The sequence below is a fragment of the Primulina eburnea genome, chromosome 13 (genome assembly GCF_022965805.1).
Source record: "Primulina eburnea isolate SZY01 chromosome 13, ASM2296580v1, whole genome shotgun sequence".
Lineage (NCBI taxonomy): Eukaryota > Viridiplantae > Streptophyta > Magnoliopsida > Lamiales > Gesneriaceae > Primulina > Primulina eburnea.
In genome coordinates, this window is record NC_133113.1 from 1,264,636 (window position 1) to 1,389,207 (window position 124,572).

Below are 124,572 nucleotides of genomic sequence, written 5' to 3' on the forward strand. Positions count from 1 at the left end.
GAAAAGCACTTTTCACATCCATTTGATACACTTTGAAATTCTTGAAAGCAGCAAAGGCTAAGAATATTCTTATTGCTTCGAGCCTTGCTACTGGTGCCTAGGTCTCATCAAAGTCTATTCCTTCTTCCTGTCTGAAACTCTATTCCTTCTTCCTGTCTGAAACCTTGAGCAACCAATCTTGCTTTATTTCTCACTACTGTGCATTCTTCATTGAGTTTGTTTCTAAATACCCACCGAGTTCCAATGACAGCTTGGTGAGATGGTCTAGGTACTAGAAACCAAACTTCATTTCGTTTGAATTGATTCAGCTCTTCTTGCATGGCTTCAATCCAGCTAGGATCCAGAAGAGCTTCTTCAATTTTCTTTGGTTCATCCTGAGATATAAAAGCAGCATGCATGTATTCATTAAGAATTTGCCTTCTGGTTCTCAAAGGCGCTGCTGGATTACCAATAACTAATGATGGAGGATGAGATTTTCTCCAGATAAAAGGATTTAAAAGGATATCTTCCTGATTTGATATGTTGAGATTGTTCTCGATGGAACCAGTAGTGGGTTCCTGAGTGTCTTCTGTTGGTATTGGTAGATCCAAAGTCTGTACTTCTGGTTACACTAATGGAATGTCTGGTTCTGGATTTTGAAGATCCTTGATGTTTGCTTCTACATCATCTTCACTGTCAATTTCCAAGTGAATCCTCTCTAGCCTGTTACTTAAATCAGATATGTTAGATATTTCAGGAGCACTGTTGTCTTCATCGAAGACAACATGGATCGATTCTTCAACATTAAGAGTTCTATTATTGAAGATTCTAAAAGCTTTGCTTACAGCAGAGTAACCAAGAAATAGTCCAGCATCTGATTTTGAGTCAAATGCAGTCAAATGATTTTTGACATTATTTAGCACAAAGCATTTGCAACCAAACACATGAAAATATGATACGTTAGGCTTCTTCCCTTTCCATATTTCATAGGGGGTCTGATTGTGCCTTTTTTTGACCATAGATCTGTTTTGCGTGTAACAAGCAGTATTGATGGCTTCAGCCCAGAAGCGCTGAGAGATGTCTGCATCTGCTAGCATTGTTCTAGCAGCTTCTTTTAGAGTTCTATTTCTCCTCTCAGCTACTCTGTTTTGTTGAGGTGTTCTGGCAGCTGAATATTCATGATGAATCCCCTGTTCATTCAAATATAACTCAAGATACTTGTTAGTGAACTCAGTACCCCGATCACTTCTGATTTTAATGATGGTAGTAGATTTTTCATTTTGAATCCTTTTCGGAAGCTTGATCAAGAGGCTACTGGTTTGATCTTTTCCTGCGAGAAATATTACCCAAGTGAATCTAGAAAAATCATCAATAACAACAAGAGTATATTTCATTCCCCCTAAGCTCATGATGGGGATAGGACCAAAAATATCCATGTGCAGTAGTTCCAGACATCTTGAAGTTGATTTGTTATCTTTGTTCTTGAAACTGGATCTTATCTGTTTTCCAAGCTGACAAGCAGAACAAACATGATTTTTAACAAAATTAATATCAGGTAATCCATCAACTATATTCTGCTTCTTGAGATAATTGATTGACTTGAAATTCAGATGATTCAATTTCTTGTGCCATAGCCAGTGTTTATTGCTAAAAGAAGCAACTAAGCATGTAGGAGTATTGACATGATTCGAGTTCCAAGAGACTCTGTAAGTATTGCCTTCTCTTTTTCCGGTTAACACAGTAGTTTCAGCAGAATCTCTAACTATACATGAATGCTTCTGAAAGGCTACAGAATAACCATTATCACATAGTTGACTAATGCTGATTAGATTGTAACAAAGATTGTCAACTAATAACACATCATTGATAGTTATGTTACCATAGATAATCTTACCCTTACCCATGGTTTTACCTTTTGAGTTGTCTCCAAAAGTTATCTTTGGTCCAGTATAACTCACTATCTCGGAAAGTAGGTTTTTCGGTCCAGTCATGTGTCTGGAACATCCACTGTCCAGATACCATGTAGAGTTACTGATTTCTGCTTTCTTCTTCTGTTCCTGCAAACACAAATTTCAATATCTGGTACCCAAATCTATTTGGATCCAAGCCTTATCAGTCCTTTGGGGACCCACATTTGTACAATTCTTGGTGATCTTGTACTTCGGGTATCCAAAGATGTGTGTGCAATAGAAGGTCTGTTATTTCTAACAGTATGCATATTAAAATGTTCTTCCTCCCTTCTGTTTCTGTTTTCCAGTCTGTATCTCCTCTGAACAGGTTTAGAGTTGTAGTACTGGTGGTTTTTAACCTTCATAGAATGTTGTCTTCCAGAGTTGAATTCTTTTCTGAATCTAGAACTCTGATCAACTTTTTCCTTAGGTTTAACGTAACCCAAACCATAGTGCATTCTTCTGTTCATCTGATTTACATTCCTTTCAACTGAAACAGTAGGTACCTCTGGTTCCTGTACCACACTGGATTTCACAAAGTGAATATATTTCCCTTTGCACATATCCAGTGTTGGCTTTGTATTCGTTTCGGAAGTGCCTTCATTATTACAAAAACCGAGACCACTTCTATCTCCTGACTGTTTTTGTAATTCTTGCATCTTTTCCAATGAAACAGAGGACTTGTTCCAAGCATTTACCAGTAGCGACAACTTCTGGTTTTCAGAAAGCACCTTCTGGTAATCTGCTTTGGCTCTTTCATTCTCAGTTATTAATTTACTCATCTTAACTTGTAAATCATTACAGCTGTCTACTTGCAAGCAAGTTAACTTACTGTTCTGATTTTTTAAGTTCTGATTTTCGATCTTAACTTCTTCAAATGATTGAGAAAGTCTAGAATACTCTTCTACCATGTCATGTAGTGCATTAATCAAATCAGTTCGTGTAAATTCGTTAGAGTCAAAATCAAATACCTCTCCAAATGTTGAGGTTGAATCATTGTCAGCCATGAGACATTTGACTTCTTCAGCATCACTGTCACTGGAATGACTTTCTGAATCAGATGACTCAGAACTAGAGTCCGCCCATTTGGATTTGCTTTCTTCAGCAATCATTGTTTTTCGATCTCTTCTGGACTTTTTGTCATTCCTCTTGTGATCCTTTCTCTTCTGGTCATCCTTATTTGGTTTAGGACAATCAGCAATGAAGTGACCTATCTTTCCACAGTTAAAGCATCCCATATCACTAGATGGTGAATCTTTCTTGAAGTTGCGATTGGGACCCTGATAGGTTCGATGGTTCTTCTTTATGAACCTGGAGAATTTCTTTACAAATAAGGACATAGCATCACTACTGATTTGTTCAGCAGTCTTCTCCAATGTATTGTCAATGATCACAGCAGATAATGCCTGAGGTGCAACTGCAGCAGCAGTAGAAGAGGTAGTGGCAGTAGCAGTAAAAGCAGTAGCAGTAGCAGCAAGAGCCTTGGTAGGTAGGCTTGAAGGCTCTTCTCCACTTCTTACTTCTAATTCGAACTCGTAAGCTTTCAGATCTGCAAATAAATCGTGCAGTTCCAATTTGTTCAAGTCTTTGGACACTCTCATAGCCATTATTTTAACATCCCATTCTCTGGGTAAGGCTCTCATCACCTTGAGGGCTATCTCTCTGTTGCTATGCTCTTTACCCAGAGCAGCTAGCTCATTGACCAGGCTACTGAATCTTTCATCAAACTCGTTTAGAGTTTCACCAGCTCTCATTTTTAGATTTTCGAACTTCTGCATTGCTACAGACAGTTTGTTTTCTTTCGTTTGCTCATTTCCTTCACATATCTGAATGAGCTTCTCCCAAATATCCTTTGCAGTAGAACACATTTTGATTTTGCTAAAAGTGTTCTTGTCGAGAGTTTTATACAATATATCATTCGCCACATTATCAAGGTTGGCCTTCTTCTTATCTTCACTGGTCCATTCACTTCTTGATTTTTCAACCATCTGTGGTGCACCCTCAGTAACAGCAATAGCTGTATTAGGCTTTAATATTTTCAGTGGACCATCTGTGATGACATACCACATGTCATCATCTTGTGCTGCAAGATGGGCTTGCATTCTGATCTTCCAGTCATCGAAGTCTTTCTTAGAGAACATAGGGATCTTGCTGAAGTGTGCCATTTGTTGTAGTTTTTCACGAACAAGAATAACCCGCTCTGATACCAATTGTTGGGGATCGAAGTTGAGTTTAGAGGGGGGGTGAATAAACTCTACTCGTTTTTCTTTCTTTTCTGATGAGGTACTAAAATCCTGTTAGGGATAGTAGTTTATCTTGTGCGAATACTTTCACCTGATTACAATAAAACGTGCGGAAACAATCTGATGAAATAGTTGAAAGACAATAAAACAGTAGGCATCAGTTGTTTATGGAAGTTTGAAAATAAACTCTTCTACGTCTCCCCTTCTTCTGTTTCCAGAAGGTATAACTAAAAGACTTTGGATATTACAGTACAACTCTTGTACACACCCACTTCAGAAGGACTTACACTTCGGCCTACTGAAACTCTTAGTTTCTCAACTCACAAGAATGTGAAACACAAAGTTCTGAAAAGACTCTTTTCAGATTACAGACTCTTCTTGATAAAGTATAAATGATGTAAAGATTGTGAAGAGTGTAAGAATCAGTAGCACAAGATGATCTTCGAAAGATCAGATATTTGCTATGAAGCGTGTGCTATTTTTCTTTGTGTTGAACTTTTAAGTACTCAAGGAATTTCGAGATAAGTCTGAAAAGATGAGAATGGCTTTGTTCTTTGAAAGATAATATTATATGAAGCGAGCTGTCGTAAAAGGATTTGATCCAAGTATATATAAACGACTGAGTTCAACGTTCACAATCAGAGGATGTCTTCAGATAACTGATACAATCAGCTTTATTACCAAAAGAAGTTCCTGCAGAAAAGCTATAAAACAACCAGTCTTGTTTCATACATATTTGGGTAAAATGCATTAAATGACTCCGTATAGTAATTAATGCTACAATTAATACTAGTACTAGGAACTCTTTAACGGTAACATTTAAGGTAGCAACGTTAGGAAACGTCCTCTACTGGTTTTGTATTACTGTCATTTCTACTGGTTTAGTTTTATCAGACCAGTAGCTACTGATAAATTAGTCAACTGTTCTGGTCTGCTGGTTTTAGTTTATCATCGCCACAATAAAATTCATGTCTAACAAATGGGCTCGAGGTTACTTCTAGGGAATGATTATATTATGTTTTGAGGTGTTTTTAGGAGTTTGGTTGGCTTCGGATCGAAATTTTAAGGTCCAGGGATAAAATAGTCAATTAAGGTTTCCAAGGGCAAAATAGTCATTATGCAATTGGGTCGAGTTAGCAGTCTTGGCAATGCCATGATCACAAAATTACATGTTTTTAATGCATATGATATCATGAACTTGATTCTTTTACGGAATTATGAAAAATACATTTCATGCTTGATGATAAGAAAAATTTACGTATATGCATGATTTTTTTTAAGTGATGAATATGATGTCATTTTTGAAATATGAGAGTTGGTTGTGACTAATACAAATATGATAATACGATGACATGTAAAGCCAAGGCTCAGTGGATAGATAATATTGTAGCTGATGTCCCTGCAGCTAGATATCACAGTTATACGTAGATAGATCCATCGAATAGAGCCGATACAAAAGTCACAACTAATGAATAGAATTCAAATAAAGAAGATGAACACGTATATAATGATATACTGAGACATGTTTTGACACGTTAGCTTTGTTACGATATGTTTACCTTCATGTTTTTAAGACCATGAAATGTATATTGATTACAGTACTTTTCAATGTTGCATGTTATGTATATGTACTTGTTATAACGTTTATGGTGTATTGAGTCTTTAGACTCACTAAGTATGAATGATGCAGGTGATCATATTGATAAGGACACTAGAGGCGCCGAAGGCTGAGTAGGCGGGACTGAATGTGCGAACGCTAACCCGAAGGCCATATTTTCCGCATAATATGTTTATGAGTTATGAGTGATCTTGGATATTTTCATACACGTACTTTTATATGTTTATGGTTGCCAGGGTTTTCGCAGGTTTCATTTGTGAATTATTTTAAACGACGGTTTAGGGTTTGACGGTTGTCTCAATTTTTTTAACTGCGGTGTTTTTACTGTTAGTTGAATACTTTTATTTTAAAATGTATAATTTTCGATTGTTAATGCATGCATGTATAAAAATGTAATTTTCGAAAATTAGCTAGCAAAAAAAAAAAATAGTAGACATTTCATATAGAATCTAGATTGCTTCCGAGACTAATACGATATCTTTATAATACACACATAAATTTCATTAGTTTAGAATAACTTTTTTTTTTTCCACGGTATATTTTTTGATAAACTAAAAATATTTTTCCTCTCATAATACAAAAATATTCCATTTTTATTAAAAAAAAGAATCACAAAAACTTATTTCAACAAATTTTTTATACTCATCTATAACAATCATATTTTAATAATATACAATTTTGAATATTTAACTGTTCATATAACCCATAATATTGTGATTGTGCCATAATCCAAGTTTTGTTTTGAAAAGTAATTGGAGTTCTCAATTATTGCTAAAAATTGGTAGTCTCTGGAATATAGGAAATGGAACCAACATAAATGTTTGGCAGGATCCTTGGTTGCGAGATGATGAAGATTTCAGAATTCAAATATCTATGGTGCCTGAAATGGAATTACTGAAAGTGTCCAAATTTATGATTTCAGGGCTTCAACAATGGCATACTAGCTTAATAAATTTTTGTTTAATGAAAGAGATGCACACACAACATTGCAAATTCCGCTGTTGGAAACTTCTTCTCCAGATACTTGAGTATGGAATTACGGCAGAAATGGAAAGTATACTGTAAGATCAGGATATTGGGTTATTTCTGAGATCATGTCCTCGAGATTGGACGGTGGGATCTCGAGAAACTGGAAAATGCTTTGGAATTTATATGTCCCAGCCAAAGTTAAAAACTGTTTATGCAGAGCGACTCGAAATGTCTCCCAGGCCGAGCAACTCTTCAACGTAAAAGCATCCCAGTTCCTCTTACATGCGTCCAATGTAATGGTGATAGTGAAAACACGTGGCATATCTTTCTTATCTGCCCTTTTGCCCAACTCTGCTTGCAATGATCTCAGAGTGATTAGATGATGTCGCTGTTAAAGTTTGCTTTGTCGACTTCCATGAAATAGCAGTGCCCCCTCGTGTAAACACATAACCTGTTTGGAATTTGGCTTTATGTGGATCTGAAAGATAGCCTGCATCTGCATATCCTATTAAAGATAAATCTGATTTTTTCGAATAAAACAGTCCCATGTTAGTTGTACCACGAAGGTAACGAAATATGTGTTTCACACCATTCCAATGTCTTCGGGGTTGGAGAAGAACTATATCTTGCTAGGAGATTAACAGAAAATGCTATATCTGGTCGAGTGCAATTTGAAAGATATGACAATGCACCAATTGCACTAAGATATGGTACTTCAGGACCAATGATTTTTTCTCCATGTTCAAGTGGACGGAAAGGATCTTTATTAGTGTCGAGTGATCGGACGACCATTGGTGATGCTAATGATTGTGCTTTGTCCATGTGAAAGCGTTTTAATATCTTTTCTGTGTATGAAGATTGATGAACAAACATTCCTTCGGATAAATATTCAATTTGCAATCCAAGACAGAACTTTGTCTTTCCCAAGTTTTTCATCTAAAATTCACTTTTTAAATGATTGGCAGTTTTTGTGAGCTCTTCGGGAGTTCCTATAAGATTTAAATCATCGACATATACTGCCACTATTGCAAAACCCTCATCCGTTCTTTTTGTAAAAATACATGGGCAAATAACATCATTTGTATAACCTTCTTGTAGTAGAAACTTGCTAAGACGATTGTACCACATGCGTCCGGATTGTTTTAATCCATATAATGATTTTTGCAATTTTATTGAGAACATGGTCTTGGGGGTTGTATCACTTTCTTCTGGTGGTTTAAATCCTTCAAGGATTTTCATGTATATGTCGTTATCAAGTGAATCATATAAATATGCAATGACCACATCCATTAGTCGCATGTCCAAATTTTCTGATACAGCCAAGCTAATCAAAAATCGAAAAGTGGTGGCATCCATCACAGGTGAGTATGTTTCCTCATAGTCGATTCCAGGTCTTTGAGAAAAACCTTGAGCTACAAGTCTGGCTTTGTATCTTACAATTTCATCATTTTCATTCCTTTTTCGTACAAACACCCATTTGTATCCTACAGGGACTACATTTTTAGGTGTTTGAACTACGGGTCCAAACACTTTACGTTTTTCTAGAGAATCTAATTCAGCTTGTATAGCTTCCTTCCATTTCGGCCAGTCATTTCTTTGTTGACAATCTTTAGCATATTGTGGTTCGGGGTCATTAACACCTTGCGTGATATCAAGGGCCACATTAAGAGTGAAAACATTGTCAATGTTTGTTTTTCTCTGATCCCATATTTTACGAGATATCAAATAATTTGTTGAAGTCTCGGTATTTTCATGTGATTCTGGTTCTCCCTGAATCACGTTATCCACATCTGTTTCATTTATTTTTCTTGTTGTATCATGTAAGGTTGCTTCTTCTGGAGCCTTAAATTCTTGCTTTTCTTGCACCTTTCTTTTCCTAGGTATTGTATCCTTCGAACCAATCGGTCGACCACGTTTCTGACGTATTTTAGATTTATTTGCGGGTGAAGTATTAGATGGTCTTGTAGGAACATCGATCTTCATTGGAGTATTCTCCACTGGTATGTGTGACTTTGTTACATTTTTTGTATTAACAAAAGCATCGGGCAATTCATTAGCAATTCTTTGCAAGTGAATGATCCTTCCAACTTCTTGATCACATTGATTGTTTTGGGGATCATAATGTGATAATGTTTTCTCATTCCAACAAATTTTTCGTTGTTCTTCTTGATACAATTTCGCTCTTCCCAGTGTTGGAAAATCACTTTCATCAAAATGACAGTCTGCAAATCTTGCGGTAAACAAGTCGCCTGTTAATGGCTACAAATATCTAATGATAGAAGGTAAGTCATATCCCATATAAATTCCAAGTCTACGTTGTGGACCCATTTTGGTCCGTTGTGTAGGTGGGATGGGTACTTGTACCGCACAACCAAATACTCTAATGTGAGAAACTTCAGGTTCTCGACCATACGCAAGCTGCAAAGGTGAGTATTGGTGGTAATTAGTTGGTCTTACAGGAATCAGTGATGCAGCGTGTATGATAGCATGACCCCAGGCTGAAGATGGTAGTTTTGTTTTCATGAGTAGTGGTCTTGCAATTAATTGCAATCTTTTAATAAATGATTCTGCAAGACCATTTTGTGTATGAACATGAGCAACTGAATGCTCAACTGAGATCCCAATTGATATACAAAAATCATCAAATGCTTGTGATTTGAATTCAGCATCATTATTAAGACGAATTGTCTTGATTGGGTGATCAGGGAATTGAGCTCGTAATTTAATAATTTGACCAAGTAGCTTTGAAAAAGCTATATTTCGAGTTGCAAGCAAACTAACATGTGACCACCTAGTTGAGGCATCAATTAATACCATGAAGTATCGAAATAGTCCACATGATGGGTGTATAGGCCCACAAATATCCCCATGGATTCTTTCCAAGAATGTTGGAATTTCAATATCAACCTTCGTTGGGAAAGGTCTTATAATGAGTTTGCCTTGTGAACAGGCCACACATGAAAAGTCATCATTTAAAATAATCTTTTGGTTCTTTAGGGGATGTCCACGAGTATTATTTATTATTCTTTGCATCATTGAACTCCCAGGGTGACCAAGTCGGTCGTGCCATAATATGAAATTTTTCTTGTCAACAAACTTCGTGTTTGTGACTGTATTTGCCTCAATTGCTTTAATTATTGTGCAATACATTCCAGAGGAGAGTCCACGTAATCTTTCTTTTATTTGCTTCTAGACGCATATAATAGATGTAATACAAAGGTATTCAACATTGTTTGCATTCAATGTTTCAATATGATATCCATTTCGGCAGATATCTTTAAAGCTAAGCAAATTTCTATTGTATTTGCTAGCATATAGAGCATTTTCAATATATAGGCTTGTCTCATTTGGTAAAATGAATTTTGTCTTTCCATGGCCTTCAATAATTTTTGATGCACCCGATATTGTTATAACATTATTTTCAGCTAATGTTAATTATAAAAAATACCTTTTGCTTTTAAGGATGGTGTGTGTTGTACCACTATCAGCTAGACAAACGTCTTGATATTCCCTCATTAATCTAAAAATAAATGCATAATAAAGTAAGTTATAACTCTAAGATACATAAAATAAAATTGTAGTAAAACAATGTTCTCAAAGTAGTTATCACTTATTACAACTCAAGAAAAACCTTAAACCAAGATATAATAATGTAGACATTCTAGAAAAAACATAGATAATTAAAAACATCGAGCTAAGACAAGAAAAAATACTAGAATCAGAATTTGATCAATCTATATTTTCTAGCACACCACCCCCAATCAAATGATCAATATTCACATCCGGTTGTGCAAAGAAACCAGAGACATCTAAATGAGTTATGTCGACAGGGCCATCATCATCAGCAGCAAAATTTGTCTCTATTTTTCCTTTTCCTTTGATTGAATTTTGGTAGAGATCCACAAGATGCTTTGCCGTACGACAGGTACGAGACCAATGCCCCTTTGTTCCACATTTGAAACACTTATCTTCATATTCTTTTGGTTTTCCAACTGATTCTTCATTATTCGGTTTCCACGGCTGGTGGTTCGTTTTCTATCTCTTTCCATCATGTTGCTGATAATTTTTCCTTTGACCATTGCCACGTCCGCGTCCACGCCCTCTTCCATAATGAGGGATTTGGGTTGAGTTGACATTCACTTCAGGGAATGCTGTTTCATTTTCTTCATGAAATGGTGTAGAGCCGGTTGGGCGCATTTGATGATTTTTCATCAGTAGTTTATTGTTTTGTTCAGCAACTAGTAGACATGAAATAAGCTCAGAGTATTTGTTAAATCCACGCTCACGATATTGCTGCTGCAGGAGCACATTTGATGCGTGGAAAGTAGAGAATGTTTTTTCAAGTAGATCTTGATCAGAAATATTTTCTCCACAAAGTTTGAGCTTGGAACAAATCTTGAATAATGCAGAATTATAGTCGCTTACAGATTTGAAATTTTGCAGGCGAAGGTGGATCCATTCATAACGGGCTCTTGGGAGAACTATAGTTCTCTGATGGTCAAACCTTTCTTTAAGATCTTTCCAAAGTTCTTGCGGGTTTTTCACAGTGAGATACTCGGCTTTCAATCCATCATCGAGATGGTGACGAAGGAAAATGAGTGATTTTGCAAGATCCTGCAAGGATTCGTTGTTTGCTTCTTTTATCGTATCTCCAAGATTTTTAGAAATAAGATGAACCTCAGCATCCAAAATCCATGACAAATAGTTTTTTCCACTGATATCCAGTGCTTCGAATTCGAGTTTGGTAATATTTGCCATAGCAACTGTTAAATGAAAAAAAAATAAGAAAATTAATAACGAATGAAATCACCAACAGGTTTTAGGTGTAATATATTTGCAATTCCACTATTGAGACCAAAGCGGAAAAAAGGGAAAAAGACTTTTCGAAACATTCCATTTCTACGAGCATTTTATTCAATTATTTAAAAAAAATTTGTCTCATTTAAAATTTTATGTGTTAAATTATGTCCAGATGTCACTAAGAAAAGAAGTTTTCAAAATCAATTATATTTGGGTCCGATAGTAAATATAGTATTTCTGCTTCTTGTTTCCGTATCTTGTTTCTACTAATCTAGAACTTTTTTGTTTTTTTAAATCTAGTTTCGTCAAAATCATGTAATTATAGTTATTGTTATATAATATCACGAAATTTAATCATGACCAAGTTTAGAAACAGATTTGATAGATATATTAACACCTTCAATTATAGTAAAAGCATTTATCAAGGAAACACTTAATCAATAGTTTTCAAAATCATGAAAAATCCTAACTAATACTAATATTGCAATATAAAATCCAACAATAATTAACATATTAAGTACAATAAGTCACTAATCAATTAGTATATACGTAGAGCTGAGAAAAGAAATAATAATAATTAAGAATCAATCACGTTAATGGTCAAAATGTAAAAGCATATAAAGTAAATGTATTTCTAATTTGTATTTAGTCAATATTCTTCAGGAATATAAATTGAAGATATTGGATAATATTCTTTAGGAATATTGATTGATAGAAGATCTTGAATAATATTCTTCAGGAATATTGGTAAATTCAAGATCTTGTATCCTTAGATCTATCACAATTATCAACATAAAAATATGTAGTGCTGCTTTAAGAACACCAACATAACATAAGAATTTGTGCTTCTTCAAGAGCATCGATATAAAAATAAAATATTGTGCTACTTGTGGAGCATTAATATAAAACTAAAATTATCATCATAAGATCATATTTGCTATTTCGAGAGCACCAGTATGAAATTTACATAGTGTGCTTCATCGAGAGCATACATACGAAAGAAAATAATTAATGAGTTTACCTTTGAAGAACACTCGTGCTGATAAGGTGTTATAAATTTAGTAGAGAGAAAACAAGTACTCTTTATTACAGCTAAATACTTCTATTTATAATGTAGAGAGGTTAGTCTATAAAAAGAACATTACAATCATATCAATTACCTAAATATCATATATATATATATATATATATATATATATATATATATATATATATATATATAACAAATTGAATCTTGAAAATGTGATCTTTGAGCTTGACGCAAAAACTGTTGTTGTGCTATAAAATCTCTGGCACATGACGATACTGAATTTAGAACTATCGTGAACGCAAATATCTTTTGCATTAAGGAACCTCGTTCTCAGTTCAGTTTGTTTATAGACAAGTAAATGTAGCATCTCATCCTCTTGTCCATGCTGCTCGTTTCTATGATAGTCCGTCTATTTGTTTTGATATTTCGTATTGTTTGATGGAACATTTGGATTTTTGTCAATTTTCACATGATTAATGAAATTTCTTTCGAAAAAAATTCATACAAAAATCATTTAATAGGAAAAAAATGTATATGTATATATATATATATATACATATCGTGCCGATAAGCACTAGCACTAAATATGGATAAAGTTGACCACCTGAAATTGAATCGATCATGATACCAAATTTAATCAGTTTGAATTCGTTAACTTTAATAATATAGTAAGTATATATTCATGTTTTTTTGTATCAACGAATATATCATAAAATTAATTTAGAATTTTAATAATATAAAAAATTGAGCCAATGTAGAGTAATAGTAGAAATAATAATATTTTGTATTGATTTAAATAAATAAATAATCATAAAAACTCATGTTATTTGTTATTTAATATTTTTATATATGTGTTGTTTTTTTAAAAATGGAATGATGATAATTAATTATTTATTGACAAAATGTCTTTCAAATTCAAACCTTCCAGCACACACAACCAGCAAACGACGCCGTAAAGACTACTCCACACACATATATCTGCTTCTCACCCCTACGTCTTACGTACATACAACGAACCCCTTCGTAAATTTCGCCGCCGAAGTTCCCGGTGAATTCGTTCCGCAGCCGATCACGGTCGTGTGAATCTTAGGGATCATCCTTTGGGTAAAATTTGTGTGCGCGCTTGCTCCTATCTAGACGAGAGATATAAAAAAAATTGATTGATTGGAGTGTTGGATTATGGAGGAGGATTTTTGTATGAGCGGCGACAGCGAGGAGGAAGAGGAATCGGATTACTACTCTCCCGATCGAGACGAAGAATCTCTCGATGGACTTGAGAATGACGATACCCGTGCTCAGTGGAACTCTTCCAAAGCCTCTTCTTCCAAGGTGTATATTCAACGATTTTTATGTTTTTATAAATTCGTTGAGTTTTTTTGTCCCAGTCAGGGTAGTTCCTGTGGGCTGATTGCTGTTATTTGAACTGGCATATGTGTTTGCTGAGAAAATCTGGGTATTTCTATGCTAAATTTTTATGATTTCGGGGTTTTGATGCGTACGTCATTTAATGCAATCGTTTTTTGTTACAATGCTGGTGTTTAGATTGTGTTTTCAATTCTGACGTTTTCTCGTGCCTTTTGCAAGGTTATTACAAAAGAGTCTCTGTTGGCTGCTCAGGTATGTTCAGCATGCATATTTGTTTTTCCTCTGCTATACACTTGCAGTCAAGCTGACTTATACTTCGGTTTCTATTAAGTTTTTTGATTTCAAATTTTACAGTCAAAGGCATTGATAATTCTCCCAAAAAATGGTGGCATGCTGGAAGTCTGATTTTGAAACATTACATGCCCATGCATTTGTTTTGGTTTATCACCTTCATAGAAATTCAAAACCTAAAGAGCAAAATGATATGGGTTTTTTATTTTGATTATGTGTTCTGTGCAGAGGGAAGATTTGAGAAGAGTAATGGACTTACTCTCAGTGAGAGAACACCATGCCAGAACCCTTCTTATTCATTACCGATGGGATGTTGAAAAATTGATTGCAGTTTATGTTGAAAAGGGGAAATCTTGCTTGTTTTCAGCAGCAGGTGTTACTTTGGTTGAACTTTCAGACCCTGAATCTTCATTTACTGTGATGTGCATCATATGTATGGATGATATACCTGCAAAAGATGTGACCAAAATGGACTGTGGTCATTCCTTTTGCAACAATTGTAAGCACTTTTACCTTTACTCTTCTGTTCTATAACATGCAATTTATCATTGATATAACTGTGGTTGGTTCTGCCTTTTTTTCATCTGAATGTTGTCATAAGTTTGTAGAAATTGGCATTCTGGTTTATTTTACAGTTTTCCATGCCTATTTGGAAGAAGTACATGTTTCAATCATGCTCTTTTTCCTTTTTACAATTATATTTATTTTTATTTATTCAGAGGTCCGGTAGATATAATTATTCAACTTTTGGTTTGGTTATGGCAAAAATTTCAGGTTGGACGGAACATTTCGTTGTCAAAATAAACGAGGGGCAAAGCAAGCGCATCAGGTGTATGGCCCACAAGTGTAATGCTATCTGTGATGAGGCTATTATTAGAAAATTGGTTAGCGTAAGACACCCTGATTTGGCAGAGAAATTTGATCGATTTCTTCTAGAGTCATACATTGAAGACAACAAAATGGTTAAGTGGTGTCCCAGCGTGCCCCACTGTGGCAACGCAATACGGGTAGAAAATGATGAATATTGTGAGGTCGAATGTTCTTGTGGCTTACAGTTCTGTTTCAGTTGCTTATCTGAAACACATTCCCCCTGTTCCTGCTTGATGTGGGAGCTATGGACGAAGAAATGCCGAGATGAATCTGAGACAGTCAATTGGATGACTGTACACACAAAACCTTGTCCGAAATGTCACAAACCAGTTGAGAAGAATGGTGGTTGTAATCTTGTTGCTTGCATATGTGGGCAACCATTTTGGTGAGAGTCTTTTTTTCTGTTCAATTTTTTTATTTCTGATACGAGGTCATTAATTCATTGTATTTAATCGTCTTTATTGGATTATGTGATCCTTATCTTGCATGCTTCTTAAACCAATATTTTCTTTTTTCTATTTATTTATTTTCCTTGTATCTTCCTTTTATGTTTAGTTCGGTATTGGACTTCTAGGTTTCTTTTAATTTCTTTTTTTCCTTGCATTTTTTAGGAGATCGACGACGATATATGCCATATTTTTTTGTTAATCAAATTTATTTAATAGTGAGGAAGTGCGATGAAAATGCATGTTCTTGCTTCTTATTTATAATTCTGACAACATTGGGCCCTTTGAAATAAAAAATCATAATTCTCTACTCTACGATATTATACATTCAAATTTCTACTGTCCTTGATTTTTTTTTAATATCTTCAAATGCACATCAACAGTATTATCCTGCAATAAGAAAATTGATTTACCTGATAATTTTTTGCATCTCTCTTTTTATGCACTGATTTTAGTTTGCTATTTTCAATATTATTCTTCAAGCCATGCCCAATACTCTTAGCAGTTATATCACATTCAGTGCCATAAGAATGAATTGGATTGTTACCTTTCGTTTTCTGTATTAGGCCTTCGTATTAAAGGCACTCAAATTTCATGGCTTAGTATGTTCTCACTGTTCTATTTCTTGGTGTAGTTGGCTGTGTGGTGAAGCTACTGGCCGAGACCATACTTGGTCCCGTATTGCTAATCACAGCTGTGGTCGCTATAAAGAAGACAGTGAGAAGAATGCTGAACGTGCTAAGCGAGATCTTTATAGATATATGCATTATCATAATCGTTATAAAGCTCATACAGACTCCTTTAAGCAGGAATCTCGCCTGAAGGAGACCATAAAGGAAAAGGTGTCGAGTTTGGAGGCAAGGGACTCAAACTTAAGAGATTTCACCTGGGTCACAAATGGGCTTTACCGACTATTCAGATCTAGACGAGCTCTTTCATATTCTTATCCATTTGCATTCTATATGTTTAGTGATGAGTTATTTAAGGATGAAATGACAAATGGCAAAAGGGAAATAAAACAGCATTTGTTCGAGGACCAGCAGCAACAACTAGAGTCAAATGTCGAAAAGCTATCCAAGTTTCTTGAGGAACCGTTTGACGAATATGCTGAGGAACAAGTGATGCAAATAAGGATGCAAGTCATCAATCTGTCTGTGATCACTGATAACCTCTGCAAAAAAATGTGAGACACATTATCCAGGGGGGCTTAAAATTTATTGGAAGATGGAAATTGTTTATGTTTTTATTCTTTTGCAGGTATGAATGTATTGAGAATGATTTACTGGGTTCACTTCAGTTTAGTATCCATACTATAGCACCATACCAGTCAAAAGGCATTGAGAAGGCGGAGGAGCTGTCAGTTGGATGGAGTTCCCATGATAAATGTCAAAAGGCAGCCGATCAGTTTAATGGTAGAGTCATCCGAACTTATCTCTAACAATGATTTTTATCAATATTGGGATAATACTCATTTACTTATGTGCTGTGTTGTGGATAATAAAAGATTTACTGATGTTGATCCTCTGAGAGTGAATTTCTTATTGCTTGGGATCTCCAAGACATGAATTTCTCTCTGCTGCGTAGATCAATGCTGTGGTCATGCTGCTATGTTAAATATTTTATAACTATTTGAAAAATTTCAAGGACATTGATCCTTGTGGCTGCTTAATTGAAACAGAATATGTGACAAACTGGCTGGCTAAAATTGTGGTAGTGGTGTTGACAATGATAAATTGTAAAATTAACAACTTATGTGGAATTTTGAAGGATCAAATAAATCTTTGTTCTAGCAACAAGCATTTCTCATGTTTAAATTGCTAATGATCTAAACAAAATTTTTGAATCTAATCTTGGTAGAAAAACAAGAAAAAATCATGCACTGGTGTAATCTGTGGATCAGTAGTGGCTAAATTCACCTTTTTATCTATAGATTATAATATTTTAGAATGACCAAATCTATTCACATTTTAAAAAAAAAAAAATCAAGGATTTTAATGCTCTACTGATGCTACTAGCTCAGGATTTTATAATTGAACTAATTTTTGTGTTTTAGACGGGGTTACATCATTTGAAGCAATTATGGGGAGTCCATGTTCATTTTCATCATAATTAGTTTCTGCCTTCTGTTATGTCTTTGGTTTGTGATGCAAGGCGATTTTGCATTAGACAAATTTGTCTTGCAGAGGGCTACTTACTGTGTGCTTTCTGAAGCCCTTCTAATGCTTATTCAACTCGTTAAGCTCTAATTGTTATCTGTATTTCTCCTATTCTCAACTGTCTGGTGGCTGGCACAGAGAAATTCTGGAGAATATCATTTAGTATGTACATATCTTAGTCCTTGTCTGGGAAGACTTGATTTAAGGTATCAATGTTGACTTCAAAATGTGAATCGAGAAATGGTAAATCCGAAAGTTGTGAATGACCCCAATCTTTTGGCATGGCCTAGTAAAACTATGTTTTTCATTTTTTGTGTATGTTTGTGGAGCAGACGGTGCTCCGCTGACGCTTTCAGATAACAGTTGCTGTTCATTTTGTAGGAGATGTTATAGATATATCCCAAGCATCAGCATCTGGGACTTCAGAGGAGAGTCCACAGGTATCACGGAAACGTCCTAGAAAAGGTAGTTCCACTGGCAGTCTCTTCGATCTCAACTTGCCTGCAGAGGTTCATCACCGAATTGATTCTTGAAGTAAAATGCCCTTTAAAAGCTACGAAGTTACGCCTTAAACTAACTCAGGAATGTCACTTAGGACTTCATGATTCTGTGCATTCTGTGGAGTAAAAAAGCCTTGGTACGTCTAGCCCATAATTTCTACTGAACCGATAATGACCTTTATGTATATTCCGTCAGTCGGACCCAAACTCTGGTGATTAGCCGTGTACATATCCCATATATTTATATATTTTATGAAGAAGTAGAAGGTGATGCAAAGGGGTGGGGAAATTTATGGGAGGATGGAATAATGGGATTCTATATGTTGATTCGAATATGGTAGTAGCCTAGCCAATCTGATCTCTTTTCTTGGTATGGGGTTATATATTTTATATCTATTAAGCAGAGTTGAATGTGTTTTTGATTTTTTGACATATAACATTTGCAAGCACTGTTTAATTTTGGTTGAAATATATTTGAAAGCACGTGATTTGATTGTCTACTGGTTGTTCAGCACTCAAGCACACAGTAGAACCATATATTATGTGTCATTTTTCTATAATGAACCTCCAAAAATAATTTCGAAAAAGAACACAACAAAGCCTAATGTTGCTTTCACTGCTCAATTTCGAAGGCTGTAGTTTCACAAAGTTTCCATTGTAATTGGAAACTCATTTAATTTTTTTCTCTCAGATTGTTCCAATAAATTATTATGTTGCTTTATATTTTGAAAGAGTGCTCATTTGCTTGAAGATAAAGTAGAAAGTAGATGCTTTTCTTTTGAAATAGAAAATAAATATAGCAAATGTTACAAGGTAACTCTTTATATAGTATTACAAGACACGCATTACAATTTTGGCAGACATTCTTGGAGTTAAAATAAGTATTATAAAGATGGGTGCCACAAAAGTTATCGACTTTATTTTGTCAAATATTATGTTTTTTAAAATGTTTTTATGCCTGCGTTATTGGTAAAACAAAAAAATCAGTATGATAAAAAAAAAAAAAAAACCGGCCCTTCAAAAGTTAAAAATTATCTTGAATTGAAGAAGTCTATATACTCAATTCTTTTAAATTAAGAGTTTTTTTTAAAAAAATATTCTTTATCAATACACTTGGATGTATATGCTATAATTTAATTTGATTCTATGAATCAAATCAAAATTTATACATCACCTCTTTTTTATTCCCATTTTTTAGACGAGTTTATTTTATCCTACCATAGAAAAGATAGTGTGAAGTAGCCAAAAATTGTGATTATCCGGATTACTCTGTAGGTTCATAAATAGATCCAAGTAATAGTAGACGGGTATGCTAGCTAGCTCATAAACGGGTCCAAATAGCAGGTGGAGAGAAAACTTTGTATGTTATCACCTACACCACAATCAAACGTCAGAGGTACGGGAGACCCGGTGTAAAAAAATTTAAAGATGTTATTTGAAAACTAAAGTGTTTAAACATAAAATCATGAAAGTTTAAATAATGAGAACATCCCCTATTATAGATTTTTTGAAGTGTATAACGAGCTTGAGCTTTATAATTAATTTTGACCTCAATAATTAATTGAATAATTAAATTGAGTCGTTACCATGAAAACTTGTACACACATATCTATTTAAAGCTATTTATTTATTAAATAAAATCTCACATAATATATTTCTAACATATCTCATTTCTTTGGCTCCAATATGATTCACAACTTAATTTTATTTATGTTATCTAATGTAATGATTTTAATTTACTTATATTACAAAATATTAAAAATTTCAATTTTATATACAATTCAAACATATTTCAAAAAATATAATAATATTTATCTTTGTTTTTACGATGAATTATATTAAAATAGATTCAACTAAAAATAATTAATTGAGTAGGTCTCTTGTGAGACGGTATCATGAATTTTTATATGTGAGACGGGTCAAGCCTATCGATATTCACAATAAAAAGTAACAATCTTAGCATAAAAAATAATATTTTTTCATGGATGACTCAAATAAGATATTAATCTCACAAAATAGGACCCGTGAAACTGTCTCATACAAGTTTTTGTCCAATTAATAACAGAGACTTCATAATGAAATTCAAGAAATTCTTGGTAAAATTGATATTTAACTTATACGCATATAATTTATTTTTAAAAAAAATCATATAAATTATCTATAATGGAGAATATTCTTTTGATTAATAAACTATTGAAATATTTGATGAACGCATTTGATACATAATCTTGATTTCACTTGGACATCAAGGAGGCCACGACCCCAGCAATGAGGGTGGTGGGATCCCCTAACACGGCGGAGATAACGAACTGCAGAGCCAACGCTGCCACCTCGCAGCATTTCTCCGCCTTCCCTCTGCTCTTCTTCCTGTGATTATGAGTCTCCAATGTATCTTTCAGGCTCGGAATCCTCGTTTCCAGTTTCCCGCAGCCTCCGGAGTATTTGGTCCCCCATGCGCCACCGCGGCACGCCCCGGTGTAGATCTCGTGCCAGCTATCTACCAGCATTTCTTTTACGCACGCAACATGGAGATTGTACTTCTTGCATGAAGATCTATAGCTCCAGCTCCTCCCCTTTCTCCCACACCTGCTCATACACATCTCCACTGATTCATGTTTCTGGGGTTCGAGTCGAATTTTAAAAGTTGAATGTCTCAACTCTCAAACAGTAGCGTGCGTTCTATTTTTCAAAACTATGGCAATTATATATTCAAAACCTGTACCTGTGGCACGGCGAGGAGACTTTCCTGTATAAATACAGTTTGATCTCACCGTCGTCGAGCACCATCGGAAGCTTAGCACAGCAGGGATGGAGATCGAACCCACAAGACTTGCAGTGGTACACGAACCCTGACACGTCCTTCTCGCATGCATTGCAGTAACGTGCCACCGTCCCCGGCGGGCGGGAGAGGAACTGGAACGAGCACTTGGTGTAGAAAGGGTGGGAAATGGAAGTGGAAGGGATGGCGCAGTGGGTGTGGAGGTCGAAGTTACAGGCGGCCGCGGCGCACTTGTAGCGAGAGCCGATGCCGACTTCGTTGCAGCCGTCGCACTTGAACGGCGACTCGCTGTACTCGAACTTCAGGTTGTGCTGCGGGTGGCTGAAGTGGGAGATTTCATTGTATCTCATGGTGGTGGAAAATCGCAGAGCATATGAATAGAATTTGTGGGGGTGGCATGCAAATTTATAATTATTTGATCTTTTTGCCCTTTTTCAAGTATTTTTATATATATATAATTTTTTATTTAAAAAAAGGTATTATAATGCAACATATATTTGACTTTTATTTTAATTTCACAACTTATAAATTCCTCTCATAAAATATATTTAAGAATTTATAAATTATTTAAAATAAATTTAACCAAATATTCGATTTCATGAAAAATGGGTAATCTTGCACGTATTGGTGTATGCTTTATTATATATGATGGCTCAAAAATTGTTAATTTCGATTTTAATTGAAGATGAATATTGGATAACTATGGATAATAATGAAAATTAAGGTTGTTATTAGCTTGAAGTTGAAGCAATGTAGGATTTATACTTAGAATTGAAGAGATGGTTGTGTAGTTGTCAACAATTGTTCATCTTGAATTAATTAAAGTGGAGCATAAGGCACATTAGAATATTGAGAATTTTTCTCACTTTATATGATGTATTAAATTAAAATACTCAAAGTTTAATTCCTATTATATGTATGGTTGAAACACACCAAGAGTTCCTTGGCTTTGGATATAATGTGGGTTTTGAGAAAGAACTTCTTTCAAGAATACAAGAATATGACAACTTGAACCTTTGATATGTGTGTGTATATATATATATATAATTTTTATATATTGTCTACTCACTGTGCCCGTCTATGTGTCCACTGATTATGTGACATTCATCTATTGAATGTGATGAAGTATATTCAAATTGTACATTCAATAAATGATAGATGAGTAACACCTCATTGATGAATACAGAAGTGAGTACAGTGGTTAGCAGCATATCAAAACTATTACAAAAATATTAGTCTTTTCAATATTTTATCCAATTGGATATATGTCAAAGTAATTATGGTAGAATATTTTGATTAGACCCCACCTTTATTTTTTATGGATTAAATATCTTAAATTCTTAATGCTTTAGCGTCACATTCTTGGAACTTATTCTTAACTAAGAGTAGGGGGAAAAAAAGAGTTTCTTTACTTAGAAAATGAGCCTAGATTGATGACTCGATATATGTCAAAGCTAAACAATAGCAAATAAGCCCTAAGTAATATTCCACAATCACTTGAAATAGTCAAAATTCAACAAATTTGAATAGAATTTTCGACCCCCTCTAATTAATCAAAATTTGATTTTAGTGCCGTAAATGGACTATTTCTTTGCATTTTTAACATGAATTTTGTTAGAACGTTGATGTGACGTCAAATCTATTTTGAAAAAAAATTATTGTATTAGAACAAAAAATTCTGACTCAGAAGTATATATAGACAACTTATAGTACCAATTATTTGGAGCAAAAAAAACTTAGAAATTTGCATTTTGGAGTATAATTCAACTTTAACAAATCTGTCTTTCTAAACAAGATTGCCACGAACCTTACTCATATGGTCAAAAAATGTTGGAACACAAGGCATCAAATAATTAGAAGAGTATGAAGAACACCAATGGGGGTTTCTTCCCCCCTTTAGACAAATGGAACTTTCTACTTTGAGAAGAATAACCAACATGAATATGATTCTTTAATCCATTTTTACACCATTCATTCATTTCTCTCTTTGTTCTTTAGTGCTTCTTCATCGTTTTAAAATTCCCTTGTTCTAATTCTTTAGTAGCGATTGAATGTATACTTTTGAAAATATTTAAAATATAAATGCGATTTTAAAAAAATTATGTATAATCTTCTTGATTTGGTGTCTGGAGTGACTTGACGTCAGATATATCTGTGATTTCCGACCATACACTAACTACCTATATCATTTTATGATTGGTGGTTCTGATTTCAATTAAAAGTGAAATTAAAATAAACAATTAGAGCTTAAGTTGATACTTATTATTTCCGACTAGACACGGACTACTTCTATAATTTTATGAATATTTAGGCAAAAATTTATATGAGACGGTCTGATATATCGTATTTTGTGAGACGAACTTCTTATTTAGGTGATCCGTGATTATTTCGTATACTAAAAATATTGCGAGATCGTCTCACTGCTCGTAATGTTGAATTATGGTTCTGTCCATACGGGTTCGGTCTGGGTTCCCATTTTGATTTTGGAATCAAACCCGAATAAATGATTTTGATTTCTCGGTTCATTGGAATGATTTTCTACAATTCTCTTGAGTAATGTTACTTCGGTCTTGTTCTGTTAATTTTCTTGAGTACGAAGTCAAATCATAGTTCTCAGTTAGTTTGAATCCCTGTATATTATATTTTTGGTTGTGGTTCGTCTTCAGTGCAGAGGCAATCGATCTGTTTGATGATATTACTGAAAGGCATAAATGGCGTTCTTTGAAACGGCTTCGTGTAAATTCGTCCCGTTTTCTTCGCAATTTACCAAAAAGATCTCATCTTGTTCGTCAGGATCATTATCAAATTCTGAAGATATCGTGTTAGCTGCTGTTTCGATCCTGAAACACCACCGCTCAAAATCCCGGTGGTCCAATCTCCGGTCTCTGCTAGGTGGGAAAAACTGCCGCCTCACGGCTGATCAGTTCTCGGAAATAGTCCTCCAACTTCGGAACACTCCCCACCTTTCATTAGGGTTCTTTAATTTCACTCGCAATCACTCCCTCTGCTCCCACACTCTGTTTTCTTATTCTACTGTTATCCACATCCTTTCTCGCTCCCGGCTTAAATCCCAGGCTCAAGCTCTGATAAAATCGTCAATGGTTGTGTTTTCTGAAGCTCATCACCAAGAATCTTCAACCCCAGTTGCCCTTTTTGAGGCTCTGATAAAAACTTACAGAGTTTGCGATTCTGCGCCTTTTGTTTTCGATTTGTTAGTCAAGGCTTGTATAGATGCTAAGAAGATTGATGCAGCTATTGAAATCTATAAAATGCTGAGGTCCAAGAATTTGTTATTGAGAACTAGTACTTGTAATTCTTTGATTGAATTAGTCTCAAAAGGTCGAGGTTGTTTTCGGATGTACTATTTGTATAAGGATATTTTTGGTCTCAATGATGATGAGGGTGGAAAAGGGAGTAATGGGAAGAGTGTTGTACCGAATGCAGCCACATTTAATGCTGTTATGGTTGGATTTTATAGAGAAGGGCTGCTTGAGAAGGTGATGGAGGTGTGGCAGGAAATGGAGAGTTGTGGTTGTGTGCCCAATGCGTATGGATATTCAATGTTAATGGTAGTGTATAGTGAATATGGAAACATGGAGGATGCAATGAAGGTAAGGAAGGAGATGGAGAATAAATGCATAAAGTGTGATGCTGTGGTATACAATACAATTATTGGAGGATATTGTCGGATTGGAGAGGTAGGGAAGGCTGAGGAAATATACAGGGAAATGGTGACGAATGGTACTGAGAGTACATGTACAACTTTTGAGCATCTTATAAATGGGTATTGTAAAACAGGAGATGCTGATTCTGCCATGTTGTTGTACAAGGATATGTGTAGGAAAGGTTTTATTCCAGAGAACTTAACTGTTAATGGAATTGTCAGAACGCTTTGTGACAAGGATAGAGTTTCTACAGCAATGACGTTTTTGAGGTTGCTAGGAAACAAACATGGAGTTGTTCTAGAGGATGAGAATCATGTGCGGTTGATAAAGGCAACTTGTCAGGCGGGAATGATGGATGAGGCTTTGAGGCTTCAGGCAGAGATGGCTGTGAAAGGGTTCGAACCTGATTCAGAGATATATGGTGCATTCATTGATGGGTATAAGAAAATAGGAAATGACACGATGGCCTGTAAGCTGAGAAATGAAATGCTCGGGCAGCAAACATCATAGGAGAAGTTGCCAGTAGTAGCAACTTTTTATTGGTGTTGCTATAACAGTAAAACAAAAAAAAGGAGCAAGTTTGAGCTAAATGTACTTTTAGGTACAAATTTCATATCACAAGCATAATATGTGAAGTTCATTCTCGAGCTTCAATAGCCTTTGAGAGAATCGTAGCTTACACCTTTTCATTGTGTCATTTTGACATATTCTTTAGTTATTAATTAAAAAATGACATATATGTGTATATATACATATATGAAACTCTCATTTGTGCTCATTTTATTTACATGCTACTTTTGATTGTACAGATTCCACTAATATTAGTGTTTTTTCACGGTGTGCAAAGTCTAGAATCCCTTGATCATCTTCTTTGCCTGAAGCTGAGGATGATTTAATCTTTGCTACATCTGCTGTAAAAAGCCTTTTGTACGGCTATGGAATAGTCATTTTTATTTACTTTTCTGCCCTCTTGTTGCTTACTCGTACGTTTCTCTACTTTAGGCAGCCAAGGGAAAATCAATCAGGTGATGATGGTTCCTCAGAAATATATAGGACAATTTTGATTAATAGCTCTTGTGAATACTCATTTTAACATGATTGAACAAAATCAGGATCACAACGAGGGGAGTAACCAAAGATTGGACAGACATGAAATTAGCGAAAGAATCCACGACAAGAAAGCTGTTGCAGAAGAAATCTGGTATCTTGTGCATAGCCTTGGAGGACAAAACGAGGCACCAGCTTTGAGCAAAAGATCAACTATGCTGGCTGTTGAACTTGCTGCCGCTAACACAAGCATTGATAAAACCTATGAATGTGGATTAACTTTGTTACTCAAAACAACTAAAATATCTTATTCTTGCATCAAACTTAGAGGTTAAGGAATTACCAAGTCGCCGAGAATGACGACTAACAATACTCTTGACTGTTGTATTGGGCACTTAGCCAGGATTGAATATCCATCCAGTAGTGCCAAAGTAAAGCTCCATGGTATTGCCAAGCCCATGACAGTTACCAAGAAGCTGCAAGATGAGAACGTGACAATGGAAAAGTATGTTACGACACTAATCACTGAAGCATCTTATGCAGCATTTAGAAGGCCTCTGGCCTTTACCATTCAGTTTAACAGAGGTAATAAAACCACTTCCCCAACGACCTACTAAAATTTCGATTTGTTCTATTTTGATGTATGCATAAAACATGATGACTTCAAGGCTTTCATGCATATCATTTTGAATTTTTTCATACCTCAAAAAGCTTTGTCTCTTTTATATTGAATGATCAAACGCAAGTTTATGATATATTATTCATTATGGGGCCAGAATTAATACCCTACACACTGAAACTATAATTGCTGTTGTGTGCCAAAATGCAGTTCATTGTTGAAATACAGGACGTGTTGGTGGATTTTGTCCCGCAGTAGCACTATGAATAAATAACTGAATTTACCTTCGATTATTATTTACTGCATGTATCATAATCATAGATGGGATGTCAGAGAACTTACCAGAAGGCTGTAAAGCTATAAAACCCAACTCCTAAAGACATGAAGAGAAGAGACGACAAAGATAAGATTGTCTGGCCAATTCTCAAAGCTAGGCTAACACAGGTTCCGATCGACCCCTTGAACATCTTTCATTGGTAGATGTACCGATAACTCGAATTTTACTTATCAAACTCTTGTTCAAACTAATCATGGAAGTTTTGAAAGAATTTTTGTAGATTTTTCCACCCTTTTTAACTATTTATCATGATTTGAGATCAGTTGGAGCTTCAATGATGTATCTTTGTAAGGGTGAGGCTCAAATGAGAAAAATGGCTTATGGTGGATGCTTAAGCATGAAGAAAGGAGGTTAATTCGACAAAGAAAATTTGTATATAAACGAAACATTTATGGCAGAATGTTGGGATCACTTTATAGAGGTGTATGTTAGTATATATTACATCGACATTTGGATTTGTCTACTGAGTTTCCAAGAGGGATGAATTTCTTGTTCAAGAAATTTGTTGATTGCACATGTTTTGTAGCATATGGAAGTTATTTTAGATTTGATGAATGAGTACTTGTCCACATTTCTACATAGGTGTCATTACTTTGTTCTTTTCTGTGCAAATGTATCTGTCAAGTGCAAAGATGGCACCATTTCAACATATTGCCTTTCTCATTCTGTCGACAAATGACTAACTATTATCTTGCATGCACATGTATTAGTAAGGGTCGGCATTTGGTTGGGGTGGGTTTTTCAAATTCGGAAAGTTCGGATCGGGTACCCATCGAGCCCGATAGCAAATCCGACTTCCCGATCCTTAATCCAACATTTTTGGGTACCCACCATTATGGCCCTCTTCATTCTGTGGTATTTTTCCCGAAATCCTCCACCTTTTTTTTTTTACAAACCAAATGTTAATTATTTTAATACTTCAACTAGTTAACTTCTAAAGAAACATAATTAGAAGTTGAAGAATAATTGAGATGAAAGTCAATACAAATTACATGTGTCGATACTCATTTCACTTATCCATACATGTCGAACCCGCACTCATTGTCATCCCTAGGAAAAATTGAATTTTAACCATGACCAATAACTTGCCATTTCTTGCACAAATAAACCGAGAACAAATAGTTACTTAGAAATTTTATGTTTCCAAAATTGATTTTTCTTTCTTTACTCTTTAATTTAACATCAATGATCGCAATGAGGTGGAGATAGAGGGGTAGAGGAGATAGAGCTTTCAAAAAGATTGATTGAATTTTAAAACTAAACGTGTATACACACGTTCATTTTTTTAAAATTACCAAGTATTTTTAACTTTGATTTAATACATTAATTCTAATTCTTTTACTCTTAATCATATTTTGCCGAAGTGTTGATGTGACAATAAAATTCGTTGACTTGTCAAATTTCACATTAACAATTGGATCAAAATAGCTGGAATTTAAAAGTTAATGACAAAACCAAAGTTTAAAAAATTAATTGATCAATACTCGAAATTGGACAAGTTTGTAGACCAAAAAAATTATTTTCCAAAAAAATTAAAGAGATATTTTATGTGAATACAATTAAACTAACTTAAGATGAAACTATATTTTTTAAATCTCTCTTGTTATACTTCATCTTATCAATTTTTGTTGTGGTTTAATTTGATTCGCGAGAATTGCATTTCAGGGTCTTCTTGTTTCCTGGTTCTGTTTACGTTGTTTCTTTTTGATGTATTATATCGCTGTTCGAATAATAATTATTACCATAAGTTCAAATCATTGTGTTAGAGAAAATTTGTTGAGGTTTTCGTCACATTTTTTTCAATTAACTTTTCTGATTTTGGTTTTAGTCTCTTAATTTATCAAATTTTGATATTAATGTTTTAACTTTTAAAATTTCTTATTTGTTCAAATTGTTGATATGGCAACGAACACAGCAGAATTTTCTGGACCGTCGGCAATTGTCGACGTCATATCACCATTTTCTTAGGTCATATCAGCATTTTTTTTTTGTGTCGCGTCAGTAATTCTACAAACAAATAAGGATTAAAAACAAAAAATAATCAAAGTTATTGCGTCAAAATCGAACTTAGAATATTTAATAGATCAAAACTCAAACTAAAATAAATCAAGGAACCAAAAAAATTATCGGGAAATTTGGCTTCAGTCCCCAGCCGTCTTTTTTCTTTGTTTTCAGTCCCTAGGTACTTTTTTAGTACCACATTTCCACATGAAGTGTACCACATTTCCACATGAAGTGTACCACATTTTATATGAAATAGTACCACAATTTTGTGGGTAGGGAGTGAATGCAAAGAAATATTATGATTGGGGATTTTTAAATAACTTCCCCAAAAATTATTTTCCCTTTCAAATATTGCAAAAATTTGCGTGCAGCACAGTGTGTCCATGCTTGCTAGGAACAAGGTCTAGCTGCTGCTGGTTGACTGAGTCACCATGATTTACCTCCTCTCACATTCCTGTCGAGCCGGGGGGTGAGAGGCGCCTAAGGTGAGCGATTTCACCTTTTGGAGCAATGCTTGCTAGGAACCATCGCATTTTCAACAATAACATAGCCACCTGCATATTGCGTGACCGCCCGCAGTATCCATACCCGCACGAAATCAAAATAAATAGGTAATCTTAGAATTAGTACACCACAACAAACGGATGCGGTTTCTTTGAAACCGTTGTTAGAATTAGTACACCACAACAAACGGATGCCGTTTTTGATAAATTTAGCAAATGTGCTTGATAAAATTCATATACAAATATATATTTATCATCTATATATTATACATCATTCATTATCTCATGCTTCGAACACCTAGTAAAATTGATATTCAATTATGTAGTAATAAAATAATTCGACTTTCAAAAGACACAAATGATTAAAAAAGGTGCTAGAAATTTTTTCATGCGGTGAAATAATTTTTTCAGAAGAATTAATCATTAAAAAATTAACAATATAAATATTGTGTTTAACATTTACTCACCAAATATTAATTATCGTAATTACATTTACTATATTGATTAAATATAAGACGAAAATTGGGAAGGATTTTTAATATTGACTCAATTACGGATAAGTTTTTAACTATGGAGAAGTTGTGTACAACTAAAAAGTCTTGATATAACAAATAGATAAATAGTCATGCTATGATTAAGTACTATTTTTGTATTTTTTTCTTGCAGTACTTAATTGCTAGGTCATTTTCAACCACAAAATCTATTTTGGTGCAAATTTTACATTAAAATAATGTGATTTTTGCACCAAATACAACATTCATCTCCAACTCATTTAATTCGAATCTTACACTCAAACAGAATATTCTCAAAATATTTTTTTATTTTACATATATTAATTATTATATTTTATATAATATATTTTTAATTATGAATTAATTTTTATATTATATAATCAATATTATATTATTAATAATATTTATAGTTTTTAATATAACTATTTGTAATAAAAAATTAAAAAATAAAAAAGCAAATTTATAATTTAAAAAAACGAAAAATAAAAAATAAAAAAAATGAAAACCTCTGCGCCAAATTGGTCCTTTGCGCCAATCAGCCTCCATGGGAAGACAAAATGTTGCACCATTGGAAATGCCCTAAGGAAATTTGTCGTGCAACAAGTAATAGAAACTTTTAACATTCTAGTTGGATTCTAAGATAAATTAATTTAATGAATAGTTTTAGAATTTTTTAAAATTTTACAACTGATTACTTTTTTTTGAAAACAATTTTCTTATAATAACGGATATTATTAAACACAATTTTTATGCAAATTCTTGTTTAAATAAGAGATTGACCTGAATTTAGAACCTCCCATTCGAATAAGAAATTTTCGAATATTCATAAGCAACAATTTTCCACATTCTTTTTTTGTGGATTGAAATATACTAAATCGTCACTTCACATTAAACTTTATATATTTCCAAAATTCCAGGCAGTTTTTTTTTTTTATTTCAAAGAAAACAGAGAAAATTGCAGCACTTTTTTTATTTCAAACACATCCAATATTCCACTAGCATGAAAAAGTTCATGCAAAAAGGTCCAAAAACCTACAGAAACATCACTAAAAACCTGAAAACTTGAAAATAAAATCGAACTGCAATTCTACATCTAAAATACCTGCTGAGCTATCGCGTTGCCTTAGGGTTCAAAAGCCAAGGGATTTCCGAAAACGCAAGAAAACTACTACTCACAACTCTTGGATCCCTGTTCCAGCGTGCTTATTCACATCAACTGCATGAAGACTAGACAAGATGGTAAAAATCAGTAAACTCGGTGGTTACGAGGAATTTGGAACCTAATATAAAATCTTGCTATGTTTGTTTCATCAAACAAAGTAGTACAGGAAAAATATTAGATTCCTACATGCTACACCGATCTGGAAAATAGGATAAATGGGTCGGGTTCAATGCTTAATAAGTTCCCATTTTTAAATAATATCTTCTTTTTTTTTTTGTTTTTGATAAGAGACTGGGAAAAAATAAAAAAATCGAACACTAGGTAATGAAATACTTTTCCATTAAAATTGTGTTTACTCATTCTTTTCCCGCTTACCCTCACTTCCAGCATTTTCCATGAAACTAACAAGGCCTTTAAAATGACTTGGGTCAACATTCACCTTAGCAGTCGAGAAATGGAACGTCCTTACTTGAAAAGATTTTTGCGACACACGGGTGGGGTTGGGGGTCGGGGGTCGGGGTGGGGTTTAAGATTTTCACGAATTCGCTATAGGTCCCGCATGATTTCATATTTACTGAGGTTCATGCCATCTTACGTGCACAATAACTTACCAGCAAATTGATCCATTTTATATCGTGTTGACAAGAAATTGTAGGTTATAAACCTCAATACACAGCACACTGTAAAAGTATAGCTCGCACTCAGAGGAAGACACAATATTCATGGGGAGACGGGGGCAAAACTTGATTCTTCATTAAAATGAGGCATAAAGTTATAATTTTTTGTATATGGTCACTACAGTGCTTTAATGTCTCTCCGGGGTAATGACTGATGAAGTTTGTAAATCAGCAAATGGTTACGTTAACAAAAGTTTAGTACCATCACCAACAAAATAGAAGCTCATACACGAATGAATTGATGTATCCACTACTTTTAGCCACACTCGAGTAATCTGTAAAATTTAGGTGCAAATAATAGAGAACTTTCGGGGTCTCCGTAAGCTATCAAATTTTCTCAATTAAAGTTCATCATCGTACCACCTCTGAAAGTAATCATTATATACATACTTTTATCTGTTCAAGTGTCACTAAAGCATTCATTTTATTTTAGTTACCATAGCCACACGTGTAGCTCGTACTTTCACTTACACCAGACAGTTAAATCGAAGGTTTTGAAGATCGAAAGCAAACTAATCACCGACAAACAAAAACACGTATGAACCAAAACATAGCTATTCGGATCCTACTTCAGAAGAGTGGAACATTAAATTCGATCTCAGAGAGTATTAATCCAAAAGAACAATAAAGTTCTGCGTAATTTAACAAAAAAATCAATCTCAATAACTTAGGTACCTCGGAAAAGCTAGAGATCGAGCGTGAGTTCTTCCTTCTGATCGGAGAAGTAGTGTAGAACGTAAGGAGTGACGCGAATGAGGGCGACCCAAACCCCGAACATTGCCACGTGACTCTTCAGCTGCTTCATCGCCGCCGCCTTGTCCGGCTTTCGTATGAACAATCCTGGAAACATTTTCGCCGCTCCGATTGATTGATATGTGTGGCTAGTGTTGACCGATGTAAATGTAAATACCTACGCCCTCGTTTCTATTTTTCCTAGCTTTTGGCCTTTGGGTGCCGAGTGTTTTTTTTTTTTTGTGCGCTGTATAAGTTGATAAAGGCCCATTACTTGATATTGGGCCTCGGCCCATATGGATTGTGAATATCTTTCCAGAAATTGAGCTACTTTTATTTCATATGAGTAGTGGTTGGGTTAAAAAATAATTAATTAATTAGTCATAAATAATTTTTTACGAATTAAAAATTGGGTTGACTCTGACTTTCTTAATTCGAGTAATTTTTTATTTTAAATATATATGAAATAAATTGTAAGTTTTTAATAACGAAGTGGTCATGTCAACCAATTAAAGATAGTTTATTATAAAGCTATATTCATATTTTTAAATAATGTATAGTAACATATATTTAGACTAGATTTTCTCTTTTATCCCTTGGGTCAACCCACTCCCATAGTCAAAAGACTCAAAACGAAATCATAATGGTCTTACTCTTCCATAATGGTCTTACTCTTGTTATGCAACAACAGCATCCAATTGTTGGGTTTGATTTTGTTGATGTTGTTTATATGAGTAGTGTATTCATTTACTTAACACACGACAAATATGTTAAGTGATGAATCATAAGATGAATGAGCACTCATGATTTATTCATTGAGTACATTTATCATATGTTGACGACTGAGTAAAGACATTATCCATGTGAGTAATATGAACGAGATCGTACCCAACCAAATATATTTCAGTGTCAAGATAGCGTAAAACCACCACCTTTTTTCTTGCTTTAATTTAATTAATATTTTCTGGAACAAAAAGGAATTACATGCATTTAGTGCACAAATCCCAAAGTTGGCTTATAAATATTACGAAAGATAAAACTATTAAAAAAACTTTGACGTCTTATTGACATATCAAAGTTATAAAATATGATGTGTTCAAGTTTAATAATATAATATAAATTTTATGAACAAATATAAAATTACACAAACTGATTAGCTCGAGTCGAGCCTTAAATCGAATTCTCAGCTCATCACCTCACCAAAATCGCTCCACTTCTCAGAACGGAATACTGAGGGTGACCGGAAAACTAGGTCTCCTCCGATTTAAATTCATCATCGCGTTACACATTCTCTATCAAATCGGTCGTCAAATGTTTTGATGAAAAATTGTATAAATAAATAAATAAACAAAGCATGATTGATATAAATATATAAATTATAATAAAATAGATTGAAATAAATATTAATTCATAAAATTAAAATATTATAAAAATGTAGTGGAGATCGTAGAAACAAGGGTGGAGATGGCATTCAATTCAGTAAAATGACGTGTCGAATGCCAACCAAACCCAAAACTTTCTACTGAAAACAAAATCAGCTAGCCAGCTTCCACATTCAGAATACCTCCGCCATGCTCCGCCCCCGTATAGCACCCGCGCCGTCACCCCATCACCACCATTCCGCCTTAGATCGACGTCCACAGCGTCCCGAACCGCCGCCTTCGAGTACCTCTCCTAAAGAATCATCTTCCCCGCCGTCCTCAAAACTACCGGTTGACTTCAGTCCGCCGCTGATTGCCATGGTCGTCATAATCGCGACGGCATTCTTCATCATAACATACTCTCGCCTCCTCTCCCGCCACTTCCTCCACAACTACCGCCGCTACAGGCGCTGGCGCCGCCATCGCCGGCGATACGTCGCGTCCTCTTCCGCCGGAGATATCGAGTCGCAGCCTTACTCCTTCGACCACACGGACGCCTTCCATGTCCTCTCGCCTTACGGACTCGACGAAGCGATAATCAAAACCATTCCTCTCTCCGCTTACATGCGCAAAAGCGGATTCCACGATTGCGCGGTGTGCTTGATCGAGTTCGAAGAGAACGATTACGTTCGCACACTTCCCATGTGCTCGCATGCCTTCCACGTCGACTGTATAGACATATGGCTCCGCTCGCATGCGAATTGCCCCCTCTGCCGCGCAGGAATACTCCGTCAGGAGTCTCCGTTTATGCCATTAATGGCAGCTAGGATTAGGCCGAGCTTAGACGACCTGATACTCGAGAGCACAATGCTCGAACCGCTAACCGAAACCGCAATCGAAACAGAAGCTGCAATGATGGAAGAAATCACGCAGGAACCTTCTCCTCTGCGGAGCAATCATCAATCCGAAGACAGGCTCAACCGCCGCGACTTCTTGCTCAAACGATCATACTCATTCGGCTTCGAAAGAAACCTAGGATCAGAAAGATTAATCCTAGAGCCAGTAACAGCCTCCCCATGGCGATACCGGCGAGGCTTCTGGAGCAAGCGTCCTTCCCCCTTCACCTCACTCGCAAAACCTAGGGTTTTCTCGTTCCGCTACTACAGAGGCATGAAATCCCCATTCTTCCGCCGTCGAAGCATCGGCGGATTATTTCCCCCATCCGAGTCCAGCGTCCGGCTGGGATCCTCGCGTCGGAGCAAGTCCTTCGCGAGCCCGATGTTCATGAGATCCTCCTCCCCGAGCCGGCTGAGGAGCGGCGATCCCGAGGCGCTGCTCTCGCCGGAGAGGCTGAGCAGACGGTGATGATGGGGACACGTGGACGGCTGGCAATCAATGATGGCGTCTGAAGCTTCGGATGGGGAGCATTAAATGGAGCGAGGCGCATTAAAAGATTTAGCGAGTGGTTGTCTTGTAGAATTTGTGTAAGTAATGTATTTATCCTATTTTTTTTGGACGGTTGAGATGAGATAAAGGAACGGTGGAGATGAGATTATAATTAATGCAAAGAGCTGGCTCGGTTTTATTTTACTGTCACGCTATCTTTGCAGGGGAATTTAATGAAACTGGCACGAGCTTTGGTGACCGTAAAGGCAAAAGTTTTTCCAACCTATTTTTAAATTTGAATTTGAGTGAATCTAATGTTAAATCGTTTCACGGATTTTAATCTGTGAGACGGGTCAATCTTATCTATATTCAAAACAAAAAGTAATATTATTAGTATAAAAAGTAATATTTTCTCATGAATGACCAAAATAAAAGATTCGTCTCACAAATATGATCGTGAGATCGTTTTACACAAGTTTTTGTCTTTGAATTTAACCCATTCGAAAATTATATTTGATATTAATTTAATTAAAATATAATCTTTTGGTGTTTTATAAATCAACAAACATATTATATAAATTTTTTTAAAATATTTTTTTATGTCACGACTCTTTAAAAAAATATTAATTAAATCCGACACAACGAGTTGGCTATTTAATATGGAATGAATTCTCATAACCCCCACCAACTAGGATTGCAAGTGGGTGCTTTTCATATTTTAAATTTTATTGTCATTATGTCAAATAGTATATTAATCTTTTGAGTAAGTCTTATGTGAGTCCGTTTTAATTTCTGAGACGGGTCAACCCTACGGGTATTCATAATAAAAGGTAATATTCTTAGGCATAGTTTGGTACATGGGATAAGAGAGGGATTGATAAATTATCCTCCTTATCCCATGTTTGGTACCTTTTTAAAAAGCTCATGATAATATCATGGGCCCTTAATAAATAATTTTTTAGAAGGATAAAATATCTCTAATAGTAGGTGTGATAATTTTAATTTAATGATAAAATACACTACAAATGACTTAATTACCTTCCATTTATAAATGATTTTTTAATAAATCTATGCTAATAGGTTGAAATTAAAATCAAATGAATATTTTATTTATTTTTATATATTATATAATATGATAATTATATAAATGATTTCGAGATAATTATATAAATAATTTTATAAATCTCAATAAAATTATTATTATCATTCGATTAACCTTAAAAATTGATATTTGACTTGACTCAAAAAATCAAGGGCTCAATTATCATATTATATAATATATAAAATTAGGTAAAAATAAATAAATCATGCAAGTACTATCGATACATGTACATATAAAAAATATGAACTCAAGCAACAACTTTGAAATTATAAAATTTATTATGATAAGGTTAATTTTGTGATTACAATCTAATATATAAATTTAATCGCTCTTATTAAAATCATACCAAATATTAAATATAATATCATACATCTTATTTATCCTAACTTATCCTTATATTATATATCACATGTTTATCCTATCATGTGTATCAAACTATGTCTTAGCATAAAAAGTAATATTTTTTCATGGATAACCCAAATAAGAGATTCGTCTCACAAATACGACCCGTGAGACCGTCTCACACAAGTTTTTGCCTAATCTTTTTGTTTACACAATAACTAATGTGAAATGATTTTATGAATCAATTATATGAGATTATTACTTCATTTAGATCGGTTATTAAAAAAATATTATTTTTATATTATAAATATTCAATTTATGACTTATCTCTTGTCTAATTGAAACTAAAAGCACAATCTCGATTGTAGACTGCGGCCTCACAATCCGCAAATGTTTAATGTCTCTTACGACAAGATTATAATCACAATCTCTAATGGATTTGTATGAAAATTCACTCAACTAAATTTTGAACATCAACTCTCATATATTTGTTAGAGGAGTGAGTCTCATGTGAGACCGTCTCACGGATCATAATCTGTGAGACGGGTCAACAATACCCATATTCACAATAAAAAATAGTACTCTTAGCATAAAAAGTAATACTCTTTTATGGGTGACCCAAATAAGAGACCCGTCTCACAAATAATACCCGTGAAACCGTCTCACATAAGTTTTTGCCTTGTTAGAGCCTAGAGGATATTTAGAGTGTATATATGTCTTAAATATATCATCACAATTTGATTTGCTCTCATTTTAGCTAATTTCTTCATATAAATTGTCCATGCTTTGAATCATCTTTCCAAAAACTTGTATTTGATATTCAAAATATTGTATTTACAGTATCCGACAATTATATGAACATTTGAAACAAGAAAATGACCGTTGAGAAAGTTTTTATACTATTTCTAATATTGAAACGATCATTTCCTCCTTACTAACCACTTTTCTCGAGCCTAACTGATTTCAAAGTATGTCGTCTGCTAGATTGAATTAAACTGATGAGGTCTGCTGAAATTAGTTTTGTTGATTTTAACATTTGTAGAACTAGTATTTTCATATTCATTTATCAATATCTTAAACGCTGCTTCAAATTTTGACTTGTAAAGATGATTTGTAGATCATTTTTTAGCTTCGTAACGCATGTTAAATAATTTCATTTGGATAATTGAACTGATCAAGCTGACCAAAATACCAAAACTGTTCATGCCCAATTTATCCTTGATGATAAACCAAACTGGTGAGCTTTACTGTCATCAGTTTGCCTAGATAAAATTCGATTTAGTCCAACTGACATAAAATACGACTTCTTCTAAATTGGGTTTTCTGTCTTGTAGTTTTGACTAATTGTCATTTACATTAATGATGTGTGAGATATCATTAAAACACTTAAAACTTGCTAGATTTCCAGTTTAACTAAATTCGGGTTTTAGTTTTTAACAACTTCACACATAAGTAAATATGTTATAAACACAATAACAAGTTTTGTTATTACAAAAATCATTTTTTTTAGAGTTTCTAAGCCCAACAAAAAATTAGTGAAAGGAAGTTTTTAGCTAAATCTTTTATTTTACGGGTTTTTTATTCATGATCATCAATAGAAAAACATCAATTATACATTATCATTTATTTCATACTCATTTTCTTTTATGGGTATTTGTCATATATATGAGCCTAATTATATTCCAAAATTTTTACTTGGATGGTTATAATTTGGTGGCTTTTTTTCAGTTTTCTTACTCGTACAATTATGTTAAAAATGATCCTATAATATGCGTTTTATGCATTTACTTATTATTGAATTTCATTATTAATTAACATGATCTCTCATATCAATTTTGTAATATATATATCTTACTTGACTTGATTCTTAAAAATTATTATTTATGTTAAAAATATTAATTTTCACTTTAAATTTGAGCCGTGTTGATTGTCTTACAGAAATATATTAGTAAGATTGAACTGAATCTGAATGGAGAAGCATCCCAAACAAATGGAACTAAAATTGGGCTGGATCTAATCCGGTATGTCAATTTGGGCAAAGAATTGACATATTGACATTTGAAATAGTACATTTTTGTTATGAAAAATTATTAAAATATTAATTATTATCGTAAATATATAATTTTATTATAAATATTAAAAACTTTTAAGAGCAATTTTTTTTTTACAATCAATCTATATTGGTATTTGCTTAATTATAATAATTATAGCTATTTCAGAAATTCTAAATTATATTAAAAGAGAGTCAAATTATTCTATCCTAAAAAAATGTAATTTAAAATCTAACAAAATTTTAGGTTTGACTTGGGTTAATTTTCAATCACTAGTGGTTTAATGTGCTATTTACTAAAATCGATTTAACTTGGTTTGATTCGAATGAGTTTTTGTAAAAACACATGTATATTTGTCATGTATATTTAAAATTCATAGATTAATCGAATTTGAACGATATTGTTATTTAAAAATATAATTCTTGTTAATCATTCTAACAAATCTTTATTTGTGAGACATATCAACCATACTAATATTCATAATATCACGTAATACTTTTATGTTACTTTTAACATAAAAATAATATTTTTTTATAAAATACGACAGTGTACCATCTCACAATAATTTTTATCTTTTTAAAATTATAAAATCACATTTGAATATATTTAAAATCCAAATATTTGAAAACCTGAGATTTGTCAATGTTAACAGGCAACAGAAAAAGCATGAAAATTTGAATCTTAACGAGGTCTGCTCTCAGAATAGAGATGAAAATGGCTGTCCTTTATTCACCCACATTAACAAAGAGATTGTCAAACAAAAGCAAATGGATCCACGGTAGTTTTCTTTCAACCCAAGTAAATCACACCCGAAATCGGTGAAGCTCGCTGATATTTCATCTAGATAATCCAAAGAACGAGGGCCCAAACAGGGTATATGAAGAGTAGGAGTATCCCAATAGAGTTGGAAATGCCGTTGCCCCTTGTGAAGGAATTCCTGAACCCACCGGATGCTCGAATGTGTTCCTGCAGCAAGTAGCATCCGATGATGAGGCAGATAACGAGTCCGACCCAGTGTCCTTTTACAACATCAGCGAATAAGCTCGGTGCCACCACGATGATAAGAATCAATGATGCCGGCAGTTCCAGCCAATCTGCATTCACAAATTATTTTACTTAGTGATATGTATTTGAGCTGAGGGAGAACGTAGGATTAGACATGCCGTTGGGATCTTAAACAGGGGAAGAATTAGAGCAAATTCATTGTGTGAGACAGATATGAATCACTGGTACTGGTCTTGCATTGCACGTAATTCGGTTTATGGCTTGAAAGCTAGCTGTGATATACCTGGAAAACGTCGAGGAAAGAACAGGCGTAGGATGACAGCAATGAAAGCAATCCATTTTCCAACTTCTCCCCTGTATTTTTGTCCGTATAAGTTATTACCGAAGCTGCTAAGGTAAAAATGTGTTCTTGGACAAGAGAAGTGAAGGGTTGTTTTATAGTTACCTTAGCAAGTGGAATAACCAATTCGGAAGACTGAGGAAAATGTAAGGGATTAGAAGGGCTGTAAGTATGTTGGTCTTCCAGTTTGTTCGATCCAAGATCAACAGGTAACTGCAGATACAAAAACATTCTCAAAACTCAAACTACAAAACAGCATATGACAGAAAGCAACAGCACGACTTTGGCTTGGCTTTCAGAGTACGCATGGATTCCCACGAACCCGAAGCAAGATCTCTACAGGTTTTATTGATTATTACCCCGACAAACACACTATTCAACACCCTACATGTAGAATTGTCTGGTTTTAGTATAACACAAACTGTTTTCTTGATAGTTTTTGTTTTTCTGGATAGTACTAAAACAAGAACAAAAAAACTATTTCAAGAAGAAATTCAATATACAGCACAGAATATGTCACAGGGCCAACAGTACCCTATTGCAATCTAGAACTATAATCTGTAAAGGAATGTAATTTTATTCTAAGAATCGAGTAAATACGTTGCATAGGCTTGAAATATCTTGACACAAACTCGAGGAGGAATTTCAAAGAAATGACATTTATTCGACCAAGATTTCGAAACATAATGTCTCAAGTTTTTAACCTTTGTCCGGTCTTTGTTTCAGTACCCCACTAGAGCCTACAATGGCGCTTTCCATCTTCAAACTCCAAATCGAACTCCATAAAAAACATAAGCTCACACCTAATTTTTCGGAAACAGAAGCAAAAATCTACGCAAGAACTGAAGGGGAAACTTACACAGCAGCACAGAAAGCGACCCATTTGAGGAACGAGGTCCCGAACCCAAGCCCGCCACCCAGTAACGCGTGATTGGCCAGAAGCTGCAAAGAATTCCCCAGCTCCTTCAGATCGGAGCTTATCAGCGCGTTCTCCGCCTCGTAATCAGTCTTCATTTTCAGATAAGTCATCTTCCCACCCACCATTTTCAGATCGCACAGCTGGAGTATGCTGATATATAATATATATAACAATATATAAAAACGACTTTGTATGGATTTCTGGGAAACGATAATGCTAGAAAAAGGGCCGAGAGAGGATGGGATTTCGTGTAAGACGACGCCATTTCGTGGCACGTGGCAGAGTCAACGTGTACGAAACGAGAAGGTCCTCGAGGAGCCTCGCCACGCGGCCTGCAATAATTTGGTAACAGCCCTCATGTACGAACAACAGCTGTGAGCAGTTGTCCGTTGATACGTGTCATGTAGTCTCCATTGGATAATTCGTTTATGAAGTTGGTGTAATGGTGACGTGGGTGGGTACTTTGATTAGTCAAATTCTTTTCTCTTTCTGGAAAACTATTTTCACAAATAAAAAATTTGTGTGAGACGGTCTCACGGGTTGAATTTGTGAGCAGATCTCTTATTTGGATCATCCATGAAAAAGTATTATTTTTTATGCTAAAAGTATTACTTTTTATTGTGAATAGGATAGAGTTGACCCGTCTCACAGATTAGTATCCGTGAGACGGTCTCACATGAGACTCAATTTTCTTACCATGGCTCTACTCGATTATTTTATATATATATATATATATATATATATATATATATATATATATATATATTAACATATTGATATTTTTTATAATTTATTTAATTTATATTTAAATAAAAATTTAAAAATTAAAAAAATAATGAAAGATTATAGTGTAATATATTTAATTTAAAAAAAAAACATAAGTAGAAATCGCTTAGAAAATAAAGATTATTTTCGCTGAGTTACATGTGACTTACATTAAAATTTAAAAATTTATTAATGTATGTAATTATTAAAATAGATCATGATAACAAAAATTAGTTACTATAATTATCTCAAACTTAATAATATAGTATTGAAGTATTTATAATACATATATATTTATTTAAAATTAAAATAAAATCGGAATCGAATTATACAATATCAAGGTCGAGTTCAAATATTTCAAATTTTTTTGAGTCGAGCTCGAATAGTATTATATTCGAACTCAACTCGACTGTATTATCTTATCTATTTCACTTAATTATCCCAAAAATTTCAACCGAGCTCATATTCATCATTATATGAATTTGGTTCAAGCTTTTCCCAGTCTCTTTTCATCAATGGACTCCTGACATATACGAAGGAGTGCGGCTAGAATAGATAGTAATCAGATCACTGTTTTAGTGAATGATGGAAAAAGAGGTCTATCGGATACTGTCCCTTGACCTTCACGTCCTGACACAAGATTAGAATTCTCTTACTCACGAATAACCCCACAAAATATTTAAGTCTAAGTATAAAACAATTATAGCCTTCCGCACGAGTTGCAAGCGCAATGTTTTGTAAAGACAACACACAATTAAAGATTCTAATTGCCACACCAAATTCATTGATGCGACATTTCAATCTAAACTGGAACGTATTAGATCTTTTGTATTGGATTGATACAAACATAGATAAACAACGTCATCTATACGTACATTTTGTCCGATATATAGGACGATATAGTGCTGTTTTGTTTCAAATGAAGAGCAGTGCGTATGTGCACATGTTGTCACTACAACATATGATATCTTTTATATGATGTCAGGCAAAAATAAAATTGATGTGAGACGATTTTGCGAGTCAATTTTGGTATATATATTTTTTATTTTGGTCGCTAAATAAAAATATTACATTTTTATGATAAAAGTATTACTTATTATTGTAAATAATTGATGATATGTCATAAAGATATGTGAGACAAATAAAATACTGTTCTTGAAGTCCAAGAGCTTAGCAGTAGCATCGGAGCTAGCTTGACCACTTCTTCGATTCGGATGTAGATGTTTGGGTACCAAACTAACCCAGCTGGCTTGTAAATCTCAAAGATCTTATCGGCCGGCAAACCAGAGACATACGACCATGGTGTTTTGTTTGGGTACAAAACTTGAAAGGAATGCCTCTCTTTTCTCCCCGAGAACTAGACTCGGGAATTAAGCCCAAGCCAAATGATAGGTTTCAAATCTTTCTCCCTTCGCTGTCTATATGTAATTCTGCTTCTCAGATAAATTCTTTGATTTGTTCGAGCGACGTATCATCCCATTTCGAGGATTCACAGAAATAGCACAGATAATGTCACAATCTGTTTGACGTACAACAATATGTTGAACTACTTCAACAAATTTTTGTGTTAGATATCCAGCATCGAGAGACCGTCTCAAAAAAAACTAACAAATATCTTTTAAATACTTTTGTTAAAAAATAATAATAAATATATGTAGTGATATTTTTAGGCATTTTTTTAAAAAATAACATAATTTTAAAAAGTATGTATTATGATATTGCAAATTTTAAAAAGTTGTAAATGTATGACAATCCGTGATTCAAAAATCCGGATTCAATTTTTTTTTTTTTAAAGTTGAATCCATGATTTGTGCTTATAAATTGAACTGAGTGAAGTTTGTGAATGCTGCACCGAGTGAAGTCCGAATGCAAAATTCTGGATTCATTTGCGCAACATTTTTTTCCTCGCTTTGATTTTTCCACGGTATTTTTTGTTCGCTTTAATTTTTCTCACGTTGATATTATTTTTTATTATCAAGATTTGTCAGGTATTAATATTTTAATTATAAATGAAATAAATTTTTTTGTAATGTTTTTTTATAAGAATGTTTAACATTGATAGATAATAATATTGTTCGTTGATTTTATCATTTATTTTATACGAGAGAATCTCAAGATAACATTATTATTTTTGTTCATAATATTTATTATTGTTTGTTGATTGACTGAATTAAATTTGATTGACTGAATTTTATTATTGAAAAAAATTAATATTATTAATATTTACTTAATGTAATAATAATAACAAAACTAAATGTTTTTTAGTATTTATTTATGATTGACTGAATTAAATTTGATTGACTGAATTTTATTATTGAAAAAAATTAATATTATTAATATTTACTTAATGTAATAATAATAACAAAACTAAATGTTTTTTAGTATTTATTTATTATTCGTTAAATAATATTATGTAATATTATTATCATATAATATCATTCCATTACAAAAATACTATATAGTACTATTATTTATTAAAGACAACTTATCCTTTAAAGTAATTAGTTTATTTATATATTATGAATTATTATTTATTTTTAAAATAAATTATAACCTTCATCACATTTACCAATTATCATCAGCATATATGCTTTATTATTTACAGCCGAGAATCAAAATAATTTTGTTTAATATAAAATATGTAACATTTTGTTGATAAAAAATTTAATATTTTTTATATCCTGATTTATTGTTTGCAAGATGGCTGAAATACGGATAATGTGTTATATTTGAGGGGTAGACACATATTAAATAATATCAACGATGAAAACATGGTTGCACTAATTCCTCCACGTCGGTCTGACAAATGTCTTTGGAGATTGCATAATGCTGAGATTCATCTCTGTGTCTGTCTATGTCTAGCACACATGGGTTTCTATGCTGTTATTCAGTATGGTCATATTAAAAATTATGACAATCATTTGCTTACAGCCATTGTTGAGAGATGGCGTCGCGAGATACACACATTTCATCTTACAGTTGGCGAGACAATAATCACCTTACAGGACGTTGCACTTATTTGGGGGTTGAACATGCCCATCACTGGTGTAGATACCCCGTACGACAAACATACACTACAACAGCCCTGCGTAACTTGGTTGTGTTTTCGCCTACATCTTCTCAGATTAAGGGTGCACACCTTTATCTGACCACTTTGCGAGATCATTGTCTAAATAATATGATTAATGATCACAACACTGAAAAGGACGTGACACAATATTCCCGTTGTATGGCATTAATGATCATTGGTGGTTGTATGTTTTCGGACTCGGAAGGTGCTGCTGTGAAACTTATGTATTTTCATTTTCTTGAGGACATAGAAATTGTGAATACGTTTAGCTGGGGTTCTGCTATGTCTGAATATCTTTATAGAGAGCTGTGCGACACATCAGTGGGTTTAAAAGTCGATTTTTGTGGGCTTGTTCAGATAGTGCATGTATTTTTACACTTTTACTGTCATTATATTTGTTGTACGTAATTTTTCTTAAGATGTGACAATTTCTGTTGTATGTTATTTTAGATTTGGGTATGGTCTAGAATTAATCTTCGTTGCCCTGATAGAGCGCAACGAGTATCTATGTCAGCAGAGCATGTTGGAGATGTGCTTCAAGGTTTACCATTTCCACCATACGATGCACAGTACTGATCAGAAATAATTAACTTGTAATATTATTTTGTTATGTAATTTTAATGACTATATTGTATACTTCTTTAAATTGCAGGTGGAGACGTAAATTCTCTTGGACACAAACGGCCAATCATTCGGTTTGTATCATGAGAGACATGCTTGACATGATGGTAGAAGGGTAGGTAGATAAAACAATTAGTTATTTAAATTTTTGAATATTTTTAAAATTTAATCTGAATGTTAAATTTTCAACTTAATAATCTTTTTATTTTATTTGCTACAGTTTCTTGGATCATTTATGATATGGAGTCCCCCCGAAATTGCTAGAATTCTTGATGGAAATATAATTAATCTATTTCGGTCGGCATACGCATTGATCAATTTTCATATAGTTGAGATGTATAGACCAGAGCGGTGTCTTTGACAATTTGGAATGCTTCAGGTATCCCGCCACCAGCTACTAACTTCGATAATTTCCATAAATTGGCGCGACAAGGGCAGAACAATTGTGATTGGGCGACGTATCACAAAAATTTTGAAGATACATGGAACGACAGATATAATTTTGTGATTGGTGGAGATTATATCATATCTGGTTCACTCGGCATCACAGTTGACTATATTGGTTAGTATCATCGCATTTCACATATATTTTCCTCTCCAACAGTGGTACCTACTAACGTCATTAACTATCATCATGTAGATGCAAACTACCGACAATTTATCGTAAGACATGTTCAATTTATCTACATATATATGTATATTTATTTTTTGTATTAAATATAGCTAATATAATATATGCATCTATGTCACAGACACACCCAGCTTATATGCAAACTCTACCAATGTAGACACAAAATGAGCGTGACCCCGGACCATCAACTTCAAATACTGCATACACTACTCCGCATGTGGTTTTAAGCTTTCCATCATATGATTATAGTTACCACACTTCATTTGCCGTTAGTTTTATACAGTTTTTACAAAGTGATTTTCGACCGTTTATAAATGAGAGTCGCCTTATATTATACACGTCGCCCATACCATTTCAAGAATATTCAGAAACAGAAGGATATGAGGTTGGTGGGAACATTGCTGATACCAAGTACATCTGCAGCACAAACACGTACACATGGAGATGCTGAAGAGATGTTAGGTCGTGGACATAGAGTCATTAGAAGACCTTCGTGTGGCACTGAGGGGCATCGTTACCATCATCATTAACCATTTGTTTCAAGATACAAAATTACTTACGTCGTATTATTGTATCTTTTTTTATTTTTTATTTTAATTTGATGTTTCTGATTCAACGTTTGATTAGATATTGCTCGTATCATTAATAATTTTCTTACTCGTGGTGATAATTGAAATTAAATGTCTGCAATTTTTAAAATGCTACTGTAACTTTATATGAACAGTGTATGTACTTTATTATTCATTTTGCAAAAAAAAAAAAAAAAAAAACTATATTTTCTTACCATTTTCAATTATTTTAATTTGTATATATAAACAGAGAGTTTTTTAAACATAAATAAAACTTATATTCAAATAGTGTATGTGATTTATTAGTCCTTTATTAATAAATTTAAGGAAATTTATAGTAATGAAAAATCTAAGTATAATTAATAAATTAATTCAAAACACTCAATCTCCTAACAAATTTAAAATAATACAAAACTTAATCAAGCAAATAAGTCAACGCACTTGATATTCATACATATTTAAACAATACAACACTGAATAAAATTTTAGTTACTACTTCTATTAAAATGTAACACATGCGTTACAAATATACATATTTGCCATCAAAACTCGATCTTCTCACGTGCACCTACATGCAATGGACAAAATTTACTAATAAAATTATAAACAATTTTTAATTACATTAATCACTTCACATGTTATCAAGTAAAAATAATATATAATACTTTATTGTAGATCTTATACCTCCCACGTTGTCTCTCATTCGGTGATGGTTGATCCATTTAATTTCTTATGTGTGTATTGCGATCTCTACCAGCCTGCCTCTTTTTTCGACGAATGGTATTGTGTTGTAACTGGAATATAGGTTCATCCCAGTATTGTTAATTATGAACATGGTAGAATCTTCCATCGTATGTGTTCACGTATTCGCTCAGTGTAAACCATGGTCGTACAAGTTAGTGCGGGATTTAAACCAAAACATTTTTCTACACATATAACATGTGAACAAAGAATTCCAAATATTGTCAATTTACCACATGAGCAATCACGCGTAGAAATGTTAACAGCTTGTATGTGATGTTGACGATCTGGTCTTGCTCCTATCGTGACGGATGTTGTTTTATCCTTTTGGTCAAATTTTACTACTCGATGTTCAATTGACTTTTTTGATCACATATAAAATTTAGAGTATGCAAAATCAGTCAATGGTTGATTTTTTTCCATCATCTTATCACTATGTGTTCGGTGTTGAATGAAATAGTGTACGCATCACTGTAAGGTCAACTCCACTATTGCAGTTATTGAGAGACGTCGAACCTCTTTCAACACACCATTAATACACTCAGACATGTTCGTCATCACTATCCCTCGTCTCCATCCACCATCATGAGCCAATGACCATTTTTTCTTTGAGATGTTTGACAAATAAGTGAAAGCTGCTGCATTATTTGTTCTAATTGCTTCCATTGTCGAATTAAATTTTCCTATTTGGTGTTGTATCACTGCTTCCCAATATAAGTATTTCAAATGAATGTTTTTGAACGTACTGTTTAAATTAGAGCAAACATGCCTCAAACAAAAACGATGAACTACCACGAGAAGGCTTGAAGTCAGGGAGATCTTGTAATGCACTTGTTATACATGTATGTCTATCAGATATTAAGCACACACCTCTGCTCCCTCTTGTAACTTGTCGTGCAACATTACTTAAGAACCAATGCAAGACTCATAACTTTCTCCATCAACATGCACAAATGCTAAAGGCAAACCCTGATTATTGGCATCCAAAGTTACTGCTATGAGTAGTTTTTGCTTATACTTAGTGTACATATGGGTATTGTAACGTTACGAAAATTTGAAAGTCCACGTGAAACCCAGGACATGCAAGTTATCAAACTTCTTTTGTATTTTATTAAATTGTTTTAATGTAAATACGTGTTTATTGCATGAATATATGTTTTAATTCATGTGTTATTTAAAATTTCATGCATAAGGGCTTTAATAGTTTTTGCGCTCGAACGAGAAACGAAGATTGGGATAATTAAGGAAAAATGTTTTTATTAAATAATTAGTTATTATTTAATTTATGGTGTAATTAAGTGTGTTTTTTAAATTGGGCCTTGGTTAGGTATTTTTACTTGGCGGGTAATATTTTAAACCGGTACCCAAATTTTAGAGAGTCGAGAGACTTTTTGAGGGGCTTTTTTTTAAAATATTATTATTTTAAAAATAAATCATTAAAATATTGCAAAATGGAGGAGTTTTATTTGTATTTTTCAAAATATAGGCTTTTTTGGATATTTTCACCGGCTAGAGCATATTTTTCAGCGATACACAAAATTTATCGAATCGGGAGACTTTTTGAGGGTTCAACTAATATTTTCAAGAACTTACCAAAACGAAATATTTTTCGGGTGTGTGTTTGGGCTTGTAGGACATATTTTTAAATTAATGACCCAAAACTCTTTGGAAACTCTTTAAACAAAAATTAATGGTCCATTAGAGTTCATTATATTATTTAATTATTCCCCTAAACTCCATTAATCTACAACCAACCCCATCATCAGCCGACACCCCCTCCCCTCTTCGTATCTCGATTTCAGCAGCCACACTCCAAGGTAGCATCGACCCTCTCGTTTTTTCTTGCAAAATAAATTCTCCGGCCCGCTCCCGACATCGATCTTCGATCTCCTTGAGTGAAACATCATCAAGGCACGCTTGTTACATTGTTACTCTAAGGTAGCATCAGCCATCTATCAAAAAAATTAATATTATTATTTTATTAAAATATATATTATCAAATCAATTTAAGTACAGAATATATTTAATAAAACCGATGTTTTATATTTATAATAATTAAAATATATTATGACTTATATTAAAAAATTATGATTTTAAACATGTGTAATTATAATTTTTACAGATATTAATTTTTAATATTCATAATTTTAACAATTAAGAGTATCAATGAATTTTTAAACAAAATACAACATAGTAAGACAAAAAAAAAATTCTAATTTACAATATAAAGTTATGTTTATTAAAATTGTTTTCTACATAACCACATGATAAAATTTGACATTAAAATTTAATTTAATTAATTAAATAAAAGTTTTAAGTAAGTTAATTCAAACCCTATCATTGGATAAAAATATATTAATTACAATTATTAATTCTTATATTAATTTGCATTAACATCAACATAATTATAATATTATAGATTATGTTAATGTGACATAAGTTACAGCGTAATTATACACTATTTCATAGTAAAACACATATAAATTTAGTTAACAAAATGTAATAAAATACTTTATAATTTTATCAATATTGAATACACTAATATTAACTTATTCTCATATTTCAATAATATAATTATATTTAAAATAATAATCTGGAAAAATATTTTCAAATATCAAAAATTTATATTTATTATTACTTTCTTATTAGTATTCTTATTATTATTTTTATAATGTGATTAATATTAAAAATATAATATTTAACAAAATTATATTTATTCGTATAATGCAAGTGAACAAAATTATAATTATGTTAATACAATATAAAAAATACAATTAAAATATAATAAAATACTTAAATTTTCTTTTCAAATGTGGTATTTAGAGGTGTTCAAACTTCGGATAAAACCGAAAAAATCGAAAATTCAAACCGAAAAAACCGAACCGAACCGAAAGCCGAATTTCGTAATTCGGATATAAATGTTAAAACCGAAGCTTATTTGGTTCGGTTTAGGATTATATACGTCAAAACCGAAAAAACCGAAATTTCATTAAATTAATAATTTTTTTATATTTTTATTTATATTATATATTTTGATATGATATTTAGTGAATGAAAAATCATTTTGAACAATTTTTAGTTGATTGTTGTTTGTTTAATTAATTTAGACATTATATTTAAATATTTTACTAAGAAAATATATAGAAAGTTAACATATTATATTTTACAATATATTTATATTATTAATTTAAATAATTTTACCAAAATCGAAATAATCGAACCGTTTTGGTAGAAAATCGAATCGAATCGAACCGAAACGAAGAAAAATGGTTCGGATATCGGATTATATATTATTAAAAAACGAAAACCGAAAAAATCAAAATAAAAAATCGAAAAATCGAGCCGAACCGACCGAAGAACACCCCTAGTGGTAGCATAAAATTTGTAATAAAATCAACGAACAATGTTAATACCTGCAATAAATGACAAACATTATCAAAGTATCACATAAAACAAAATATTTTCAATATAGAAAGAAAAAATAAAAATAATTTACACGTAATAACATTATCTCTTAAATATACTTATAATATTATCAACAAAATAAAATCATCACCTCTTAAAATCTCTTTGAATAACATTATCAACTATGTTACGTTCGAACATTCATGACACTATACTCCCAAATTTCGAATTCTGATACTCGGCACAATTCTCTTGAATTCTGAATTCATACCGAAACTCGACGCAATTTATAGAGCAGAGAGAGTCACAAATTCTTGGAATCCGTTGTCATGAATTCTGAATCCATGATAGTAGGTACCGGATTCTAAGAATCCGTGATTTTTTTTAAAAAAAATTGAATCCAGAATTTTGAATTACGAATTGCTTTACTTTTACCACTTCTTTAAATTTGTAATATTTAAATACATTCTTTTTAATATTATATTATTTTTTTTTGAAAAAACTCGACATTTTTACCATATTATCATAATATAGTTATTTTTTTAAAACTTTTTATTGTTCCCTTCAGTCTTCTCCTATTTTAACAAATTCCCTTCATCTTTGTCCCCTCGATCTTTTTCCCACTCAGTCACTGTCCCCCTCTCCAATTCCCCAAATTGTTATTTTCCCAATGTTCCCCGAAATCGATCATAGTAAAAAAAGATCCCAAGTCGATCGAGAATAGCTATTTTGCGTTCTCTTTAGTTGTTCGATAGCGGTAGAGATTTTTGCTGTTGCGATTGTATTTCAGCTGCAAGAAATTCACTATAAGAATTCTGACATATTGCGGGCCGATATTTATGTAAGGCTCCATCTGTTTCTGTATTTTCTTTTTGATGAAACTCGCGATACTGTGTTTTCATTTTCTGAAGGATATCAATTTCTTCCCATTTTTTGGTTTGTAGTTGGCATTTCTTCTGTTTGACGGAACACTAAAGGTAAATTTTTGTCATATTTTGTTGCTTTTTCTTTAGATGGATGATTTTTGCGCCGGTTTGTATGTTTGTTGGCATGGATGGTGATTCTTTTCTAAGCTTTTGTAGATGTAGATACCCTTCATTTGTTTCTTGATTTTCTTAAATGGACTCGTTTTACTTTTCTTCACTGATGAGCAAGTTATGTGGTGGCATGAGCTGATGATTGTTTATGCTGCTGCTACAAGAATACAGCTGATTATTTCATTTATTACAAATGTCACGAAGGCTAAGTCGACAGTAGAATATAAGATTTTCCAGATAGATTGAAGCAGAGAGGGGGCGAGATGTGGGCATGGAGATAATTAGGAGGCGGAAATGAGGATGGCGAACCGCCCCGCCCCATCGCCGTGATCCCTAACTTTTAGTTTCTGTTTTGTACATGTTTTATATATTTATGGATATTGACCATCTAACTATAATTTTCCGAGTCATCGATTATGAACATTCAAGAATTAAAGGGCTACTATTTATCCTCGTGTTATATATACAATTATTGAAAGATTTAATTCTATTTATTGCACTCTACTTCTTAAGACTAGTGGGCGGAGAAAACCTAGTAGCGAAGAGAAAACAAGAACCAAAATGGCAGCGGATGGAACTAGAAAGCCTCGTGTTCTAGTCCTCCTTTACCCGGCACAAGGTCACATGAGCCCCGTCGCCGTGTTCTCCAAGTTCTTAGCCTCAAAGGGTCTGCACATCACCGTTATAACTACCACACAACTAAACAAATCATCAAAGTTTTCCTCCAGCAGCAGCAGCTCAATCAACATACAAACCATATCCGACGGTTCCGAGGACAATCAGAATCAAACTGAGACATTCGAGGAGTACTTGACACGTTTCAAGCGATGCGTTTCACAGAGTTTGGCTAAGTTTCTTGACGAACAGATCGAATCTGGTTGTATTGCTAAAGCTATCGTGTATGATTCTTTATTGCATTGGGTCTCGGGCATTGCTCGAGGCCGAGGTTTGCTCACGGTGCCGTTTTTCACGCAGTCTTGTTCTGTTTCTGCTGTATACTACCATTTGAAAAAAGGGTTGTTGAAGCTTCCTTACAAAGATCCTGTCGTGCCAATGCCAGCATTGCCTCGTCGTCTCGAGGTCGAAGACTTGCCCTCTTTTCCCAAGATTATGGATCCTAACAACACGATTATGAACCTTCTTGCTGATCAGTTCTCTAATCTTGAGGAAGTGGATTTGATCTTTTTCAACACATTTGACAAGCTTGAGAATGAGGTAATAATAAAGTTTGATCTTTTCTCTTATAATAACAAGGTAACCGTATGATAGGGATTTTGGGATCGATCAAAATTTGAGGTAGCTAGATCAGCTAAACCCAAATAGGAAAAAAGTGTGAGTTTGGTTCCACATCTTACAACTACCCATTTAATTTAAGAGAAAATAAATTTTTTTCCACAAACTTTTTCAATTTTGTGATTTGGTCCATTGGGTTTCCAAATTTTTGGTTTAATGTATTGATTTTTAATTTTCGGTTTTTTTTTTTTTGGTCCAGTTGTTGACGTGACGTCGGATAATTCAGTAATTTTCAATGTTATATTAGCATTTTTCGATGTCATATTAGAATTTTTCGGTTTCACGTTAACATTCAAAGGAAATAGGATTGAAAACAAAACAAAAATCAAAATATAAAAATTTATTTTCACTTAATGTAATTCTTTGGATCTGCAGATAATTGAGTGGATGTCTAGTACATTGCCCATAAAGGCCATTGGTCCGACGATCTCATTACTACAAGCAAGCGAGGAAAGTTACGACCAAAAAGATCACATGATTAGTGTCTTTGAACCAACTTGTGAAGCATGCATAGAATGGCTAGACTCGAAAGAAACAAACTCGGTTCTTTATGTTTCATTTGGAAGTGCGGTTTCCCTTCAAAAAGAACAAATGGAGGAGCTTGCATTTGGCCTAGCATTGAGCAATTGCAATTTCTTGTGGGTTGTAAGATCATCTGAAGAAAACAAGCTTCCTCCAGCTTTTGTTTCGAATTTATCGGATATAGGTTTCGTCGTAGAATGGTGCTCGCAGCCGCGTGTCCTGGCTCATCCCTCTGTCTCGTGTTTTATGACGCACTGTGGATGGAATTCTTTTCTCGAGGCGTTGAGCGTGGGCGTGCCGATCATAGGAATGGGGCAATGGGCCGACCAGAAGATGAATGCTAAGTTTATCGAGGATGTTTGGAATGTAGGTACTCGGGTTGAATCCGGTGAATTTAAGAGAGAGGAGATTGCTGAGTGTGTTGCAGAAATGGTGTATGGAGATAAAGGGAAGGAGCTTAAAAGAAATGCTCGTGAGTGGAAGGAATTGGTCGGAGAAGCTGTGGAGAAAGGAGGGAGTTCTGCTAGAAATGTTGATGATTTTGTGACACAAATATTTTGTAGTTAATTAATTTGATTTTATAGGATTTTAAATATGTTATTTTAAGAATAAAATCAACATTTTCTATGGTCACCTTAGCTATCGGAGCAAAATATTCGAAAATTAAAAGTTAATATACTAAATCATTGGACAAAAACCAAGATTGGACAAGGTATTGGATCAAAATAATCATTTTTCCCATCATCAATATATGGAAAAAATTGTGATCAGTTTAGTCTCGTAAGTTGATATGTTTGGGTTTTAGTTCTTTAATTTGTCAAAATTTGATTTTTATATCGGAACATAAGTTTTATTATTATTTTTTAGTTCGAAATCACTAAATCTAACTGATATTACGTTTATTTGACCCAACTCTCTTACATGGTTAATGTGACGAGAATAAAGATTATATGAAACACATTAATATTTATCTATATCTATATAAATATATGAATGTGAATTGTGAATTTACATAAATGTCCTTACTTTTATTTAATAATAATCATTAAATGCATGTTTAATTTTTTGTGAATTTACACACTCAATTTTTTATTTTTTCCCCATGTTTTTCATCTATTAATTAATCTATCTATATCTATATAAATATATGAATGTGAATTGTGAATTTACATAAATGTCCTTACTTTTATTTAATAATAATCATTAAATACATGTTTAATTTTTTGTGAATTTACACACTCCATTTTTTATTTTTTCCCCATGTTTTTCATCTATTAATTAATTAATGAAATTTAAAATAAATTGAAGATAAATGAATTTTAGTCTTTTCCAATCTATTAATTAATGAAATTTAAAACATAAATGTCATTATCTTCATTTAATAATTTATTTTTTTTTGTGAATTTACACACTCCATTTTTTTTTTTTTTGTTTTCCATGTTTTCCATCTATTAATCTATATCTATATAAATATATGAATGTGAATTGTGAATTTACATAAATGTCCTTACTTTGATTTAATAATAATCATTAAATACATGTTTAATTTTTTGTGAATTTACACACTCCATTTTTATTTTTTCCCCATTTTTTTCATCTATTAATTAATCTATCTATATCTATATCTATATATGAATGTGAATTGTGAATTTACATAAATGTCCTTACTTTTATTTAATAATAATCATTAAATACATGTTTAATTTTTTGTGAATTTACACACTCCATTTTTTATTTTTTCCCCATGTTTTTCATCTATTAATTAATTAATGAAATTTAAAATAAATTGAAGATAAATGAATTTTAGTCTTTTCCAATCTATTAATTAATGAAATTTAAAACATAAATGTCATTACCTTCATTTAATAATTTATTTATTTTTGTGAATTTACACACTCCATTTTTTATTTTTTCCCCATGTTTTTCATCTATTAATTAATTAATGAAATTTAAAATAAATTGAAGATAAATGAATTTTAGTCTTTTCCAATCTATTAATTAATGAAATTTAAAACATAAATGTCATTACCTTCATTTAATAATTTATTTTTTTTTTTTGTGAATTTACACACTCCATTTTTTTTTTCCATGTTTTCCATCTATTAATTAATGAAATTTAGCCTTATTTTTTGTTGTAATGAAATTTACACTCTATTTTTTAAATTTTATGATAGAGCAAATACGATATAGCTAATACAAAAGTCACAACTAACGAGCTGAATTCGATTAAAGAAAATGAACAAATATATGATGTTATGATGTGATGTTATGACACGTTATGCAATTTTACGACATGTTTACGCTTATGCTAAGATCATGAAATGTATGTTGAATACAATACTTTTCATTGTTGCATGTTATGTATATGTATTTGTTATTAAGTTATAGGTGTTGAGTCTTTAGATTCACTAGGTGTGATTGATGCAGGTGATCATATTGATCAGGAGATCGGAGCTGCCGAAAACTGAGTAGGCGGGGCTGGATGTGTGCACACTAACCCGAGGACCTTATTTTTTCCACACGTTTTCATCTATTAATTAATGGAATCTAAACTAAATGGAAGAAAAATAAAATTTAGCATTTATTTTTTGTGATGAAATTAACAATCCATTTTTTTAAAAAAAACAACTTATATCTATAATGAAATTTAATATATTATCTATCTATCTGTTATTATTATTACTACTATAATTATTATTATTAATACTACTATAAATATATGATTTTGAATTGTGAATTTACATCTATGTCTTTATCTTCATTAAATAATATTTATTAATACGTATCGCTTTGTTTGTTTTGTTTTCATTTATTAATTAATGGAATCTAAACTAAATTGAAGAAAAATAAAATTTAGCATCAACCTTCATTCTTCAGTAATACATGTTTCTTCTGTGTTTTTTTTTCATATATTAATTATAAAATTTAAAATAAATTGAAGAAAAATAAATTTAACCTTTTTTTTGTGATGAAATTTGTATTCCATTTTTTTTTAAAAAAAACATATCTTTAATGAAATGCGAAACAATAATATTAATAAATATTTTTTATTTATTTTCTATCAGCTATTTATGACTTCTAAAATAAATTGAAGAAAAATGAAATTTAGCCACCATTTTTTGGAATAAAATTTAAATTTATCTTTCATTTTTTGAAATGAAATTTATACTCTATTTTTTTTGTAAAAAACTATATATATTTTTAATGAAATTTAAATTAAATGTATTTTTGTTTGATTTCTATTTTTATTAATTAAGGAATTTTAAATAAATCGAATAAAATAAAGTTTGCACTATTGTTCAAAATTTTATAGTTCTCCAATTTTTAGTAGGTTTTATGTGAAACAGTTTCATTGTTATATAGTCTTCAGAGGGCTGACCCAGTTATTTCAGGAGTAAAAAAAATAATTTTTTTTCACGATTCAAGTCGGATATGAGACATGTTTCACAAAATTCACTCGTAAAACAACCTCATAAAAGTTTTTGTGTCAATTTTATTTTTAACTTAAATAAATTAACATCTGTGAATAACGTAAATAATAATAATTAATGTATTTCTCTTCGCTTGTTTGTATTTTTCCATCTATTATTTAATATATTCTAAAATAAATTGGAAAAAAATAAAAATTAAGCTACAGTTTTTTAGAATGAAATTTAAATTAAGCGTTCATTTTTCGGAATGAAATTTACATATCATTTTTTAAAAAAATTAATATCTTTAATAAAATTTAAAATAATAATAATAATAAATACATATTCTATTGTTTGTTTTTTTCTCACCTATCAATTAATTCAAAATAAAATTGAACAAAATGAAATTTAGCACCATTTTTTGAAATAGAATTTATAATTTATTTGTTTTAAAAAAATATATCTTTAATATAATTTAAAATAATAGAAGAATAATAAAATTTACAATATATTTTCATAAAATGAATTATATCCTTATTTTAATTTTTTTTTTGTTTGACTTCTTTTATTTTATTTATGAATTTTTATAATTCTCCAATTTTTGAATTGAAATTATGTGAGCCGGTCTCATAGATATATCCTTCAGATGGGCCAACCGGTCAATAGAAGAATAATAAAATTTACAATGTATTTTCACAGAATGAATTATATCTTTATTTTAAAAATAATTATTTTTGTTTGACTTCTCTTTTTTTTTTTTTTGATTTTTGATTTTTTATAGTTATCCAATTTTTGAATTGGTCTTATGTGAGCTGGTCTCATGGATATATCCTTCAGATGGGCCAACCAATCAATTTTCAGAGTGAAAAACAATGATTTTCATGATTATGGTAGGAGAGGAGACATGTTCCCGTGAAACAGTCTCGTAGGAGTTTTTATGCAATTTTTATTTTAAACTTGAGTAAATTAACATTCATTAATAACCTAAATAATACACAACTAATATATTTGAAAACTCTAATAAAATTGTGTGAATTTACATATATGTCCTTATTTTCATTAAATAATATTAATAAATACATGTCTTTTTTTTGTTCGTTTTCAGGTATTAATGAATTTTATAATAATTGAAGAAAAATGAATTTTTTTTTGTAATGAAATTTACAGCTTTTTTTTAAAAAAAAATTATATCTTTAATGAAATTTAAAATAAGCGACACAATGTCAGCAGCTTAACTCACGAAAACTTCATAGGTGTTCGTTCACTCATCCCAATACTACCCTCATTCTTGCACGCTTAACCTAACAAAACTGAATGATAGTGAAAGATTTATCTTTTAGTTCGAATGTTGCTTAATTTTTATGTCAAAAGTTATATTTATTACCCACGACGCCATATTTATTTCTTATAATTGTGATTTACCGTGCAAAGCCCTATACTAAGCAAATAGTGAACATAATGAGGATTGCATTGACGTGGCTGTCAATTTGCCAAATTGTAAAACCCTATGCATAACAAACACAAATAATTATTTTGTACAATTAGAAAACACTTCTAAAGAATCAAAATGAGTTTAAATTAGTTTTATATGTAATAATTACTCTTATATACATCAAATGGATAGAAAAATAGAAATAAAAATGAATTCAAATCATTTTTATGTAAAACAAATTACCAATACATAACTCAAGTTTTAGATCACACTAAAAAAAGTGATCATTACTTTACTTCTTTATGTTACAGGTATAGGACAACAATTAAAATTGAATATGAGAATGAGATGGCAATAATAACATTATTTAGAAAAGTTGCATCGTCTTTTGTTGGATGTTCTATTGAAGATTTCATTCAAATTCATGACCAAATATAAGATAAAACAAACAAATGATTTTATATCTACATAAATATTGCATCTAACAATAAAGATTTTCAATGCAGAATCTACCAAATAACACATATAAAGATTCGTTAAATTAACCAAGCTCCAAGCTCCATACATTCTTGTTCAAGTTGGATAATTCAGTAGAAAAATGTGATGAAGTGTTAAAAATTGTGACAGAAGCTATTGAGATACATGACAATTATCCAACAACAAATATCAATATCAAGAAACGGAGATCTCGGAAGATTATCAAGCCAACTAAACAAAGCAGTGTACCACCTAAGATAGAAAAATCAAATGAAATAAATATCAACAAAAACATGAAGATCCATTAAGACGAAGATGAAATAAAGATTCAAGATGAAGAACAAATTGGCGAGTACAAAAAAATAGATAAGAAGATAAAAACCGACGGGCACAAAAAGATTCCAAGAGGTCTTCAAATCAAAGACAAGAAAATGTGATGATTTCATTTGTAACCAAATAATTAATTATTTATCTATTAAAGTTATTCTTATTTCAAAAATAATTTAAACATATTTAAATAAAACTATCATATATAAATTATCTCTATTTCTCAACGTGCAACGCACGTACATTTATCTAGTAAATAAAAATAAAGCGAAATGACTAAATTTTTCCTCTTATTTTGAAATATTGAGTATCATATTGTTTTATTTTTTTATTAGATATATTTTAATTTGAGTAATATGAAATTTATTCTCTCCACATATTCCACGTAGGATAGACTCAGAGTCAATAAATCATATTCAATGGATTTAGTAGTTTTGAAACAAAGAAAAGAAGACAACAACCAAAATAAAATCCAAGTTCTTTTATGAAAATCAGATTTTGATAACTTATATGATTAAAACCATACTAATTTACGGAACTAAAATTACAATTTTCACTCGATATATGTGATCTACGGACTATCTGGTACACATGTCGAAAGTATATTTCTAACTCCAATTAAATGGCATTATACAATTTTATACACAACAAAAAAATGGAAAAAAATTCACGTGGCTTTGGTTACGGATTTGATCGTGACAGATGATCCTAGCAGAAGCCTCCCAACTTCCACACTAAATGTATCATATCTAAGGAAAAACTCAACAAGCATCAATCTTGATAGCAACACTACCATATCCTTTGCCGGGCACTGCTTGTCGCCTGCCGTGGGATTCTCGCTTTCTCTCCCGTTCGACCAATAGACGTACTCGATCAACTTCTCCCCGTCTCCGACGAACCTATCAGCTACGAACTTGTCGGGGTCGACGAATATCTTGGGGTCCTTGGTAGCAATGGGTTGATATCCAAACATAATCTCCCCCTTTTTTATGACGTACGACGCGTCGTGGCTCGTGATCGTTATGTCCTCTTTAGCCTTGGCATATTGAGATGTAACAGGAGGCTCAATCCTCAAGGCCTCCCACACCACTGATTTGGCCAAGCTCATCTTGTTTAGCCCTGCTAGTGTTATCCCACCTTCCTCATTCACCACGGTGCGGATCTCCTCCGCTAGCCGTCTGTGTAGATCCGATCCACCGGTTCCGACGTACTTTAGCAAAGCTGGGAATAAAATCTTGGTGCCACCATATGCATTAAACCCTGTAAGGAAAAGTAAGTTATGAGAAGCCTCGTCTCTGCTGATCCCTTCTTTCTCCGCCTCATCGAGTAACTCCTTGGCCGCCTTATCGAAGTCCTTTCGAACTTTTTCATAACCCGAATTCACAAGGAAAGAAGGCAAAGGGAATGTGTGGAGCAAGAGATCCTCCACACATTTTGGGAGATACTTCAACCCTAATGTTATCAAAGGTGCAAGCTGCAAAAACAACCACTTATCAAGTTTGGCATTACCATCTCCCCCAACACTAGTATCATACGAGCTCTTATTAGCAAACAAACGGAATAAGAAATCGAATGACATCTTATCACTAATGGGGTTGAAGTTTGCTTCCCCTTTATCAGATAACTCGGTCTCAAGATCGGTAAACAGCCTCGAAACCGAGCTCCGGAAAGTGGGGATGATTTCTTTGTGCAACCTCCCTAGTAATGACAAAAAGAATCCCTTGAGGATTTCATGCTTGGATTCCGAAGGATCAAGATAGGCACAAACGCGATATCCACCAGTAAAATGAGTTGAAGCCATGTAAGTGCCAATAAAAACGTCTCTCTTTTCGACTTTCGACGTGTCGAAAAGGATAGGGAAGCTAACAGCATCAAGAAGAACGACGACTCTAGATTCTTTGGCATTGAAAGGGCCTGGAGGGCTGTTAACCCTAAAGACCGTGGAGTTGTATTTCTTGATTCGGGCCCGGAAGAACTCTTCCGCTCCCTGATTATAATAGTAATCGAAACGGTCCTTTATCGCCCCGAAAAAGGGCAAACCATAACTTCCTGGGATTTCTTTTAATGGAAGATCTGATGCAGAAGGGTTTGCAGAAGAATAACAAGACATTTTGCTTTGATGGCTTGAATCGATATATATGGATATAACTGCGTGTGTGTGTGTGTCTATATATATATATATATATATATATATATATATATATATAATGTTTTCATTTCAAACCCATTTTTTTGAAAAGATATGACCAATTGAAGAAGTCCATCGTGGCTAGCTATTTTATGACATGCATGTTTTAAAATTATTACCACTCATTCAAACTAGAGCCATAATTGTTTGAAAATTATTTCTAGCCAAATAATTATTTTCCAAACTTAAATAACCATTAATTTAAGTGGTTAGAAATCTTCCTCATTTTATGACAAATCAACTTCAAAGTTTTGAATTCGATCGTTTTCATTTCCTTTCGTTCTTAGCATCGATCCATTTATTTTTGTCAATTATAACCTTTCATTTTCATTTATTAAAATATTTTTGATTTAATATTTGTATTTTCGTCCTATAAATACAAGCATAGTTTCACTCGATCCAATTATATATGTAACTAAAGATGGATATTAATGGTCCATTTGATTTTGAGTGAACCCCACATTATTGATAAATATTCACAAAATTGGGGTGATGTCGTAAAGACATTACAACAAAAACGCTAAAAGACAACGAATAAAATCCGTCGTCCCTAGTAGGTCATTTAAAACTGTTGTAATTGACAATATTGTTGAAAGTGTGTTCAACGACAACGGTTATCGTTGTCGTAACCATCATATAACCGTCGTTAATTAGCGACGGTTTTTGACTAACTCGTCGCTTCAAATCGGCTCGAGAATATGAAATTTAAATATTTCTGCTTCAAACCTACTTTTGATTTTGGATTTGTCAAAAGTTAAGCTTAGCCCCTATGGGACAATTAGACCCTATTTTCATGAGTTTGTTTCGAATTTGGATTTGATATATTTGACTTCAAAAAAGCAGGTAAAAAGGGATAACTGAATATTATTATTAGCAAAAACTTTGAATCCTAATTTCATATCGACTCTTGAAATCAAATAATACCTTCCACAAATTTCAATTACAACTAAACTACGATAAATAAATAAAAAATCAAATAAATACACTTTGGATTTTAATGCTTTTGACTATGAAAAAGAAAACCCAGACGATATTTTCCGCTAATAATTCTCTTACTCGATTCTACACATTATAAAAAGGCAAAAACTTATGTAAGACGGTCTCACGAGTCATATTTGTGATACGAGTCTTTTATTTGGGTCATCCATAAAAAAATATTACTTTTTATGCTAAGAGTATTATTTTTTATTGTGAATATGGGTAGAGTTGACCCGTCTCACACATTATGATCCGTGAGACGGTCTCAGACCCACTCTTATAAAAATTAATGCAGAATATAAAATCAATCGATATTTCAAGTTTTCAACTTTAATTTAATTTCTAAATTTTTACACAATATGTCAAACAATCGTAATAATACTATTAAATTTCGGATGTAAGTGGGAACAGAATGGATATGCCAGATTAGGTAAATTTTTAGATAAATAGTACGTCTCTTGTGACGAGGTTTCACAGATTTTTTCTTCGAAATGAGTTAGTGATGCCTATATTTACAATAATAAGCAATGCTTTTGACATAAAAAATATTACTTTTTTACGGGTGATTCAAATAAAAGATTCGTCTCACAAGTTTCTAGAAAACCTACCCAAATAAAACCTAACCCGGTCCTAGATCTTTATAGTTAATTGGGTTAATCAAATAAGGTAACTTCCAATATTGTGGCAAATAATAATCATAATAATAATAATTATTATTATTATAGTTATTATTATTATTATTATTATTATTATTATTATGGTCCGACTCAAATTTAGTAATCTTCCAATTCTGTGGTCCGAGTAAATTTTTTTAAAATAAAACTGGAATGTATTTGAAAAAAATCAGTTCATCATGTTTAAACCATTTTTTTTAAAAAAGGGAACCGAATTAAATAAATTGTTTTAATTAATTTGGTTTTTAAATAGAAATACGTCATTTTATTAATTCAAATAAATAAATATGAAATTAAATATTAGAATATAAATTAATTAAGTTAGTAAGTGCTAATAGTTACGTACGAAATTGTTTTTTTTTATTTTTAAAAAAAGACAATGTAAATAAAAGTGAAGCTTTACAAAATAAAATTGTGCCCGAGACCCCGCTCATGAAGCCGATAGTCGACTAATTTGTACATTTTCTATTTTAGGTTATGTAGATCAATTTGCAATCTTAATTCACTAATTTCTATCTTTTTAATTTTAATCATTTTTCACATGACATATTGCTGATGTATCTGATGCAACGTCAACACTCGGGTGAAAGAGACTAATTTTTTTTTAAAAATACAAATTAGTCGATTAAAATAGTAAATTGAGTGAGAACCACTAGTTTAAAAGTCAATTTTATTTTTGGTTAAAAGAAAAAAAAATCTATGTTTGAAAAAGTAGACAAAAAAAATTTCAAATTAAAATGAATGATAATTGATAATCTCCTTATCAGTACCTTAGAATTTTTTTTAGATGTATATATGGTGTTTTTAAATGAAAAAAATTAAAATTTAAAGGGTAAAATCTAAATTTGAAATATAATATAAAATAGTTAATTTTTTTAAAAAAACAATCAACAATACACGCGCACAAAACAGACATCACAAAACTCCTGTGAGACGGTGTCAAGGGTCAGTTTTGTGAAACATATATTTTATATGGGTCACTCACGAAAAAATATTATCTTTTATGTCAAATATATTACTTTTTATTGTAAATATGAATATGATTAATTTGTCTCACGAATAAAGATTCGTGAAACCATCTTATGAAAGACCTACTCAATAGATATTTATGAAACTTTTCAAAACATTATAATTTCCTAGTATATCGCTTTAAAAAATTTATAATACATATGGATCATTAAATTAAACTGATTAAGTATTGTTATGATAAAAAAATAACGTGAATAGATTAGATGACGTGGCTACACAAATGGGATATATTAGTCAAATAATTTTTAATAAAATTTCTTATGAGACGTTCTCAAATATTTATTTTGTGTGATATTTTAACATATAATCTAATATTTTTTCATTAATCGGATCAGATTGGAGACCCGTTCAACAAAATTGATCTGTGAAACTGTTTCATGATAATTTTTGTGTTTTTACTTAACAAAACAACCCAAATAAAAATCATTCGAAAACAAAAACAATGGAAGCTCAATTAGACTGTTTCTCTAAAGATAGATGCTCCAAATTCAGCTTTCTCAAAGGGTGTCAATTCGAGTGAGTTGGATGGGTCAAATGAAATAAATTAACATCTGTGAATAACGTAAATAATAATAATTAATGTATTTCTCTTCGCTTGTTTGTATTTTTCCATCTATTATTTAATATATTCTAAAATAAATTGGAAAAAAATAAAAATTAAGCTACAGTTTTTTAGAATGAAATTTAAATTAAGCGTTCATTTTTCGGAATGAAATTTACATATCATTTTTTAAAAAAATTAATATCTTTAATAAAATTTAAAATAATAATAATAATAAATACATATTCTATTGTTTGTTTTTTTCTCACCTATCAATTAATTCAAAATAAAATTGAACAAAATGAAATTTAGCACCATTTTTTGAAATAGAATTTATAATTTATTTGTTTTAAAAAAATATATCTTTAATATAATTTAAAATAATAGAAGAATAATAAAATTTACAATATATTTTCATAAAATGAATTATATCCTTATTTTAATTTTTTTTTTGTTTGACTTCTTTTATTTTATTTATGAATTTTTATAATTCTCCAATTTTTGAATTGAAATTATGTGAGCCGGTCTCATAGATATATCCTTCAGATGGGCCAACCGGTCAATAGAAGAATAATAAAATTTACAATGTATTTTCACAGAATGAATTATATCTTTATTTTAAAAATAATTATTTTTGTTTGACTTCTCTTTTTTTTTTTTTTTTTTGATTTTTGATTTTTTATAGTTATCCAATTTTTGAATTGGTCTTATGTGAGCTGGTCTCATGGATATATCCTTCAGATGGGCCAACCAATCAATTTTCAGAGTGAAAAACAATGATTTTCATGATTATGGTAGGAGAGGAGACATGTTCCCGTGAAACAGTCTCGTAGGAGTTTTTATGCAATTTTTATTTTAAACTTGAGTAAATTAACATTCATTAATAACCTAAATAATACACAACTAATATATTTGAAAACTCTAATAAAATTGTGTGAATTTACATATATGTCCTTATTTTCATTAAATAATATTAATAAATACATGTCTTTTTTTTGTTCGTTTTCAGGTATTAATGAATTTTATAATAATTGAAGAAAAATGAATTTTTTTTTGTAATGAAATTTACAGCTTTTTTTTAAAAAAAAAATTATATCTTTAATGAAATTTAAAATAAGCGACACAATGTCAGCAGCTTAACTCACGAAAACTTCATAGGTGTTCGTTCACTCATCCCAATACTACCCTCATTCTTGCACGCTTAACCTAACAAAACTGAATGATAGTGAAAGATTTATCTTTTAGTTCGAATGTTGCTTAATTTTTATGTCAAAAGTTATATTTATTACCCACGACGCCATATTTATTTCTTATAATTGTGATTTACCGTGCAAAGCCCTATACTAAGCAAATAGTGAACATAATGAGGATTGCATTGACGTGGCTGTCAATTTGCCAAATTGTAAAACCCTATGCATAACAAACACAAATAATTATTTTGTACAATTAGAAAACACTTCTAAAGAATCAAAATGAGTTTAAATTAGTTTTATGTGTAATAATTACTCTTATATACATCAAATGGATAGAAAAATAGAAATAAAAATGAATTCAAATCATTTTTATGTAAAACAAATTACCAATACATAACTCAAGTTTTAGATCACACTAAAATAAATGATCATTACTTTACTTCTTTATGTTACAGGTATAGGACAACAATTAAAATTGAATATGAGAATGAGATGGCAATAATAACATTATTTAGAAAAGTTGCATCGTCTTTTGTTGGATGTTCTATTGAAGATTTCATTCAAATTTATGACCAAATATAAGATAAAACAAACAAATGATTTTATATCTACATAAATATTGCATCTAACAATAAAGATTTTCAATGCAGAATCTACCAAATAACACATATAAAGATTCGTTAAATTAACCAAGCTCCAAGCTCCATACATTCTTGTTCAAGTTGGATAATTCAGTAGAAAAATGTGATGAAGTGTTAAAAATTGTGACAGAAGCTATTGAGATACATGACAATTATCCAACAACAAATATCAATATCAAGAAACGGAGATCTCGGAAGATTATCAAGCCAACTAAACAAAGCAGTGTACCACCTAAGATAGAAAAATCAAATGAAATAAATATCAACAAAAACATGAAGATCCATTAAGACGAAGATGAAATAAAGATTCAAGATGAAGAACAAATTGGCGAGTACAAAAAAATAGATAAGAAGATAAAAACCGACGGGCACAAAAAGATTCCAAGAGGTCTTCAAATCAAAGACAAGAAAATGTGATGATTTCATTTGTAACCAAATAATTAATTATTTATCTATTAAAGTTATTCTTATTTCAAAAATAATTTAAACATATTTAAATAAAACTATCATATATAAATTATCTCTATTTCTCAACGTGCAACGCACGTACATTTATCTAGTAAATAAAAATAAAGCGAAATGACTAAATTTTTCCTCTTATTTTGAAATATTGAGTATCATATTGTTTTATTTTTTTATTAGATATATTTTAATTTGAGTAATATGAAATTTATTCTCTCCACATATTCCACGTAGGATAGACTCAGAGTCAATAAATCATATTCAATGGATTTAGTAGTTTTGAAACAAAGAAAAGAAGACAACAACCAAAATAAAATCCAAGTTCTTTTATGAAAATCAGATTTTGATAACTTATATGATTAAAACCATACTAATTTACGGAACTAAAATTACAATTTTCACTCGATATATGTGATCTACGGACTATCTGGTACACATGTCGAAAGTATATTTCTAACTCCAATTAAATGGCATTATACAATTTTATACACAACAAAAAAATGGAAAAAAATTCACGTGGCTTTGGTTACGGATTTGATCGTGACAGATGATCCTAGCAGAAGCCTCCCAACTTCCACACTAAATGTATCATATCTAAGGAAAAACTCAACAAGCATCAATCTTGATAGCAACACTACCATATCCTTTGCCGGGCACTGCTTGTCGCCTGCCGTGGGATTCTCGCTTTCTCTCCCGTTCGACCAATAGACGTACTCGATCAACTTCTCCCCGTCTCCGACGAACCTATCAGCTACGAACTTGTCGGGGTCGACGAATATCTTGGGGTCCTTGGTAGCAATGGGTTGATATCCAAACATAATCTCCCCCTTTTTTATGACGTACGACGCGTCGTGGCTCGTGATCGTTATGTCCTCTTTAGCCTTGGCATATTGAGATGTAACAGGAGGCTCAATCCTCAAGGCCTCCCACACCACTGATTTGGCCAAGCTCATCTTGTTTAGCCCTGCTAGTGTTATCCCACCTTCCTCATTCACCACGGTGCGGATCTCCTCCGCTAGCCGTCTGTGTAGATCCGATCCACCGGTTCCGACGTACTTTAGCAAAGCTGGGAATAAAATCTTGGTGCCACCATATGCATTAAACCCTGTAAGGAAAAGTAAGTTATGAGAAGCCTCGTCTCTGCTGATCCCTTCTTTCTCCGCCTCATCGAGTAACTCCTTGGCCGCCTTATCGAAGTCCTTTCGAACTTTTTCATAACCCGAATTCACAAGGAAAGAAGGCAAAGGGAATGTGTGGAGCAAGAGATCCTCCACACATTTTGGGAGATACTTCAACCCTAATGTTATCAAAGGTGCAAGCTGCAAAAACAACCACTTATCAAGTTTGGCATTACCATCTCCCCCAACACTAGTATCATACGAGCTCTTATTAGCAAACAAACGGAATAAGAAATCGAATGACATCTTATCACTAATGGGGTTGAAGTTTGCTTCCCCTTTATCAGATAACTCGGTCTCAAGATCGGTAAACAGCCTCGAAACCGAGCTCCGGAAAGTGGGGATGATTTCTTTGTGCAACCTCCCTAGTAATGACAAAAAGAATCCCTTGAGGATTTCATGCTTGGATTCCGAAGGATCAAGATAGGCACAAACGCGATATCCACCAGTAAAATGAGTTGAAGCCATGTAAGTGCCAATAAAAACGTCTCTCTTTTCGACTTTCGACGTGTCGAAAAGGATAGGGAAGCTAACAGCATCAAGAAGAACGACGACTCTAGATTCTTTGGCATTGAAAGGGCCTGGAGGGCTGTTAACCCTAAAGACCGTGGAGTTGTATTTCTTGATTCGGGCCCGGAAGAACTCTTCCGCTCCCTGATTATAATAGTAATCGAAACGGTCCTTTATCGCCCCGAAAAAGGGCAAACCATAACTTCCTGGGATTTCTTTTAATGGAAGATCTGATGCAGAAGGGTTTGCAGAAGAATAACAAGACATTTTGCTTTGATGGCTTGAATCGATATATATGGATATAACTGCGTGTGTGTGTGTCTATATATATATATATATATATATATATATATATATATATATATAATGTTTTCATTTCAAACCCATTTTTTTGAAAAGATATGACCAATTGAAGAAGTCCATCGTGGCTAGCTATTTTATGACATGCATGTTTTAAAATTATTACCACTCATTCAAACTAGAGCCATAATTGTTTGAAAATTATTTCTAGCCAAATAATTATTTTCCAAACTTAAATAACCATTAATTTAAGTGGTTAGAAATCTTCCTCATTTTATGACAAATCAACTTCAAAGTTTTGAATTCGATCGTTTTCATTTCCTTTCGTTCTTAGCATCGATCCATTTATTTTTGTCAATTATAACCTTTCATTTTCATTTATTAAAATATTTTTGATTTAATATTTGTATTTTCGTCCTATAAATACAAGCATAGTTTCACTCGATCCAATTATATATGTAACTAAAGATGGATATTAATGGTCCATTTGATTTTGAGTGAACCCCACATTTATTGATAAATATTCACAAAATTGGGGTGATGTCGTAAAGACATTACAACAAAAACGCTAAAAGACAACGAATAAAATCCGTCGTCCCTAGTAGGTCATTTAAAACTGTTGTAATTGACAATATTGTTGAAAGTGTGTTCAACGACAACGGTTATCGTTGTCGTAACCATCATATAACCGTCGTTAATTAGCGACGGTTTTTGACTAACTCGTCGCTTCAAATCGGCTCGAGAATATGAAATTTAAATATTTCTGCTTCAAACCTACTTTTGATTTTGGATTTGTCAAAAGTTAAGCTTAGCCCCTATGGGACAATTAGACCCTATTTTCATGAGTTTGTTTCGAATTTGGATTTGATATATTTGACTTCAAAAAAGCAGGTAAAAAGGGATAACTGAATATTATTATTAGCAAAAACTTTGAATCCTAATTTCATATCGACTCTTGAAATCAAATAATACCTTCCACAAATTTCAATTACAACTAAACTACGATAAATAAATAAAAAATCAAATAAATACACTTTGGATTTTAATGCTTTTGACTATGAAAAAGAAAACCCAGACGATATTTTCCGCTAATAATTCTCTTACTCGATTCTACACATTATAAAAAGGCAAAAACTTATGTAAGACGGTCTCACGAGTCATATTTGTGATACGAGTCTTTTATTTGGGTCATCCATAAAAAAATATTACTTTTTATGCTAAGAGTATTATTTTTTATTGTGAATATGGGTAGAGTTGACCCGTCTCACACATTATGATCCGTGAGACGGTCTCAGACCCACTCTTATAAAAATTAATGCAGAATATAAAATCAATCGATATTTCAAGTTTTCAACTTTAATTTAATTTCTAAATTTTTACACAATATGTCAAACAATCGTAATAATACTATTAAATTTCGGATGTAAGTGGGAACAGAATGGATATGCCAGATTAGGTAAATTTTTAGATAAATAGTACGTCTCTTGTGACGAGGTTTCACAGATTTTTTCTTCGAAATGAGTTAGTGATGCCTATATTTACAATAATAAGCAATGCTTTTGACATAAAAAATATTACTTTTTTACGGGTGATTCAAATAAAAGATTCGTCTCACAAGTTTCTAGAAAACCTACCCAAATAAAACCTAACCCGGTCCTAGATCTTTATAGTTAATTGGGTTAATCAAATAAGGTAACTTCCAATATTGTGGCAAATAATAATCATAATAATAATAATTATTATTATTATAGTTATTATTATTATTATTATTATTATTATTATTATGGTCCGACTCAAATTTAGTAATCTTCCCATTCTGTGGTCCGAGTAAATTTTTTTAAAATAAAACTGGAATGTATTTGAAAAAAATCAGTTCATCATGTTTAAACCATTTTTTTTTAAAAAAGGGAACCGAATTAAATAAATTGTTTTAATTAATTTGGTTTTTAAATAGAAATACGTCATTTTATTAATTCAAATAAATAAATATGAAATTAAATATTAGAATATAAATTAATTAAGTTAGTAAGTGCTAATAGTTACGTACGAAATTGTTTTTTTTTATTTTTAAAAAAAGACAATGTAAATAAAAGTGAAGCTTTACAAAATAAAATTGTGCCCGAGACCCCGCTCATGAAGCCGATAGTCGACTAATTTGTACATTTTCTATTTTAGGTTATGTAGATCAATTTGCAATCTTAATTCACTAATTTCTATCTTTTTAATTTTAATCATTTTTCACATGACATATTGCTGATGTATCTGATGCAACGTCAACACTCGGGTGAAAGAGACTAATTTTTTTTTAAAAATACAAATTAGTCGATTAAAATAGTAAATTGAGTGAGAACCACTAGTTTAAAAGTCAATTTTATTTTTGGTTAAAAGAAAAAAAAATCTATGTTTGAAAAAGTAGACAAAAAAAATTTCAAATTAAAATGAATGATAATTGATAATCTCCTTATCAGTACCTTAGAATTTTTTTTAGATGTATATATGGTGTTTTTAAATGAAAAAAATTAAAATTTAAAGGGTAAAATCTAAATTTGAAATATAATATAAAATAGTTAATTTTTTTAAAAAAACAATCAACAATACACGCGCACAAAACAGACATCACAAAACTCCTGTGAGACGGTGTCAAGGGTCAGTTTTGTGAAACATATATTTTATATGGGTCACTCACGAAAAAATATTATCTTTTATGTCAAATATATTACTTTTTATTGTAAATATGAATATGATTAATTTGTCTCACGAATAAAGATTCGTGAAACCATCTTATGAAAGACCTACTCAATAGATATTTATGAAACTTTTCAAAACATTATAATTTCCTAGTATATCGCTTTAAAAAATTTATAATACATATGGATCATTAAATTAAACTGATTAAGTATTGTTATGATAAAAAAATAACGTGAATAGATTAGATGACGTGGCTACACAAATGGGATATATTAGTCAAATAATTTTTAATAAAATTTCTTATGAGACGTTCTCAAATATTTATTTTGTGTGATATTTTAACATATAATCTAATATTTTTTCATTAATCGGATCAGATTGGAGACCCGTTCAACAAAATTGATCTGTGAAACTGTTTCATGATAATTTTTGTGTTTTTACTTAACAAAACAACCCAAATAAAAATCATTCGAAAACAAAAACAATGGAAGCTCAATTAGACTGTTTCTCTAAAGATAGATGCTCCAAATTCAGCTTTCTCAAAGGGTGTCAATTCGAGTGAGTTGGATGGGTTGAATCGGGTTAAGGAATAATTCTATTCAAAAATTGCTCAACCCGAACCCAACCCTAACCCGAGCCACCCGAAAACTCTCAACCCGAATCTAAACCCGAATCAACCCGATCAACCAATCAACCCGTGTAACCCGATTTTGAATTTTTTACAGAAAGTTAAATAAAATTTTAAAAAAATAATATTTTAATTTAAACACATAATAACAAAAGCTCCCTCATATATATGATTTAAATTTGAAAGTCTAATAATAGAAAAATAAAGTATATTTATTAAATTAAATAAAGAATTATTAAAAAACTAAAAAATGTTCAAAATAAATTATGAAAATTTATGATATAAATATACAATAAATAAATTTTCAGACATAAAAATATATAAAAAAATTTAGGCAATATTTATTAATTATATATATTTTAAAAAATTAATTTTCGGCTAAACCCAACCCAACCCGACCTGATCATTTTTTTCGAGTCAGCTATCGAGTCCAACCCGATCTGATCCGAACCCGAAAACCCCAAACCCAAGTCTTATTTTTTTCAGGTTGAACCGTGTCGAGTTGGTGGGTCGTGTCGGATTTTGACACCCCTAGCTTTCTTAGTTTTTAATCATTTAAGGCAAAAAAAACATTTTTTTTTTCCGTTATCCAAACAAATCTGAAGTTTTACTCTTTAATTGATATATAATTTTAGGTTAAATATCATTTTTAAATATACATCTAAACATTAATTTAGAAAAAAAAAATTTATCGAAGTACTCAATAATTTTTTGTACTTCCAGGGGTTTTGAAAAACACACAAACTTGTGTAAAACGGTCTCACGGGTCGTATTTTGTGAGACAGAAAAAGTATTATTTTTTATGCTAAAATTATTACTTTTTATTGTGAATATCCGTAAGATTAACCCGTCTTACAAATAAAAATTCATAAAATCGTCTCACAAGAGAGTTATTCGAAAAATACAACCACTATTACCTGCAGTACCAACTAATACATAGTAAAATATTTTGAACTTCGAAGTTCACCAAGCGTCACACGCAGCTGCAATTTCAAACATGGCAGTAGATGTTATGTATTGATATCGCTATGGTAAATTAATTTATTTTTTTATTGTAACTTGTCTTTTTTTTTTTATTACAACTTGTAAACTTCAAATATTGTGAATATCGATATGATAAATTAAATTTTTTTTATTGCAACTTGTATTTATTCGATCTCGTGCTGACATGGCAGTAGATGTTATGTATTGATATATGTGTCATGTCAACAATCGAGAAATGTTACGACGAGACATGTTTTAATTATGCCACTTGACACATATTTTCGAAAAAACTTTTCAGAAAATATTAATTTTTTTTTTCAGGTGACAGAGTGATGGTTCTTATTTTCGATTTTAGCCATTTTTCGTAAATTACTGACGTAACACTGAAAAACGATATAGAACCGCTAAACAAATTAAACGAGATACCTAAAAGTTTACATTAAGCAGCTTTTGTCAAGGATTTGAAGGTGACCGATGACCCTAGAAGGAGCTTCCCAATTTCAACCTTAAACGTATCATACCGAAGGAAAAACTCAACAAGCATCAATCTTGAGAACAAAACCACCATGTCCTTGCCGGGGCATTGCTTGTTGCTAGTCGTTGGGTCGTCGGTTTCTCTCCCGTTCGACCAATAGACGTACTTGATCAACTTCTCCCCGTCTCCGACGAACCTATCAGCTACGAACTTGTCGGGGTCGACAAATATCTTGGGGTCCTTAGTCGCAAGGGGTTGATACCCGAAAATAATCTCTCCTTTTTTGATGATATACGACGCGTCGTGACTCGTGATTGTTATGTCCTCTTTAGCCTCACCATATTGAGATGCAACAGGAGGCTCAATCCTCAAAGCCTCCCATACCACTGATTTTACCAAGCTCATCTTGTTTATCCCCGCTAGGGTTATCCCACCATCCTCCGCTGCGACGGTCCGTATCTCATAGGCTAGACGCCTATGCAAGTCTGATCCACCGGTTCCGACGTACTTCAGCAAAGCTGGGAATAAAATCTTGGTGCCACCATATGCATTAAACCCTGAAAGAAAAAGTAAGTTATGAGAAGCCTCGTCCCTGCTGATCCCGTCTTTCTCGGCCTCGTCGAGTAACTCCTTGGCCGCCTTATTGAAGGCCTCTCGAACTTTTTCGTACCCCGATTTCACGATGAAAGAAGGCAAAGGGAATGCGTGGAGCAGGAGATCCTCCAAAACTTTTGGCAAAAACTTCAAGTTTAATGGCACCAAAGGTGCAAGCTGGAAAAACAGCCATTTATCAAGATTTGTGTTACCATCTCCAGCAACACTTGTATCGTACGGAACAAGAGATCGAACGACATCTTATCACTAATGGGATTGAAGTTTGCTCCCCCTTTATCAGACAACTCGGTCTCAAGGTCGGTGAACAGCCTCGAAACCGAGCTCCGGAATGTAGGGATAATCTGCTTGTGCAACCTCCCTACTCCCTAGTAATGATAAAATGAATCCCTTGAGGATTTCATGTTTTCTTTCCGAAGGATCAAGATATGAGCAAACGCGATATCCGCCATTGAAATTAGTAGATGGCATGTAAGTGCCCGTAAAAATGTTTCTCTTTTCGACTTTCGACGTGTCGAAAAGGACAGGGAAGCTAACAGCATCAAGAAGAACGACGACTTTAGAATTATGGGCATTGAAAGGGCCTGGAGGGCTGTTCATCCTGAACACCGTGGAGTTGTATTTCTTGATTCGGGCCCTGAAGAACTCATCCGAGCCCTGCTTGTAGTAGTAGTCTAGACGGTCCTGAATCGGCCCGAAGAAGGGTAAGCCATAGCTACCTGGGATTTCTTTGAATGGAAGAATTGATTCAGAAGGATTCTCAGAAGCGTAAGAAGACATCTTTCTTCGGGCTTCGACTAATTTTCGGGCTTCAATTGGTATAATTGTCTATGAAACATTGCTAAATTAGTGCATGTATATATAGCGCTTCTATTTCTAGCTTGAGTCATTTCAATAATATATACATCCGCAATTATTTCATGCGGATAAGGATCAAAGGAGCATCAACGTTGGATTTGAACAATCTTTCTCTCTTGAACTAGTTTTTGAGGTTGAATTAGATACGAGTCTCAATCTTAACAAATAATACATTATTGTGACTGATCATATCATTTTTTGTAAGGCAACAAATAATCTCTAGGAAAATAAATTATTTACAAATAAATTCCACGTTTTTATCATAAATTTAATATTTTATTTATAGTTTTAACTTAAAAAAGTAATAGCTAATCGGACCAATTAAAACGAGGTGTTCTAATTAAAATAATCTGTCAAAAACAATTTGCTCTGTCTGGTTTACACATATGACCTCTCGTTCGTTGCAAGTGGCAACCCACCTGTATCACATGTTTGTTAAAAGTATTATGCATTTTAAAATTTATTAAAATAAAATTTAAATCATAGCACAATATTGGACAATAATTCTATAAAACTTGATGGGCCCGATAAATATGTTGATGATATAGATCTAGAAAAATATCCAATCCAATTAATTCAAAAAAAAAAAGAAAAAAATATCCAATCAGTTTTTATTTGAAAAATATCATTGCTTTCACGTGTTGTGTTGGTGGAACTATTGAATTATAACTTATATTATAGTGGGAAAAGAAAAGTGGCTAAATTTTTCGGATGGAATGGATAAATTTGGAGGATGGTTATATGAATAAATAGTTATATATATATATATATCAGTGTTTTAAAAAGCGCGCTTAAGCTTGAAGCTCGATAAAAACGTTCCGTTTCGGAGAAAAGCGAACAAAAGCGGTCAAACTGTAGTTTGACTGAATTAAATGTAATTAAGACGTTTAATTAAACGTGCTTAAGTACAATTAATCGCATATGTTTATATTTATTTTTTTTTAATTTTGAAGGTATGTCTTTTTATTTTAAAATAATAAATTAGTTTTATAATTTAGATGTTTATTTTTTAGTTTTAATTATATTAAACGTGTTTGACAATGATTTGATAAATATTTAGCAATTTTTAATGTAGTCTAATTGCAAAAACAAATAAAGATTGTAATTTTGAGATTTTTATGTTTTTATAAATATGTGAATTAATGTAACAGACTTAAATTTATCATATTAATATATTATTTTATTAATTTATTGGTTTGAGATAAGTACAATTACACTAAAGATAAAAAATGTTTTTTCACGCTCGTGCTAATCTTGCTTAAGCTTGAAAAGTTTGAAGCTCGACATCTACACTTCGGGATGCTTCACGCTTTTATATATATATATATATATATGTGTGTGTGTGTGTGTGTGTTTGTGTGTATGTGTGCGCGCGGGGGGAGATGGACACAATATTTTTTAGTTATAAAAATATAAATATGATAATTGACATGAATGGACAAAGTGATAACCATTATTTGTATGCTAAAAAAACCCATTATTTATACATAATTCTTATTCCAAGGGAATATTGCGTTTTTTTAGCACGAAATAAACTGTAAATCACATAAATAAAATACAAGCAACAATGAAATTTGTCGTGCTTACAAAAATTAAATTGGTATGTTTGTTTTTACTTCAACTGTGCCTGATTCAGCAGAGTACCAAACAAAAAATTTTTAGGAACCAACACATTATATTATATGTATAAAAAATTTCATAATTTACTCAAAATATCGATAGTAACTGAGATGAATTAAAAAAATTCGCATATCGACAGAGTGAACCAGTGGTTGAAGTGAAGTTGGTGCAACCACCTTGACTCACTCCGTCTCTAAATAAATATATATATATATATTTCATTTTATATATTCAACAACATAAACGTGCCTTTGGATGTAACACGTGACAACGCTAAAACGCTAAAAGATTCCGATCATCAAAATTTTAAATTATCCAATATATATATATATATATAAACTCATGTAAAAAGTATTATTTTTTACTATTAATATAGGTCGTTCAACTCATATAACGAATATAAATCCGTAAGATCGTTTCACAAATTATTTATTGTATATCAATTAGATATATTTTGTATAAATCTTGTAATTTTGTTACACCGAGGCCTGATTTTTTTTAAGACCACACTAGACGCGGTTTTATATGAGAATGGTAAACTGATGCAAGGGAGGAAGACGATGCCAAAACCTCTCTAGAACAAGTAAACAACAATAAAGTTACAACAAATTCGAATCTACGTAACAATAATCGAGCAATGGCGTCTGGTTTCACAAACCAACTCTTCCTGTTAAACATTTCATGATATCTTACGTTCCATGAATAAGGCATAAACCAGGAAGGGATTGGAATCTTCACCAACCATGTCAACGTTTTTAAAACTTTAACCTATGTGATCAGCTGGTTCAACCACGGGTTCAGCTAGCATGACGAGTGCCGATTCATATTTTACTCGAGTATAAACTTCTGACTTGAAATAAACAGATCAACAGCGTTTTTATGTTGGCATAACTCAGAGTAAAGGAACCATGAGGACACAAGAAGAAACCATAGATACCTTGAATCACATTGGCATCCTAGAATAAAGTCATGTCTGCTGGAGGTCCATACACACTCTGCCATGAAAATGGTATGGTCCATTTACCAGCTCCACTGCCTGAACAAGATGAAATAGTTGAAGTGGAAAGGAATTTCAATCCTGAACAAAGTAATCTACACGGAACAGTGCCACATAAAGAAGGGCAGAAAGAAATGGTCGATTGCATGTTAAGATTAGCTCACCATCAATTTCATTCTGGCTCAGTCCCACAAGTTTGCTGGTTGCCTCCGCCAAATAAAAAGCTTCAGGTATATTATCTCCTTCGGAACAGTAACAAAGTAAGCAAGTGACTTTGATACCTTTAGCCTACCAAAATACAAGAATTGTTCAATAAATGATTTATTGTGTCAACATAGTTAAAAAATTGTTACAGAAATGAAGAACTTTACAATTAAAGCATCAATAAAAAATGGAAGTTCAATGCCCATTCTAACAATCCTATAAACTCAATTATCAGCACTCAATTATGTCAGTCTTGACTAATAATTTGCATGAAAGAAAAGTCCAACAAAAAAAACAAACAAAGATCTGTACGCCACTCCTTCGTATGTTTGGATATTTCACAAGATAAAAAAATCCCTTTTTTTCTTAAGCCTGAATAAAGGATTCTTCTGAAATATAAGAGACGTTTCATTCGAAATTAGGAGTTTTGAGTTATAAAATGAATCAATGGAAAGGCTGGTTCTCAGATCAGATGGTCTAGATTAATATCAGAAAAGTTGAGAAACATGGTTTGTCATTGTCCTATGAAAAAAGGAAAATTGACAATGAACTGATTCTCACTCGAAAAGATATTAAACAGAAACTGAGGCAGATAGCCAACCAAGTGTTGAAACAATGTAGGACAAATTGATCGTGCTTATTAGTAAAGCAAGCTAGAAGATTATTCAATGTCCAATAAAGTACATAAATCATTACCTTAAAGATGGAAAAAAGTGCAGCAAAAGGCAAACTTGGGTAGTAATCATCATCTCCTAGATCCTCAAGAAAAAAATCTTCATCAGGCATTGACCCCTCTTCAGCTAATTCATTCAGATACTTCCATGTGCTTTGATCAGGACTATAATCTTGCAGTCTATTCCACCCAAACATTTCACAGTCATTGTCACTTCCATCCGTATTGGAACTAGATAAATAATGAATCTGCAAACCACTGATATAAATCACCATTGAATCAGTTAATTGGTTATAACATAAACGGAGAAAAGTAAATTAGTAGGTCACGAGTTAAGGAAGTGAATCCTTTATATTTCTCACTACTAACTAATTAACTATGTTCTCATGATCAAATGCGAAATTTCGAAGGTTCATGAATCTAATTAATATTCAAAATTTTGTAGACCATAGTTTTGTTAAGCAACACAACATATTTCTACAATTCTAGTCTCACTTAGTTTCAATCAGAAACAGTACATGCGGAACTTTTTAGCGAAAAAATCAAGATTTCATAGACATGATATAAAATTCAATTACAAAGGGAAAAGCTGAAACTGAAACAAATAATGGAAATAATGTAATCTACAGATCTATCATAGCAAGGTTGTATGAAGGGCTTATGAATCAGTAAAATCATCCATGACTTCATTAGTTCATTTGCAGTAAATTATTAAAAGATGGGTCCTCCTGAAAGTTTAACTTTCAAATGAAGCTGACCTTATTCCAACTAGGGAGCTTTCAAATTCATAATATTGCATCATTTAATAAATTAAACCTGAACCCAACTTTTAGCTAAAAACCTTAAATACTATACATTTGGGTAAGTAGTTTCATTAGTTTTTCACTTTCTCTGTCCTCTGTGCAGCTTTGATCATCATGTTTATACAAGAGCAAAATATCATAGCTACATAATACAGCAAAATGTCCACATAAACTTTACCTAAGCTACACAAACATATAAAAGTAGTATGAACTTCATAAAACTTATATCCTCTACGTTTTCTATGGCTTCTCAAAACATTTACCTTCACCATGCAATTGCCATTCACATTTGTTAAATAGCTTTTTCAAGGTCATTCTCTCAGAAGAAAAAACATAGTTAACATGATACAAAATAATCAAGACAAAAAAAAAACAGCAAACAGACCAGACATAAGGACTGTAAAATTAACTTTACCAAGGATTCGCCAACATGTTAAAGCAACAATGAATCACAATCTATACCTTGACATGTCAACCCTTTTCCATCTCCCAAAGTCCAAGCTGGAGAGTATGATAACATGCTTCTTTCCATTAGAAGCAGCGAAGTTTGCCATGTTCTTCGCGTAATCGATCATCATACCCTGTTGCACAAGTCATTGGATATACAGTTACATCCGACAAAAAAAATCCAGAATTAATGCACCAGATCAATCTTATTCGACAACCCATATGCATAGATCAATCAACTAAATTTTAATGATTAAATAAATCAAATAGTATCAATATTAGTTCATAACTAAAACAAAAAGTCTCTACCTTGATAACAGGAGACCGTTGCTGCACAAGTGTTAACCCACTAGATGATGATTCATAAGCTGCCAAATTCAGGCAAGAACGAAAAATTTTACAACATTCAGTATTTCCACTAAACAAGACAAATTCAGCAAAATACATAAAAACTAAGATAGAATTAACACGTGTTGACAGAGCAATAAACCCATAAAGAAAACAATATAAAATTTGGAAAAAAGAATACCTTCGAGAGGGAGAGCGAGGTCTCCACCAGGCGAAGCAGCATAAGCATCATTGCCAACACAAGGCAGCACATTGGGGTCGTCCAAGTAGCCGATTCTATCCGCTTTCAGCGACGAGATAAGCAAATCCACAGCCAGCTGCCCCACGTTTCCAATCGATAGCGCCGGCTGCAAAGTTCAGAAAAGACAAAACCTTCAAGTAAATTTAGAAAAAATTAATAAATAAATAAATAAACGAATTCTTGAATCGTACATCGTACCAGAATTAAAGTGGAGCAATTAGGATTCGCTTGCTTCCCTTCTTCGAGACAGAACTCCATTTTCATAAGCTTGGGGGTGCTTGTGCACGAATTTGCGGCCAGTCGAACTGTTTTCAGTATAAGAAATCTTGAAGAAGAAGCCAGGGGAGATTTAGGGAAAATAGACTCAGTCCTGAGTTATTTAAAAAAAAAAGATTCACAACTCAATTTACAAAAATATCCTTTGTTTAAGCGTAAATTAACTATTAACTTAAATTTTTAATATTAAATTCATTTAATCGACTCTAAATTAAATTATTTTTCCGCAAAAAAAATTGGTCCACCGAAGCGTTTCTGAACTTTACGTGGGTGGACCAAAGCTTGGTCGACCCAACTTTCTGGTCGAGCCAAATTAGCGACGGTTTTCCAATCTAAGCCGTCACTATTTCAATATTTGCGACAGTTTTATTAAACCGTCGCTAAAATCAGATCTGCGACCGTTATCTAACCGTCGCATTTGGCGAGAGTTTAAGAAAAACCGTCGCAAATAGATTGTGTACACCAAAATTTTGCTTGGTCGACCCAAACATTTTGGGTAGACCATACGATCCAGCAAAATGTTGGGTCGATTAAAGCTTGGTCACAAGAGAATGTTGTTTGGTCGACCCAACATTCTGGTTTGGTCGACCCAAAAAAGAGGTAAAGATTTGGTCGACCCAAATTAGCGACGGTTTTCCATTCCAAACCGTCGCTATTTCAATATTTGCGACGGTTTTATTGAACCGTCGCAAAACTTCATCTTGCGACGGTTTAGTATTACCCCGTCGCTAATTAGCGACGATTGTGATTGTCCAGACCAAATTTCTACTTGGTCGACCCAAACATTTTGGGTAGACCAAGCTCAATCCAGCAAAATGTTGGGTCGACCAAGCAACATACATTGCTTGGTCGACCCAATATTTTGGGTCGACCCAGAAATGTTGGGTCGACCAAGCAACATACATTGCTTGGTCGACCCACTATTTTGGGTCGATCTGGGTCGACCCATGTTGATTTTGGGTCGACTCTTTTTCTGACACACGAATCCATAGATTTGACAAATATTACCGATAATTACTTAATTTTGACGGATAATTAAACAATTTTGACCAATGTTGCATGTTTTTAACATATGAATCACATAATTTCACAAATATGTTCCATAATGTTACATGTTATGACATATGAGTCACAATTTCACAATTATGTTATATGTTTTGACATATGAATCACAATTTCACAACTATGTTATATGTTTTCACATATGAATCAGAATTTCACAACTATGTTAAATGTTTTAATATATAAATCATAATTTCACAATTATGTTATATGTTTTAACATAATTTCACAATTATGTTATATGTTTTTTAACTTATGAATCACAATTTCACAACTATGTTACATGTTTTTACATATGAATCATAATTACACAATTTTGACCAATGTTGCTCGACAATCGTAGATGTTTAATCCATTAATTGATTAATATATGAATCAAATAATTTCACATGTATGTTTTATAATGTTACATGTTTTGATATATGAATCACAATTTCACAAGTATGTTACATATTTTAACATATGAATCACAATTATGCTACATGTTTGAATATATAAATCACCATTACATAATCACATGTATAGTATGTTCTATAATGTTATATGTTTTAACTTATTATGTTACATGTTTTGACATATAAATCACAATTTCACAATTATGTTACATGTTTTAACATATGAATCACAATTTCAATTGAATTACATGTTTTAACATAAAAATCACAATTATATGTTATCACAATTTCAATTGAATTACATGTTTTAACATAAAAATCACAATTACATGTTTTAACATATGAATCACAATTATATTACATGTTTGAATATATAAATCACAATTACATAATCACAAGTATAGTATGTTCTATAATGTTATATGTTTTAACTTATTATGTTATATGTTTTAACATATGAATCACTTCTGCAAAAAAAAAAAAAAAACATATGAATCACAATTTCAATTGAATTACATGTTTTAACACAAAAATCACGATTATATGTTATCACAATTTCAATTGAATTACATGTTTTAACATAAAAATCACGATTATATGTTATCACAATTTCAATTGAATTACATGTTTTAAAATATGGATCATAATTTCACAACTATATTGCATGCTTTAACATATTAATCACAATTTCATTACATAATATTACAAGATTTAACATATGAAACATATATTTAACTTGGGTCGACAAAGTAACATTTATGTACCAACTTGGGTCGACCCAAAGTTTCAGCCTTTTGAGTAGACTCAAAATTCCAGTCTTTTGGGTCGCAACATGTAACATTATAAAACATACATGTGAAAATATGTTATTCATATATTAATCAATTAATGGATTAAACATCTACGATTGTTGAGCAACATTGGTCAAAATTGTGTAATTATGATTCTTATGTTAAAAAACATATAAATTAATTGTGAAAATTAATTGTGAAATTATGATTCACATGTTAAAACATGTGATTTAATTATGAAATTATGTTTGGTCGACCCAACACTTTGCTTGATCGACCAAAGCTTGGGGTAGGGAAAATGGTATACACATATGTGCGACGGTTATGAGTTAACCGTCGCTAAATGCGACAGTTACAAAACCGTCGCCGATCTGTTTTTAGCGACCGTTTTGTTAGAACCGTCGCAAACATTACGCTTTTCACCAAATTGGTCCACTTTCTTGGTCGACCGAGAAAAAAATTCGGTCGACCAATTTCCACCACGAAAAATTTTTTTTGGTCGACCGAGAAAAAAATTTCTTCTTGGTCGACCGAGAAAAAAATTTGATCGACCAATTTCCTCCACGAAAAATTTCTTCTTGGTCGACCGAGAAAAAATTTGGTCGACCAATTTTTCTGGGTGGAAGAATAGATAGGCGGAGAAGAAAGAGAAAATAATAATTAATTTATTAAGTTAAAAATTTAATTAAAGTTTAATTTTATAATCAAGAGTCAACTCCTTCTTTTTTTTTAAAAAAAGTCAGAGTCCTTCTTTTTTAAAAATTTATGTCTCAATCCCATTTTTTTAAATGTAGCGATGTATGATAGACCAAGTAAATCGAAGTCTAGACCGAAGTTATAATATGCTGCTAGTACAACGACGCACGCGTTGCGTGTTTGTACGATATGTTTTTATAATTTATTTGATTTATATTTAAATGAGGATCAAAATATATTTATAAGAAATAATGAGTGACTACATTATAATTTTGATATATGAACTAAAAAATAAATTAAAAAAGAATAAAAAAGACCCAAACAAAAATTGAACCTACAACCTCATGATTAATTAAGAAACATAGGCTTTATCCACTAAACTACATGTGACTTGCTTTTTTTTTAACACTTTATTAATATATATAATTAGTAATGTAGAGGGTGGGGGTGAAGGGTATTTTAGGTATTTTAAAAAACAGACCAAGGAAGTTAGTCTAACCTATTCAGCCTTAATAAATAGTAAGAGATTATGAGATGACCTAACAATCAAAACAAAAATAAAAAAGAAAAATAAGTTAAAAATATTTACGAATTAAACTATCAAGAAACTCGTTCTTAAATTAAAAATATTATCTTTTTATTTTATAAAAAATATCATAAAAACAATTATGATAAATTTGTAAGTCATAGTGTTTTATCCACTTTTCGAAAATCTCAAAATATCTAATATCATTTTTGAAGGCAAAAACTTGTGTGAGACGGTCTCACAGATCGTATTTTGTGAGACAGATATTTTATTTGGGTCATCCATGAAAAAAATATTATTTTTTATGCTAAGAATATTGTTTTTTATTGTGAATATCGGTAGGGTGGACCCGTCTCACAGATAAAGATTTGTGAGACCGTCTCACAAAAGACCTACTCATTTTTTAATTTTACACGACCATATAACTCGTACACAAAAAAAAAATTCATTATTAAATTTAAAAGTAACGAAAAAGTATTTTTTTTTTCTCGGTGAAAGAGGAAATTGTTTCACCATTTTGGGCCATCGGACACATTAATGTCTTGGTAAACTAACAAGCAGGTGAAGACATGGAGTTGTGGAGTACATTGGGACACACTAGCCCAAGTGATTGCAGTCCCAAATTGAAGAATGCAAGATGCTTCCAAGCATTCTAGAGATTACTTAGTACAATTATCTAGAAATTACTAGTATATTCTTTCTAAGTACTTACTTTGTAGAACACTTTAGAATAAGATAAAGTAGTTTTTTTTTTTCTAGAATTTTCCATTATAAATTTCTTATACGATATCCAAAGAATATGTTATGGATGGTTCTAGAGAAATAATAGGATTAGACCGATCTTAACTTTAGCTATACAGTGAGTAATATAAATAGTTCTCATCTCATGGGTTACCATCCAAGTTTCAAGTGTTCAACTATACAAGTCTTTCTAAATCTCTCTTGTATTATTATTGCCTCAATTTAGTACCTTTCGACTCGCATTGATATATTTAACCTCAATTTCAAGCTTCAATTCATAGGAAAACACACTCTGGATACACGACGAGTTTGGAGATAGAGGTTGTATATTAAAAAAATTATACATCAATTTCAAGCTATACCTCAAATAAACTCTCAACAGTTATATTATCGGAATATTCATTCAATCTGTACAAAACTAGTGTCACATCCACCATTTCAAGGTTCTAATTCCAAACTTCAAGATCTTTAAATAATGAAACTGTAGGTTAGAGAGAGTGCTGAACATTCCGTACTTCAAGATTTTAAATAAAACACATGTTTTGGTCGAAAGATGGCAGTGCAACATAGACACATTGTAAACCATTGTTTATTATTTTTCCCTATAAAATTTAAATTTGGGAACTATGCCCAATAGTCCTTCAAACAGAGCATTCGCCATTATCGTCATGCCGGCCTCACAATATTTTCCTTCTTCACAAAAGTTTTGCACAACTGAATCATTTGAAACATCATTTAATCTTACCAAATAAAAGTCCACATCCTTCAGTACATATTCTGATAATGGCACACATTCACATTGTGAGCCTTATAAAATTTTATTCAACTCTGACATCCTCTGATAGCGACTTCCATCTCATGATATCAATGCGGTCTCCATCCACAACCATACACCCTTGCATCCTAGAATCTACTACTGTAACTTCCTACATATTTGGAAGAGCCGTAACAATCATTCTTATATAACATACATCAACATATAATGAAAATGATCCAATCCAATCAAAGGACATTTTGTAAATTTGTTATTACTACAAAATGTTGCCCGCATGTGGTAGCTTCCAAGTTATTCAAGGTCAGGCGACATTTCATATAGGTAGCAAATTTACGAAAATGTTATTTGATTGGGTTGGGTCATTTATCATGATATGTTGGTATACGTTAAAGTATTAATAATATAAAAATAAATGACTCGTAATTAAGAAACTGCATTTGTATATGAAAAACAAGTAATGATGGAAGACTTTTTTTTACAATGAATGACACAAAAATTGATATGGGAATTATTCACAAGGGCTGTAAAAGATGTTTTTGCTAACATTCACCAAGTGACGATCATTATTGCCATTAGTGTTGTTGCTTGTCTAATTTCTTCATTGTAAAACTTGGTTAACTTAGTTGGATCAGAAAGAGTAGCAGAAACTCAGGTTGGTGGAGTTCGTTTGAGGGAAGGAGAACACATTAACAACAGCCTAATGGTTCTCGGTTATGTTATCAACAAACTAAGCGGGGATGGAAAGCAAAGAGAGTTGAAGATGTGTGTCAATGTAAACATAATGGAAAATATATATAAATCAACCTCTCTAATTCCTTATGCAGAGTTCACATTGGAGCGTGTGACATCCAGCATTGTTTAATAATTTAACATTGAAAACAATAAGTCTTGTTGTACAATATCCAATCAAACCAGTTTTTTTTATAAAAGAAACATTGTGTCTACTATATAGAAGTAAAAAATAGATAAAGTGCGGAAGTGATTACAATCAAACCGAAATAGTAAAAATAAAACAAAATTTGGGGATTGATTATCAGCCCCAGGACCTCTCTTGTTCATCATCATCTAGTTGTTCTTCGTTCTTATTTGGGGGGAGAGTAAGTGCGAGTACTTTGTAAAATACTCAAAAAATACGGGGCCGATTGATCATAATGAACAACAAACTTACATATATATATTTATATGATTCGAAATATAAGCATGTAAAATATGAATCAGAACAAAACGAGACAAATGACACTGAAAATCATATTATTTTCTATGGTTAACAGATCATTCCTAATTTTTAATCCTCTAAGGGGCAAGATCATGCTAACAATTATTATATCTCCTTGCTTCATGTGCATAACAAAACTTATCAAATATCGGAAATTCTCTTACCATTTCAAATGTAAATCATAACATTGTATTCAACTAATTTCAAACATGTTTTCTAATGCAATGATCATATCGAAACAAATATCAAATTGAAAGAATATATCACGTCGATCAAATGTTCAAACAAATACATATATATTTTGAAATCATAAGCACACTTGCACTAAAATGTTTAAAACGAGAAAGGAACTTGATGTTGGTTGCTCAAATTCTTTGTTTAGATATTCCTGAAACTGCTTCAAAGCAGTCAACTTTTGCTACTCGAATATGACACTTTCTTCTTGCTCGAAAATGGCTGGAACTTGGAAAAAATCCTTGCTTAAAATGGACAACACTTGGACAATGATTTGCTCAAAAAAATGCTGTTAAATGGACAACTCAAAAATATAGAGAGATGGATTGCTTTGGTGTGACTTTTCTCTCTTGATCTAAGCCACTATTTATAAAGGAGCTTGAGCAGCTGAAACACCGCCTCTTTATGGTCATTACAAGCCTCTTTTGCATTAAACAACCATAATAGTGATGTTACAAGTCTGAAAAAAGATGATAAAATCTGTCATTTATTCCTGTTTAAGATTTCAAAATTTAAAGGTTAGAACGAGGTTATTTCCATAGTTCAAATTTTCGAATTTCACGACAACAAGATGATTGAAACATTTTGAATTCTTTGGACTTTGGTCATGATAAATTCGAATGGTGCAATTGTTGTAGTTCGGTTTCCACAAGCTTACTCATATACTTCAATCTACGCTAGGTGGTAACCCTTTGCACTAGAAAATGTATTTAACTGCATGTTTTCTTTATTCATGTTTGTTATTACATCTAGTTATTATCAATTTTACTTGTGGAAAAATGATTATTGTACGTCTCACATTGAAGAGACAAAAATAACTTAACAGTTTACCAACAAATCCACATTTGTGTTAAAATTTTGAATCTATATTAAAAATAATATTTTGTATGGCATTTTATTCCTTCTTTGATTAAGACACAAGATACTAGAATCAATTTTAACCTTTCAAAGGTTTCAGTTGTGCCAATTTATATGATTAGACGTATGTGTGATACCCTTGTCCACATCTTAAAAATGAAAGATTTAAAATGAGTTTATAGTAGCTTACAATGGACTTCTATAGCAACTTGGGTTAATTATTTTCGTAAAGCGAGGACGAATACAAAGTAGTTGCTATAGGGGCCTATTGTGCAGTCACAGAGGCGCGGGCCCAAGCTCGGGGCGTGACAGAATGTTATCAGAGCCAGTCACCAGCATGGAACACCGGAAAATAAGTGCTATGCGGGGCAAATTAAGTGCTACGTGCATGGGAGCCACCTCTTGAACCTGCGGGGCAAAATGCTACATGACAGGATCCACCTCTTAAACATGTAGGAGCCACCTCTAGATTCTCGGGACTAGTGGATCGAGGGTTCAGGCCGCGACGAGGACGTCGCGTTCTGAAGGAAGGGTGATTGTGATACTCTTGTCCCACATTTTAAAAATGAAAGATTTAAAATGAGTTTATAATGGCTTACAATGGACTTCTATACCAACTTGGGTTAATCATTTTCGTAAAGCAAGTACGAATACGAAGTAGTTGCTATATGGGCCCATTGTGCAGTCACACAAGTGCGGGCCCGGGCTCGGGGCGTGACAATATGTCTATTTGTTTGTTACTTTTTGTACGACTGAATCAAATTTCATCAATAAAGGATTTGCTTAATTTAAATATACCAATAGCAAGAGAAAAATTTCAAGATTTTAATAGCACATAAATGTAGAGGAAAAACTCAATGAAAAAAAATATACAAATGCATCATGCCATAAGGAAGAGGAAGAAGATCACGAGGAAAGTGACAAGAAGCGCGACGAAGAGCAATATGATAGGCAAAAGCAAACATGGATACGTTGATGAATTTTTACAATGATTTGGAAATGTTATGCTTTGTCTATTTCAAGTAAGATGAACTGCATAAGGCAATTCATGTACCAGTGAAGAAGAAAACACGACATCTGCAGGTAAGCTATCTTTATTATGACTGCATCTTGATCAGTCTTGTTACTTTTTAAGCCTCAATGGCAGTACTTGGCTAAATAACTTAGAGATTGAAGAAGTTTAAAGTTATGCCGTTATTGATGTATGAATCAACGTGTCTGGAGCTAAAATATTTATACAGGTTCTTTTCGTTTTTCTGTGAAAGCAAAGAAAACAAATGTTTCATTTGCATTTAATTCTAATGTCCCAGCATAACATTAGTTATCACAGAATTTTAATCTGAAATGATACTGATGGATAAGTTTCTACATATCGAATTTGTTACATAAAATCCAACTTAGCTTGAATGGAAAAAACTGGTGAATCCTGAATAAAAGATTTTTTGACAATGCTTTTTTGGTATAGATGGAGCAGTCAAATTTTTTTTCCGAAATTTGCTTCAAATAATAAAAAGTATAGAGTGTATCAACAACCTATTGAAAAGGATTTGTGAAGGCAGATATATTATTCAAAAGTCAACCCAAAGTCTGCAAGGCACAAGATCCTCAGGCAATCTTGATTACGACAACTACTTGGGTTAGTGAAGTGTTCTTATGTTTTAGTTTTTCATTGGTTTATTGGTATGTCCTTAGTGATATGGCTTGACTAACTTACATCTGCTCCATTATTGATTTCTAAATTTTTGATTAAATATAATTTGCACTTATTTTGAAGCGGCATGTGGCAATAATACTTGCATGTTTAACAAAATCGAATCAATATTATAATAATCGATGTGTTTTCATTTGTCTAACAGGCCAGGTCCTTCTCAAACTAAATAAGTTATCCATAATATCGCCAAACGAAGGGGGGAAAACTTGGTGGTCTTTGAACATGATTTGTGACTAATGTTGGATTGTCTTTCTGGATACCTACCAAAACTCAAAGTTTTCACAGTCGTTGGGATGGGTGGGATCGGCAAGATAACTTTCACTGAAAGTTTATATGATGATCCACTTGTCTGGTATCATTTCTATATTCGTGCATGGTTCACTATATCTTAGCAATATATACCAGGTGAAAGAAGTGTTGATAGGCCTTTTATGTTGTCTTACCGATCTTACGACGGAGATTTCTGGAAAAAGCAATGAAGACTTGTAAAAACAGTCACTTTACCAAAGTTTATTCCTGCTAATATATATTTGGGGTTTTGGAGAAACAATAACCAGAAATGGCTTGAGTAGTTTCTGCTAATTGTACAACACTTTTAGCTATGTTGTGGAAATGGATAAATGAGCAAAGTTGGCTGGTAATGTGTCCTTTGCACATGCCTTGCACTGTGCCATATTCCAATATATGTATTTTTTCAAGTACATATTACTATCTCATGTTTGAACTAATTTCAATGGACTGTGTAATTTCACATGTTTGATGAAAACTATTCTAGTTGGTTAGTATCTTATGCGTTAATGGTGGTCAATGGTCATACAGACAATTGTGTATAAAGAAAGATTTTAGTAAGATTAGCTACAATTGGTTCAATATCTAGTTGCCCACTAAATTTTTAAAAAATGAAGCTCATGAGCTTTATTTAAAAATGACAAAAACTCGTGTGAGACGGTCTCACGGGTCGTATTTTGTGAGACAGATATCTGATTTGGGTCATCCGTTAAAAAGTATTACTTTTTATGCTAAGAGTATTACTTTTTATTGTGAATATCGGTAGGATTGACCCGTCTCACAGAAAAAAATACGTGAGACCGTGTCATAAGAGACCTACTCTTTAAAAATAGTACAGCTATTAAATAATGTAGGGAAATGACATTACATTGAAACAACTTAATCTTTAAAATTATTAATAAAATTATTATTATTACTTTCAACTCTCTGTCATAATAATATATTATTAAAAAATGGAATTTTGAAATACTAGCCCAAGTGATTTCAGTTCCAAATTGAAGAATGCAAGAGGCTTCCAAGCGTTCTAGAGAATATTTAGTGTAATTATCTAGAAATTACTAGTATATTCTTTCTAAGTATTTACTTTGTATAACACTTTAGAATAAGATAAAATAGTTTATATCTAGAATTTTCCTTTATAGATTTCTTATAAAATATCCAAAGAATATTCTATGGATGGTTCTAGAGACATAATATGCATCATAAGATTAGACTGATCTTAACTTTATCTTTACTTTTGAGTAATATAAATAGGTTTAACTTCAAGTGTTCCCATCCAAGTTTCAAGTGTTCAAACTATACCAGTCTTTCTAAATCTCTCTTGTATTATTGCCTCAGTTTATTACCTTTCAGAGACATGACGAGTTTGGAGGTAGAAGTTGTATAATAAAAATTTTATATCTCAATTTCAAGCTCTACCTCAAATAAACTCTCGATACTTATATAATCGGAAACTTCATTCAATATGTACAATACTATTGTATGTTCCTCATTTCAAAGTTCAAATTCCATACTTCAAGATCTTTAAATAATGGAACTGCACGTTAGACAAGAGTGTTGAAAATGTCATACTTTAAAATCTTTAATTAAGACACATGTTTTAGTCCAAAGATGGCAGTGCAACATTAGACACATTGCAAACCATTGTTTATCAATTTCCCTATAAAATTTATATTTGGGAACTACGTCTGATACTCCTTCAGAGAGAGAGCCTCCGCCATTATCGTCATGACGGCCTGGCAATATTTTCTTTCTTCACAAAAGTTTTGTACCGCTAAATCATTTGAAACATCATTTAATCTTACCAAATAAAAGGCCACATCCTTTGATACATATTCTGATAATGGCACCTTCACATGGTGTGCCATATAAAATTTTATTGAACTCTGACATCCTCCAAAAGCGACTTCCATCTCATAAAATCAGTGTGGTCTCCATCCACACCATACACCCCTGCATCCTAGAATCCACTACGTTAACTTCCTATACAATATGTTAACTTCCTATACATTTGGAAAAACCGTAACGATCCTTCTTATATAACATATATCAACACATAATGACAAATGACTCAATCCTATACATGAACATAGCCCTACTATCCCCTGCGGATGGCCTTTATCTAAAGGTTGGTGCAATCTTTAGAGAAGATGGCAACAGTTTGGCTTCCAGCTTCACTCTCCCTACTATCTGATTTTATTTAACCACATTTTTTATTGTTGGAGTGTTCTATTATTTTATTTGAAATTCCATGATCAGGATATTGTTAGGGTCTCTGAAGAATTCTATAGAGAGGAAAACTATTTCGATCGTTTACCAAAATACCTAAAAGATCTCGTTGATGCTCTTCAAAATCTAAAAAATATTTCGGTTGTGGAGGAGGGGAAACATTGCTAGTATGAAAAAGGAAAAGCTAGCATGTGGATTGCACCCACTGAAGAATGTGGCCCTTGTTTTGACCAAAGATATATAATTGTTATAGTTAGAAGCATCAATTTCAAAACATATTACATGTCAATTTTTATTGTCTTAAATTTACTTGATGTTTTCATTTCTTGATCATATTCAATTTATCTTAATCTCCATTTTTTTTTATGATTGTGTTTATATTTAGTCCATAATTGAGTGTGTCATGCTTGATCTAACGAAGTAAAGTAAATGAAATCTAAGACAAATAAATACTATTTCTAAATTCTATGCATGGTTAAATGAAACCAAAGAACGAAAGCATAAAAATAAACAAAGTCAAGTAACTATTTTGTTCGGTGGTTTATCTACTTTCTTTCTTTTTCTCATATTGTAAGAAACACACGTATTGTACTTCTTTACTGCAATCTTCTTGTGAAAATAAAATGAGTAGTAATGTTTAAAATTTGAAATTACTAGTTTCTAAAAGTTGTGATAAAGTTAAAATTTTATTAATTATGCAAATACACAAAATTATATATTTATATTCCCGATCTAGGAGGCTCAGAAACATGCTGTTTATGTTTATTTGTTTTTCCAAAAATAATAGAGGCAGACAGGGTCACAGGGATGAAGCTTATTAAGGCCCGGTGTGGGCAGCAAAAAAAAATTAGTAGTATTTATGAATGTGGGCAAAAAAAATTAATAGTATTTATAAATATAAGTGGGCCAATTTTTTTTTAAAAAAAGCCCTTTAAACAATTAATTCAAAACATACAGTTCCTTCCGCTAGAAACCTAGAATTACACTGCCGAGAAAACTGAAAAAGTCTTGGATTTGGGTCAAAGCATATGGCAAGAGACAACGACTAGTGGCGAAGATGGCTTCGATAATTGATTAGCTTTAATTACGTGGAGTTAGGTATAAATTCAGAACTTTTAATTTTATGCTTTAATTTTCATTTTATTGTTTTATAATTTCAAAAGTGGTGTTTGTTATCTTAATGTTTGTTTGATGTTGTTTTTCCCCTATTTAGTGCGTTCAATTTGTTCCTAATTTGCGCCTCTAATACTTTTATGTAATCTATTGATTGTTATTTAATACCGTGGTGATAGATATTGATTATGATTTATATGTTGATAGCTTTGTAATTGTTTCAACATTGTATTTTCTCATCAACTTGGCACATTTTTTGAAGTATCAAACTAGAAATACATTATATAAAAAATATAACGAATTTTAAAAAAATCAATGCGAGTTGTTATATATATATATATATATATATATATATATATATATATATATATGTGTGTGTGTGTGTGTGTGTGTGTGTATATATATATAGCTAAACATATTATAATTTTTTTTTATTTTATCAGGAAATCAATATTTACAATGCATAGATTTTTTAAAAAAAGATCCCGAACCAGAAGTACAAAGCATTCGAGATGTTAGAGTTGAAGAATTTGATTTCTCACAACTACAGGCAGATCCTGGACGTATGACTCCAATTTGTGAATATAATGTTAATATTAGGGATCAAGTTCGAAGGACATATTTGCAAAAATGTCCATGTCAACCTTCAGGCTATGAATTTCCAAAAAGAAATTTTGGAGTAAGCCAATGTAGATGGTTCAATCCTTCATGGTTTAATGAATTTGGCGATTGGTTGGAGTATAGTGTAGAAAAGGATGCTGCATATTGTTTGTATTGTTATCTCTTCAAGACAACTAATGAAAAACAAGTGGGAGGGGAGGCTTTTGTTAATGAAGGATCACACATTGAAAGTGTAAAGATATGTTAAATATTCATGTTGGCCGGCATGACAGCGAACATCATAAAGCTCGAATGAATTGTGAAACTTTGATGAATCAAGATGAGCACATTCAATCAGTTTTGCACAAACAGTCAAAGCAAATGCGGAATGATTATCTTATCTGTCTCAATGCTTCAATTGATTGTATTAGAGTTTTGTTGGGACAAGGGCATTCATTTCGAGGTCACGATGAAACTGAAAGTTCTCTTAATCCAGGTAAATTTTTTATCCAATTGGAATTTTTAGGTGCTCATAATAAAGAGATTAATGATGTGATATTGAAAAATGCACCTAAAAATTGCAAGTTGACATCACCTGATATTCAGAATGACATAGTGAGTGCTTGTGCCACTGAAACGATTAATGTTATTATCAGAGATGTTGGTGATTCATTGTTCTCTATTTTAGTTGATGAATCTCGTGATGTTTCAAAAAAGTCCCAAATGTCAGTTGTTATCCGTTATGTGGATAGTATTGGACATGTAAATGAACGCTTTATCAGGATTGAACATCTTACCAATACTACATAACTCTCACTTAAAGTTGCTACTGATAAGATGTTTTCTAGATATAATTTGAGCATGTCTAAGTTGAGAGGACAAGGTTTTGATGGAGCGAGTAATATGCATGGTAAATTTAATGGTTTAAAAGCACTCATTTTAAAGGAGAACTCATGTGCATTTTACATATATACATTGTTTTGTCCATCAGCTTCAACTAGCTCTTATAGCTGTGGTCAAGAAAAATCTTCCGATTTCTAATTTCTTTCATGTTGTTGGTGATGTGTTAAATGTTGTTGGAACATCTTGCAAACGTTCTGATCTTCTTCGAGAGAGAAACATTCAGATTTTATTGTCGAGGCATTGGAGAGGGGTTTGATTTCAAGTGGCCGGGGACTTAAACAAGAAATTACCCTTCAACGTGTTGGGGATACACGTTGGGGGTCACATTACAGTTCTTTGATAAAATTGATTTCCATGTTCTCTGCTGTCATTGATGTGCTTGAAATAATTTCAGAAGATAATTCCAGTTCTCCTGATAAAAAAACTGAAGCATTTAATTTGTTGGAGTTAGTACTTTTATTTGATTTTGCATTCAATCTACAATTGATGAAACATGTCTTAGGAATTTTGAGTGAATTGTCGACAACATTGCAAAAAAGAGATGAGGATATTGTGAATGCAATGGATTTGGTACAAATATGCAAACACCGACTCCAAAAAATGAGAGATGATGGTTGGGATTCATTTTTAGAAAATGTTCACCGGTTTTGTGAGCAACATTACATTGATGTTCTCAAAATGGATGATATGTTCGCACGTTGGGCACCACGTGGTTGTCCCCATCGTAATCCACTAGAGGTGACAAATTTGCATCATTATTGTGTGGGTTTATTCTATGGTGTTATCGATACGCAACTTCAAGAGTTAAAGCTACACAAAGGAGCAACTCTGTACATGCCTCTGAGAAACGATCATTTATACTATGCTGTTATCGAGATGCAACTTCAAGAGTTAAATGATCGTTTCTCAGAGGCATGTACAGAGTTGCTCCTTTGTGTAGCTTGTTTGTGTCCACAAAACTTGTTTTATGATTTTGACAAGAAAAAATTGATGCAACTAGCTGAATTTTATCCACAATATTTTTCAAGATTTGATCTCCTCACATTTGATGATCAACTATATGTGATATGCGTAATAACAAAGCATTTCAAGGACTGAAAGGACTCGGTGATCTTTCAGAGAAGTTGGTTATGTAAAAGAAAAATATGGTGTACCCATTGGTTTATAAGCTTTTGACATTGGCATTAATTCTACCGGTTGCAACGGCGACAGTAGGGAGGGTGTTTTCTGTCATGAGAATTGTGAAATACAGGTTGCGCAATCGAATGAGTGATGATTGGATGAATGATAGTCTCATTGTCTATGTAGAGAAAGATATATTTATGACCATTGATAATGAATCTGTTGTTCAAAGGTTTCAAAATATGAAGACTCGAAAAGAACAATTGTAAGGTAGTTATTTTGTAATGTTTTATAATTAACAGATTTTTTTTTTTGTTTTATTACTTATAGCCTACAATGAATCAAGATTCTAGCCCCGCAACTGGAGGCAGATGGTCTTGTTTGGCAGCATCTCTTTCTGTAAAAAAAAAAAAACTAAAAAAATATAGAAATGGTTTGATTTCTGCTGTTAAGACATGCACAATAAGCAACCATTTGATCTGGTTCCGGGGATTGGTATTGGCTCGTCTCAACTACTCACTCGACGGAGAGATTTGGTTCCTCCTTAAAGTTGGTCCCGATTAATCTCCGTAAGCATGGAGAGAACACTTAGATAACCTAATTCGGGTGCCTCAGATGTGTAATTTCTGTAATTTGTTTTCGTCCCATCGGAGGCGAAACCACTATTTTGTACCAGAGATTGGTGTTCCTTTCTCAATATCTCAAGATCTGTAATATTGGAAACCTATTTTTAATCCATTGAACTTGTAATACATATGCTTCAACATCATATGAATCTAAACAAGCATTATTAGTTCATATCTCCTAAACATATACAAACCTTTAACTATTCATATATAATATATATAAACATATATATACCCTCCTCCATTCCCTTTACATATCCGAGATTCTTGATTTCAACAAGGAGCAAACCGGTCCATGAGCAGAAAAGTCACGGAATCAGACATGGCATCCTCATTTCTGCTACCTCTTGCTGCAGATTTCGGGCTTTCGGATAAAGAAGCGGAAGAACCTTGTTTCAAATCTTTGCATTCTTCTACTTCCTCTATGGAATCCCTTTTCTTGGATTTCGCAAAGAACATCGGATTTCTTGCCCTGAGAACCTTTGACCCGAGCTTTGTTATCTCCTCCATGCACATATCAGCCACAGCCGCCATTTCTTGTTTCTTGATGAAGTAGTGCTTCAATAATTTACAGATTTGTAATAATTGAGATGAGAGTACTGGATCAAAACATGAATATATATATATATATATATATATATATATATATATATATATATATATATATAATAAAAGGAGGAAATAATTGTGAAAGAAATAAAGGGTGTGGTTGCCCATACTTTACATGGTCCCATGGCTCGCTGGACGCGGATATGTTTACAGGATATTCCGGGAAATTGTATTCAGCATGTACAAATCAATCAGAGTGGTCTTATGTGAGATCGTCTCACGGATATTAATATATTCATAATAAAAAGTAATACTCTTTAACATAAAAAATAATATTTTTTCATTGATAACTCAAATAAGAGATTCGTCTCACGAATACGACCCATGAAACCGTCTCACATAAATTTTTGTCAATCAAGATTTTAAGGAAACACGGTGAAATATAGATATACAGTTGACACTCTAACTTACAAAATTGTCATCAAAATAAGCTACGTACATATTTATATATAGTTTTATCTAGAGAAAAAAGTCACTTTAGTCATCTAATTTTACATGTTTTTTTTTCCCTTAAACTTGAGTATTGGTTCGCTAACTTTTATTTTGATCATTTTGGTCCCATTTTATCCAATTTTAGTTGAAATTTTTTTATTAAGGTATAAAATCTGATAACACGTTAACAAATTTGGAGGATTTTTTAATTTGGAGAAAAATAATCTAGTTGGAATGTCATCTAAAAATTCTACCACATGAAACAAAAAATTTAAAATTAAAATATCACACTTGAAAAATGGATTTGTTGTCATTTTATCAGATTTTACAACCTAATAAAAAACACAAAAACTCATGTTAGACAGTCTCACGAGTCAATTTTGTGAAACATATATTTTATATAGGGTCATCCACGAAAAAAGTATTACTTTTTATGTCAAATATATTAGTTTTTATTATAAATATGGACAGAATTGATATGTCTTACGAATAAAAATCTGTGAGACCGTATTGTGAAAGACCTACTCATAAAAAAATTCAGGCTAAAACTGGACACTCATGTAAAAGTCGGATTAGATATACAAAAAATTCAATTTATTATACTAAGACTAAATTTTATATAATTAGAGAATCATGTTGAAAATAAATGATTTGAATATTGAAAAGTAATAGTTGAATATTTGAATGTTGAAAATAAGAGTTGTAAAATTAGAAATTTGTGTGTGATGATGTAGGTAATGATGTATTTTATTTTTTGGATTATGTGTAATGAAACTCTATAAATAGATCTCTCATTTGTGAAGAAAATCACAATTGAGTAGAGAGAAAAATATTATAAAGTGTGTAGTTTGGTAAATTTTGAGAGTTTGAGATTTTTACTTTTACCATAAATTTTTACTTTTTCACAACACGTAATCAGCACGAAACTCTAAAAGTCCTACATACTTTTCCAAGCTCCAAACAGAAGAAAAAAGTAACAAAAGTAATAATATTTATTTTACTGTTATTTATTTATTGTGTATTTATTTAATATATAATATAATGTTATTATTAGAAATAATAAAAATAAATTTTTCATAAACTTGTTATAAATCCTGGGAGGATGTTAAGACGACATCCCACACTCCCGGTAAGGGATACGACAAGTATAAAAGCCTATAAGGTTTTTAAACAAAATAAATTATGATACTCATTATAATATTATGATATGATATACATAATTATCTAAACATGTCTAATATTATATATACCATATTATTACCATAAAATTATACAAATACATACCTTTATTTTTTTGTACACCAACGGTCATAAATGGTAAAAAAAACGTCTAGTTTTTGCCCTATAAATATGATCTCACAAACACATTCAATCACTCCAACTTTCTCTTCTTCTCTAAAAATTATTCCTCATCAAATTTTTCGAAGAAAAAAAGAAGATGGCTTTCTCAAGGATATTTTTAATTATTTTGTTTATCATACTCACGAGTCTTGTATTTATCGGAGAATATCCTCCTCGTGCGTTTTCTTTATTTTTACAAATACTTGTACTTGTTGTTTATCTGTGTAATGCCCGATAATTAGTCACTGTAATTAATGATGATTGATTTGTAATTTCACGTGATTAGGAAGGGATTAATCGGGACACCGAGAAACGTATTTGAAAACAGAATTATCAAAAAATATTGGATGCAGGACCGCACCCGCGGTAGGAGAATCACCGCACCCGCGGTCGTGCTACTGGAATTTTGGGAATTGATACAGTAGGGTGACCGCACCCGCGGTAAGAAACAAGACCGCACCCGCGGTCATAGTTTCTGGAAAATGGATGTGGATCAGTATGCTGAGCGCACCCGCGGTCAGGAATGTAGCGCACCCGCGGTGAGACGTGTTTTGCAAAGATGAGGACACATCGTCGTACGTATGCAATGATATATATATATATATATATATATATATATATATATATATATATATATATATAACATGAATTCCTTCAAAAATCAGTAGGGAAATCGAGAAAAGCTCTGGGGAAAAGAGTGAAAAATCCTTACGTCTTTTGTGAGGAATCCGTCCGTCTGATTTCGAATCCGACTTCGGTATTGAGTTCCTATCGACGTAAGCTACAACTGGACGTAAGTTTTACTACGTTGTGACATGTTTTGGAATTATGATATTGTCAGAATTGAATGGAACTCATATATGTTGTTCTTGACATATTAGACATCATAGAATCGAAGTCAGATTAAGAAACGGACTGATTATGGAATTGTTATGAATTTTTAGGGTATATTGATTTATACCAGACAGATTTGAATTGTGATTGGATTACGGATTGTATTGGATATGGGTTATGGATTGTAACTGTGATTTGAGGATATTGTATTGACGTGGATATTGAAATTGTACCGTTATGCCGTTGATTTTGAATTAAATCCAAATTGATCAGATTGTTATTGATTTGAAAAGTATATTGACATGAGATTATTGATATTGTCATTGCCAGACAGACTGTGAATTCAGGACTTCGACTGAGCCAGAAACCGACAAACGGAAGGTATAAGTCAATGTGGTATTGGGAAATCGACTGAGTCGGTTTAGACTTGAGTTTCCCTAAATCACATACTTTACTTTATTGCATTGATATTTGCATTGATTTGACTGATGTACTTGTTCTCTGGAATTATAGATAGCAGGTATCAGACGAGTAATCTTGTGACAGAAGTGCCTGATAGTGGCGGGATCGCCACGGGCACATTGCACGATGTCTCAAGATAGGATATTAGCGATAGAGCTACAGTCCATGACGGTTAGGTCAGGACACCGGATGTTTGGTTATATCGAGTAAATATGATTGGAATTTTTCTATTACGGAATTCGATATAGGAACACCATATTTGGTTATATCGAGTAATGGAGTTACTGTTCCTTCTATTACGGAATTCGATATAGGAACATCACATCTGGAAACCTGGATCCCTAGACTAGGATTGAGTCTAGTCTGAATGATAGAGTTATGAGCATTGTCGACAGCCTATGATTGTTTATGTTTCAGATTTTGATACATATATCTGTTACCTGATTACATGCTTTATGTTTGTTTATATGATTGCATGTTTCGTTGATTTATACTGGGATTTATTCTCACCGGAGTTATCCGGCTGTTGTCTTGTCTGTATGTGTACATGACAACAGGTGGGACAGGAGATGAGGAAAGATCGTGATTAGAGTGGAGGCTCCGGACTTGGATTAGAGATAGGGTTGAACACTTGACATTAGCTGTTTAAACCTTAGTTGAATAAATGTATGTGGTACATGATTTGTACTTTTATATACTGAGAAGTATATATGTATGTTTTATGTCACTACATTCCGCATTTAAAAGAAAAAAATTTAGACCATGTTTTATAATTGATTAATTAGTCCCAATGATGATTAAGAACTTGATTAGCGTCCGGGTCCCCACAATCCGTTACTTTGTATTGCAATATTTATTAACTAATAAAATGCATCGTAATTTTTTTAGTACCACCATGTCAAATTTAACAAAGCTCGAATTTGTTGCACTCGACATCACGGGAAAGAATTATATGCCATGGACTCTAGATGTAGAAATGTATCTTGAGTCATTGGGTCTAAGCGAGACCATTAAAGAAAATGGCATATGCACGTCACAAGAAAAGGCAAGAGCCATGATATTTTTGCGTCGACATCTCGACGATGGATTGAAATGTAAATATCTGACTGAAAAAAATCCCATGGCTTTGTGGAAGGGATTAAAAGAAAGATTCGAACATATAAGAGAAGTTATACTTCCGATCGCCCGGAATGAATGGAATACATTGAGATTCCAAGACTTTAAAAAAGTCAGTGATTACAATTCGGCGATGTATAGAATAATCTCGCAATTAAAATTTTGTGGACACGAGGTCACAGAATCTGAGATGCTTGAAAAAACATTTTTCCACGTTTCATGCATCAAATATTACTCTACAGCAACAATATAGAGTACGTGGATTCACGAGATATTCTGAACTCATCGCCTGTCTTATTGTGGCGGAAAAAAACAACGAGCTATTAATGAGAAATCATCAGTTCCGACCCACTGAATCAACAGCATTTCCAGAAGTAAATGCTGTAAGTAAAAATGAATTTAAACCTGGAAACCAAAATCAATTTCAAAGACAAGGTTTTGGTCGAGGTCGTGGACGTGGACGTGGACGTGGACGTGGAATTGGTCGTGGTCGTGGACGAGGCCGTGGTTTTGAAAATAATAGAGATAGTTATTTTTATAACTCATCTCAAAAGAGCGTCTCAAACCATCCACTGAAAAGACATCATGAGAATACAAGTGTTAATGAGAATCACTCAAAAAGATATGAAAGTTCTTGTTACAGATGTGGTACTTCAGGACATTAGTCCAAAGTTTGTCGAGCCCCTGAGCACCTTTTTAAACTTTATAAAGAATCATTAAAGGGGAAAGAAAAGGAGACCAACTTCACTAAACGCAGTGACCGTTTGAGTGATTCAACTCATTTTGATGCTGGTGATTTTATGAATGAGTTCTCTAGAAATGATCAATATGTTGGTGGGATATAAATGAACAATATTGATGCTGTAGATTTTCTCAACGATTTCTCTAAAAATTAACAATATAATGGTAGAATATAAATGTACAATAATTTATTTTTCATGTATTTATAGAATAATGTTTTATTGTATAATTATGATATGTATATTGCCATTAATTTATTTCATTGCATATTTTTTTGAAGTTCAAATACGAAAAATGCTATGAGCAAAGCTGAAGTTTACATACCCGATAGTGGTACAACGCACACTATCCTCCGAGATAAAAGATATTTCTTGGAACTAAAACCAACAAAAACAACGGTGAATACAATATCAGGTCATGTAGACTTGATTAAAGGATATGGTAAAGCACAATTTTTGTTACCTAATGGTACAAAATTTTTGATCAAAGATGCTTTATATTCACCACAATCGAAAAGAAATTTGTTGAGTTTTAATAATATATATTCCCATGGGTATGATACTCAAACAATGAATGAAGGGAATGAGAAATATATGTGTCTTATCATATATAAATCAGGAAAGAAATATGTGATTGAAAAACTACCAATGCTCCCTACTGAATTGCATTATACACATATAAGTCTCATTGAATCAAACATGGTAGTTGATAATTCTTCGATATTAACCAATTGGCATGATCGATTGGGACATCCTGGTTCAACAATGATGCGAAGAATTATAGAAAATACACATGGTCATCTACTGAAAGACCAGAAGATCTTTCAGAATAATAAGTTTCAATGTAAAGCATGTTCTCTTGGAAAACTTATTATAAGACCATCACCAGTCAAAATCCAAATTGAATCACCAATGTTTCTTGAACGTATTCAGGGTGATATTTGTGGACCAATCCATCCACCATATGGACCATTCAGATACTTTATGGTATTGATTGATGCCTCCAGCAGATGGTCACATGTATGTTTATTGTCAATTCGAAATGTTGCATTTGCAAGATTACTTGCTCAAATAATAAAATTGAGGAATCAGTTTCCCGATTATACAATCTAGAAAATTAGACTTGATAATGCTGGTGAATTTACTTCCCAGACTTTCAATGATTATTGTATGTCTGTGGGAATTATTGTTGAGCATCATGTTGCTCATGTACATACACAGAATGGATTGGCTGAATCATTGATTAAACGTCTGCAAATGATTGCTAGACCAATGATTATGAAAACAAAGCTCCCTATTTCTATATGGGGACATGCAATTTTACATGCTGCTTCATTAATTCGCATCAGACCAAGTGCATATCATAAATACTCCCCATTACAACTTGCATTTGGTAAAGAACCAGACATTTCTCATCTGAGAATTTTTGGATGTATGGTGTATGTGCCTATTGCACCACCACAACGAAAGAAAATAGGACCTCAAAGAAAGGTTGGAATTTATATCGGTTATGATAGTCCATCAATCATTCGATATCTTGAACCTCAGACAGGCGACGTGTTCACAGCACGTTTTGCTGATTGTCATTTTAATGAGGAAATCTTCCCAATGTTAGGGGGAGAACAAAAACATACCGAAAAAGAAATTACATGGTATGTATCATCATTGTTACATCTGGATCCAAGAACAAAACAATGTGAAAAAGATGTACAACAAATTGTACACTTGCAAAGAGTAGCAAATCAAATGCCAGATGCATTTGCAGACACAAAAGGGGTAACTAAATCATATATACATGCTGCAAATGCCCCTGCTCGAATTGAAATTCCAAAGAAACAAATGGAAGATACTCATGATGTCATTAAACGCCTGAAGCGTGGAAGGACAGTCGGTTCCAAGGATAAAAATCCTCGAAAAAGAAAATTCATAGAGAAACACGATGATCACAAAATAAAGAATGATGTTTCTGAAGAAACACATGTTGATCACAAAATAGAGAATGGTGTTCCTGAAGAAACACGTGATGATGAAAATGTTCTGTCAAAACCACAAACTGACGAGAATCATGAAATCTCTATCAATTACATTAATACTGGAAAAATATGGAACCGAAAAGATATAGATGAAATTGATGATATATTTTCTTATAATGTGGCAATCGACATCATAAATGATAACGAAGATCATGAACCAAAATCTTTTGGTGAATGTAAAAATCGACAGGATTGGATAAAATGGAAAGATGCCATCCAGGTTGAATTAGATTTGCTAAATAAACGTAATGTTTTTGGACCTATAGTCCTTACACCTGAAGGTGTAAAACCTGTTGGATACAAATGGGTTTTTATTCGAAAGCGAAATGAGAAAAATGAAATAGTAAGATATAAAGCTCGACTTGTTGCACAAGGTTTTTCTCAAAGGCCTGGAATTGATTATGAAGAAACGTATTCTGCTGTGATGGATGCAATTACGTTTCGGTATTTGATTAGCTTGGCGGTATCTGAAAATTTAGAAATGCGTCTTATGGATGTTGTTACAGCTTACTTATATGGATCACTTGATAGTAATATATATATGAAAATCCCTGAAGGATTTAAGATGCCTGAAGCACAAAGTTCAAAACCCATTGGTTAAAGCAATCAGGTCGAATGTGGTATAATCGACTAAGTGATCACTTGATGAAAAAAGGATATGTAAATAATTCAATATGCTCTTGTGTTTTCATTAAGAAAACAACATCCGGATGCGTAATTATTTTTGTATATGTTGATGATTTAAACATCATTGGAACGAATAAGGAAATTCAAGAAGTTGTGTCATACTTGAAGGAAGAATTTGAAATGAAGGATCTTGGAAAAACCAAGTATTGTCTGGGTTTACAAATTGAACAAAAAGAATGTGGAATGTTTGTTCACCAGACAAATTATACAGAAAAGATCCTTAAACGTTTTAATATGGATAAAGCAAATCTTTTAAGTACTCCAATGGTTGTTAGATCATTAAACATAGAAAAGGATCCATTCCGTCCATGTGAAGATGATGAAGATATTCTTGGTCCAGAAGTACCATATCTAAGTGCCATCGGTGCCCTTATGTACCTTACAAATTGTACAAGGCCTGATATATCTTTTGCCGTGAATCTGTTGGCAAGATTTAGCACATATCCAACAAAGAGACACTGGAACGGAATTAAACATATATTCCGTTATCTACGAGGAACGACAGACTTGGGACTTTTGTATTCAAAAGATGCTAATCCAAGTATAATTGGTTATGCTGATGCTGGATACTTATCTGATCCACACAAGGCACGTTCCCAAACTGGATATGTATTTACTCGTGGAGGCACTGCAATATCTTGGCTTTCACATAAACAAACGCTCGTAACAACTTTATGAAATCATGCCGAGATTATTGCACTACATGAAGCAAGTCGTGAATGTGTGTGGTTAAAATCAATGACCCAACATATCCAAATTTCATGCGGATTATCATTCGATGAGAAGCATGTGATACTATATGAAGATAATGATGCATGTGTTGCTCAAATGAAAGAATGATACATAAAAAGCGACAGAACTAAACATATTCCTCCTAAGTTCTTCGCATTCACCAAGGAGCTTGAGAAGAATAAATGTATTGATGTTCGTCACATTCAATCAAGTGAAAACTCATCAAATCTCTTCACAAAGGCACTTCCTACGTCAATATTCAGAAAGCACATATATAATATTGGGATGCGCAATCTACGAAATTTGTGAAGAATTGTTCATGTCAACATCAGGGGGAGTTTACGTGACTGCACTCTTTTTCCCTTACTATGGTTTTTATCCCAATGGGTTTTTCCAAGATTTTTAACGAGGCAGTACAAAACACGTAATGAAGACATCATCGTATCATGATCATCATCACAAGGGGGAGTGTTGAAAATAAATGATTTGAATATTGAAAAGTAATAGTTGAATATTTGAATGTTGAAAATAAGAGTTGTAAAATTAGAAATTTGTGTGTGATGATATATGTAATGATGTATTTTATTTTTTGGATTATGTGTAATGAAACTCTATAAATAGATCTCTCATTTGTGAAGAAAATCACAATTGAGTAGAGAGAAAAATATTATAAAGTGTGTAGTTTGGTAAATTTTGAGAGTTTGAGATTTTTACTTTTTACCATAAATTTTTACTTTTCACAGCAAATCAAAGTTTTTTGGCTCAATCAATTCTAGAATTTTATCTATATATACGTAGATATTATCTGAATATCAAATTTTGTTAGGTTCACGCTTGTTTCATTTGAATTTGGTGAAACTTTGCAAAAAAGTAGAATTAAAAATGATTTGTAATTGAACACTTTTGGCTTTTGTAATTATACAAGCAAAGGGACCACTACGCATGTTCCCGTGCCTAAGCTTAGCCATTCACTATTCTTTTTTGGTTCAAAAAGACAAATGCCAACACTGCAGGATGATATTATTGCGTGATATTTTGGCTTATGTGGAAAAAAGAAAAATATTAGATCAAATAAATAGATAATATATATTCACATACATACAGGGCCGTGCCTATTAGGAGGCAAATGAGTCCAATGACTCAGGCCCATATCTTTTTTGGGGCCCAAAATTTTTTTAAAAAATTATTATATATAATACTAGTTATTAGATAGCCCAAAACCAAGTATTTATTAAATTGAACTTGCTTAGCATGTTATCGATTTATTCCCCAATCTTCAATATTCATCTGCAGACAAACCTTAATCGACTCCAGTCGTTGCGTCGTCTCTACGTTTTTTTGAAAGAGCCGTGAGGAACTGTAAGTCTATTTTCTCGTATTTGCTTTGTTCGGGCTTCTGATTTTTTATTTTAGTTTTTTACTTTCTTCGGGGCTTTATGTGGTATCTTTAATCTACGCTGTTTGACTGAAATTTTGGTGGATGTAATGCTTATCCGGCTTTCAAATGCTCATATTGCTTATAAAATCTTGTTGACTGTTCCGGTCACAATATCAAGTGTAGAGAGAAGTTTCTCAAAGATAAAGCTCATCAAAACTTTTCTCCGATCAACAATTTCACGAGAAAGATTGAATGGATTGGCTATGTTATCGATTGAGAAAGAAATTACTGAACAACTTGATTATACAGACTTGATTAGTATTTTTAGCTCTAAAACTGTTAGGCGGGTTGTTTTTTAGTAATCATTTTGGACATGTTTGATATTTTTATTCCTTTAGTTTTTTATATTGTCTTTGACGTATTGATTTAATTTGAAAAATTGCTATGGAACGAAAAAAAATATGAACACACATTATGATTCGGAGGCTTTTTTTTAAAAGTTAGACTCAGGCCCAAATATTATTAGGATCGGCCCTGCATACATATATACACAATAATTTCTTATCCTTAGTAATAAGAGATTTATTTTCCACTATTTTTCAATAATTATCCGTTCAATAATTTTTCAACCATAATAATTTATCCACGATAGTTTTGTATCCAGAATTTTCAATAATAATTTTCCACACACTGTTGAGTTCATTCAACTTTTTGCATCATTTAAATTTTAGATTGAGTGTTGGGTTAAATGTGCATGAATGAGAGTTGTACTGAGATGAATGATATACTGAGAAGTTCTCGTACGTCAAGTAGAAAATATTGCACTGCTTGATCTGATTGGTTAGGTAAACTGTAAAATAATGACGTCAGACATTAACATGTAATATTGTCTCTGCTAGGGACATGATCGACGGTAGAGAAACGATAAGACTGATATCTAAGGTATATGAGAAAACACCAGCAGATAGATACACTCTAGAGTATGTGCCTAACAACGCGACTCATTAGCACTCAAGTATGTGGACTCTGTTCTGTCACGTGTATAAGGAAATAAAATTGAGCCTTGACTAACAGCTATATCTTGGGCCTAGTGATAAGCACTTGATCCTAACAATTAGTATCAGAGCAAGGTCATGAGTTCAAGTCTCCCACGAAAAATATTTTTATACTTCTTGGGGGTGTTGGGTTAAATGTGCATGAATGAGAATAGTAATGAGATAAGTGACCTCCTGATAAGTTCTCGTGCGTTAAGTTGCTGATGTACTGCTTGATCTGGTTGACTAGGTGAGTCGTAAAATAGTGACGTCATATCTAAACGGAGAATGCTGACTCTGTTAGGGATAGGGTCGGTGGTGCTGAGGACAATACCGGGGGTAAGGAAATAATAAGACTGATCTCTAAGATATAGGAGACAACACCAACAGATAAATATGCACCAGACTCATGAGCCTAATAGTTTGACACATTAGCACCCAAGTAGGTGAACTATGCTCTATCATAGGTATAAAGAAATAAAGTTGAGCCTTGACTAACAGCTATATCTTTTGTCCTAGTGATAAGTGTTTGATCATAACAATTGGCAACAGAGCAATATCATGAGTTCAAGTCTCCCCAGAAGAATACTTTTATACTTATTGGGGGATGTTGGTGTTAAGTGTGCATAAGTGAGAGTAGTATTGAGATAAGTGACCTCTTGCTAAGTTTTCGTGCTTCAAGTTGCTGATGTTGTGACGCATGATCTGATTGGCTATGTGTGTCGTAAAAAATGACATCATATAGAAACGAGTAATATTGACCATGTTGGGGACAGGACTGGCGGTGCTGGGACATGGTCGATGGTAGAAAATAGTAATACTGGTCTCTAATGGATAAGAGATAGCACCAACAGAAGACACACACCTCCCCATACTCATGAGCTTAACAGTTTTATCCAGTAGCACCTAATTAGGTGCACTCTGTGTTGCTACAAATATAAAAAAATAAAGTTTTGTCTTATCTAACATCTATATCTTTTGGCCTACTGGTAAGAATTTGATCCTAATAATTAGTATCAGCTCAAGATAATCGGTTCAAATCTCCCAATAAGTATTGAATATTATTGGGAGAGATATTAGGTTAAGTGTATATGAGTGAGAGCAGTACTGATATAAGTGAACTCTTGGGAAGTATCGTGTGTCAAATTATTGATGTTACGCCGCTTGATCTTGTTGGCTATGTAGACCATAAAAGAGTAATGTCATATCTTAACGAGTAATATTGTCTCTGTTGGAGACAAAACCGACGGTATTGGGGACATGACTGATGGTAGGAAAAGAGTAAGATTGATCTCTAAAAAATATGAGACAACACCAGTAGATATACATACATCTCTCCGAACTCATGAGCCTAACATCCTGATCCATTAACATATGAGTATGTGCACTTTGTGTTGCCACAATTATGAGAAAATAAAATTTCATATTGGCTAACATCTATAACTTTTAGCCTATTGGTAAGTATTTGATCCTAACAATTAGTATCAGAGCGAGGTCATGTGTTCAAGTCTCCCAAGAAATATATTTTTATACTTCTTTGGGAGATATCGAGTTAATTGTGCATGAGTGAGAGTAGTACTGAGATGAATGACTTCTTGAGATAAGTCAAAATGCTGACATTATGTCGCTTGATCTAGTTGGCTAGGTGGGCTGTAAAAGAGTAACCCCATATTTTAATTGGGTAATAAAGTCTATGTTAGGGGACATGGTCGGTTGTGATGGGGACATAGTAAGACTGACAACTGAGAGATAGATAGATACATACCTGCCAGACTCTTGGGTCTAGCCCGATCCATTAGCACCTAAATAAATGGGCTCTCCATTACTACAAATATAAGAATAAAGTTGTATTTTGACTAATATCTATAATTTTCGGCTTATAGTAAGCACGTGATCCCATTATTAAATTTTTATGCCGTATTTTTTATTGGTTATTTGAAATACTCCCAGAATATTATATTATAGTTGTTTACGTCACTGATTTTATTTTTCTTGCACAAATTTATATTTTTTTAATAAAAAATATAGTTTTGGTAAATTAATATAATTTTCACGAATTAACTTTAGTCCATCCATTTACGTGTGAAGTTCTAATCTCATATACAATTTTCTGAACTGATTTGACTTTAATTGGGAATTTTTTTTTATATAATCCTCAATTTAGTTGCAATTCCAAATTTCTTTAATATCAAGAATCGAGAAAAGGGGAGGTTATAAATTAAACATTATATTTGATTATGATAATATAATATAGCTCAACCTGTCCCCAAAACTTAAATAATATTTCCGGCTGAAATATATTATTTTCAAAATTTTAAAGATTTTACGAGAAAAAATAATATTATTTTAAAATTTTAGCGGTAAAGCAAAAAAGCTCCCGGTATCTAATCAGGAAATCAAAATTTATTTATTTATTTATTTTTGTAATTTATAAATCGACAAAATAGTTTTAATAAATATTTTATTATAAGTTCAGTCAATTCCTAGCTTGCGCTTTCGGTATCTAAGCAGGAAATCTTAGTAACATCAATGATATTTGTACTTTTGGTGATATTTTCATGAGATATTTAATTTCCCCATCGTTCAATATATGATGTACATGTGTGGATGTGTTTAACCTACAAATGATAAGATATTTAAAAATATCATCACCCAAGTCTTGAAATATTTTGAAAAAAATTCTCGACATTTAATTTTTTATTTGGAAAATTCGAATTAACTTTTCAAGAAGAAAAGAAAGAAGAAAAAACTGGAAGTAATTGGAGATGTCCGGATAAATTAGGTGAGTTTAGTGGACAATCTACCAGACAGAGATGTGTTTTTTCTCTGTGAAGATTTTTGACATGATGAGATAAGTCTGGGTGGCCTGACCTGATGGGTTAAACCTGACCTAGCCTGATGGGATGAGCCTGGACAGGTGGTCTCTCATGGTTGGATGAGTTTGGTCTGGCCTGGCTTGATGGGATTAGCTTGGATGGCCTGACATCATAGGATGAGTCTGGCCTGGTCTAATGGGATGAGTCCGGGTGGCCTGGCCTAATAGGATGAACATGAATGGCCTGGCATGATGAGATGAATCTTGATGACCTGACCTAATGGGATAAGCTCGGGTAACCTGACTTGACTAGCTGCGACGAACCTCGGTGGCCTAGCTTGGTCTTTGAGCACCCTTGATCGAGTATGATGATCTCAGGTCAGACGATCTGCACACATTCAAAAAGAAAATGTCAGTGGGGAGCCAGAAGGGTTTTTAACGTAGCCATTACAACGCTCAAGTCATTAAATGCATACTAAGTAGAGAGAATTTATTGAATACAGTATAATGTAATATCTCATGTCCCAAATGAATGAACAAACCTGAATATTTATAGGGGAGAAAATGACTATCAATTATACTGCCTATACAATATTCCCAACTAAACATCTACCTATGTCCTGTCCTCTGACAACTGCCCATGCCCTGTTCTTTGCCAGTAGGCATGGTGACCCATACTGGTGGATCTATCTCCTTGCGATCGGCTAAAGTGGGAACAACCCCATCTGGAAATATCTTTGCTGGTGATTTAAGTGAGATGAACCATAGTCGGACGAGATAAACTTTGGTCGGGAGCGATGACCTTGTTTGGTGACCTGAACCTTGGTCGGGCGAGATCACCCTGGTTGGGGGAGATGATCCTGGACGAGTGACCTGGGCCCAAGTCGGGTGAGATAAATTCTGGTCTGGTGAACTAAACCATGTTCATGCGCGGGATGATCTCTGGTCGGGCGAGATGACCTTGCTTGGGGGAAATAAACTCTGGTCAAGCGAGATAACCCTTTACTTACCCTGGCTAACTTTTACCCGGGCTTTACTCGGTTTTCCGAGAGCAATTTGGAATCTGTTCCAATTAAGTTTTTCCCTTTCCGCCCTAATCTAAAAATGACCCAAACTTTTTCCAAGACATCAATGACCATAAAATGTGGAAATGATGTATAACAATCCATTGATTTTTCTTCGAACATATCAACATTCAAATAAAAAATGAATAAAATCGAAGGAAATGAATTTGAATAAGGCTCGACTTTAAAATTTCTCGGAACTCCATTTAATTTTTAATGAGTCGATATCAAACTTTGGGAAAGCCAAAGACGAAAAAAAATAGAGCCTGTTTATATATACACTCTAATCATACAAAAATATAAATATAATCCAATAAAAATGCCCAACAAAAATACAAGGCAATGATCCTCCTCTCTGATTTTTTTAACAAAACAAAGAAAATAAAAATAAAAAAATATTGGACTTTCTGGCAAAAATCAACAAACGTTCAGAAAAAAATTATCTACTAAATCTCCGAGCTTCGACCTCAACATCATCCTCCGAATGTTCCCCTACACGTCAAGTACTGCAAGATTTTCTGTAGTTTTTTGGGTCCAATTCTTGTTTTTCTTCCAACCAAAATCTGTCCTCGCATTTTTTGCACCAACATTTTTCATGGAAAATTAGAATAGTTACGTCGAATGAAATATGATTGCTAACATGTTTAATGACTCAGACTCATCTCTTTTTTTGAGCCCAAATTTTTTTTTAAAAAAATTATTATATATAATACTAGTTATTAGATAGCCCAAAACCAAGTATTTATTAAATGGAACTTGCTTAGCATGTTATCAATTTATTCCCCAATCTTCCCCAATATTCGTCTGCAGACAAGCCTTAATCGACTCCAGTCGTTGCGTCGTCTCTAGGTTTGATTGAAAGACCCCGCAAGGAGCTGTAAGTCTATTTTCTTGTATTTGTTTTGTTCGAGCTTCTAATTTTTTATTGTAGTTTTTTACTTTCTTCGGAGTTTTATGTGGTATCTATAATCTACGCTTTTTGACTGAAATTTTGGTGGATGTAATGATTATCCGGCTTTCAAATGCTCATATTGCTTATAAAATCTTGTTGACTGTCCCGGTCACAATAGCAAGTGCAGAGCGAAGTTTCTCAAAGATAAAGCTCATCAAAACTTTTCTCCGATCAACCATGTATCGATTGAGAAAGAAATTAGTGAACAACTTGATTATACAGACTTGATTAGTTTTTTTGCTCTAAAATTGTTAAGCAGATTGTTTTTTAGTATCATTTTGGACATGTTTGATATTTTTATTTCTTTAGTTTTTTATATTGTCTTTGACGTATTGATTTAATTTGAAAAATTGCTATGTAACGACAAAAATATATGAACACAAATTATGATTCGGAGACCTCTTTTTAAAAATTAGACTCAGGCTCAAATATTGTTAGTATCGGCCCTGACAATCATGGCCTTATATTCTTCTTTTTAGAATGTTTCAGTGTGTGACCATAGCCCGGACATTTGTGGCACCAAGTTATTTTGGTTTCCATTTGCGCTTCTCATTTTTTCGTCACATGAATTCCCAACGATTTTGTGTTTTCTTAAATTATTAGAATTTAATGTTGGTCCCACATGCTCCATCTAAACATTTCGTGTATCTTTCATCAAAAAAAGTCAGCATGTATATTAATTGTGTGCCATCATTTTACCCTCGTTATTGCTTCATGCTGTCATTCATTTATTTTGCTTGACTTCTAAGAACTTCGAATACTTATCTTTCGTTTTCGAATTCTATACAATTTTGCCAAGAATTTATTGAGACGAGCCGATGGTTTATTTGGTTCATCATGGTTGCCAGTTCTATTTAATCAATTCTTTTCACATTTCTTTGTCGTGGCCAGTTTTTCTCATTCACTTCAACAAATTGAGTGAGACCGTCTCACGGATACTAATATGTGAGATGGGTCAACCCTACCCATATTCACAATAAAAAGTAATACACTTAGCATAAAAAATTATATTTTTTCATGGATGGCCCAAATAAGAGACTTGTCTCACAAATTCGATTCGTGAGATCGTCTCACACAAGTTTTTGCCCAACAAATTTTGCATGTATATAAAGTTAATGTTACCAAGTCGGAGTCGTCCACATATTTTTTTATTTTTATTTTTTTTTGTGGGAACAATGACTTATATCCAAAGCAACGAAGAAATCCTCAAGATATTTAAGTTGCCAACTACAGCTTTGGTAGAGACAAAATATATATATATAATTTTTTTGGGTTTTTATAGATTTATTTTCCAAATTTTAATTTGATCTGGCACAAAGCACCCATATTTTTTCATTCAAATGGTTGAATAAAAAATAATTTTATTCATATTATAAATCATCAATAATATTAATCTTATATATTTTTAAATGACTGTAATTTTATATTACTTCATTATTTTAAGAAAAAAAGTATATTTTTGTGGGTTTTTATATTGTATTAGCAAGAAGAACATGCGTAGTGAATGCTCACTATTTATTTATGAGTAGTCTCTTGTGAGACGGTCTTATAAATTTTTATCTGTGAGACGGGTTAACCCTACCGATATTTACAATAAAAAGTAATACTCTTAGCATAAAAAGTAATACATTTTTATGGATCACCCAAATAAGATATTCGTCTCACAAAATATGACACGTGAGACAGTATTACACAAGTTTTTGCTATTATTTATTTATATATAATTGGTTGATAATACTCGAATTTAAATTTTTTTAAGTCAACTCCTCCTGAATCTATTTCCCAAATTATAATCTAATCTAAAATCAAATCAAAATTCGTCTTTGAACCATATAAGACAAAAATTATGATAAACATAACTTAAATGTATAGTAGATAAATCATAATTTAAAAATTATAAAAATCATATAAAAAGTAGGGATGTTGTAATGCCCAAGAATTAATCACTGTAATTAACGATGATTGAATTATCAGTTCATGTGATTATGAATGGACCAATCGGGATACCGAGAGGAGTATTTAGCATGAAATGGTGAAGGTGAGGCCGAGGGGACACCGCACCCGCGGCCTAGGAAGCACCGCACCCGCGGTTGTGCTTCGGGAAATATTGTGCATCGAAACCGTAGGGTGACCGCACCCGCGGTGCAAGACCGCACCCGCGGTGCAGCAACGACCGTACCCGCGGTGTTGCGTGTTGTGCGGAAAATGAGCCACTTGCCATGATGCATGCGCGAGTTGTCTAGATATATATATATATAGACAAGCAAGTCGGTTTTCAAAACATAAAAATCGAGAAAGGGTCGAGGGAGATTTGTGAAAAATCCTAAATATCGAGAAAGGGTCGAGGGAGATTTGTGAAAAATCCTTACGCCTTTATCTTTCAATCCGTCCGTCCGAATTTGAATCCGACTTCGGTATCGAGTTCCTAGCGACGTAGGCTACAACTTGACGTAAGTTTTACTACGTTTTGACATGTTTTAGAATTATGATATTGTCAGAACTGAATGGAACTCATATATGTTGTTCTTGACATATGAGACATTATAGAATCGAAGTCAGACTAAGAAACGGACTGATTATGGAATTGTTATGAATTTTTAGGGTATATTGAGTTATACCGGACAGATTTGGATTATGAATGAATTACAGATTGTAATGGATATGAGTTATGAATTGTAACTGTTATCTGGTGACATGGTATTGACGGGGATACTGAGTTTGTACCGTTATGCCGTTGATTTGAATTAAATCAAGATTCATCAGCTTGTTATTGAATTGGAAGGTATACTGATATGAGATTATTGGGATTGTCATTGCCAGACAGATTGTGAGTTCAGGACTTCGACTGAGCCAGAAATCGACGAAAGAAAGGTATAAGTCAATGTGGTATTGGGAGATGGACTTGAGTCGGTTTGGACTTGAGTTTCCCTAAATCACATACTTTACTTTATTGCATTGATATTTGCATTGAATTGATGATATACTTGTTCTCTTGATTTTAGATGACAGGTATTAGACGAGTTATCTTGTGACAGAAGTGCTGGATAGTGGTGGTATCGCCACGGCACATTGCACGATGTCTCAAGATAGGATTTTAGCGATTGAGTTACAGTCCATGACGGATAGGTCAGGACACCGGATGTTTGGTTATATCGAGTAATAGGAAATGGGAATTCGTCTATTACGGAATTCGATATAGGAATACCAGGATATTGGTTATATCGAGTAATAGGAATACGGTTCCTTCTATTACGGAATTCGATATAGGAATACCACATCTGGAAACCGGGATCCCTAGACTAGGATTGAGTCTAGTCTGAATTATGAGTAATGTCGACAGTTTGATTTGATATTGTTTATGTTTCAGATTTTGATACATATTCATGTTACCTGATTACATGCTTTACATTTGTTTATATGATTGCATGTTTCATTGATTTATACTGGGGATTATATTCTCACCGGAATTATCCGGCTGTTGTCTTGTTTGTATGTGTACTTGACAACGGGTGGGACAGGTTCAGGGTCGAGGAGATGAGGAGAGATCGTGATTAGAGTGGAGGCTCCGGACTTGGATTAGAGATAGGGTTTGGACACTTGATATTAGTTGTTAAACTCTAGTTTGAATAAATGTTTATGATACAGGACTTGTATTTTATATACTGATATGTATATATGTCTTGATTTCACTACGTTCCGCATTTTAAAATGAAAAATTTTTAGACCCTGTTTTATAATCGATTAATTAGTCCCAATGATTATTAAGAACTTGATTAGCGTCCGGGTCCCCACAGATGTAAATGAGCCGAGCCGAGCAGTGGCTGGCTCGGACTCGGCTCGTTCGGAATTTATGAAGCTCGGGCTCGGCTCGTTTATGGCTCGTTTAACTTGTTTAATGGACCTGGCTTCGGTTCGCTAATAGCGACGGGTTTCGAGTAAAAACGTCGCTAAGAGCGACGGGTATTGACAAAACTATCGCTAATAGCGACGGGTATTTTAAAAACGTCGCCGATCTGGATCGGCGACGTTTTTTTAAAGCGTCGCCAATAGCGACGGTTACGATAACGGTCGCCGATAATCGGCGACGTTTTTCTACAACTGTCGCTAATGTCGCGACGATTTGAATAAAAAACCGTCGCTAATTGTTTTTTTTAAAATGTTATAATTATTTAAATCTGAAATAAAAATATATTATGTTGTATAATAGAAAAAAATTAACAAAGTTTGAGAAATGTAATCATATTATTAATCTGCAAATAATAATACAAGTGTTTCATACAAAATGAATCAGCCATGTAGCGCTACATCTCCTCCTGTGATGTTGATTTAAAATGAATCAAATTGAATTTTCTTAATGTAACGTTGATGAGAATAACGAAATATAATAAACTTACGTGGAGCAGGCGAATCGCGTGTCAACGAAAGATCCATCTGCATGTCGATGTGTGTGAACGTATAGCTCTCATGACGTTAGATCTCTGCCATGTCGTGCTCGCTAAAATAAATTCAATAATTGTAAAACATTAACATTTATAATAAATGAAATATATATTTTTTCCAAAGTACAATTCAATAAATGTCACGAACATCGTCGCTCGAATATTGAACCTCTTCTATTTCACTTTCAGTTCAAATCAATTTCGTTGTCGTACATAACATTAACATCGACTAGATTTTGAGACGATAAAAGAAATTGAGTTGAGATGTCATGAGGTCCACTTTCGTTGTTTTGAAATGCATCGTTCACATCAATTTGATTATGCTCAGTATTTGGCTCAACATCAGTGACATAAGCTCGCCTACGTAGAGTACTCACATGCTTCCAATCTGATTCTGCTCTCTTCGTTGTTGGATAAGTCAAATACACAACTTGCGAGGCTTGCGTAGGAAACACAAATGGTTCGTAGTATCCATGACTCTTTTTTCGATTGACATCCACAATTTTGTAATTTTTATTAGAAAACACAAATGGTTTGTAATTTCGTCTAAATATGGTATGTTTCTGACTTTTTTCGATTTTAAGGACAACGCTGAACCCTAAACCCTAAACCCCTAAACCCCAAAACTGTGGCTATGAGCGACGGTTTTAGAAAAACGTCGCTGATATTAATCGACGACGGTTTATTCATAACAGTCGCTATTATAGCGACGGTTTGATGTAAACCGTCGCTATAATAGCGACGGGTTTTAAGAAACCGTCGCTTAATTTAATATGCGACGGTTTTAATGAAAACCGTCGCTATATATAGCGACGCTTTAGTAAAAACCGTCGCTGATATTCCTTTTTTTTTATACTACTCCCGTGAACCACTTAAACGAGCCGAGCTCGAGCTCGAGCTCACGAGCCAGCATAACGAGCCGAGCTCGAGCTCGAGCTCACGAGCCAGTTATCGAACATGTTCACGAGCTAACGAGCCGAACATCATTAATCTCAAGCTCGGCTCAACAAAATTGTCGAGCCCAAAATAAGGCTCGGGCTCGGCTCGATAAGCTTAACGAACGAGCCCGAACGAGCTTTTTAACGAGCCGAGATCCGAAAAACTCGCGAACAGTTCGGCTCATTTACATCCCTAATAAAAAGTGGATGTTTCTTCCAATCTCGAAATTTGAAAAGAAATAAAAAGATAGGTAAATTATTGACTTTGTTTATGTAAAATCCGAGATCTCGATTTTATCGTGATAGTAGTTGTAAATTTTTTATATTGGATAATTCTACCGTGTACAATATTTTTCTCAAGAATTTAAATAATATCGTGTGTATTTTTTGTTATGCAGAATTTTACCGGATATAGATCTAAGATTTGATACACCTGGATCAAGATTTAAGCAAGAAGATAATTCAATCTTGGAACTAAAAATCTTGAGGATTTTACCATGGAATTTTCGAAAATATGAGAAGATTTGTTAAGGATTTTCGAAAATAGTAGGGAGAGTCTACGCGATAAATGCAGTCTTGGGGAATATTTAAAAGTTCAACTACCAGGATTTTAGGAAAAATAATCCAAATATTATTTGTGGAAAAATACCACTAAATTTCGGATTTAAGTAAGCAAATTTATGGGATTTAAGAAATATAATTTTTATTATTTTAGGAAGTCAAAAATCTACCGAATATTGGGAATTGGACACAAAAGTCGAAATTTTGCAGATTGGGCAAGGCATAATTTCGAAAATTTCCTTGGGATATACATAAATTTCGAAATTTAGGATAAAGAATAAATGTAGATTTGATCACGATTTTAGATGAAGATTTGATTCAGAATTCAAACGCGATTTGATACACGATCAGGATAGCAGCCAACCCCTATAAATAAGAGGGCTCAGTGTCTCGAAAATCACACCATTTTTACTCTCAAATTTTCGAGCCCCTCCCCTAGTCCTTATGATTTTCGAGCACAGCGAAGCGCTGCCGCAGTCCAGCCACCGGAGTTTTCACGATTTTTCTTCAAGAAGTCTAAGGTAAGTGGGCTTGTTTTAAATGTTGAATTTTCGTGTGATGCATTTTCGGTTTTATAAAAATTCGGTCGGGTACAATTCTTCTTCTACACCCTTCTGGTTACGATGTTTTTGGCATGATGTAAATGTTTTGACACAGTGAGAATTCAACTTGATATGGGTGAGAATCCCAACCATACGTACCCTTACGCGGTGGGGGAGATAACCGCTATACGGCCTCGTCCCCTTAGAGGAGTAAAAATTAGGGACTGATATCAGTAAACCATTGAAAGTAGAGGAATCTCAGTGTCAGGTCAAGAATACGAACGTGGAATGAGTCAAAATATGCATGGTGTGTGTGTGTATGTATTCCGAATTTTATGCATGTTGTTATGTACTCGAACGGCCCCCACTTGCTGAGTATTTCCCCAAATACTCACCCCTTACAACCCTTCCCAGATAAATCTGAAGATAAATCAGAGGAACAGATCGAGGAAGAAGAGTCGGACCAGTTTTGGGGCTGGTAAAATTAATTATATTTCGAATTATGCTGCAAAGATTTAAGAAGTTTAGTAAGTTTATTTTTGTAAATGCTTCCGCAATTTATTCAATTTATTCAGTTGTAAAGACAATGGTTGTTTTTGCGAATTTATGAAATAAACTGGTTTCGGTTTATACTGTGCTACGAGGCTGGTCGTTTTTCGATTTTGTGATTGATAAGCGACGCCGGTGTCAATCCCGAGTTTCGGGGCGTGACAGTTTATACTAAGAACAATATTGATTTCAAGATATAAATATAACCAAATAAAAGGTAGAAATAATTATCATATTAAAGTACTCATAAACAATTTCATAAATGACTAAAACTAGAAGTTATAATCAAATTAAATGAAATTAATTTTTCATAATAATCATTGTTTGGAATAAATATGAAAGTTGCGAACATTTCAAACTTTAAAAGTTTTTATTTATTGAAATCCCAAATTTTATTCCAAGATATATTTTATGTATATGTAATATTTCAGCCATGAATAAATGAATCGATGTCAAAATACTCCGACAAATGAGTTGCCATCTCTATTTTTAGCACTTTCTAAGCGTTAAAAGAAATTGTTAGCCAAAATGCTTTAATTGAAATATGAAGACCATGGTTAAAGAACATTGAACGACAACAATCTCGTGTACGTAAAGACAAATCACTAAATGGGATATGTATATTATTGAAAGTACGAAAATTTTGTACATTAGAACAACGAGAAAACAATAAACCAAATTGAGACATGTAACAAGTACATTTTCCAGCACCCTAATGCCTCCACAAAATCCAGGAGTGGCGTAAATGTTAGCCAAAATATTTAAATTGAAAAAATGAAGACCACGTGTAAAGAACAGCGAACGACATCAATCTTGTGTAAGTAAAGACAAAACACTAAACGAAACAAATATACTTTTGAAAGTATAAATATAAGAAGTACAAGAAAACAATAAATCAAACTGAGGCATGTAACAAGTACAATTTCTTTAAAACGGATATGTACACTCCACGTATTTTCTTCGAGGATTAAGACGGACAAATTTTTTCCAGGATACAACACAAGCCTTTTTCAATGCAAATAGGGCCCTTGATTTGCATCCTACTGTGCAGCCACGAAATAAAGTCTCTTGACCAATCATAAAGTAAAACTCAATATAAGCTTAGTTATACCTCGTTTATTATCCTATATAGAACAAACTCATTATTCTCCAATTCTCGTTCCGTTCTGTAAAGCCATAATGGATGTAGAAGCAGCTTACATTGCACGTCGGCAACTTTTGACTCTGTCGAAAGGCAGTGGTATTTCTTTTGCATATGAATTTCAAATCGATTATGGCGTGGTTTTCACCAATTCCAGGCTCAAACGAGCTTATATCGCTTTTGAAGAAGACTCGTTCAACTTCACCAGTAATTGGGATTGGTCGGATGTTTGTTCTTACAACGGTGTTTTATGCGAATTGGCTGGCGCTTGATGATGAAAATGTTATTGTAGTTGCTGGTGTCAACTTTAACCATGTAGATACTGTCGCACAGCCAGTTGAGTTGGGGTATTTGGCAAGTATCAGTTTTTTGCATCTTAACTCCAATAGGTTATGTGGGATTATCCCCCTTACGATCAAGCAGTTGTCGCTTCTGCATGAGATCGATTTGAGACAGAGTCGATTTTGTGGGACCTTTCCCAAATGTTGTGTTGGACCTTCCTGATCTCAAGTATCTTGATATGATGTTCAACGATTTTGAAGGCGTTTTGCCCACACGACTGTTTGATAAGCAACTTGATGCAATTTTCTTGAACAACAACTGGTTCCATTCTAGTATCTAGGAAAATATAGGAAACTCCTTGGCCTCAGTCTTGGTGATCTAGAATAATAAGTTGAAGGGATGCTGTGAAGATCCGATTTTTTTTTCCTTTACCATACAATTAAATAATTGTAAGGAAATTATAGGATTTGATTTTTGTACATTAATAAGATATGCACCTTGGGAAATTTATTAAGTGGGATATATGCCTAATGGTTTGGATGGTTAGATACTTGATTCATTGGAAGCAAATCATCCAAGTTGACTCAAATCCTACCCACCTAGCAACCTAATTTTCGAAAATATTTAGGGGCAATGATTAAGGAATGAATCTCACAATTTGGTAGCAAAATAAACTCATCATGGAATGGTTTTCTTAAGCAAAAATAGTGTGAATCTTGAGTGCATAGATGAGGGATTTTGGTGCCTTATTTAACTCCACTCCCCTCAACTATAAATAGGCCATCACCCTCACTCCACAAGACACCAAAATTTCGAAACCCCCTTTGCTGAAATCTCGAAGTTTTCAGCAACTCCCTAGCCGAAATACTGCCCGAAATTCGTCCAAGAATTTAAGCCGAAGTTCCGCCGAGTGAGGAGCAAGGATACGACTCACCTCCCGAATCCAAGCATCCACGTTTTTAGCGATTAAAAATACTGTAAGTGGGCTGTTTTAAATACTTTTAAATTTCGGTTTTATGCATATGAAGCTTTCGGTTTTAGGTTTAAAAAAAATAAGGTCGAGTACCGTCGTTTTATCTATACGTTTTTACGAACTTTTGGTACGTTTATGTTTGACACTGTGAGGATTCCCTGAAAATGGGTGGAATTCCAACATATGGCCCTTAACAGTGGGATAGACTGTTTTATGGCCTCGCCCCCTTAGAGGATTAAAACTTAGGGACTGACGTCATTAAACCGCTGAAAGGTGAAAAATCGCAGTGTTATTATGTTATGGAATTTACGTTACGATTATGAAAAGCATGCTTTACGTTTATGTTGTGATTCGAAAATGTTATAAAACTTTTATGTTGTGTTCAAAGTCCCCCATTTACTGAGTATTCCCAAAATACTCATCCCCTTACTCTCCCCTCCCCAGAAAAGTCAGAAGAACAGGTTGAAGAAGAGGAGTCCGAGCACTTTTGGGGTTGGTGATATGCACGACTAATAAGAATAGAATTATATTTTGAATTTATGATTAAATAAATTGTAAGACGCTTCCGCATTATTTACTATTTCTTTGAATTTCGTTATTGTAAAGACATTGCTATTTCGTGGAAATTATTATATATAAACTGGATTCGGTTTATACTGTGCTACGAAAGGCTTGTTGTTTCAATTGTGTGATTGTTAAACAACGCCGGTGTCAACTAACCCCGGTCTCGGGGCGTGACAGATGCATTGCAAAAAACAATAGCGAGATGGCTAGAAAATCAGACGAATTCATTGCATTGAAAACGATCTTTATGGTTGTTTGCCAGAAGAAATCACGATGTTGATGAACACTACCATTTTCTGTTGGTCTCATGTGTGGTAATTTGAGATAATAAATATGAAAATAAAGACTAAATTAGACACCGATATTTACGTGAAAAACTCCTAAAAATTATTAAAGTAAAAAACACGAACAAGATGAAATGAATTCCACTATAATATTTTACAGTGTACAACCACTCACTGTGTTCCCAAAGAAAACACTCTCTTAATACATGAGAACAAACACCTTACAAATATTATAGAACTAAGCACTCTATAGGATGAGAAAAAACTCGAAGAAGTGATGATTTCAGAATGAGAGGATAGCTCTATTTATAGAACTCCTTGTCAGTGTGAAGACACGTATAAAAACGTGTTATTTCCGTCTGAATTTTCCCGCGGCTTATTTTGACAATCATATGCCCACTAAATGAATGCATTTATGTTGGAAACTTAATTTCAGAGTTTGACAAATTGAGCGTGAAGAGATGGAACAACTGATCAAGAGGACTAAAAGTAACTGAAATATAAAATATATAAAAGTAACACACAACTTAAAATCATAATCAAAATTAAATATAATGGTATAATAATGCAAATACTTAAATGTAGTTTATATTTTCAATGAATATCAAATTTAAATTTGAATTTTTATAAAATATTTTAAAAAGAATTAACATTTAATACATATTTACTTTCTATGGAGGTATGTAATATTGAGCGCTCGTCACTTTACCAAAAACTATAGCTTGTGGTAATTGTGCAACTCAACTGTTTTAAACCGCACAGCAGCAACTCAAGCATCACGGTTCGATCTCGCTACCAATAAGGGACAATTATTGTACTCCCTTCCAATAATTGTACTCCTTGCAATAAATGATAATCGAACCCGTGACTTTGGCTCTGATACCATTTGTAGGACAAGCGTTTTACCAAAAGCTATAGTTGGTGGTAATAATGCATCTTAAATCTTTTAAATCGCAAAGTAGCTCAAGCACACGGTTCGATCTCGCTACAAGACAATTATTGCATCCAACAGGGTAGATACTATCAACGATTAATTAGAGTTTAATCATCAAATGTATTTTTCAATGATTTACTTCACATGTGATATTGAACATTACACTCTCTTTTTTGGTTTTGACTGAAAATTGATTCTTTGAACGTGATGCAGAAATCAGATTGAATTATTCATACAATTTAAAATAACATCTAGATATATTATAGTTATACAAAACTATATCCCAAATTAAATAAATTGTTATAATAATGCAAAATTTTTAAAGTATTTTATATTTAAATAGAATTCAGTTTCAATTTGAATTAAGAAACTAAAAAATATATAATTTATAAATTTATATTTGAGTTGATATAAAAGTGAATCAAATTCAAATTGAATGAAATGATATAATCAATATAAATAATAATTGAAATTTATATTTTCGAATATCTTTAATTCACGTTTGAATTTTTTAAAAAGAAAATAGAGAAGTCTTTGTAAAAATATATCAATAAAAATGGCATAAAATTAAATTGTTGTTGCAAAAACTCTATATATAAAGATGCACACGCATTGCATGTGTTATTATTATTATTTTTAATTT

General features: G+C 32.8%; 12 protein-coding genes, 1 long non-coding RNA gene and 1 pseudogene across 26 annotated transcripts; 5 read left to right on the forward strand and 9 right to left on the reverse strand.

Moving 5' to 3' along the window:
- Window positions 1–10,793: 10,793 nt before the first annotated feature.
- On the reverse strand, window positions 10,794–11,516 carry LOC140809131 (uncharacterized). The gene has a single exon (XM_073166621.1). It carries the CDS (start codon window positions 11,514–11,516, stop codon window positions 10,794–10,796), a length of 723 nt encoding a protein of 240 aa, XP_073022722.1.
- A 2,011-nt stretch (window positions 11,517–13,527) lies between these two features.
- On the forward strand, window positions 13,528–18,716 carry LOC140808886 (probable E3 ubiquitin-protein ligase ARI2). 2 transcript variants are annotated; one of them, XM_073166221.1, is made up of 7 exons: window positions 13,528–13,917; window positions 14,173–14,205; window positions 14,473–14,743; window positions 15,019–15,499; window positions 16,195–16,743; window positions 16,818–16,972; window positions 17,744–18,083. In XM_073166221.1, exons 1-7 carry the CDS (start codon window positions 13,768–13,770, stop codon window positions 17,767–17,769), a joined length of 1,665 nt encoding a protein of 554 aa, XP_073022322.1. In that variant the 5' UTR covers window positions 13,528–13,767; the 3' UTR covers window positions 17,770–18,083. The 2 variants fall into 2 exon arrangements, with proteins under 2 accessions (XP_073022322.1, XP_073022321.1); XM_073166220.1 differs by lacking the exon at window positions 17,744–18,083 and adding an exon at window positions 18,098–18,716 and having other exon boundaries at window positions 13,530–13,917.
- Window positions 18,717–20,348: 1,632 nt separating this feature from the next.
- LOC140809686 (protein VACUOLELESS GAMETOPHYTES-like) lies at window positions 20,349–21,389 on the reverse strand. Its single transcript, XM_073167388.1, has 2 exons — window positions 20,939–21,389; window positions 20,349–20,802 (listed from the first exon to the last, which is right to left on the reverse strand). The coding sequence occupies exons 1-2, from the start codon at window positions 21,343–21,345 to the stop codon at window positions 20,451–20,453; spliced, it is 759 nt and encodes a 252-aa protein (XP_073023489.1). The 5' UTR covers window positions 21,346–21,389; the 3' UTR covers window positions 20,349–20,450.
- Window positions 21,390–23,419: 2,030 nt separating this feature from the next.
- LOC140808869 (pentatricopeptide repeat-containing protein At2g15980) lies at window positions 23,420–26,152 on the forward strand. 4 transcript variants are annotated; one of them, XR_012113029.1, is made up of 3 exons: window positions 23,420–25,261; window positions 25,470–25,685; window positions 25,773–26,152. XR_012113029.1 is itself a non-coding variant. In XM_073166179.1 (1 exon), the coding sequence occupies exon 1, from the start codon at window positions 23,707–23,709 to the stop codon at window positions 25,168–25,170; it is 1,464 nt and encodes a 487-aa protein (XP_073022280.1). In that variant the 5' UTR covers window positions 23,420–23,706; the 3' UTR covers window positions 25,171–25,411. The 4 variants fall into 4 exon arrangements, 1 of the variants encoding a protein (XP_073022280.1); XR_012113031.1 differs by having other exon boundaries at window positions 25,663–25,685; XR_012113030.1 differs by lacking the exon at window positions 25,470–25,685.
- LOC140808871 (CASP-like protein 5C3) lies at window positions 25,771–26,927 on the reverse strand. The gene is made up of 3 exons (XM_073166181.1): window positions 26,669–26,927; window positions 26,051–26,183; window positions 25,771–25,969 (listed from the first exon to the last, which is right to left on the reverse strand). The coding sequence occupies exons 1-3, from the start codon at window positions 26,791–26,793 to the stop codon at window positions 25,775–25,777; spliced, it is 453 nt and encodes a 150-aa protein (XP_073022282.1). The 5' UTR covers window positions 26,794–26,927; the 3' UTR covers window positions 25,771–25,774.
- A 3,702-nt stretch (window positions 26,928–30,629) lies between these two features.
- Window positions 30,630–32,464, reverse strand: LOC140808870 (mitochondrial import receptor subunit TOM6 homolog). Its single transcript, XM_073166180.1, has 2 exons — window positions 32,197–32,464; window positions 30,630–30,909 (listed from the first exon to the last, which is right to left on the reverse strand). The coding sequence occupies exon 1, from the start codon at window positions 32,369–32,371 to the stop codon at window positions 32,207–32,209; it is 165 nt and encodes a 54-aa protein (XP_073022281.1). The 5' UTR covers window positions 32,372–32,464; the 3' UTR covers window positions 30,630–30,909; window positions 32,197–32,206.
- Window positions 32,465–33,447: 983 nt separating this feature from the next.
- Window positions 33,448–35,253, forward strand: LOC140810633 (RING-H2 finger protein ATL65). The gene has a single exon (XM_073168486.1). It carries the CDS (start codon window positions 33,825–33,827, stop codon window positions 34,977–34,979), a length of 1,155 nt encoding a protein of 384 aa, XP_073024587.1. The 5' UTR covers window positions 33,448–33,824; the 3' UTR covers window positions 34,980–35,253.
- A 3,945-nt stretch (window positions 35,254–39,198) lies between these two features.
- Window positions 39,199–41,053, reverse strand: LOC140810135 (cold-regulated 413 plasma membrane protein 2-like). Its single transcript, XM_073167960.1, has 4 exons — window positions 40,700–41,053; window positions 39,946–40,053; window positions 39,784–39,854; window positions 39,199–39,589 (listed from the first exon to the last, which is right to left on the reverse strand). Exons 1-4 carry the CDS (start codon window positions 40,882–40,884, stop codon window positions 39,336–39,338), a joined length of 618 nt encoding a protein of 205 aa, XP_073024061.1. The 5' UTR covers window positions 40,885–41,053; the 3' UTR covers window positions 39,199–39,335.
- Window positions 41,054–51,142: 10,089 nt separating this feature from the next.
- LOC140810558 (mogroside I-E synthase-like) lies at window positions 51,143–54,046 on the forward strand. 7 transcript variants are annotated; one of them, XM_073168398.1, is made up of 4 exons: window positions 51,143–51,402; window positions 51,473–51,538; window positions 52,112–52,813; window positions 53,267–54,046. In XM_073168398.1, the coding sequence occupies exons 3-4, from the start codon at window positions 52,160–52,162 to the stop codon at window positions 53,978–53,980; spliced, it is 1,368 nt and encodes a 455-aa protein (XP_073024499.1). In that variant the 5' UTR covers window positions 51,143–51,402; window positions 51,473–51,538; window positions 52,112–52,159; the 3' UTR covers window positions 53,981–54,046. The 7 variants fall into 7 exon arrangements, with proteins under 7 accessions (XP_073024499.1, XP_073024503.1, XP_073024500.1 ...); XM_073168402.1 differs by having other exon boundaries at window positions 52,117–52,813; XM_073168399.1 differs by having other exon boundaries at window positions 51,506–51,538.
- Window positions 54,047–59,670: 5,624 nt separating this feature from the next.
- Window positions 59,671–61,196, reverse strand: LOC140809381 (allene oxide synthase 3-like). The gene has a single exon (XM_073166979.1). The coding sequence runs from the start codon at window positions 61,167–61,169 to the stop codon at window positions 59,727–59,729; it is 1,443 nt and encodes a 480-aa protein (XP_073023080.1). The 5' UTR covers window positions 61,170–61,196; the 3' UTR covers window positions 59,671–59,726.
- A 6,028-nt stretch (window positions 61,197–67,224) lies between these two features.
- On the reverse strand, window positions 67,225–68,747 carry LOC140809306 (allene oxide synthase 3-like). Its single transcript, XM_073166891.1, has one exon. The coding sequence runs from the start codon at window positions 68,718–68,720 to the stop codon at window positions 67,278–67,280; it is 1,443 nt and encodes a 480-aa protein (XP_073022992.1). The 5' UTR covers window positions 68,721–68,747; the 3' UTR covers window positions 67,225–67,277.
- A 4,692-nt stretch (window positions 68,748–73,439) lies between these two features.
- On the reverse strand, window positions 73,440–75,013 carry LOC140810554 (allene oxide synthase 3-like; annotated as a pseudogene).
- A 2,161-nt stretch (window positions 75,014–77,174) lies between these two features.
- LOC140810165 (uncharacterized) lies at window positions 77,175–80,673 on the reverse strand. 4 transcript variants are annotated; one of them, XM_073168025.1, is made up of 8 exons: window positions 80,530–80,673; window positions 80,272–80,437; window positions 80,052–80,110; window positions 79,758–79,876; window positions 78,516–78,750; window positions 77,780–77,903; window positions 77,556–77,654; window positions 77,175–77,419 (listed from the first exon to the last, which is right to left on the reverse strand). In XM_073168025.1, exons 1-7 carry the CDS (start codon window positions 80,593–80,595, stop codon window positions 77,575–77,577), a joined length of 849 nt encoding a protein of 282 aa, XP_073024126.1. In that variant the 5' UTR covers window positions 80,596–80,673; the 3' UTR covers window positions 77,175–77,419; window positions 77,556–77,574. The 4 variants fall into 4 exon arrangements, with proteins under 4 accessions (XP_073024126.1, XP_073024124.1, XP_073024125.1 ...); XM_073168023.1 differs by having other exon boundaries at window positions 77,175–77,464; XM_073168024.1 differs by having other exon boundaries at window positions 77,175–77,468.
- Window positions 80,674–92,752: 12,079 nt separating this feature from the next.
- Window positions 92,753–97,066, forward strand: LOC140809354 (uncharacterized). The gene is made up of 2 exons (XR_012113099.1): window positions 92,753–92,918; window positions 96,235–97,066. It is a non-coding gene; the product is annotated as an uncharacterized lncRNA (long non-coding RNA).
- The last annotated feature ends 27,506 nt before the right edge of the window (window positions 97,067–124,572 follow it).

Excerpts from the sequence above, each read along its gene's own strand:
- LOC140808886 (XM_073166220.1), top strand. The coding sequence starts at position 13,768 with ATGGAGGAGGATTTTTGTATGAGCGGCGACAGCGAGGAGGAAGAGGAA. Across the intron at positions 13,918-14,172 it reads CCAAAGCCTCTTCTTCCAAG|GTTATTACAAAAGAGTCTCT; the intron begins GTGTATATTCAA and ends GCCTTTTGCAAG. Across the intron at positions 14,206-14,472 it reads AGTCTCTGTTGGCTGCTCAG|AGGGAAGATTTGAGAAGAGT; the intron begins GTATGTTCAGCA and ends TGTTCTGTGCAG.
- LOC140809131 (XM_073166621.1), bottom strand. The coding sequence starts at position 11,516 with ATGGCAAATATTACCAAACTCGAATTCGAAGCACTGGATATCAGTGGA.
- LOC140808870 (XM_073166180.1), bottom strand. The coding sequence starts at position 32,371 with ATGTTTCCAGGATTGTTCATACGAAAGCCGGACAAGGCGGCGGCGATG.
- LOC140808871 (XM_073166181.1), bottom strand. The coding sequence starts at position 26,793 with ATGTTCAAGGGGTCGATCGGAACCTGTGTTAGCCTAGCTTTGAGAATT. Across the intron at positions 26,184-26,668 it reads TATAGCTTTACAGCCTTCTG|CTTCTTGGTAACTGTCATGG; the intron begins GTAAGTTCTCTG and ends CTCATCTTGCAG. Across the intron at positions 25,970-26,050 it reads TCGTCATTCTCGGCGACTTG|GTTTTATCAATGCTTGTGTT; the intron begins GTAATTCCTTAA and ends CCACATTCATAG.
- LOC140809686 (XM_073167388.1), bottom strand. The coding sequence starts at position 21,345 with ATGAGATACAATGAAATCTCCCACTTCAGCCACCCGCAGCACAACCTG. Across the intron at positions 20,803-20,938 it reads GTCTCCTCGCCGTGCCACAG|GTGTGGGAGAAAGGGGAGGA; the intron begins GTACAGGTTTTG and ends GTGTATGAGCAG.
- LOC140810558 (XM_073168397.1), top strand. The coding sequence starts at position 52,160 with ATGGCAGCGGATGGAACTAGAAAGCCTCGTGTTCTAGTCCTCCTTTAC. Across the intron at positions 52,814-53,266 it reads TTGACAAGCTTGAGAATGAG|ATAATTGAGTGGATGTCTAG; the intron begins GTAATAATAAAG and ends TTGGATCTGCAG.
- LOC140810633 (XM_073168486.1), top strand. The coding sequence starts at position 33,825 with ATGCTCCGCCCCCGTATAGCACCCGCGCCGTCACCCCATCACCACCAT.
- LOC140810165 (XM_073168025.1), bottom strand. The coding sequence starts at position 80,595 with ATGAAAATGGAGTTCTGTCTCGAAGAAGGGAAGCAAGCGAATCCTAAT. Across the intron at positions 80,111-80,271 it reads CCTCGCTCTCCCTCTCGAAG|CTTATGAATCATCATCTAGT; the intron begins GTATTCTTTTTT and ends TGAATTTGGCAG. Across the intron at positions 77,904-78,515 it reads CACTTTTTTCCATCTTTAAG|GCTAAAGGTATCAAAGTCAC; the intron begins GTAATGATTTAT and ends GTATTTTGGTAG.
- LOC140808869 (XM_073166179.1), top strand. The coding sequence starts at position 23,707 with ATGGCGTTCTTTGAAACGGCTTCGTGTAAATTCGTCCCGTTTTCTTCG.
- LOC140809381 (XM_073166979.1), bottom strand. The coding sequence starts at position 61,169 with ATGTCTTGTTATTCTTCTGCAAACCCTTCTGCATCAGATCTTCCATTA.
- LOC140809306 (XM_073166891.1), bottom strand. The coding sequence starts at position 68,720 with ATGTCTTGTTATTCTTCTGCAAACCCTTCTGCATCAGATCTTCCATTA.
- LOC140810135 (XM_073167960.1), bottom strand. The coding sequence starts at position 40,884 with ATGGTGGGTGGGAAGATGACTTATCTGAAAATGAAGACTGATTACGAG. Across the intron at positions 40,054-40,699 it reads GTCGCTTTCTGTGCTGCTGT|TTACCTGTTGATCTTGGATC; the intron begins GTAAGTTTCCCC and ends TTGTATCTGCAG. Across the intron at positions 39,590-39,783 it reads CTTTCCTCGACGTTTTCCAG|ATTGGCTGGAACTGCCGGCA; the intron begins GTATATCACAGC and ends TTGTGAATGCAG.